This window comes from Pogoniulus pusillus, chromosome Z, assembly GCF_015220805.1.
Source record: "Pogoniulus pusillus isolate bPogPus1 chromosome Z, bPogPus1.pri, whole genome shotgun sequence".
Lineage (NCBI taxonomy): Eukaryota > Metazoa > Chordata > Aves > Piciformes > Lybiidae > Pogoniulus > Pogoniulus pusillus.
In genome coordinates this window covers 82,146,786-82,290,964 of record NC_087309.1, presented here as the reverse complement: position 1 = coordinate 82,290,964, position 144,179 = coordinate 82,146,786, and the positions used below count along the sequence as shown (strand labels likewise).

The following is a 144,179-nucleotide window of genomic DNA, read 5'->3' as shown; positions in this document are numbered from 1 at the left end:
ATGCTAGGGCCACTGACAAGCTAGGACTCATATTAGTGCCTGGGAATGATCAAGCAGGGAGCAGACCCATACATTGCAAAAAGATGCAACAACTAAAGTGTGTCCGTGCCAATCCATGGACCATGGGTACAGGCAAGAAGAGCTGGAAGCTATCATCCAGCAGAAAAACTGTAATATTATTGCCCTGATGTAAACATGGTGGGATGAATCCCATAGCTGGAGTACTGTGGTGAATGCCTGTAAGCTCTCAGAAGAGACAAGCCCAGAGGAGAGGTGGTGGGGTGACCCTGTATGTTAGGGAAGGTCTTGACTGTCTCAAGCATGGTGATGATAGAGTTGAATGCTTGTGTGTAAGAATTAGGGGAGAGGCCAACAAGGCAGATGGCATGATAGGGGTCTGCTAAAGACCACCCAACCAGAATGAGGAGATTGATGAAGGGCATTATAAATGCTTGGGGAAAGTCTCAGAATTACTAGGCATTGTTCTTGTGGGGGACTTCAACTGACTAGATATCTGCCGGAGATACAACACAGCAGACAAGAAGTCCTGGAGGTTCTTGGAGTGTGTGTAAGATAACTTCCTGTTCTGGAGTACTCCAAATTCCTTTCTTCTCCCCTTCCTCACAGGTTTGAATAGGGAGAAGGAAGTGCAAAAACTGCTTCCCCCCCCCCCCCCATGGGTGTGAAAGTAGAACAGCAAATGATGCCTTTCTGCAAGGTGTGCTGACCTTGTGGAAGCCCACACTGAAATTGGGCTGGTGCCAGTATAAAATGGCAAATGGACACTTTGTCTAGAAAAGCATAAACAGAACAAGGCAGAAGGGAAGATGTTCATGTCTTGAAAGTTCCCACATTGGAAAAGATCACCACCTTGAAAGAGCTCCTGCCTTGACAGAGTGCCTGACAGCACAGGTTCCTGCCATGACAGAATTCCTGTTTTGGACCATCTCTGCTTTTGGATGGCTCCTACCTTTTTGCATTGCTCTTGGTTTTAGACTGTGTCTCCTTTTGGATGGTTCTCCTCACTTTTTCACCATTCTGTGAAAACTTGAAGGTTTGGCAAGCCCTGGGGTCCATTTGAGAGAGCTGTCGGTGGCACACAGGCCTGGCTACACTCGGACCATACCAGGGCTGACTTTCTGGCTGCTATTCTGAGCTGTGAAGATGCTTACAGTTTGGCTCTCCCCGCCACTGCTGAGGCATTATTGTTCCATGATGATCCCACTTGCGGAAGAAATGCTTGAGACATAGCTGAGTTTGGTGGCTTTGCCACTCGCCTTCAGCTTCTGCCACATGGACAGACACTGTTGGATATTGCCTGCAGCATCAGAAGGCTGCTTCCACAGAGGAATCCACCAAGGGATCACTGCCAAATACTTATCTCACCTCCATGACTAAAACTCCCTGTTCCCTTAATTCTCTTCTCAGCCTAATTGGTAGTGGGGTAAAGCTGTGTTTGTAGCTTAGCCTTTTCCATTTCCTGACTTCCTAAATCTCTAAATTTGTTCTCAACATTCTTTTGAAGAAAGTCCTGATCAAACTAGAATTTGTAAATAAACCTAAACTAGCTTTGTATACAGTCTAGAGGCAAGGTGTTCAGGAAAATAAAATAATTCTGTAATTCCTGACTTGGCCACATTAATTCCCTGCCTCTATGACACTTCCTAACACAAATGGTGAATGAGCCAACAAGGCTCACAATAGTCTCTACTAGATCTGCTGCTAGCATCCTGGCCTGCATCAGGAACAGTGTGGCCAGTAGGACAAGGGAGGTTATTCTTCCCCTGTACTCAGCACTGCTCAGGCCACACCTTGAGTACTGTGTCCAGTTCTGGGCCCCTCAATTCAAGAGAGATGTTGAGGTGCTGGAACATGTCCAGAGAAGGGCAACAAAGCTGGTGAGGGGCCTGGAGCACAAACCCTATGAGGAGAGGCTGAGGGAGCTGGGGTTGTGTAGCCTGGAGAAGAGGAGGCTCAGGGGTGACCTCATTGCTTTCTACAACTACCTGAAGGGAGGTTGTAGCCAGGTGGGGGGTGGCCTCTTCTCCCAGGCAACCAGCAATAGAACATGGGGACTCAGTCTCAAGTTGTGCCGGGGGAAGTGTAGGCTGGATGTTAGGAGGAAGTTCTTGCCAGGGAGAGTGATTTGCCATTGGAATGGGCTGCCCAGGGAGGTGGTGGAGGCATCGTCCCTGAAGGTCTTCAAGAAAAGACTGGATGAGGCACTTAGTGCCATGGTCTAGTTGACTGCATAGGGCTGGGGGATAGGTTGGACTGGATGATCTTGGAGGTCTCTTCCAACCTGGTTGATTCTATGATTCTATGATTTTAATAGGAGATGTAAAAGTTGGTGGCCATCTTGGACAAAGTGACCATAAGTTGGTGGAGTTTTCAATTCTTAGTGAAGTTAGTAGTGTGGTCAATAGAACTACATCCTTGGACTTCTGGAGGGCAGACTATGAGTTCTTAAGGAGACTGGTTGATGGCATCCCCTAGGAGGCAGTCCTGAAGTACAAAAGAGTCCAGGAAGGCTGGGTTATTCCTCAAGAGAGAAATCTTCAAGGCACAGGAACAAGCTGCCCCTGTGCACTGGAAAACAAGTCAGTGGAACAGAAGATTGGCCTGGGTAACCACAGATTTGGGTAGAGCTCAGGAAGAAAAGGAAAGTCTACTGGCTATGGAAGAAAAGGCAGGCAACTCAAGGAGAGTACAAAGCTCTTGCAAACATATGTAGGGAAAAATTAGAAAGGCCAAAGTTCAGTTAGACCTCAATCTGTCCAGTGTTATTAAAGATAATAACAAAAAGCTTTTCTAAGTAGATTAACAGTAAATGAAGAGCTAGAGAGAATGTTCACATGCTACTGGATGCAGGAGGAAACCTGGTGACCAAAGATGAGGAAAAGGCTGAGCTGCTGAACAGTTACTTTGCTTCATTATTTGTCAGTGACACCATTGATCTTTGAGGGTTCAGCCTCTGGAATTGGAAGACAAGGATGGGGAGCAGAAATCAGCCCACATAATCCAGAAGGAAATGAACAATGTCCTATTGTGCCACTTAGGTGTACACAGGTCTATGGGACTGGATGGGATCCACCCAAGGGTACTTAAGGAGCTGGCAGATGTGCTCACCAAGCCACTCATCACTATTTGTCAACAGTCCTGGCAACACAGGGGAGGTCCCAGTTGACCGAGAGCTAGCAAACATGCTGCCCATCTACAAGAAGGGCCAGAAGGGTGATCCAGGGAACTACAGGCCTGTCAGCCTGACCTCAGTGCCAGGAAAAGTTATGGAGCAGATCATCCTGGGTGGCATCATGCAGCACATACAAGACAGCCAGCTGACCAGGCCCAGTCAGCATGGGTTATGAAAGGCAGGTCCTCTCTCAGTAATCTGATCTCCTTCTACAGTAAGATGGCCAGCCTAGTGGATGAGAAAAGTGCTGTAGACATTAGCCAGCAATGTGCTCTGGTGGCCAAGAAGGCCAGTGCCATTCTGGAGTGTATTAGAAGAGCTGTGGCTAGTATGTCAAGGGAGGTTCTCCTCCCCTCCACTCTGCCCTGATGAGGTTGCATCTGGAACATTGTGTCCAGTTCTGGTCCCCTCCAGTTCAAGAATGACCGAGAGCTGCTTGAAAGAGTCCAGTGCAGAGCCACAAAAGTAATTAAGGAGTGGAACATCTTCCTTATAAGGAGAGACAGAGGGAGCTGGGGCTCTTTAGCTTGGAGGAGGCTGAGAGGTGACCTCATTGATGTTTATAAATATGTAAAGGGTAAGTGCCAAGAGGAGGGAGCCAGGCTCTGCTCAGTGATGTCTGATGACAGGACAAGGGGCAGTGGGTGGAAGTTGAGGCATAGGAATTCCATGTAAACATGAGGAAGACTTTTATCACTATGAGGGTGATGGAACACTGGAACAGGCTGCCCAGGGTGGGTGTGGAGTCTCCCTCGCTGGAGATATTCAAGACCCATCTAGATGTATTCCTGTGTGATCTGGTATAGGTGATCCTGCCCTGGCAGGGGGGTTGGACTAGATGACCTTTTGATCATCACCTTCTGTGATTATGTGGCATTGTCTACCTAGACTTTAGTAAAGCCTTTGACACTGTCTCCCACAGCCTTCTCTGTCAGAAATTCATGGCACAAGACTTGGATAAGTGCACTCTGCACTGGATAAAAACACATCTGGCTGGCCAGGCCCAGTGCTCAGTCACTACTGGTGTCCCCTAGGGTTCAGTATTGGGGCCTGTCCACTTTGCTGTCTTTATCAATGATCTGGATGAGGAAATTGAGTGCATACACAGTTGGGTCTGCAGATGAAACCAAGATGGGTGACTGCGTTGATCTGCTAGAGGATAGAAAGGATTCACAGTGGGATCTGGACAGGTTAGACTGATGATCCAATGGTAATTGTATGAAGTTCAACAAGGCCAAGTGCCAGGTCCAGACTTGGGGATGTGTGCTTGGAAAACTGCACCTTGAAGAGGGCCCTGAGGGTATTGGTTGATAGTTCAGTGAATATGACTCAGCAGTGTGCCTGGGTGGCCAAGAAAGCCAATGGCTTCTTGGTTTGTATTAGAAACACTGTAGCCAGCAGGAGCAGGGAGGTGATCGTCCCCCTGTACTCAGCACTGAGGCTACACCTCAAGTACTGTGTTCAGTTCTGGGCTCCCCACTATAGGAAGGACACTGAGCTGCTGGAGTGTGTCCAGAGAAGGGCAACAAGGCTCTTGAAGGGTGGCTGGAGCACATGAGGAGCATCTGAAGGAGCTGGGGTTATTCATTCTGAGAGGAGGAGGCTGAGGGGAGACCTTATTGCTCAATCTACCTGAAGGGAGGTTGGAGCCAAGGATGGTGCCAGGCTTTTCTCTGTTGTGACAAGTGACATGACTAGAGGAAATGGTTTCAAGCTGTCACAAGGAAGGATTAGGGTGGATACTAGGAAATACTTCTTTGGTGAAAGGGTTATCAAGCACTGGAATGATTTGCCTGGTGCAGTGTTGGAGTCACCATCCCTGGAAGAGTTCAAGCAGTGTGTGGACCTGCTGCCTAGGCATATGGTGTTGACCCTTCACTACTCAGTCAAAGGTTGGGCTGGATGATCTTTGATGTCTCTTTCAACCAGACATATATTCAGTGATTCTGTATATGCATTAGGAGAAAAAGATATTTAGAAATAAACTGCTTCTGTTATATTGGTTACCCAGAGACAAAGAAGGAGGGCATGTGCACGTGTGTACATGGATGTGAAGAGATTCACATTTTGCCTGGTTGATCTGAGTTCAAGAAGTTCACTGAAGAAACAGTAAAATTATTTTTCAAATGAGCATTTTGGTTACTAAAGATACACAGAATCATAGAATCATAGAATTAACCAGGTTGGAAGAGACCTCCAAGATCATCCAGTCCAATCTCTGGACATGCTCCAGCACCTCAACATCTCTCTTGAATTGAGGGGCACAGAACTGGACACAGTACTCAAGGTGTGGCCTGACCAGTGCTGAGTACAGGGGAAGAATAACCTCCCTTGTCCTACTGTCCACACTGTTCCTGATGCAGGCCAGGATGCCTGTTTCTATCTGGGGAGAGAGACGGTGGCATTGGCCCTTTGTGGGCTTTTACTGTCTGGATGGGGGAATATTGGATTTCTGTATTCTTTCTAAAGTGTAGATAGTTGTAAATAAATGTAAATGTATTTTGTATATATGCTTGTAAGTTTAGCTTTGCTGTAAAATATAGCTTTATCTTACTTCCAAGCCCCCTGAGCTGGTCTGGTAAATTGTATTGGGCAGGGAGGGAAGTTCCCAACCCAACCCAATGGAATGGGGTTAATGAAAGGAAGAATGAGGCTAGATCAGAGATAAGAGAGAATTATCACTCCTTTGGGTTTCAGTGATATCCAGCATGCTTGATGCCTTTTTGGTGGTGTACGCACACTGACAGTTCATGGTGCTGCCCTTTATTCCTGAATTCTCCGTTATTTCCCAGAGTGTCTTGGAGAAGAGACCAACTCCCACATGGCTACAACCTCCCTTCAGGTAGTTGTAGACCACAATGAGGTCACCCCTGAGCCTCCTCTTCTCCAGACTAAACAACCCCAGCTCCCTCTGCCTCTTCTCATAGGGTTTGTGTTCCAGGCCCCTCACCAGCTTTGTTGCCCTTCTCTGGACACGTTCCAGCACCTCAACATCTCTCTTGAATTGAGGGGCCCAGAACTGGACACAATACTCCAGGTGTGGCCTGACCAGTGCTGGACGTCTTATGTCTCTGCATTTTAAAAGCCAGTGCTAGAAAGGCCAACATTTCACTTCCTTACCTTAGCTCAGTTTTGCTTTCCCTCCACTCTCTCTGTGGCAATGATGCCCTGTATAGACTCAGAATCTGTTAATTATTCTATTAGGGAGGGCTTCCATACTTTTATATCAAAATCAGAGGTAACAGCAGATTGCCACTACTCAGGATCTATAATCAGGAACCAGAGCAGCACGGAGAAAATTGTATATGTTTTTAAATGTAGATTGTTCCCCTGCTTTATTGAATAATGTTATTGCATTATCTGACTGGACTGTATGAATCACAGCAGGTGGAGGCAAATCTGCCTCTATCATTATGCTGCATAATGCAGGAGTATGCCCAGCGCTGGCAGCTGCTAATGGATTGATTTATGCCTTATGAGTTACCTAGAAAATCCAAACCTGATACATACCTAATTTGTCTCCATACGCTAAGAAAAGATTCAAAACTGTAATGTGATTCTGGTTTGTGATTTTATATATGAATAGTAAACAATTGAGTGACACATTACCATAGCAATTTACCCAGAGTTGTGACAGCCTCTCCAAATTTTTAATAAACACTATTTTCCTTGAAAGTAACACAGTGGTCCAGAGAAGAGTTAATTCTCAGAAGACATGTTCCCTGTGTTATAGACAAGATTTGAGTAGGTATTAGCAGCTGCTCCCTTTTACCTTTTCTTCTAGGAGTTATTAACTGTAAATATTAGGGTTATGCTTATTTCAAGCCTGTTGGCTAAACTGCAATTTGATTAATGTCCTGTTTAGTGCTATTGAAATGAATGTGCAGCTGAATAGCTGGACTGGTCATTGAGATTTGCCAAAATGCTGAGAAATCTAGAGTTATATATCCTAATTGGTAATTATGATCATGATGAGAAGAATTTAGGAGGCTTGGCTGATACAGCTGAAGGCTATGTGGCCATCCAGTGAGACCTGGACAGACTGGAGAGCTGGACACAGAGAAATCAGATGAAGTTCAACAAGCACAAGTGCAGAGTCCTGCATCTGGGGAGAAATACTAAACTCCACCAGTACAGGCTGGGAGGTGATCTACTGGAAAGCAGCTCTGTGGAGAGGGACCTGGGGGTCCTAGTGGATAACAAATTTTCCATGGCACAGCAGTGTGCCCTTGTGGCCAAGAAGGCCAATGGGATCCTGGAGTGTATTAGGAAGAATGTGTCCAGCAGATCAAGGGAGGTTCTCCTTCCCCTCTACTCTGCCCTGGTGAGATCTCATCTTGAATACTGTGTTCAGTTTTGGGCTCCCCAGTTTAAGAGGGACAGGGATCTGCTGGAGAGGGTCCAGCGGAGAGCTGCAAGGATGATTAGGGGACTGGAGGGTACTGCCTGATGAGGAGAGACTGAGAGACTTGGGACTTTTTAGTCTGAAGAAGAGAATACTTAGAGGAGATTTAATAAATGTTCATAAACATCTGAGTGCTGGACAGGAGCAGGCGGACAGGCTGCTCCTTGTGATAGGACAAGGAGCCATAGTTGTAAGCTGCAGCAAAAGAGGCTCTGCCTCAACACAAGAGGGAACTTCTTTATTGTAAGAGTCACAGAGCACTGGAACAGGCTTCCCAGAGAGGTCGTGGAGTCTCCTTCTGTGGAGATTTTCAAGGCCTGTCTGGATGTGTTCCTCTGTGGTCTGTGTTAGATAGTATTGTCTTGCTCTGGCAGGAGGGTTGGACTTGAAGATCTCTTTGGTTTCCTTCCAGCTCCTAACATCCTGTGATCCTGTGGTCCTATAATTTTCATGGATGGACTGAACAGGTTCTAATTACTGTGGTGTATGGAACTCAGCAAAACCGGATTTTAAGTTTTTGAGTGTTAGAATGAGAGTCATTAGCTGAGATAACCATGATACTGAAATGCAGTGGTGTGCTGAGGTACTGTCCACTGTTTCTTTTAAGTGTTTATGACAGGCTTATCCCACTCTGCATGAAGGTATGCTTGAAAGCTAAGTTGGCATAGTTGGTGAGATAGATTAAGGATGTATGAGCAGTGTCAGGATTTCAGAGAGAAGAGCATGTGGTCTGGAGATCCAAACTTAACTAGAAAACCATTCTTACTCCTGAACATCCACACTTCTCTATGGCATAATGCAAAGAAATTTTGATCCTGTACTACAATGTAAAACAACTTTTGCTGACCACACTGATTGTGTTGGTGGTGTCTTTGATATTTGGGAAGTTTTGCAGTAATGATAGTATCTGATAATACATGTTTATCAAAAGCATTTAATTTCAAGAAATATAGACTGATACTGTGGTGTCCTCCTCTCTGGATACATGAGTAGAATAGCTCTCTTTTTTTTTTTGCTTACTCCATTAATGTGTTCTTACACACCTTTGAAACTGTCCCCTCTTTGTAATTTTTGTCTGAATTCAGTTGGCAGCTGAGTGTCAATTGGGCAATGATACATTGCATTACAGAGTTACTGAGCAGTTAGAGGTAGCTGAGGAATGGAAATCAGGTCGAAAGGTCATGAATTTGATAGTCACTGAGTATACGTAAAGGACACATTTCTGGTAATTTCCTGGCAATTAATTTTAACTTACTTTGGCCAAAGTTCTATTCAAAACATCAAATTAATGATGGGTTAGAAAACAGACAACATTCTCAAAAAAATGTATCAGCCCTTACAAAATGTTTTCAGAGCTCAGTATAATTTCTCCTGATGCCAAATCTCTGCTAGTTTAACCCACTGTTCATTTATGAATAAGTTTCTGGGCATTTGCTGTACTGAGAAGTTTCAAATCTTATTATCTGGAAGTAGCAATCAATTTATAAAAAGGAAAATCTGTTGTGAGGAATAGAAAAATATATCTCCATTTTGGAGTGTAATCTACATTATGAAGGGCTATGAAGATGATCACGGGGCTGGAGCATGTGTCCTGTGAGGAGAGGGTGAGTGACCTAGGGCTTTTTGGTCTGGTGAAGAGAAGACTTAGAGGAGATCTAATAAATGTTTACAAATATATGAGGGCTGAGTGCCAAGAGGGAGGGGACAAACTCTTCTCAGTTGCACCCTGCAACAGGAATAGGGGTAGTGGGTATAAACTGCAGCACAGGAAGCTCCATGTCAACATGAGGAAGAACTTCATCACTGTAAGAGTCATGGTACACTGGCACAGGCTTCCCAGAGAGATTGTGGCATCTCCTCCTCTGGAGACTTTCAAGACCCATGTGGATGCATTCTTGTGTGACCTGCGCTAGATTCTATGGTCCTGCTCTGGCAGGGGCATTGGATTCAATGGTCTTTGGAGATTACTTCCAATCCCTAACATCCTGTGATCCTTTGAATGTATCTCTATTTTTTGTCACTCTTTTGGTCTATTTGCTGATTCATAGCTACAAGATGAACCACATGATCCTACCTACACTCCTCATGCATCATGTTTCTGTTTACTGCATCATCTCTTCTGACAATACATATCCATCCTTTTCCTTAAGTGATGCGAACATCCTTTCTGCTACAAAGGATACAGCCTTAGTCAGGGCTGAGTAAGATGGTTTATTTATTGGTGACATGTTCTACACTGTTTGCTTCAAAAGCATGAAATGCTGAAGCTGCAAATGAAACAAGGTCGGTACAGCTTGCTTCTGAACAGGTAAGCAGAGAGGACATTGACGCTTCCTTCTGTTGGCCCACACTCACTTTTGCTGCCATAACACAACCTTGCTGTGACTTAGATACTAAGTTTGTCATTCTCCTTTTTTTCCTATTTTAGGTGTGGGTATGATTTTCAGGCTGGTGATTTAGCTGCCCATAGATGCTAACACTCTGGAGAGAGTTAGTCAGCTTGGTAGGAAGAAAAACATCCTTCCAGTTTCTTTTGCATCTCAGCAGAGGGCAGGTGTTTTGTGTAACAAACTATTGTGTAGAATGGCTTCATGTGAACACATGATGAAAGAGTAGCAGAAATGTATATAGTATTAAGCAGTTGAATATAATTGGTGCTTTTTTGGTGCCTATGGGAACTTTTTTTCTTATTAAAAAAATTGTTTTGGCCAAAAATATTAAACCAAAATTAAAACAGTAATGGCAAGATAAAAAAGTGCCAGAGTGGCAGCTCAGGAACATTACTGTCTACATTCACATTGCTATACTGAAACCTTCTAATACCCTCTTTTTCTCTCATTTGGCTGTCATCATAGTGATCACATTGTTATTTGAGTCATAGGAGACAGACATGTATATTCACATACAACATTTTGTGCAGTAGACTTAGTTTGGCATTAAGTATTATGTTAATTGTACTTAACTGATTTTGTAGCCACATGGAAGTTTTAATGCTCGGATCTAAACAACAGATTTCTGCCTACTCAGATATGCTGGTCATGCATATGTTGGTCAGGTGGCATGCAAAAGCAGGCTTTTAGTATCTACACAATGTTGTGCCCAAAATTGTGGTTTTATTGGTATAGTTTCCGGCACTTGGGTAGGTTAGCAGCTTAAATAGGACTAAAGAACCACTGTGAAATTTTGCTGGTCCCAGAGAGAAAAAGTGCTGCTAGTCATATTAAAATAAAATATTAGTTTATGGGTAATTGCAGTTCATGATGGTCTGCAGTAACTGTGAGAGAAGAGGCTTAACAGGTTACTTCAGTCACACACAATAATTTCATAACATTGTCTATCTTCACTTTTTCTCAACCCAGTAAACGTGATTAATAACAGCAGACAGTCAGCGTTTATGCAATGCTAACTGTTGGCTGTAGTGATAGTTAGTGTTGCATATGTGCTGGAGCTTAAACATGTTGAACTATATGGAGATAACAGCACTACTGCTGCCAGCAGGTAGTAAGGCTGGCTGTTTTGAGTGTCATTTTGTAAGATTTTTCCTTCTGTTTTACTAATTGCCATAACAGGCCTCCTAAGGCATCAAGGTGGCTTCAGTGCTCTTTTTTGCTGTCTCCCTCCTGCAGCTGGGACCCGTGGTCAGTGTGTCTGCCAGTGGCATTTCACCACTACCTCATTGTCCTGCCACCAGTGCTTCACTGAAAATCAGTTGTTTGTAGCACTGTGTAACTGTGGACTTGGGCTACCGATACACACATCAGTAACTGACCCTCAGAGTTTACCATTTTGTCCCATTCCTGGGATAGCTCCTCTGACCTGAATATCCATCAAATAGCTGTGCTTAGCCAGTAAGTTCCAGTTGCTGCTTGTCTGTTCAAGCTCTGGCCAAAATTCTGGCTCCATCCCCTCTGCTGCATATCTTTGTTATGTGTCTTTTTTTTGTTAGTGAATTATGGTCCTAAATCACATGCCTAAAGTGCTTTGCAGAGCTGCTAGACCTCAGAATATCAGTGGCTTCCATGCTTTCTGAACTTAACTGTACTGAAGCACCTCAGGGGCCTGTACTGCTTGAGCAAACAAAGTAGCTTTTCTGAGGGTGCCTAAAGGAAGGCTCTGTTTACTTTTGTTATAGCAAAGAAACACGTGTGATAATCTGGCTTGATGATCTTAGAGGTCTTTTCCAACTGAAGCAATTCTCTGATTCTGTGTTGCTGTGGATGACAGTGCACATATGTATGTGTCAGTTCCTCTGCCATTCTAAATATTTTTTAACCTTCAAGGTGTTTTTTTTTTTTTTTTTTTTTTTTTTTCCAGTGAAAGATGCTTGTATCTCTTCTGGTTTGCTTCAATATCTGAGCTTAAGACAGAGTTTCTCAGTCTTCTCAACTGCAGCTATTTCACTTCTTACCTTTCTTCACATTACTAGCAAAGGAATTCAGTCCAGTTAAGCAATCATTTAAACAGCTATTTAAATCCTGCCACCCACCTCTGCTTCATTATCAGATCTTTTACAAGTTGCCCACTTTGTTTGCTGCACCTATTGTCATATCTAGGTAGTCTGACTCAAATGTAAGGAAGGGAAACAACCCGTGAAAAGAATACATCCTTGATGCATGCATGCACGTGTGCATGCCTGTGTGCACACACATACGCTCGTGTCTGCAGATGCCTCTTCCATGTGACTGTCACCAGAAAGAAGTTAAGCATCGCTGCAGGTCAGACAAGAAACAGCATTAGCGTAAATAGGTAGAGTGACTCACACCAGCAGTTTGTACAAATAATGCAGAAACACCCCAAGTTCTGAATTCAGTGGGCTGAGTGCTGCTGCAAGGAGCCCTCCACCAGTACTGTTATCCACTGCTGAGGAATTGCCAGAATTCTTTCTGAACGAGCCCTGATCAGTAATGGCTCTGCTATAATACAGCATGGCTTGTAACTCTTTGTTTCCTAAGAAAATCTGTATGGCTTTGTGGCAGGAGTTAGGGGGTGTGTTTCAGGGTGAAGCTGATGTAAGTGAGTATTAGGAATTTGTCCTGGCTTATGCAGTTAATACATTTCATTGATCTCTTTGTAGTCCATGCTTATTCTCACTCTTGTTCTGCCTTCAATTAATTTTTTCAGTGAATCAGAATCTAGAACTGATCTGGTTGAAAAAAAAAAACCAACAAAACCTTCAATCATCTTTTGGTGTGTTATTCTTCAGTGTGCATTTTATGGCAACACAGCAACAGGCAGCGCAGTGCATGACAGGAGGGTGAGAACTGGTTGAGCAGCTCTTACACTGCCACCGAATTTCTTCACGTGCTGCCAGAATTTTAGTCTAATGTGCAGCATAAGACAAAGATGGCCATTGATACTCTGTGTTGTTTTTTGGTTCCTAGAATTTCAACTATACCCATTTAATTAGGGGAAGGGGAATATATGGATTTGGGAAAGTTCTGTGTTTTTAATGGGCTGCTGTCTGCTCAGACAAGGCACAGTTAGTCCGGTCTGGTGCCAAAAGCTACACAAAAAGACATTGTGCATCTCTCACTTCAGCCTGTTCTTCTCACTAGTATTTAGATATCCTGCTAAACAGTAGGTACTGGATTAGAAGTCATATTAGTATGCATACTGTATATGTAAGAAATACTTTTTTCCTATTTTCAGAAAGGAAAATATCATTAAAACAGTTTTTGCTTTCATAAAAATAAACATACTATTTGAATGGCAATCAAGTCAACACTTGGTGCCATGGTCTAGCCTTGAGCTCTGTGGTAAAGGGTTGGACTCGATGATCTATGAGGTCTCTTCCAACCTTGGTGATACTGTGATACTGTGATAATTTATTTTAATAACCTATACAGGTATTCTAATCAGTTTACTTAAGAAAATCAGTTAGAAACTTGTGAAGTCAGAACTTCTCATATGTTGTTTTAAAAGTAACTTTGCAAACTGTTCCCAGAAAAAATGATAGAAACAGGGAGGGGGAAAAAAAAAAGAGGCAAGTATACAAAAAAAAGCAAAAAAAAAAAAAAAAAAAAAAAAAAAGACAGGACAAAAATAAACACCTTATTACAAACTAGACAAGAGAACAACAAAATTATTAGTTATTAGCATCTTATGAATGAGAACAAAAGAAGTGCTAACCCAGATGCTGAACTAACCAACACTGGCAAATGACTGGCTCTCTGTCAAAGGAAGATGTCTAAAAGGGTTCTGGCATAATTTGTCAGTGAACATGGTTGCTATTGCAACCTGACCTCAGAGGAAGGGTCTGTGGGAGGCTCTTTAGTGGTACCTAAGCAGTGAGTGAAGCACACTGATGCCAAAATTCTAGAATGATTGCGATTTATTGATTATAAGTTTGCTCAGATCATTTTGCTCATGCAGTGAGTTCTTAAGACAGGAGAGGCAATTACCTAGTATCTGCCAGAGATAGAGAGAGAGAGCATGAGAGAATGAATGAGTGAGAAGAGCTGTGGTAGTTTGAAGCTTACTGGAAAATTCTAGTAAGAGAAATTGCTACTTTCTTGAATCTGAATGAGCAGGGCATTGGATGTGAAAGAATAACAATGATAATGTTTATATCATTCATTGGTTTGCTAAGAGGTATAAAAAGCCAAAGTATAAACTATTCTCTTCTCTTGGCTTTTGGGTGCTGGACCTCTCTGCTGCTCCTTCGCTCCTCACCACTAACTCCTCTCCACTCCTCTCCTTACTCTACTAACATTTTCCAGATAATCATAGAATCATAGAATCAACCAGGATGGAAGAGACCTCCAAGATCATCCAGTCCAACCTATCCCCCAGCCCTATCCAGTCAACTAGACCATGGCACTAAGTGCCTCATCCAGTCTTTTCTTGAACACCTCCAGGGACAGTGCCTCCACCACCTCCCTGGGCAGCCCATTCCAATGCCAATCACTCTCTCTGGCAACAACTTCCTCCTAACATCCAGCCTATACCTCCTCCAGCACAACTTGAGACTGTGTCCCCTTGTTCTATTGCTGGTTGCCTGGGAGAAGAGGCCACCCCCCACCTGGCTACAATGTCCCTTCAGGTAGTTGTAGACAGCAATGAGGTCACCTCTGAGCCTCCTCTTCTCCAGGCTAAACAACCCCAGCTCCCTCAGCCTCTCCTCATAGGGTTTGTGTTCCAGGCCCTTCACCAGCTTTGTCGCCCTTCTCTGGACATGCTCCAGCACCTCAACATCTCTCTTGAATTGAGGGGCCCAGAACTGGACACAGTACTCAAGGTGTGGCCTGACCAGTGCTGAGTACAGGAGGAGAATAACCTCCCTTGTCCTACTGTCCACACTGTTCCTGATGCAGGCCAGGATGCCTGTTTCTATCTGGGGAGAGAGACGGTGGCATTGGCCCTTTGTGGGCTTTTACTGTCTGGAGGGGGGAATATTGGATTTCTGTATTCTTTCTAAAGTGTAGATAGTTGTAAATAAATGTAAATGTATTTTGTATATATGCTTGTAAGTTTAGCTTTGCTGTAAAATATAGCTTTATCTTACTTCCAAGCCCCCTGAGCTGGTCTGGTAAATTGTATTGGGCAGGGAGGGAAGTTCCCAACCCAACCCAAGAATGGAAGGAAGAATGAGGTTAGATCAGAGATAAGAGAGAATTATCACTCCTTTGGGTTTCAGTGATATCCAGCATGCTTGATGCCTTTTTGGTGGTGCACACACACTGACAGTTCATGGTGCTGCCCTTTATTCCTGAATTCTCCGTTATTTCCCAGAGTGGGTGGTACAAGTGGTCCCACTGCCGGGCATGTCATGCAATGGGATGCCAGTTGAGCTGAGTCATTCTTGGGGTGCCTGTGCATGGTGTTGCGGTGGTCACGAAATGGTGAGGGCCACCGTCTCAGTTTGAAGGGTCCCAGGTTCCCCTATGAAAACTACAGAGATGAAGGTCCATCCCAAGGAGATGGACTTGGTCATCCCAGGATACTACAATATTGTTATTCTACTCCATTTTCCAGTATCACAGTTTATAAGCCAGTGACTGATTGATGTCTCTCTCTTTCCCTTCTCCTCTCCTCTCCTCTCCTCTCCTCTCCTCTCCTCTCCTCTCCTCTCCTCTCCTCTCCTCTCCTCTCCTCTCCTCTCCTCTCCTCTCCTCTCCTCTCCTCTCCTCTCCTCTCCTCTCCTCTCCTCTCCTCTCCTCTCCTCTCCTCTCCTCTCCTCTCCTCTCCTCTCCTCTCCTCTCCTCTCCTCTCCTCTCCTCTCCTCTCCTCTCCTCTCCTCTCCTCTCCTCTCCTCTCCTCTCCTCTCCTCTCCTCTCCTCTCCTCTCCTCTCCTCTCCTCTCCTCTCCTCTCCTCTCCTCTCCTCTCCTCTCCTCTCCTCTCCTCTCCTCTCCTCTCCTCTCCTCTCCTCTCCTCTCCTCTCCTCTCCTCTCCTCTCCTCTCCTCTCCTCTCCTCTCCTCTCCTCTCCTCTCTTTACATCTCTCTCCAGGAAGAGCATGTGTTCCTTCTTATCTCATGGTTTGTGTGTGAGGTGGCTGCTAGCTGGCAGGGAATTTTGACTTGCATCATGTGGCCTACTGAGGCCTCGTAGGCAGTTATGGTCTACTCTCAGTCCTGTTGGGGATGGAACGGGTGGAGGATTCTAGATGGACTTAGTCCAACAGACTTAGCTTATCTTGTGGATGCATTCATTCTACCTGATTTCCTTTTGCATATATGCACTAGTAAATAGAACCTCTCTACACTTCCAATCAGTGTGCAGTGTTTTCATTATTACTCTCTTAAATGAGTAAGAGTCACTTTTGTCGTTCAGTCTTGAGTAGCTCATGGCCACAAACTATGACAGCCACTAATATTCCAGGTGACTGGCACTTCACCTTTGTTTGCATAGGCTTATTTGTGAACTACCTGCCTTGAGCTGGCATAGGTGTGGGCACTCAAGTGGTGTCTGAACTGCTACATAGTGTTCCAGGAGCAGGTTTTCTTGGATTCTTGAATCCAAAGAAAGGGGAGCAGAGGAGCAGCCTGTTTGAGACAAACTTATGTGGCAGCAGAGAAACAGTTTGTCCCAGACAAACTTCTACGGCAACATAGCTTCCACAGTTGCTCTTTACCTTCTCTTCTGAACTTCTGTTTTTTCTGGTTCTTTAAAATGAAATATTTGGATATACTTGGATGTTAATGCATATATGCCCAGAAGAACTGCAATTTACACCAGTAGGAGTGCATCACAGATTTGTAGAATGGTTTGTGTCAGAAGGACCTTGAAGGTCATCTAGTTCCAGCTCCCCAGCATTGTCAGGGACAACTTCCACTACATGAACAGATTCATACAACTTGGGCTTGAACACTCCCAGGAAGGGAAGCATCCATGACCTCCCTAGCCAAACTGTCCTGATGTCTCACCATCCTAACTGGAAAGAATTTCTTCCTATTCTAACATCAACTCTAAGTCTGCTTTCTACAAACTTCAGTCCACTCTCTCCCAGGTACCAGAACATTGCTGTGTGGTCTCCCTGGAGCCTTTTTCATGCTGTCCCCATAGGGAAGGTGCTCCAGCCCTCTGATCATCCTTGTGGCTCTCCTCTGGACCCTCTCCAGCCATTTAGCATCCTTCTTATGCTGGAGACAAGAGCAGAGAGGGAGGATCACTTCCTTCATCCCGCTTGTCACAAACCTTTTGATGCAGCCCAGGACACAGCTGGCCTGGGCTGCAAGTGCATTTTGCCAGCTCATGTTGAGTTTTTCCTCAGTTTACATCCCTGGGGCCTACTTAGCAAGACTGCTCGTGAACCATTCTTCACCAGCCTATAGTTGAGCTTGGAATTGCCCTGACCCAGGTGTAGATTGGCCTTGTTGAACTTCCTGAGGCTGGCATGGGCCCACCATTCAAGCCAGCCCAGGCCCACTGGAATGGTGTCACATCTCTCCAGCATGTCAACTGCACCACACAGCTTAGTGACATCTGCAGACTTCCTGAATGTGCACTCAATTCCAGTGTCCATATCACTGACAAAGATGTTAAACAGTACTGGTCCCCCTGAGGGATTCCACTTGTCACTGGCCTCTATTTAGACATTGAGCCACTGACTGCAATTATCTGAGTCCATCCAACCAATTCCTTATCCAATGACCCCCAGATCCATCCTTTTCCAATTTGGTGACCAGGACATCATGTGAGTCAGAGAAGGTTGTGGACCTCTTACTGCATTATTCATACTTCAGTACAGTTTGTTGACCATGGGATAGTTTGTGGACACAGAAGGAAACATGATTGGGAATTATTTCTTTAGGAATAAGAATTTATGTCTAGGGTGATGCTCAAGTTGGAGTGTGGTGTCTGGTGCAGAGGGCTGGGACATGCAGCAGCATGGGACTGGAAAAAAGAGGAAGAGTGCCTGCAAAGGGTTGGGCAGGTGTGGGCAGCCATGCAGAGGCGGCTGAGCTTTAAATTGTATTTCAAAACTGCAGCCATATTACACCTCTGTTACTTCTCTTTCTCACCTCAGGGACTGTCTTAGAGAAAGGAAAAAATTAGTGTGAAAAACTTGGGATTTTCTTATAGTAGGTCCTGTGTTACAAAGTTGATTTAGTGATGGTTTGAATATTTTAATGCACTCCCTTGCCTGATCCTTCCTTGAAAAAGCTTCATATCTAATTCAGATTTGGGTGTTATCTCCGATCCATCTTTACTCTGAACTTCTATACATTGACTTTTAACAATAGGCCCCCAGGAGCCACTAATGGAGCAGAAGGAGTTACAAGTTTCATTTTCTTCCAAGTATTTCATGTCATATTTCACAGGGTGAAAATGTCTTAAGACAAAATTGTTTCTGTATTTTCAGCTAACAGAAATAACATCCTCATCGTTTAGGGTCAGCTTTTGCCTCAAAAACTAAGCATCCCCACAGAAATGTGTGGGCGTATTTCAGTCCTTCATTTCCATTCCACTGATGTAAATTAAGTTTAAAATTGATCTTTTGTGATTAATAATCACTGATTTTGAACAGTAATAGTTCCAACAATGTGGTTACCCAGAGAAATAACTTGCAAAGCTGTAGATAATACTCCCATTTACTGGCACAGCCACCCTTAGCAATCGGGTTGCCACGGAAACAGCAAAACTCTGATATGGTGAGATAGAAGGGGTAAGAAGGGAAGGGAGATGGGGGCCATTTAAAGCAGGATTTTTTTAAAAATCAACTAGAATTTGTTAAAATTATTTTGTGTTTGTGTCTTTTTTTTTTTTTCCTTTACAAGTGGGAGGAGTGTGGGTGGGTGGGTTTGGTACTGAGGGAGAAGTAAAGGTTTTGGCCATTGGCCTTGGTTTTGTTGGTTTTTTTGGTTTGGTTATTTTTTTACAAAGGACAGTGGTTTGAAGTCTGATGCAAACATCCACTATGGAAAAAAACCCAAAAAACTAATTGATTTGAACCCAGTTCATATTTTTTCTTGAAAAATGTTTTGAAATAGAGTCATGACTCTTTTTAATGGCACTGCTGGAAACTTTAGTGCCTTTCAGTATTTCTATCAACTATGCAATGTCTCCCTTGACATCACAGGAACACATCTACACATGTAGATGTGCAGGTATATCAGAGACATGGGGGAAGACAGAATACGACATCAGAGAATCATACAAGGTTAAGGGCTGAAAGAGACCTCAAAAGATCATAGAATCATAGAATCAACCAGGATGGAAGAGACCTCCAAGATCATCCAGTCCAACCTATGCCTCAGCCCTATCCAGTCAACTGGACCATGGCACCAAGTGCCCCATCCAGTCTTTTCTTGAACACCTCCAGGGACGGTGCCTCCACCACCTCCCTGGGCAGCCCATTCCAATGGCAAGTCACTCTCCCTGGCAAGAACTTCCTCCTAACATCCAGCCTATACCTACCCTGGCACAACTTGAGACTGTGTCCCCTTGTTCTGTTGATGGTTGCCTGGGAGAAGAGGCCACCCCCCACCTGGCTACAACCTCCCTTCAAGTAGTTGTAGACAGTAATAAGATCACCCCTGAGCCTCCTCCTCTCCAGACTAAACACCCCCAGCTCCCTCAGCCTCTCCTCATAGGGACTGAGTTCCAGGCCACTCACCAGCTTTGTTGTCCTTCTCTGGACATGTTCCAGCACCTCAACATCTCTCTTGAGTTGAGGAGCCCAGAACTGGACACAGTACTCAAGGTGTGGCCTGACCAATGTAGTGTACAGGGGAAGAATAACCTCCCTTGTCCTACTGGCCACACTGTTCCTGATACAGGCCAGGATGCCATTGGCTCTCTTGGCCACCTGGGCACACTGCTGGCTCATCTTCAGCTTACTATCTATCAGTACCCCCAGGTCCCTTTCTTCCTGGCTGCTTTCCAGCCACTCAGTCCCCAGCCTGTAGTGCTGCTTGGGGTTGTTGTGGCCAAAGTGCAGAACCCTGCACTTGGCCTTGTTAAATCTCACCCCGTTGGCCTCTGCCCACCTATCCATCCCATCCAAGTCCCTCTGCAGGGCTCTCCTACCTTCCAACAGATGAACACCTGCTCCTAGCTTGGTGTCATCTGCAAAGTTACTGAGTTAGTCCTACTCCCCGCCAGAGCAGGATCACCTATACCATATCACACAGGACTACATCCAGGCAGGTCTTGCATATCTCCAGCAAGGGAGACTCCACAACTCCCTTGGGCAGCCTGTTCAGTCACCCTCACAGTAATAAAACTCTTTCTTATGTTTGCATGGAACTTCCTATGCAAACTTCCACCCATTGTCCCTTGCCCTGTCACTGGGCATCGCTGAGAAGAGCCTGGCTCCATCTTCTTGCATTAGGTATTTACAAACAGAAATCCTAAATAAAAATATTTAGAATAGAAAAAAAAAAAAAAAAAAAAAAAAAAAAAAAAGGAAGCTACATACCTTCTTAATAAATCCCATGGGCTAAGACCCTGGAGGGCAAGTCCAAAAAAGTTGGTTAATTTTTAAAGACCACTTCCTCCAAGCCCAAGCCAGGTGTGTCCCTGAGTAAAAAATCAGGTAGATGTGCTAGGAGGCCTGCATGGCTGAGCAAAGAGCTCCTGAAGGAAACCTCAGGGAGGAAAGAAACTTACAATTCATGGAAGAAAGGATTTGTCAATTCGGAGAACTAAAGAGAATTTGTCAGAGCTTGTAGAAAGGCAACAAGGTAGGCCAAAGCCTTCTTGGAACTGAAGCTGGCAAAGGAAGTAAAACAGAACAAGAAAGGCTTCTTCAAATACATCAGTTGAAAATGGAAGAATAGGGAAGGTGTGGGGGGGCACTGCTGAATGAGAAGGCAGCCTTGATAACTGAGGATGCAGAGAAGGCAGAGTCGCTGAATGCCTTCTTTGCTGCAGTCTTTACACCTAAGGCTGAACTCCCCTGTGTACTCCAGATCTTGGATGAAGGAGAGGAAGCCCAGAGGAAGGAATGCCCCCACTGGTCAGTGCAGACTGGGTTAGGGATCAGTTACACGAATTGAACATTCACAAGTCCATGGGCACTGATGAGATGCACCTGAGGGTGCTGAGAGAACTGCCTGAGGTTATTGTTCTGCCACTCGCCATCATCTTTGCCAAATTGTGGCAGACAGGAGAGGTGCCTGAGGACTGGAGGAGAGCCAATGGCACTCTAGTCTTCAAAAAGGGCAAGAAAGAGGTTTCAGGGAACTATTGACCAGTCAGCCTCACCTCCATCATAGAATCATAGAATCATAGAATTAACCAAGTTGGAAGAGACCTCTAAGATCATCTAGTCCAACCTATCACCCACCCCTAGCCAATCAACTACACCATAGCACTAAGTGCCTCATCCAGACTTTGATTCACCTGCTTACACCAGTAAGTGGCATTATGAAGTCAATGACAGGTTTTACAACCTACCAATTTATTAATCTTACCATGACCATCATTGGAAAAACAATGGAGCGGCTCCTGCTGGAGGGCATCTCAAGGCACTTGGAAGAGAAGAAAGTTATCAGGAGTAGCCAGCATGGATTTACCAAGGGGAAGTCATGCTTGGCTAACCTGATAGCATTTTATGATGACATGACTGAATGAGTAGATTCAGGGAGACCAGTGGTTGTATTCTGCCTTGAGCTTAGCAAAGCCTTTGACATCATCACCCATGACATCCTAGTAAGCAAGCTCAGGAAGAGCAGTGAGGTGAATTAGTAACTGGTTACAAGACAGAGTTCAAAGGGTGGTAAACAATAGTGCCAGGTCCAGTTGGAGAGCTGAACTAGTGGAGCCCCCCAGGGATGAGTTCAACATCTTCATCAATGGAACTGATGAGGGCACAGAGTGTCTGCTCAGCAAGTTTGCTGATGACACCAAGCTGAGAGGCTTGGCTGATACAGCTGAAGGCTGTGTGACCATCCAGAGAGACCTGGACAGACTGGAGAGCTGTGCACAGAAGAATCAAATGAGGTTCAACAAGGACCAGTGCAGAGTCCTGCACCTGAGAAGAAATAATAAACTGCACCAGTACAGGCTGGGAGGAGATCTGCTGGAGAGCAGTCCTGTGGAGAGGGACCTGGGAGTGCTGGTGGATAACAAGTTACCCATGGCACAGCAATGTGCCCTTGTGGCCAAGAATGCCAATGGGATCCTGCGGTGTATTAGGAAGAGTGTGTCCAGCAGAGGGCTATGAGGATGATTAGGGGGCTGGAGCATGTGCCTTATGAGGAGAGGCTGAGAGACCTGGGGCTTTTTAATCTGGAGAAGACTTAGAGGGCTTGTAATAAATGTTTTTAAACGTCTGAGTGCTGGGTGTCAAGAGGGAGAGGACAGGCTCTTCTCACTTGCTCCCTGTGATAGGACAAGGAGCAATGGGTGTAAGCTGCAGCACAGGAGGTTCCACCTCAACACAAGGAGGAACTTCTCCACTGTAAGGGTCACAGAGCACTGGAGCAGGCTTCCCAGAGAGTTTGTGGAATCTTCTTCTCTGGAGACTTTCAAGACCTGGCTGGGTGTGTTCCTCTGTGACTTGAGCTAGATTGCATGGTCCTGTTCTGGCAGGGGGGTTGGACATGATGATCTCTTTGGGTCCCTTCCAACCTCTGACATCTTGTGAACATAAGGCTTTTCAGCTTGTCTGGATGTTTTTGTGCTTATTTGTACATCATCAACAGCTGTCTAACATAAATGAAGTTGGATTAGGCTGATTAATACTTGGGTAAGAAATCTCTGGCATACACCTAGGTTATACAAGGCTAGCTGGTATTTTCCTTTCTCAATTACCTAAGAGAAGAAAGTGTTCCCATAGGATATTAGAAACCTTTTTTTTTTTTTTTTTCATGCAAGGATTGTATGAAATGTGTTTTTTGGATGTAAGGTTTCAACATAAACACTTGTGTCCATCATATTACAATGTGAGGAATAGCATCCTATTTGTAGATAGGTTCATACTGCATCATAGTGACATTGTTTAAAGCTTGCTGGTTGTGATGGCCATATGGCTACTTCTTGTGTGGTACAGTGAAAATCTCATAGCAACATTTATAGTTTAAGTTTGTGTGACATATTCACTGTTTCTTGTTGCTTAGCTAAACCAAAATCAGGTTTGTTTTATTACAAAGTCATTGTCTTTCACATACTCATTTAAAAATACTCATTTTAATCCACAAGCAATTTTACTGCTACCGGGCAGAAGCTGTTGAAATGCAAATAGTGTTCCAGCAGAATTTTAACAGTTTCTAGCCATTTTCAATAGACCTACATATTTAACCACAGCATTGCTGAAACTAGATACTTTCGCTGATCCTCACAATATTCTTAAGATTTCTCTAAATATGGGTCACTAGAAGTCATCTCTTTTTTTGCATTCCGGAGAGTTTCTTACTATAGGTCAAGGAATGTGTCATTTGTGTTACCTGTGCTTCCTCTTTATGGTGATAACACCATCTTACCTTGTTTATCTTGTGTATTGACAATGTCTCCTACTTCTGCATGTGCAAGCAATTTACATATTTTTAAACCTCATCCTAAAAAACAGAAACAAAAATACAGTTGCCCCTCTTGCCTGTCTCTGTTCTTGCCCACAAATACGTCCCCCCCCTAACCCTAACACACACACACACGTTAATAAGACTTACTTGCTTTTGAAATACAAGCTGCAAAGGTGCTTATGACACAGAAAGAAAAAACGTGGCAGCTAAGCATGAGCCCCTGAGAACCACTCAGTTGGAGAACAGGATACAGAGTCACATGAGAGATGGGCTGCATTAGATTGAGATGATGATCCGTGAAAAAACAGAATTGAAAAAAAAAATGGGGAAAGAAACTTAAAAAAAAAAGGGGGGGTGGGGGGGAAGAAAGGAAGAGAAAAGGTCAGAGATGCCAGAATTACTCGTAGTTCATAGGAAATGCTGTACTTTGGCAGATGCAGTGTACAGGCAATGTACACCCACTCACTGCGTTGCTAGGACTATATATTCTTTTGCATTTACCAGTATTGAACTTCCACCTGCCGTTTTATTACCGACTCAACAATTAACTCCTTGTTCCATGGCTATTTGTTACTTAAGGTGGTAGTGTCTGCCTGATATCCCTGCAAAATGAAACGAACAAGTCTAATTTTCACCTCAGATCCACTTCACTAACTGACACAGCACAGGTGCAGACAGATTAGAGAGAAATGGTGGCTTGAGTGTCCTGTTGTCAGTAATGCTATGATAATAATGTTTAACAAGCTAACGTGGTACAGTCAATGTACAAGCTACAGGCATGTTGTTGGAAATGCCAAAGGCAATATAATGCTCTGGGAACAGCTGGAATTAACCAAACCCTAATTTTAATTGCAGTTTATGCCTATTGCAAGCTATACTAATTTCATTCATTATTTTCTGGAATTGGATTTGAACCTGATACCTGTAGGGCATATTATCTATCTTTTCCAGTCTCAAGACTATAAAAGACAAGGTTTAAAAATGTTTAGTTCTTCCAGTTTAGGGCCAGATTTGTAAAGGAGACCAACCAGACACTGACAGAAGCACCAGGTGTCAAGCACTAGGTAATTCAGTGGTTACTTCTCCTGTGCAACATCTACTGTCAGATTTTCAGGGGAGCTCAACATTCACCGGATGCCTTGGTAGTGCATCAGTGTCCAATAAAGCAGCATCTGAGATTAGTCTTTTTGCTGGTGCTTTGAGAAAATTTTACATTATTGCTTTCCCTCTCCCTCTCTTACCTGGGCTGGTGATGCTTTTAAATATCTCCTCTGCTAAAGGCGTAAATGTCTATGTAAATATATATATTTTTTTTCCAAGCAGGTTTTTTGTTGTTGTTTGCTCGATTTGTTTTTCTGCATCAATCGTCTCTGAAGGCAAAGCTGTGAAATCTGTGAATCTGCTGGTGCACACAGAGAGCAGAAAATCAAACAAAATGTGTACATTCATGTTCTCGCCCTGGATGTAAGTGAACCAGCTGAATGAACAAGCTGGGGAGGAACACAGCTCTGGCTCCCTGTTTTTCCTCACCTGCCACCCTGGTGCGCACTCCGTGTTATTTCTCCGGTACCCTCTTCCTTTCCACACAGCCTTTGTAGCCCATCCCCGGCTGCTCAGAAGCTAGCTTCATTTTCCGGTGTTGCTGCAGAAAAGGTGCCGCCCGCGCTCGAAATGGGATCTTCCACTATTTAGCAAGGCTTTGCTGAATGAGTCATCAAAGTCGGCTGGTATTGGCTGAGCTGGTGAGCACCCAAGGGATTGCCTGGCAGAGGCTTGAAGGCCTCGCTTCATTCACAGAACTGTGGGGAAGCTAGCCAGCCCTTTCATTCACACGCACACAATCTCATTCACGTTTTGCAGTTTCGCTAGCCGCTTCTAATGAAGAGAGCCGTTTGGGAGCGAGAGGGTTTTCTGGGCAGTAGAGACACATAAAAATTGGCCGTAGTGTGTACATTTGCTGTTGCTATGCTAGGAGGATGAAGAGAGAATGAATGCTGTGTGGATGCTGTAGCAGGTTCGCAGTGTGGTGATGAAGGGCTGTTCTGCTCTTACACTGACTAGGACATTGCTATTACTCATCACTGCTCGGATAAGAGGTGCTGACTTAATTTAATGTGTCATGAATATACTAATTAAATACCTGTATTTGATCCGGCTGTTTCATTGTATTTGCACTTTGCATACTGCAGTCTTTAGTCATGGGCGAGGGAAGGAATTCAACAGGATTTTTTTAAATTGTGCTGCAGTTAGTCATCTGTTTGAAAAATAACTTTGCAGCAGGCAGCTTCTCTGGTCTGAATTAGTTTATAATGCAGTATATCGTCCTTCATCCAAAAAAAAAAAAAAAAAAAAAAAAAAAAAAAAGATGCTTTGCAAAGAGAAATTTCTAGAAAAGAGATCTGTGGCTTGTGGTGGACATTGTGCATCACAATGTTGTCCACATTTTGTATTAAAAAAAATGAAAAAGTGTAGGAGACATGAAATACCTGTTTTCTGCATGTTTTGCTACTTCTCAGATCCCAGTGTTTGTGCCTGACATTTGTGCTTAATAAGATCTGGTACTGTTTGTTTGTTTGTTTGTTTGTTTTCACTGCAGGGTGACAGTCTGCTGCTACCTGGAGTTCTGAGTACTCTTTTAGTTTTTCCAGTTTTTCAGCATTACACAAAATATTCCAGTCTTTTGAAGACCCTCTTCGTGCATTTTCCTTTGAAGTGACTATCAGTGGTGAATGAAAAAGCATCTGTTAAGCCTGTGATTGGACATCAGAAAAATACTTTCCTTCACGCATAGGTACTTATATAATTCCTTCATTAGAACAGAAGGTTGTTGTTACACCAAAAATTGGATGTAACACTTTCCATGAGAGACAGCACTGACACAAAGGCACTTGTAAAGTCTGTTAGACTGCTTTTGTGGAAGAAAATTTGTATATTCTTAAGTTCTGTCATCTGTTCTGAATACCTTTAAAGTGTCTGTGTTTTGATGGGGATGGATGTGTGTGGGGATATAGGGGAGGGTGGAGATGGTGGGTATATATGTTTAAATCTTTTCCAGATATTTGCTATCTAATTGTGACTTCCTTATACATTCACAAACATGTGAGGTGGAAGAACATTTAAATGGAAGAATAAAGTGTGGTATTTCTGTAAGGCTGTTAATTCACTTTTTGAAGATAATTAATTGCCTTTGGTACCAAAAGGGGTGGTGGTGGTAGTGAATTAAAGGTTGAAAGGAAATATCTATTTGAGAAGATAGGAAAAGGAAATTTGAGAATTGATTGGTGCTAGTGTGCTGTAAGTGGGTGGATTTTTTTTCCTACAGGAAGTGATTTGCAGTGTTCACTGAGCCTTTTGTTGAAAAGGGTCCTTCTCATTTGTGTGAGTCATGCTTCTGCTGTGAGCGAGTTGGCAGCTCTAAGCAGGACTGGGATCTCTGTCACAGAAAACTCTTACTTCACCCAACCTTAACGGGGAACCATAAGAAATTTCTCTAAAAAGAATTTTTTTTTGTTTTTTCCTTATAGTCATCTCTTTTTTACTCCAAATTCTTGTTATCTGCCCACATTGTTATGAATTTCTATCTATGTTAGCACAGGCATCTCCTGTGTTGGCATTAGATTTGCCAGAACATATGCAGGAAACCAGATAGAAGGGCATGCTTCAACGTACCAAGTATAACCGCTTCAGGAATGATTCAGTGACATCAGTTGATGATCTTATTCACAATTTGTCCATGAACAGCAAGGTCTCAGCAGTTGCCACGACTTCAGCATCTTCGTACCTGGTCTCGCCAGAGGTTCTCCGCAAGGACCAGGAAGATGGACCCACCACTCTATGTACCCTCATCCATAAAGTGTCCCACTTGAAACTCTCTAACACAGGCAGCCTTTTGGGTATCAAAAACCTCTCCTCTGCAGTAAAAGAGCTTGCTGTCTCCAAGTTGCAGGGAAGCTCGAGTGCTTCTAGCTCAGCAGCAGGGGCTTCAGACAACACATGTAACCTTGTCTCTGCCACTTCGTGTTCTCAGCAGGACATGAGCAAGATGAGTATGGGGAAAAAAACGCGGTCAGAGGAAATGCACCGGGGAGGTGAAGACTGGAATCAAAGTAGCAACTCTGTCAGTAAATCCTCTCGAGGATGGTTGCACTCGAGTGAGAAGATCCTGGGACCTGGTGTGACGTACACGGTGAAGGTTGGTCTGATTTCTTCCATTCTGTGTTTTTATCAATGAAAAATTCTCTGCTGGTTTTGATGACAGGGTAGACAGGCTGACAGAGTCTCTATTTGTATATTCCTTTTATTTTTGTTGCTTAGTGCATGGTATGTAAATGGAGCAAGGCAGGTCTAGGAAGCTGTGTTAATTTGTTAAATTAGAGCAAACCTGCAAATAGGGTCTTTCTCAGACAATGTTCTATAGCTGTGTAAAAATGCTGTTCCTAAGCTAAAAGCTGTTTTTCTTACTTTTTGGTTTGTTTGGGTTTTTTTTCCTTTCTGCTGAATTTAGGTTTTTAGTGTAGCATACTGTATATATCTTGGATACATAGGCTTTCAATATGTCTGGTGCAGTACAGAGGAGGAAAGAAAGACTCTTCGATGCGTGAAGAGCTGTTAATCTTGCATGATATTTCAGTCTGAAAATAACTCCAAGGACATGTGTGTGTTTAAAATTAAATTATATTTGAAATCTTAGAGCAGAAAGGCACAGAGCACAATTCTTGTCATGTTCCACAAATAGAAATACTGCTGTGGATAGAGTAGGAAAATGCAGCTTGCTTTACATAATGAGAATTCAGCCACCTTAAATGTTATTGCTCTTCTCAATTCTTCTATACAGCATGTTAAGAGCACAGAATTCTAAATAGGGTAATATATGCATATGCTGTGAAAGTGTTTTGAAATGATCTGTTAAATTAGAGCCTTTGAGAGAAGAGAATGTGCAATGTGTTTACAGTCAGGTAATATTCTGATTACATCTTCCAGCACTGTGCAGAAAATGTAAAAATAGCATTATTGCCCAGAAATTGTTCTTCAGTCAGCCTGTTTTATTTGCCAAGTAGCTTAAGCTGTTCTGTAGCAAACTATTAATAAAATTACAGGTCTATTTTTTAACATGATCTTATTTTGGGTATAAAACTCAGAGTGTGACTTTGTGTCAGGCTACTTGAAACGTGAGCGACACCCTTGCTGTTTAACTCTTGCTGGTTCATCTCAAGTCTCTTTACAAAGCAGAGTGCATATGTAACAGAGCACTAGTAAGCAGTTTTAATTTCTTTCTGTTAGTGTGTGATGGTAGGTTTTGCAAGTAATGGTAGAGTAAGTAAGTTGGCCCATTCAGAGCACTGTTGAAACTGTACTGTCTTTTTTCTTGCTACTGTGAAATGTATAGGATCTACAAAGGTATCAGTGCTACCACTGAGAACACAACCTCCTGCTCTGTTACTGTTCGAGAAATGTCTGTGTAAAATAACCCACTGATGCTAGATATGGAAGTGGTGAGACCTTGTCCTTTTGCTTAGAAATGCTCTGGATAATGAAGGGTCATTTACCATTTCTCCACTAGCTCAGGGAACTCACCTATTTTATTTTTCACTTTGCTTAGTTATATTGTAAATAGGAAAATAAGGACTATGAGAATTGACTGCTGCAGTTTGTTTCACTTGACGTGATCATTATGAAGCAGAACAAACACAGTGTTTGTTTCCTTAATTTTGTCAGTGGTCTACCTTCTACATGCTAGAAGATGCTGATATCCTTTAATTGAAAAAAGAATGAAAATTATACAGAAGTGGACTTAACATTTAGAGTTAATAATTAACCCATATCTAATACTGATAGTAGAACAAACATTTTAGTCAGTGCAGCTGATGTCAAGTACATAAAAGTGTATTTGTACACATTATGTATATTAGAATCTTTGAAAGAAATCATTAGCACCATACAACCTACATTTCAGGTGTTGTTTAATGTTGTTAAAATTTGTGTAGTCTAGATTGTTGTTTCTATCAAAAAAACAGAATGACACCTGTAACTTTGTGTTGCCTGACATATAGAGTCATGGAACCGTGTTCTGAATGTAAAGGCAAAGGTTAAAAATAAACATCAGAATGGTTAATTGATGAACGAAAATTAATAAGTCCTGGTTAGTTAATATTTTGACTGTTCATTATCTTACAGTTTTCCTTAGCAACTGCAGCAGTCATATAGATAAGAATAGAAGTGCAGTTCCCACATCATTAAACATTGTTAATTCCCAGGGTTTTCAGACTGCCAAATCAATACATAATGTACACTGAAGGAAAACATTCCTTGGATACCTCATGGCTATTTTGACTATATGGGGAACTCATACTATGTTTAATTACTACCATATGCCTTGCAGAAAATTCCATATGCCTTTAGTTAAATGAGAGAAAAATCTGATTTCATATTAACCAGAAGAGGTTTTATCATTTTGCTTGCAAATGTGCATTGGGCTACTATTTTGTCATTAGTCCACATGAAAATTATCTATGAGACAAGGTAAATTGATAGGGTAAATATAAAACTGGCAGACTGTTTGTTAACTCATGTTGGGATTTTCTGAAGTAAGAGACATGAAGTCTGAGTGTGAAATATATGGCAAATATAAAACTTCACTGCTGTCCCTGTGTTTTTGCATACTACTCATTTTTAAAACGGACAATGTAATTGTCCATTTAAGTATGCTTAAAAATGGATGTAGGATTGTGAAAAACAGGAACTGTGTTCTGATATTCATGATCTGCTGTGGTAGAACTACTTTCAGACATAGAAATACTGGCCAGTTTTGGTTTGGGTTTTTTGGTGTGGGTTTTTTTTTTCTTTTCCCCTCTTTTTTTATTCTCCCTGTGGATTTCACATTGCTTTTGTTTATATTATTTAACTGGAAATTTTTCACCAAAAAACACACACACACACACACAAATTCTAGCAAATTGGACAATCAACATAGCCATGTTAGTGGGCATAAATTGGTGAGATATCACTGATATTTTACTTAGCACTTCATCTGAGCAGTTTAACAAACTATGGATTAATGAAAAAATAATGGAATAGTTTACTCTGATGGAAGTCATTGAAGATCTCAGTGTTTTCTCCATAGAGGAACTGATTACTGTAGGAAGTGACTATAAATGTTCCTGTTGTCACAAAATGAAATATATATATTTTTTAAAGTGTAGAACTGTGTAATGTAACAGTAGTTAGAAGTTTCAATGAAATATCTTTGTTTCTGAATGCCTGGTGATTAATTTAATTTGGTAATGGCATAGGCATTTTGGATTTTGCTATGTTTAATTAAGAATGCAATCAACAGTCAAGAGGCAGAGGTATGTCTGTCTTTAGGTAACTTGTGGTTGATTTTGTAACAAATGTTGATGATTAAAATGCTGTTTTTCAGTAGTTAAAAATTAAACAAACTGATAATACTGTAGTGTAATTTTATATCCCTGTATATGCATATCTGAAAGAGCTAATGAGCCATTAAATCATGACAGTGGTATGGAACAGACCTGAGTAAATCTATTGTTACAAATAGATATAAAGATACTATCTGCAGTACGGGAAGGAAAAAGAACTTCAGCTGTAAGGAGTACCATGAGCCAAGCCAATAATTTCAGTGAAAAGTGTATTAAATTATTAATATCACGACAAAACATCTAAAGAGTATAATCCCAAGTACAATTATTTCTTCACTATTTTAACATTTTCATGCCTTGGGAGTGGATAACAGCTATTAATATTGGATAAGGAAAATAGTCATCTTTTGTGAAGCTTTTCAAACAGATCACCAAGTGAAAGCTTCAGCTCTGCTAGCATTTGTAAGATGCTATTTATGGGCACATACTCATTGAGATAATTGAGGCTACTTCTGTATGCTGGAAGTTAAGTATGTGCTTAAGGATGTACTGAATTGCTCTTACTGCATCCTTTTTCTGTACTGTAGTATTGCTTTCAGCATATGTGCAGGGCAGCTGTGATTTTAGCAGATCTCTGCAAGTAGACGCACGATTTATACAATTACTTTTCTCTTTAGTGGCTAACCCAGACTACGAATAGCAGTCTGAAATGGAGCTTACTTGGTGGAAACTGCAATACAGCCATTCCCTAGAAGACTTCAGAGCTCTTTAGAACAATGTTTCTCTTTTTTCTTTCCATTCTGACCAGAACCAACTTGTTGCTGGTTCAAAGTAGAAGCAAGATGCAAATGCTTTGTGGCTTTGTGGTGGAACTCTGTGCTCGTTTGTTTGAGAAGTATCCACATAACCATAAGGAAAAAAGAGAAGTATCTCTCCCTTTTTATTACTTTAAAGAAACATAACATAAAATCTTAAATATAATTGCTAAAAAAAATCCCAAACAACTAAAGTTAACAATACAGCAAGACTTTTCAGCTTTTATTTTTGGCTGATGTTAAATTTGTCTCCCTTTATTATAGAAAAATGTGTGCAAGGGTTTCGTTTTGGTTGCTGATTTTTCATTTGTTTTTGGTTGGGTTTTTTTTGTGTAAAATATTCAGATTTATATTCTGCTTCTATCAGTCAAGTTACAGTAGTGTTAATGGTTAATCACTGATAGTTTGAATGGCCTGAGTGAAAACAGTGTAGGATTTGCTGTATGTGATTCTAATAACAAGGAAAACAGCTTCAAACCATCCTCTTTGCTATGAGGTTTACATGTTTAAGAGTGGGTTGTGTTACCTATATGCTGATGATAGGACTGAATACTGATCCTCTAGTTCAAAGGATCCTCAACCCAGATACCGAAACACTGTTAGCCAAAGCTCAAAGACTTAATAAAACTGGCTTGCCACTGTGGATTTCAAAGCTGCATACATGCAGGTTAGGGGAGGGAGAAGTGACAAAAGCAGTACTAGGTTTAACATTTTATTTCTTCTAATACATTGTATTCCTTTGCACTCAGTCCTTCATATTTACTTTCACTGCTATGTGGGCTATGAAAGAATGGTACTGATGCCTGTTGCTCTGAGGAAAACCTGTTCTTTTTGCTCCTTCAATTAGAAACACCGAGGGTCAATTGTACAGCCCAGTGATTTAAAAAAAAAAAAACAAAACCACCAACCACCAAAAAACCCCACCAAACATTTATCACAGAAATTAGATCAGATTCTATGAGCAGAAATCATAGAATTGAATCTTTAGTTATAATGTTATTCTAATTACATGAATCAAATGCTATTACTGTACATTTGCACACTTTTCATAGAAAGCAAAGCCTGTAACGATTTAGGTGCTGAAGGATTCAACTCTCAATCTGAATGTCTGTTCTGCAATACATTTGGAGTGTTTGCCAAATGTCTCAGAAACTTTGGCATAATTTCTACAACCCGAGTTAGTTCATGACACAATTTGGACACTGTTAATTTGAACAGTTAAAGTCAAAACTCTATTTATTTAAAATAAAAATTATACAGTCCTACTGGCAATTTGCAGTTTTAAAATTCACTAGTTAATTTAGCTGCTTGGCTTAGGAGGTAAAACTGCCTCTAGCCAGAATTCTTTCTCTGTTTTTCTGTGGAAATTGGATTGCTGTTTTCACCACTTGTCTTCAAATAATAATTACACTAAGAGTGCTCTGCACTCAGTGTAAATATCTGCCACTACAAACATAAAGAAAACATGGGGAAGAACTGAGATCTTCATGGAAAACCCATGCCTTACTCTGCTGCTGGAAGTGAAGTATTCCTTTGTCCCATTGACAGAGCACTGTTTTGTTTCCTAGCCACATAATCTATTACGGAATCTTATCTCCTGTTACAGACCAACTAGACTTGTGCTGCATCCCATTTTCGGTTTATGGTAGAAAGTTGAAGTGAATGCAGAAAGTATCAATATTAAGTTTTCTTCTTTGCAATGAGGAAAGAAAAAAGGCAGATCTGCCTCAGGATCGTCCCAGGGTCAACCTGCCTTCCCAACTACTGATGCTCTGTCTGGGTGATTACTATCCCAAGAATGAAACAAATTCCCTAGTTGTAGAGCAAGGGGGCTTCAGTGTTGCTTCTCCACAGTTCTACACAGTTGTGGAACACTCACATGTAATCTGACTGTATACATTCATGGTAATTTGTGTCATAGCTCTACTTCTGGCTGCACCAGGAAGATCTGAGGCAGAACCTTTCTGTGTAAGTTACGGCAAGAATAATGATGGCACTCTATGAAACCACATTGTCAGTCATTGCATATTTTCAGGGGGGACTGGGTGCAATTGATTAATGTGCCCAATAGTAACCTAGAACATTTGTTTAATAAGTGATATTCTCTTAGATTATTTCATACAAGTTTTCATAGGTCAAGAAAAGGTTTCCATTTCAAAATGGTGACCATCGCAGTCAGAACTAAAAGTTTAAAGACTGAAAAAAAAAAAAAAGTCTTTTAGATTAGACAGGAATGCCAAACAAGAAGATAAAAGGTCAAAATAAGGCACAGAAGCATGCAAATAAAAGCATGTGAGGTAAATAGTAGAAGGTGCCTAGGCGTTTTTCACATAGCACCATCACATTCTATTTTCTGATACAGGGATTTTTGTGGTTTTGCTGTATTTGAACAAATCTTGAGAGATGTAAATTGGTCAAATACCTAAATAGTAAGGACAGACAGAAAAAAAGTGTGTTCTATCTCAAGATACACTGCCTTGTTCAGCAACACTTCCATCTTTCTAGTTATGTTGTTGTATTAACATGCCTTTATTCTCATTTTTGGCTCTTATTAGTGTAGGAATTATGCAAAGGAGTGCATGTCTTATTGGACACTATAATCCTGACTGATATTTGACACTGCATACCTCTGATGAAGTAATCACCCGAAACAGAATTGTTCTTTCATTATAGGGAAGCAGCTTTAATTAACCATAGGGCATGATGAAAGTATCTTTAACTTTCCAAGATAGTAGATTGTTTCAGAAACACTACCTGTGCCATCAAATATAGGGACCATATCTTGTCACCAAATGTTGAGCACAGGTGCTACAGTGTCACCCATTTTTACGTCTTTTTTTCTAAAGTCTAATCAGGAATGGCCAAGTGCAGAATTTAGGTTTAGTTAAAGGAAATAATTGTGAAACACCACTGGAAAAAAAAAAAGAAAAACAAACCAAAATAAACTCTTAAAATTTTATTAGCCAAATGCTTTAAATCTACCCAAAAGCCTTTTCTTGGGTAGAGACAGAAACCATGATGGCAGTTTCTAGTACGTTCCTATTCCTAGATGACTGTAGTCCTTAACAACACCCAGGCATGAAGAAAGCCTTCAAAATTAATGAGATTTACAAGGACTTGGTACGAAATGAAGCTGCACTGGCAGATGCATTGAACCTGTTTCTTTTACAGCACTTCAGCAGCATTAAGAAGGCAGTGAAGTTTGGCTCAGTTTACTGTAGGACTAATAATAACACTAATAATACTCCTGTGAAACACTGATTAATAGATCCTCCTAGTCTATAAATTGAGGTTTGTTTACAAGCTTTAATGCAAAGTATTATTTAATGCAAAGTATCAATCCTTTTGATTTTACTGAAGAGACATACAGTGTAGAGGTTTTAAGTAATTTACTTGAGGATGTCCAGGAAATTATTGACAGGGGCTGAGACATACACAACACCTAAGCACTGTGTTCTTGCTACCACACCCAATTGCTCTATAGAGTTCCTATAGTGAAGACCTGCTACTGTAAAAGGTTTCCAGCTGGATAAGCAGAGTAGTTAAACCAGAAAAAAAAATCTCTTCGTTTGGAAATTTAGCATATTTTTGATAGATATGAGAATAGAAATTTTGGAGAGGAGGAAAGATAGTCTTGCCCAGGTCAGCAGATGCTATCTTTGAATCACAGTCTCTGTGATACACTCATCATGGCTGTTGAAAACGGTCACACAGTACACAATGCTTGCCACAGCCACCAGGGAAGATAGAAGACTTCCTATGAAGTGCATACCTAAGAATGTTTAGTAAAAAAAAACAATAGATTGTTTATAATGGATGTTTTGCAGGACCAGAGTTGTGGAAACTGTCCTGGATACAGTGAGATACAAGATTTGTTCATGTTGGAGACTTACTCTGATTTATGTTGTGAGCTTGAAGTGAGCAATATTTATGAATGTATATTAGATCAACAATATGAATTACAATTCAGGTTCACAGAATCATAGAATCAACCTAGCCTACCTCTTCAGATTTCTGTGGGAGGGAGAGAAGGTCTGGAGGCACAGAATCATAGAATCTGTCATGTTGGAAGAGACCTCCAAGATCACCCAGTCTAACCTAGCGCCCTAGCCAATCAACTAGACCATGGCACTAAGTGCCTCATCCAGTCTTTTCTTGAACACCTCCAGGGATGGTGCCTCCACCACCTCCCTGGGCATCCTATTCCAATAGCAAATCACTCTCTCTGTGAAGAACTTCCTCCTAACAACCAGCCTGTACCTCCCCCAGCACAGCTTGTTCCATTGCTGGTCGCCTGGGAGAAGAGACCGACAAGGTTGTTCAGTGACAGACAGGAGGAGTAGCAGTTAAGTGACAGATGTTTCATGAGGTAGAATTGATGCACAGCTTTTCTCCAGATACCTCCTTTTGCCAACTGCTGATATATGATCATATTAATTTTTTGTCATATTTGAGAGATATGTTAACAGACATGGATCATATTGTTCTTCCTTCTGTCCCAATATTGGTGGCACATAAGTATATTTTCTTTTGCAAATGCTATGCTCTCTCTGTGCCTCATCCACAACATCTGAAGGCATTCAACAGATGTTCATATCTTCTCTAAGGCCTTTTCATTTATATGAATCCCTAGCTACCCAAGAAGAAATTTACAAGTTTTCTCTCTGGGAGGGAAAAACGAATCACCTATCCCAGCTTTTTTCAGAGTGCTGAAAAATCCAGATATATTTTTAAACATAATCATATATGTCAGTTTATTAATAGATATATACAATTGCACACTGAAACATTAAAATAGTTATGAATATGCATATACTGCATTTCAGAATAATAAAAAATAGCAGTGTTTGAGACTTAAGGACTTTTCATAATCATTCTTAATAACAGTGGCACTATATATCTGTGCATGCTTGAAGTCAGTATACAGGATTTCACGATCTGTATGTATGTGAAACCATACATGCATGCACCTAACATATACAAAAATAAAAGTAGGCATACATAAATCCAATTTCATAGAATCATAAGAGAGAGCCTAATTCAGGAAGAGAGTAGTACTGAGGCTAGCTCAGCTAAAACATGTTTTTTTGAAGCATAAATCCAGTTTGTTTTGGTCTTGTTAGGGCAGTTTTGTTTTTTTTTTTTTTCCTAGCATTTAAGCAACTCAGTGTAAGAAATAGAACAATATGAAATAGAGCAATAGAATTGTTTAAAAGTTATTTTTTCTACTGGCTGTGGATTAGCTTTAGAATTAATTTGTTCAGGTGAAAAAAAATCACAGTCTTTCAGTATTAATTAGTTAATGCCAGACATTTTGTTTTATATTTGATCTCAGAATCCCTCTGAAACTCAGTTTCACTTACAACTAAAAAGTCATTGTGAAACTCTTCAGGAAATTTGCTGTACAATGATTTACATGATTAAAATGAGATGTCTAGCAAACATGCAGTCACTCACAGTCATGCAGTGAAAATTTTAAAACACAACCTTTCTTTGTATTATTATATATATTCTGGATGATAAACAAATATTAATCCTGTTTGGTGCAGTGAATCAAAATATATCAAGGCACAGATATATAGAGAAGGTCTTATTTCCCTGTAGTCCCTTGTGAAAAGATTTTGTAACTCTACTATGACAATTATAAGTCAAGAGCTTATGAAGGTTAGCTCTTACCAAAATAGTTTAATAAAGTAATGTTAGCAGTGTTCATACGATTGAATATCACAGAATCACAGAATGTTAAGAGGCTGAAAGGGCCTCTAGTCCAACCCCCCTGCCAGCACAAGATCTCCTATACCAGATCACACTGGAATGCATCCAGACAGGACTTGAATATCTCTGGAGAGGGAGACCCCACAACCTCTCTGGGCAGCCTGTTCCAAGCATTCAGTTCAAAGAATAAAATAGAGAAGCAATGCATTTAAAGCATATAAACCACCAAAATAACATTGACCGTGTTAATTAACAAATCAAAGTATATAAATGCTAGCAGTCATTTCTGGGTGGTACTAATCTCATACACAAATACATGTGTTTGCCTCCTAAAACTCTTTATTATTACAGTTGTGCACATCTGAGCTTTATGTTCAAATAGGAGAAGGCAGTTTGTTGGAAGAGTAGACTAACATTCACCAGCTAAGAATTGTTAAAATCTGCATATATATATATATATGTGTGTGTGTGTGTGTGTGTGTGTGTGTGTATGCATGCACACACATTTAAAGTATTCTAATGCTACACAGGCCAGTTATCATACATGAGGAAATGGGAAGAAGCTGTAAGTTGGCCAGAACTGGAAGTAATCTTTGGAGAGCTGTGTTCTCTTTACACCCATTTTTGAGGAAGTCAAACACCATTTTCCAAGAAAAATACAATTGACAATCATATCCATCGTCATCTGCACTAGTTCAGAAGCTCATTGCTTTATTTGTCTTGTGGAGCAATTTGTGATAATAAGTGTATGAGCAAAAGGTCAATGATTATTTATAGTTAAACTCTGAAGACCTAGGTTCAGGTTTTCTGTTCCATTTTCATTGCAACAATTGCTACTTTCTGTTTGGAATGGAACTATGCATTCTTTAATGAGAAAAAAACCCTTTGGGGGAATACTGATTCACTATAAAGCTCTATACATGATATAAAGAAATTACCAACTGCAGAAGTATAAAAGCACAGAAAAGTGCCTTTCTGTTTTTCATGTCAACATATTGCTTATGACACATTTTTGGTCTTAGATTCTGACGATGTCTAAATATAGGACCTTTTCCTCATTCAGAACAAGGCTGACAGTGTTTCTTTCATGCAGGATTGCTGCTTCCCTGAGCAGTTGTGCAGTTACCAGAGAAGGATGGACAGAGACACAGAATAAGTCCCTCAGCATATGCTGGTAGAATACAGTCATCAGTTACTCTCAGAGGTCTGCATCTTCAGGTAGTCCTGAAGATGTGTCTTGTTAGGAGGAAAGAAGGACGGGAAACTGTAACATGGCTGGGTGAATAACACTCAGGTTAGGTTAGATCTCAGTATCCTGTTACTTGATGGCTAAGCAGAGCATTTAAAGGCAAATATTTATATCCCAAAGAAACTGAATTAACAGTTGACTTAAAGATTGGCAACTACTGCTCATACAAATTTATTCATCTCTTAAGTCTTCTGCCCACATTTTTTTCTAACTAACCTTATGTTAGAAGATTACATTTAACCTTACATTTGTAGCTCACATTACATGAGAAATGTCACAGAACTAATCTTCTGTTCTATCCCTCTGTTAAAACATGTAGGTACACAGATATAAATCTCAGCCACTGAATTCATGCAAGTCCTTCTTCCCACTGTGCTGCTGTCTGTTCAGTCAATAGTAGCCAGTATTTGTCAAAGGCTGCCTCTTCTGCCTGATGAACACTTTGCAACACCTGCAATGGCAAGATGTCCAGCAGACCTATATGATGCCAGAGTTTGGGTGGGATGTTTTCCAGGATTATGGAAGAATAACATACAGTGCTTCTCTGCCAACCAGGAAAAGGTTTGCTCAAGGTTTAGCAAACACCATCTGACATCTTAGCTCTAGGCTGCTGTTAAGCTTAGAAAAAGAGGGGGGAAGGTGACATTAGAGTACAGATCTTCAGAAAAGGCTTAGCTTTTGTGATACAGAGAAGTACCTGCCTATACTGTTACCTTTTGCTCTAGTTTGCCTTCAGTAGTTCCAGTAGGCTAGCTGACCATTGTGTCCAGAAAGATTTAGTCTCAGTCAAGTCACATCCTTACATCAATGACTAGCATCATATATAGAATGTCCCTTTTTTTTCAGTAGAAATGCTATACCTTCATGTTTAAAAGATTTAAAGTGTAAATTCAGCTTTAGGAGCTTCCCACAGTACTCAATCTTCAGAACTGTTCCTGACGTCAGCTCATATCCTAACTCTTTTCTACTGTACTGATGGAATATGTATGACAGCTTCACTCAGCTACACAGAGATGCCTTCAAAGTACTGCTCCTTGTAAAGCAATGATGGAATCATAGAATCCACTAGGTTGGAAGAGACCTCCAAGATAATCCGGTTCAACCTAGCAACCAGTCCTATCCAATCAACCAGACCACGGCACTAAGTGCCTCATCCAGGGATTTCTTGAATACCTTCAGGGACGGTGACTCCACAACCTCCCTGGGCAGCCCATTCCAATGGCAAATCACTCTCCCTGGCAAGAACTTCCTCCTAACATCCAGCCTATACTTCCCCCAGCACAACTTAAGACTGTGTCCCCTTGTCCTGTTGCTGGCTGCCTGGGAGAAGAGACCAACCCCCACCTGGCTACAACCTCACTTCAGGTAGTTGTAGACAGCAATGAGGTCAGCCCTGAGCTGCCTCTTCGCCAGGCTAAACAACCCCACCTCCCTTAGCCTCTTCTCACAGGGCCTGGGTTCCAGGCCCTTCACCAACTTGTTGCCCTTCTCTGGACACGTTCTAGCACCTCAACATCTCTCTTGAATTGGAAACAGTACTCAAGGTGTGGCCTGACCAATGTTGAGTACAGGGGAAGAATAACCTCCCTTGTCCTACTGGCCACACTGTTCCTGATGCAGGCCAGGATGCCATTGGCTCTCTTGGCCACCTGGGCACACTGCTGCCTCATCTTCAGCTTACTATCTACCAGCACCCCCAGGTCCCTTTCTTCCTGGCTGCTCTCGAGCCACTCAGTCCCCAGCCTGTAGCGCTGCTTGGGGTTGTTGTGGCCAAAGTGCAGAACCCTGCAGTTGGCCTTGTTAAATCTCATCCCACTGGCCTCTGCCCACCCATCCAGCCTGTGAAGGTCCCTCTGCAGGGCTCTCCTACCCTCCAACAGATTGACACCTGCTCCTAGCTTGGTGTCATCTGCAAACTTGCTGATGCAGGACTCAATCCCCTCATCCAGATCATCAGTAACGATGTTGAACAGGCCTGGGCCCAGCACTGACCCCTGAGGCCCACCACTAGTAACTGGCTGCCAGCTGGATGTGGCATGTCATGTTTTATATAATTATTCTTGTAAACAAAATTTTCTATGAACTTAAGTGAATTTTGCAAATACCAGTCAGTATCAGTTGTTAAAGAGTAAACATTATTTAGTAAACGACTGCAGTTAAAGGCAACTGTGCTTAAGAGAACAGCCTCTAAAGAAGCTTAGTGTTTGTGGCTAACGTGCAATGCATGCCCACAGCTCTCAGAACACTCTGCTTCTTCTTCCCATTCCTCTCCTGTTCATTTTGCTTTGCTGATGGGCAAATTAGGTGAAGAAGAACTTATGAAAGTCAGTTTTCTGTACCTGGGGCATTTGTTGTGTTCAGGATGAGGAACCACCGTGTCATATTGAAAAGGTGATTGCCACAACTACTTGGATGCGGAGCTCTGTGAGACCCTGATTCGAGAAGAGCGCAGTATGGAGCCCAGCTCCGCAGGAACCTGCTGTTTTCCAAAGCTTTCTCGAGGCCTTTTCCAAGTTTTTCCCCCTTACTTTGGGGCTCTCCTGACCGCAGACCCTCAGGAGGGCGCCGGGAGGCGGCAGACGCCCAGGAGGGCGCCGGGAGGCGGCAGATGCGGCAGGACACGTGGCGTACGTGCAGGCTCGAGGGCGACGCAGCGGGGGCGGTGCCGGGCGCGTGGGTGATTTAAAAGAGGAGCAGCGGCGGCCTGAGACCCTGGTAGTAGACCAAACCTGATGAGTGGGAGGAAGGCTGCGGGTGTCGTCTACCGGGACTTCAGCAAAGCCTTTGACACCGTCTGCCACAACAAGCTCCTGGCCAAGCTGGCAGCTCGTGGCTTGGACAGATGCACTCTGATGTGGGCCAAGAACTGGCTGGAGGGCCAGGCCCAGAGAGTGGTGGTGAATGGTGCCACATCCAGTTGGCAGCTGTCACCAGTGGTGTTCCCCAAGGATCAGTGCTGTTCAGTGTCTTTGTCAATGGTCTGGACCAGGGGATTGAGTCCTCCATCAGTAAGTTTGCAGATGACACTCAGCTAGGATCAGGTGTTGATCTGTTGGAGGGTAGAAGAGCCCTGCAGAGGGCCCTCCAATGATTTGCCATTGGAATGGGCTGCCCAGGGAGGTGTTCAAGAAAAGAACCTGCCATGGTCTAGTTGAGTGGACAGGGCTGGGTGCTAGGTTGGAGTGGATGGTCTTGGAGGTCTCTATTCCAACCTGATTGATTCTATGATTCCATGACTCTGTGCCTCCAGACCGTCTCTCCTTCCCACAGAAATCTGAAGAGATAGGCTAGCACAGAGGTGTGCACACTATGTTGAATTCAAAGGATGTGGAGGCTTCACGGGTTACTTGTATAGGCTGCAGAGTAAGGAGAGAAGATTAGTCTGAAAAATTCCAAGCAGTTGCTTTTCCTTCTGAAGATGTGGAAGGAAAGATCCTCCTGCCATGTGCCAATATCTACTGTAGAAGTGCTTTACCATAGGGTAAGAGATTCGGCTGTGGGTAACTGGAGGGATAATGATATATTTTAAATTCCAGGTATAACTTTGTAATTTCTCTCAAAAAAATAGCAAGGACTGCACTGTTACTGCATTGCATTGGGTAGCTTTGTGTCAGTGGCTTCTTACTGCCTCAGTTGCTGGATGGATACTGTGGACCAGGAAACTGGCAACTGCCAATCAGAGCATTATTTTATGGATTGTCAATGATTTTTTATTGCCAGATGTGTCTAAAGAAGAATGTATTTTTCTCTTTTTTTTTCTCAACCTAATAGTTCAGTAATTTTATTCACCTCTAAGACTCCATTGTCTCCACAAAAATAGTAAGTTTACTGCTATAGGATACTATGTAGTTTAACCAAATGTAGTATGTATGTTATAATAAATCATCTTCTCTTCTACTGTTATGCTAAGTTAAGTATTTTCTGGTGTGTGTCTCAGTCAAATTAGTGAAAGTTAGTAAGGTATTCAAAGTAATAATTGTTCAGTTAAAGCACAGTTTTCTGAAAAAAAATATTGTGACAATTTATTTTCCTGGTATGAATTTTTCTTACCAAAGGGAACCCCTGATGATGGGGTATGGTCCTTGGGTTTTTTTGTGTTTTCTTATCTTTTTTTTTTCCTTCATTTTTCCTTTTCTTTTTCACTTCAGTGGTTTAGAGAGTGAGTATTGCAAATTTTAAGTTGTAAGTAAATTGTAAATTCAGTTAATGTGGGAAATTCATCTAACACACTAGGAAAAGAAGTCAGGTTTACTGTTTCTTATTATGCTGCTAAAGAGAAAAACTAGTTTTCTAAGATATTTGCAGCTATCAATCCTGCAGTGTCTGGTTGTGACTTGGGTTGCTTTTGTGTTTTTTTTTTTTTTTTTTTTTTTGGTGAGTTTTTGGGTTATGGTTTGGTTTGTTTTTTTTTTTTTTCCCCCCCTTCTCTTTTCATGCATCTGTATGGTATTAAAAATCCTAAGTGGCACCACAGTGACATGTGGAGACACTTGCTATCTTGAAATATCCTGGATTGTTACTGGTTTTGCACTATGCCCTGCTTCTTGGGGTTCATCTGGTTTTGAATCTAGAGTGTGATGGCTCTTATATAAAGAGAGATGATTCTCTAATGACTCTTAGTCATTTCAAGTTGAAACAAAAGTTCTTATTTTTAAAGAGTAGAGTCCCCAGCTGGAGTTAAGTAGCACTAGTCAATTCATACTAACTTTTAATTTACTTTAATTCTGGATTAGCTCTGGCTAACAAGGATAAAATTCAAAATGAAAACAAGACAAAACCATAAAACCAATCAAGGAAAAAAAAACAAACCCAAATCCACAAAAATACCAAAAGGCAATTTTAAAAACAGGCATAAAAATTCAACCAAAGAAATAAGCAGTACAGAGAAAAGCAACTATGAAAATGCAAGCATGTGACTTGAAATACACACGAGGAACAGATGTGGCAAGGAAAAAGGCGCTCACTTCTGTACTTCCCAAATAAAATCACACCCTAAGCCTGTGGGTGAGAAACTTGCTGTAAATTGACCAGATTATTATATGGTATCATATAATATGTTTCAGAGATTTCTGTTTGCACCGCCCAGAACGCCAAGACTTTGAATCTGTTTTTTGAGCCCCCAGGCTATTAGAAGCAGCTGTGCAATGTTATTACAGATTTCAGATACAATGTGGTGGACCAGTCAGATTTGATGGTGGTTGTCTGCTTACACAGATTAAAATTAAGATAAAATTATTTTAATTAGTGAGCTAATGATGCTCTAGTAGTTCAGACATAGAGATTAGGAGTCCTTACTTTGTGTGATAGTAGGTGATGGGCAAATCTTCATACTACCAGTGTCCAAAGCAGACACTAATCTGCTATCGGAAGTGCATACGGCATTCAAGCATTTGCCACTACTAGAGGACTGCAGCAGTGCTGTGTGGAGCTACATCTTGCTATGTTTTTATTAAAATATTTTTTTTCTGTTACTTCTAGCTTCTGAGTCAGACAATGCAAGACTTCTTCCAGTAACGTGGGGCTTTGAAGGGCTTGCTAGGAAACAATGAACTAGGTTCCTGTTGATGGAGCAAAAGGCATTTCAGACAGTGACTGCCTCCAAGCACATGAATGCATGCAGTGTTTATGTGTTGAGCTATTCTGACAAACATTGGGAGAACTCAATACCATTTCCTACACAGGGTGCAGTAAACATTTTTTGGTGTAAAAGAAATATTTTCTGAGTGAGTCATGGAGAAGACAGAGGTACTTTTGGAAATACAGAAAAGGTCTTCACTTGTGGGATGAACCTTGGATATAAAACCTTAACTGTTTATCTGGAAAAAAATGTAACTAGTATAGGTGTTGGAATCTCATGAAAGGAGAGAGATATGGTCCCAGGAGTTAAGTGGCACTCTGCTCTCAGATTTACTTTAGCTTCCTGCAAGGTGCTGTTTAACACGCGAAGTACTAGTTATGAATCTAAAACCTCTGAATGGAAAGGTGCTCATTCATATGAAAGGCTTTCTCCTGGGGGCATAGTATGCTTGAAAGAAGGTATACGAGCTGGAAACTCATTTAAACATCAGGAAGTAGACAGAAGGCGGAGTGTTACCTGAACTAATAGTCCCAACATTGGCTTCTTCAAGGTGGGCTGCATCTCTGGGTATTCACTTTCTGAGCAATGAGAGGGAAGATGCTAGTGGGAGCTCATAAATATCACAGTAGTAATGCATAGTAGTTCATTAGTTAGAATATATGTAGAGGGCTGGGTGAAGAGGAGCTTTTTTAGAAGCAGACTATTTTATAACTGTATTTTAAATGTGTCATGGAATGCCTAAAGCAAAAGATAGCATTTCTTTTCTATCATTTTTTTTTTGTTGAAATAAATGAATGATTTATTTACTTGCTATCTTGGTTGTATGTCTTCTTTCTGTGGATCCTTGTCAGGATGTACTTCAAATGGATATTTTTAGAGAGCAATGTTGGTCTTGGGGAATAATTGAAGCATAGAAGTAGGTGAGTTACATGTCCCTGTAGTTGGCCTTTGGACTTTTTAAATGTCAGTTTTTATAGTAATTTTGTTACTTGAAAACATGCCGTGGTGATTAAGTGTTCACATCTTTTATCCCAGAAAATCAGTTCCCATCTTGCCTTGATCAGTCAGGAATACTGCAAGCCTTACTATGTTGTGTTCAGCTGTCTCTGTGCTATACATATAACAAGAATAGGATAATTTTTTCCATCTGACTTTCCTTCAGTCTGGTTTTGTCTCTACTTTTGTTAATGCAGCTCAGGTAGTATGACTCAAGGGAGTCTAAATGCACGCCTTCTAAGTATGCTTATGAGTATTTGTCTAATTTGTGTGTTTATTTTGACTGTGACTTGTCTGCACATGTGTTTGTGTATTTATTTGCACGCCTGCATGTACTTGTCAAACTACCTTCCAGAGTTTGCTTCAAATGAGTTGGACCTGGTTTTCAATCTTGTACCGTTACTTTGCTTTAAAGGACTTGGAGCAAATAAAGGTAAGTGAAGGAACAAGTGCAATGCAAGGGTGTTTTAATATTGAGTAGTCTAAATGAACAGGTTGATGAAATAAATAAAACTAGGTATTTTTCAGTGACCAAAAAAATCACAGGGCTGTCTTTGAACAACAACAACAAAACAGATAAAAGAGTACAGGAACTGGTATTTCATTGCTGTATATTGGCATGAGTTGACTGACTTCAGATGATTATCTCAATTGATGTTTAACAAACTTCATCTCCAAGCAAATCAAATCACTCCCTGAGATAATTAAAAATAGAGGTAATAGTTAACTTCCTGTGTCAGAGCATGAAAATGTTGTTCTGGATGCTGTAAATGTTCAGGCAGAAGTAAATGTAAGAAGGGAATACCTTTATTTAGACAATACATAGCCTAAACACCTTGAGAGTGTGACCCTCACCTTCAAAGCTCCATATACTAGGATATTCATGACATGATATTTTCCAAGATGATTGTACAAGCTTCTTAAAAATCATGAGGTGAGATTGCAGGAGATCTCTAAATATTTCTAGGAAATTCTAGGGAATGGATCTTAAAGCAACACTTCCCAGAAACTGTTGACTATTATAATCCAATTTAATTTGTGCAGTTTAATGAATTTGAGTCACTTTATTTTAGTCAGTGTTGTAATGACTTCATAACATTTGATAGCAGTACATTAAGTAATGGACATATGAAAAAAGTAGATACATCCTCAGCTTTTAAAAGCTTTGTGAAATACATGTTTGTATAGAAAAATCACTGCTGAAATTCTAGATTACTGATGTGGCAGTTCTTTAACTACAAGGTCAATTTCCAGTATAAATAAAATTCCAAAACAGACACAATAGTGGCACCATTGATTTTTTAAATTTTTTTTTTGTACTAGTTTCATTCACAAGTAGGTTGTACTGCACTGTGAATAGATCGAAGCACTGATATAAAATGGATATAAAAGCAATACTAGACCATCATTGCCAAGCTTAGTAAGTAAAGACCAATCCTTACTTCTGACTTTCAAAGGTCAGGTGTGTAGCTGTGCAGGTACTGGTATATTTTAACATTTTTTCTAATGGTACTCCCTCTTTTTCTTAGTGTGCAGGGCAGAAGTCTGGGTCTGGGTCAATAATTCTGGTCTTTTTTTTTTTCTTTAACTAACATTAACTAACTTTCATGTCATCCTTCTCTTGAATGACCCTGTTGAAGCTGCATCCCAAAATAGGTTGTTGGTATATTTTGTTATCATTTTCCTATATAAAGTTATACTAATATCATTAATGAAAATATAGAATCTCATCTTCTCCTGAATTGGTTTGTGAAAAAGTCCTCTTTGGATTGCTGGTGCTTTTTTCAGCTTTCCCTGATAAATTTTTTTTTTTTTTCTCTAAAGAGGTTTAATTTCCTGTATTAAATAGGATTTTCCTGCTAACCACTGCTAGATGGTCTTGCTTTACCATACTTCCTTTTCAATTAATATTATTTTTTTAACCTTTTTAATTAATAATGTTTTTTTACCTTGATTTATTCTAAAATGGAACAATTAAGATAAAGGAAAATTAAAAAAGCACATCAGCACACAATGATTTAGGTGTATTACAGTGATTAGATGAAACATAAAAAAATCATACATTGAGCTAAAATTGAGACTTAAATGAAAGCAAGTGCTTCTGGAACAGATCTCTGACATACACAAACATAATAATGAAAACATGCCTGACACACAGGAGAAATCAAAAGCAAGGTTAAGAATTGTGCAATGTCTTTTAATAATTAGCTGCATTCTTCCCCCAGCCCTGCCTCCACTGCAGAACTCAGGAATAATTATGTTTCCCAACTGTTTCTTTTTCCTTACAGTACTTGGGGTGTATAGAAGTCTTACGCTCAATGAGATCTCTTGACTTCAATACTAGAACACAGATTGCAAGGTAAGACTTTGTACAAGCATGGTTTTTAAAGTAATTTCTGAGCTATGTCAAGGACAGAAGGCTAGCAAAACACATAGTAAATAACTTTTGGATACCGTCAGTCCATTTAAAAAAATGTGTTTTACAGGGATATCTCTCACCTGGTATTATTGTAGCTGTATCAGAGCCTTAAGGATATTTTCTCTGTAATCTTTTGATGTGCCAGAAGTTGCTTTTAGAAAATTTTCACCTGTTTGTCGTGGCAAATAAGGCACTTATCTAGGTACCAATTTCATGACATTTAAGCCATTGAGAATTAAAACATATTCAACTATTGTCAAAATTAATCAAGGGATCTGTTCTGTAGCCATGTATTTATAGGTTTTATTGTAATTTCTTATGAAAAGATATGAGATTGCAAACTGGCCATACAAAGGATGTAAATGAAAATACCACCACGGTGACACCAGAGGCAAATGAAAGGATTGTCTTTTCCAGACTGTATGTAAGAAGCAAAGAGTTTGCGTTAGGTTCTTATTATAGTTATTTTAAGTCTGTCATGGTATTTTTGTAGGAGTAGTACATAAGTGCAGCACTGTCTTAAGAAGTGTCCATGAATATTCTTTTTCCTATGAGGCTTTTCTGAGAACTGTAGGAGATAGTGTTTTGCAGGCATTTTTGCTTGAAAAGCTGAGCCCATTGATTTCAGAGAACTGTAGCACTGATATCTTCTAGCAACTGGAAACCATGTTTTCAAATTCTGGCAACAAGATAATGTAGTGCCTTCTGAAGGAACATATATCAAGTGGTATGACTGTGTACAGTGCTTGAATTCTGCCTGTTTGAGGTGTCTGACAGTTGCTGATTATCATAAACCATTTGTCTTACCACAGACAGTTAAGCATTTATTTTATTAAATGAGAAAAATTATTTGCATTTAGGTTCAGATGCTGCTTCTACGGTTTGTATGCATTGCCACTGAGTTCACTTGCATACAGCAGCTTTGAATTTGACTTTGTCAGTTCTCACAAAGTGTTATTCATTAATTTCTCAAGATACTGTGTTGATGTAGGGTGTAAAAGCACAAGGACAGTTAAACAATAGAATTCTGCGCTTCAAGCAATATAGACTATGGAGGCATTTGAGAGTTTTACTACTGTACTTTTAAAAATTCCTTGTGTACATTTCTGTGGTATTTGCAGCAGTGACCTTTTAAAATTATTTCATATCTGGGCAGACTTCCAGTTCCAGTGCAAGTGGCGTGTTTGTGTTTACCACCCAAAGTTAAATGATATCGTCTTATGAAATAGTTATGACAGTTGTTGTTTCTGTATTCTGTACCCAAAAGTAACCTGGATCTGGCTTTATTTTTCTGCATAATCTTTTTCACTGTATGTCTTCATTAGAATACTATTGCACCTTTCTTATTCTGTAGCTTAAAGGTGCAACTCCAACATTGATATTTAGCCATCTTTGCTGATCTAAAGCAATATGGTCTGCACAAATGAAGCGTCTTTATCTCAGAGTTCCCTGAATACAAAAGTTATTATTGGGTGTTCTACCGTGAAACAAACATAGAATTATGTATATATGTTATTGTTGAATTTATGTCCTATTTGATTATGTGGTGGGCATTTTCTTGGTTCATCTTCATCTGACCACCCCTAGAGCAAGTAAGAAGCTATATATTCCTGTTTTGCTTGTTATTTTGAACTTTTGAATTTCTGTTTATTATAAACCAATGGAGAGTCATCATTCTGAAGCTTTTTTTTTTCTTTTTTTTTTTTTTTTTTAAAGTAGGAGTTTTTAGGTAACTTTTGACTTAGGCTCTAGCATTTTAATCTGCATTTCATTAATGCATGTAGCTCTAGAAATCCCTTTGCTGTGTGTTACGTACATGCTTTGTCAGGTCTCTTCCAACCTGGTTAATTCTATGATTCTATGATTTCATATACAGACCTACTTTTTACTATGAAAACATTATTAAAGAATTACTGAATTTCATACTTTCTGATTAGCTTGCTCATGTGCATTAAGAAACATAATATAGAACTTGAAGTAAGCATTGAATTAATAAGGCTGACGTTGTGACATTACAGGCAGCACTTCCTTCCTAAGAAGACACCTGGAACCAAATAATCTGTGTTGCCCTTTGATTACAAATAAAATAAAAGTGTCTGAAAGTTACATTTGTGTCTACTATGCCATATATTTATATTTAGGTATTTCCGTAGCTGATTTCTCTGCAGCCTGCCACCAGTAACAAAATTGTCATTGTAGCCTGATGCCTGGTGATGAAGCATGACTGAGATGGGTGTGTAGCAATGTTCGCTGTGACTGCTCCAGCAGATCAACCTAGATCCATGGCCCCAGTAAAAGCTTCTCTGTGTATGGGGCTATGTAAATATATTTGTGCTGTTTCACATAACTGTAGAAGCAGAGGTCAAGACAGCTCTAATCCCTTTCTGACCCATAACTGTACAATCAATCTACTGCATATATGATACTTGTTTAATCTGCTATTTTTTCCAAGACCTTGCAAAACTGGTTGTAGAAGAGTGTGATCTGTGTTGGGTTAATATGGCTTCTGGTATTATGCAGTATTACTAAGTCTGATTGAAAACCAGTTAGAGAAGAAGAGCTAAGTTACTTGATTTAATGAGGAAGTCTGGATGCCTCTTTTCCTAATAAGCATGCATTGAACCTGACACATACAAAACATTCGTTTTCTAAGTACTGCATCACTTCCTTGTCACTGCCTGCTTGCTTAGCCTGGCTTTTCCTCCATGTTACAGAGTTCAGCCATAAGAAGTCATCCACTAGGAACCCGAAGTTTGCCTCTTTTCTGTCTTCCATTTACTGCATATATAACTTTATGTCTCTGCTAGCTTTGAGGAGGAACAAACAGACAAAGTAAGATGAGCAGCCTTGGTTCTCAGCAGAAAGAACTTCTGTGGCTTGTTCATAGTAAGATGAAATCTGTAGTCTCTGGATTAGCTGCAAGCTTTGGACATTGTTTTGGAGGAACTATTAGCCCCAGTCACAGAACACTCCATGATTGAATGAATTAGAGTGTAAAGAACACTTGAATTGTTGGGTGAATGATAGAAATGATTAAAAAAAAAGGCTAGGATTTCCAGGTATCTATCGAATTTTAAATAAGAAGATAATGGGAAAGAGTTGTTTGGCTTTGAAAATCACAGTTGTTATAATTGATACATTAAGAAAGCATATACATTACTCTCTCTGTGTGTATATAGACCAGTCTGGTCAATGGAGAACTCTGATTTCAACTCCAGTAGCTAGATTGAAGCCCTAGTGTAAACAGTTTGGTCAGTGATCTTTCTTATCATGCTAACATGAAAAATCAGCCTAGGCCATTTAGTGCTGTAGTTCCTGTTCTGTAACTTATTTTTGGTTTGCCTATTCTCTTTTTGTAAATTGTTAAAACTTGCAATGATACATTTTTCTTCGTGTGCAATCAGTAAGCAAGCACTTTCTCTTGTCACATTCTTCATCAGATCTTAACAATCTTGGTGGTGCCTGAAAAGAGGTATTGTCATAATTTTGAATCTGATTTGAGGAAAAATGAATAGCCATGTACAACTTACAGCAGGTTTTTGTTTTTTATGGTTTTTTTTCCTGTTATGGTTATGCATTTGAAGTATCAAGATTCTAAGAGAACTAGAGTAGTATTAATCAGTTGCATTCTTTTTTTCCTGTAATAAATGTGATGTCATGTGAATTCTTGATCAAATAAATGGATGTGCAATCCAAAGGTCAGCAGTTATGTGTGATGATAAATAAAAGCTAGCTAAATCCACATGTTGCATCGTAAATTATCCAGTGATAACTCTTGTAACACATGTGATGTCAAGATGACTTTCTTGGGCAGCAAGATGAACAGAAGTGTTTCATTTCCAACGTAGTGGAGTAACAGGAGGACTAGTAGGCAAGACTGCTGAGTTAACTCCGGGTAGCAAGCGGTCCTAAATTCATCTGAAACCCACCATCGCCGTCACAGCAAGGGGCGAATCTTAACCTTATATGGCCAGGCCCTTTGTGCCCTCAAGCTGTTTATTTAAAAAAAAAAAAAAAAAAAAAAAGAGATTAAAAAAATCAGGTAAAATTCTTTTGCAACACGTTCAAGTGTTTGCGGTTCATGTAATATGTTCGTATGCTTACTGTTCAACCTGTTAGAGCATAGTGTGTCTTCACTACTGTGTTGTATGCATGAGCGTAGTTATGCACTGGTTTGAATTCAAATGGTGTTGCATGCACTGTTTGTCATACAGCAGTGTCTGGACCACGAGGCTGCATGTTCATTGGTTTTTAATTGAATGTAATCAGTTTACAGCATGCAACTTCAGAAAGTCACACCTCCCCATGATGAGTAAAATATTGTATTGCATGCTATGCTGTGTTAATAGCAAGCAGATTAGAGGACTTTGTATCAGCAGTGGACCCGAATCCAAACTCTTATCCTAATACCCTGTGAATTCTGCTGGGATGAACAATTTAAATGAGATATGTCTCCAAATCTGAGGCTTGAATTTTGTGAAAAGCAACTCCATTTATACCAATATCCCAAGCTACTGGAGGGGAGATGGTGGAAATCAATTTTTTAGAGCTGGTTTTGAGTCCAATGCTAAAAAATATGAATGAAGTTCAGTTGATACAGCATTGTGTTCAACCATGTCTGTATTCATTGCAGAAATTCACTGTCAGCAAGCATCACTACAAAAGAGGATGGAAGACACTGAAAAGGAAGAATGTTTCCTCTGTGATTTTTGAGGATGGATAGGTAATGTGCTATCAGCAGTGAGTTCTGTATTCAGTCTTCTCCTTAACATGCCCTTTTGCTTGGAAGGTGAGTGTGATTAATTTCTGCTTTCTGCTGTGTGGACTCTGGATGTGGGTTAGTGCATAGGGCATGGTGTTTAGGGGAATTACTTCATGGCCAAAGCTCTGGGAAGCACAAGGTGCAGACTACTGCTTAGTTCATCAGGAAGATGACAGACATGTTGGACCAAATGGATGCCATCCAGAGGGACCTTAACAAGCTGAAGAGAGTCATGAGGTTCAATAAGAACAAGTGTAGGGTCCTGCATCTGTGTTGGGGCAATCCTAGGCACTGATGGGCTGGCCAGTGACTGGCTTTAGAGCAGCCCTGAAGGATAGAACTTGGGGGTGCTGGTAGATGAGAAGCTCAACATAAGCCACCATTGTACACTTGCAGCCCAGAAAGCTGCATCAAGAGGAGTGTGAATCAAAAGAAGTGTGGCCAGCAGGTCAAGAGGGGTGATTCTTCCCTTCTACACTGCTCTTGTGAGACCTCACCTGGAGTACTGTGTCCAATTCTGGAACTCCTGTTATAAGAAAGATATGGACGTGTTGGAACGTAGAGAAGGACCATGAGGATGATCAGGAGCACCCCTCCTGTAAGGACAGGATGAGACAGCTGGGGTTGTTGAGTTTGGAGAAGAGAAGGCTCTGGGGAGAACTTATTGTGGCCTTCCAGTATCTGAAGGGAGCCTACAAGAAAGCTGGCAAGGGACGTTTTAGGGTGTCAGGTAGTGGTAGGACTGGGGTAATTGATCCAAGCTAGAGAAGGGGAGATTTAGATTAGACACTAGGAAGAAGTTCTTCACCATGAGGGTGATGAGGCACTGAAACAGGTTGCCCAGGGAGGTGGTAGAAACCTCATCCCTGGGCATTTTTAAGGCCAGGCTGGATGTGGCTGTAGGCAACCTGATCTAGTTGAAAGTGTCCATGCCCATGGTAGGGGCAGTTGGAACTGCATGGTCTTAGAGGTCCCTTCCAGACCTGACCATTCTGTGATTCTGTGAAGCAGGATTCTCAGAAGTGAATGGAGACGGCTTTATATTTTTTCTAGTGCACCTCTAACTGAAGCAATGACAGCTATGCTGCTTGATACTGTAGGATAACTATTTACCTTTTTAGTTAACTGTCATTAGCACAGAAATGAGTTGGAATAAATAGGGTTTTGTATGCTTAGCTTTGAAATCTTTAATTTTCATTGTAGTATTAGTGGGGAAAATGTTAACTAGTATTTGGATTAATTTACTAATATATGGTAATGCAAAGCCTGAATGAGAGTTATTAATTGGGCTTCTCCATTCCACTTACTTTTGTGAGAAAGCAAAGAGCCTCTCAGGGGATGGAGAGGTTGAGAAATGAAAGCTGATGGTCAGAGAAGCAGTTAAGAGTATATCAGTATACTCCATATGGTTCTGCAGAGGCAGAGAGCAAAATGATCTTAACTTTAAAATGCGAATCACAATGAAAACTTAACTACTGCCTGGCACCTTGGAAACAGAGACTTCCTCAAGTTCCTCTGCTAATAGCAGCTAGCAGTGTGTTTACATAAAGAAATGAAGGCATGAGGCATTTGCATGTTTTTCGTATGATGTGTCTGCTTCATTGCTGCTGCATGGTCCTCTTCGATAAGTACAGTGTGTGTGTTTATGAGGTGTCATGTACCTCACGGGGTTATTCCAATGAGCAGTGGTAGAAATGTAATCCTTTAATAAAAATCTTTTGTCAGATATTTATCTCCAAAGTTCTGCTTTGGACATAAAGACAGCTAGAGGCTGGTGACAAATATTAGACTATTTTTTTTTTTAGTTTTATTTTTGTAATGTTTCCTGTGGCTTTCTTTTGAATGCTTGCTATGGGCTAATCTTTGAGAGAAGGAACTATAGTAAACACCTGAGGCTGGACCCAGTTTGGAGGTTACTCTGATCCTAAGCAACAAAAGACAGTTTTAATTTCTTTCTCTCCATGTCCCTGACTGTTACCAATAGGAAGATAAATTTTATACAGATAATAAACACATAAAAATAGAAGAGAAATAATTATAAGGATAAGCAAGAAAGGTGAAAAACAGACTGAATATCATAACAGAAGCTAGAAGATTGAGCTATCTAATAGATGTAAATCTCTATGTATTTTTAGGGTTTTTTTGGGGGTTATCATTGACTTTGCTTTTGGCAGATAGAGGGTTGTGCAGAAGGAAGCTTTCTGCAGGTGTGCATTCAATGTGAAGGTTTTGTGTGGCCCCATAAATCCTGCAACAAGCATTTAAAGACATTTACTTTTTGAAAGATACCCCAGATTTTGGACCAAAAGTGCAAATAATGGCTGCCTGCAGACTTACATGACTGTGCTTTCAGCAGTAGAGAAGCAGTTGTAAGTCTCCGTGGCACTGCCACGCATTAGCCATAGCTCTAAGTAAAAAAATGGAGACGTTTTCTCCAGTTCAGCTAAATATAAATCGGACTGTATGTGCATGCAAAGTGAAGAGATAGATCTAAACAACATGTTCTACTGGATAAACAGTTTCATTCTACTTTTCTAAAAATAAGACCGTTTTTTCAGAACTACTGTACTGGAGGAAGTCATCAAGATCAGGCAGAATTCTTTGTTCCTGAAGAATGGAACTGAGTTTCTGAAACTCACTTGAATGTTCTAAAAGAAGGTACAGACTGTACTGAAATTGCCTCAAATAGTATTTAAAGTTATGTTATTTATAAATACTGAGAGCAGAGATGTCAGTGAGCATACAAATGGACAAAAAGTTTCTTTGGCAGTAAAAGCAAAAGGTTCCTCTCAAGTACACTGGCTTCTGTTAGCAGATTGTTGTCCCACACTGAAGATGAAGGAGCTTATAAATAAAACAACACTGCATAGACTGTGTGCTACATACCTAAATAGCATGTGATACTCTTTAAGTTGCCAAAGCCACCCTTTCTACTGTAAAAAGTTTATTCAATAAACCAAAAATGAAGTTGGCCTGCTTCCTTTCATCTTCTGCTTGTAGATTTTCTACATGTGAAAAGACTCCATTTCAAGAAACAAGCTAAGGAGCTGAGGGGAAGAAAAGGAGTAGCCATCACCACCTTGCACGACAACTGACAACAGCTTGCATACCACATCTTCTGATGTCGCCTTATTCCATAAACCTTCTCTTCAGGCTTTCCATCACTTTTGTGATTAGAATAGCTCTTACTTCAGTCAGATGGGTGTGACAAATGGCATCACTTGGGCTTTGCACCACGTTTGGAGGGAGCTCCCATGCAGGGATATTCCCTGCAAGGCACTCTGAATTTATAGCAGTAGGCGCACCCACACCCTGCAGTTAGCCTCCCCTTCTTATTCAGTCTTACCCATTCTGTTTTCCTTAGCTACTACTTCCCTGTCGGGCTGCAGCTCTCCATCTCCCAGACATGGGCCGTTTGCAGTTGGTGTCTAAAGTTCTGTAAAAAACAGTATACTGATTTAATCTTCAGAGCTTGTGAATGTCTTTTGTGCTACTGTAAAGAGCACATGCTCATTTTGTCTGTATTGCAAGTGGGCAGTTATTAAATGGCTTTCTAACGATGTATCCTTGGTCTCTTTTTTAATTTTATTTTTCAGAAGCAAGGATTTTTAAAAAATATTTACTGTAAACTTTGTTTCTACTCAGCAACTACCAGTGCACTTGGTAATGGTTTATGAATTAGTTTTTAAAGTTGGCAAGAATGCAATGCTGTTAAGAAATAAACAGGAGCCTCCTGTTCAATTTTTGTGCACATCTCATACTTTCCTATGATGTCCCATGAAAACCTACCCTCTGAAGGTGGCAAAGATAAACCTGGGAACTATGGGATACTTGAAGATATCAAGAAGAGAATATTAATAGGTTTTAAGTCTTGTCATACCAAGCACTTAAAACTAAAAACTAGACATGGTTTCTTGTCTCAGTACTTGAGATTCCTTTGCACCTGTGCAATTCATATGCCTGTCATTTCCCTGAAATAAGAGTTCTGTAATTATGGTTTTTAATCAATTAAATTGTATTTATTAAAAGCATCATCATCAGCAACAACAACAACAGAAAAACCACCCTAATGTCACAACTATAACCACAAGAAGAGAGGGTATTTTTATGGGATAGGGTTTCACAGAACAGATTTGGGCTTTTTTGAGTGGACTACTTTATGTAACCATCGAAGTAAGATATGGCTAAATCTATGAAGAATATCAGGGCATTAGATGTTTTAACTGAACAAAATGGCAGCATAAAATGTTATTTTTTTCTGTCTCAGAGAGATGTCAAGTCACTTTATAACAGAATAGGTCTGCATCAGAAAATGGATATTGATAAATTTTCATTGGATACAATTGCATGCTGAAATTGTGTTCAAAATACACAACACATTTCGTGCCAAGAAAATTACTCCACAGTATGATCATCTGCAAAGCAGAAGATACTGTTGGACAGATTTGGAACCCAGCATGTGGTCCCTACTGCAGACAGTGTAGTAGTTAATTTACAAGAGATCAAGATAACTACACTGGTATTTATCTGAGCCTCCCTAATGATACTGCATGAGGCTTAGAAAAGTGTAATTTGTATCTGTGTCAAATAGCTGTCTTGTTGGAAAGGAAGCAAATGTGGTCACATCCAACTTTTTTCAAACTCTGCAACTGTTTAGCCATGCAGATGTGTCCAGAACTTTCTTAGATAAGTGTTTGCATGCAGAAGTCGGGTAACAACACTATTAACCTGGGAGCAGTATGTGTTTCTGGGCTTGATTTGTGGCTCAGGTGTTCATGCTACAGAACCATTTGCAAATTTCATTTGCTGCAAAAAGCCTTTCATTGGCCCTGCGCTGCCTGGCATTAGAAGCCACAAAAAAAGTTTGTAGAGATCTCCTTTCCACATCATCAGACTATCTGCATAAAGATCCTCCCCTCCAAAACAATGTAGAATATTCTGAATTGAGACATATGGGAACCCTGGGAGAAGTGCAACTATTCAGCCATCACTTTTCTTCTTTTCATCAGATATATCCTTATCAGTCCTTGAAAGCATCGTGCTTTTTGTTGCAGGTATGCAAAGAGTTGCTGCCAGAGTGCTCTGACCTCACCTTTGCAAAATTGCTTTGTGAATATTTCTTCTGAAGTTCCCATAATTTTCACCAAAAGCATTGTTAACTTAACTTGAAGATGTTTGTGTACATTTGGTACTCACAGAATTTTAAAAAATCTCATTTACAAGAGTTGTAAAATTGTCAAATTTAAGTTTGGATGTTCTCCCTCATCTGACATGTATCTCAAGAAGCTGTCACCTTTCCCAGACCCTTCTTCTCACTTCCAGTCTGTCTGCAGACTGCGGAACCATTGAATTCAATAAATGCAAGATATTTTACTGAAATGAAGCAATAAAAAAGCAGGAAAATTTCCATCAGTTTATTGCAGAGTGAGAGGTTTTGAGTTGCTTAGTGCTTTCCCCACTTTGCAAAGGAAGGGTGTACAAACATTAACCGAAGCTGCCTTGCCAATCCTCAGTTCTGGGCTTCTGCCTTTTCAGCTGGTGCATTCTGTCTCCTACAGTCAAGTGGCAGTTTTCATCAACAAGGTCCTTGAGTCAGATGGGTCTATTGAGTAATGCACTTCATATCTGATTATCAGGAACTGGCAGGCAGGAGAAGTAGTAGGAAACCCACTACAAATCCCAGCCTGACACCATAAAAATGCTTGTAAATGTATTTTGTCAAATGTGATGGCCTGAAAATTTCCCTTTCTTCCTACCTGCTCCACATTGCTGCTAGAGGGAAAGGATGCTGAAGGCAAGTAGGAAGAGAAAGGTATTTACAGGCAAATTTATTCCAAAGCAGTGGTTTTTTTTTTATGTGAAACTCAAGTCCTTTTCATGAGAAGCAAAATTCTGTGAGGGATCTGAGTTGTATGACTGGAGGTGACAAAGATGATAAAAATGTTGGTGATGCCTTTGTGCCAACAACTGGTGCCCAAAACGCTCAGGATGGTCAGATACATCTGGCAAAGCAGGAGGTATGGGTCTGACAAGTCAGCAGTGGGTTCAGGACACCCACTGGTTTTCCTGTTTTTCCCAGCCAGTTTTCTCAAAAGGATTTGGTTCACTGCAAGAAAGAGATGGGAAACCAAGAGTTGTAGCTCAAAAACATGACTGAGGAGGTGGTTCTGTGTATCATAATATATTTGCTTTACCTGAGGCAAAAAAGGGCATTTCTGATGGAGAAGAATACTATTTTTTTTTTTTTTGGTGATTAAATTTTGATGCATAACCTATGTCTGTTTCATTATCATGATGATCACTGTGTGTGATGCTTGCTGTGCAGTATTTCTAAGATTCTTTAGACCTGCTCTTTTAAAGAATTTCATTTTTACCTGCTCTGTAGGAAAAGTTAGTACTGACTTTAAAACACTCATGTGGGGTCAAAGAAGCGTTGTGGTAAATGTGGTAACCAAATACCAGCACTGAACTGTGGAATGGAGTGCTGTTGTAGTTGTGAAGGTGTGAGGGCATATGCAAGGCAGAGTTTGTAGTGAAAGCCAGTTTTATGAGATGAGCAGATATAGCTGGAGAAAGGAAAAGAAAAAAAAAACACCACAAAACCAAACAAAACAAAAAAGGAAAAGAGAAGCTGTGGGAGCAAGCAAGCTTTCCTGTAGGTCTCCACAAAGGATTGTGTGTCTGAAAGCTTTTTTGACTCTGTCTTGCTGTGAATCTCATGATTCTTCAGAATGACAGGACTTGAAACCTGTTGCAAGGTCTGTTCCATCCTCACAACCACTCACCTCCAAAAAAGGAATATATCCATGCAGTTCTTTCAGGTGATTCAAACTCTGAATTGGGCCCTATGTTGGGCACCTAAAGCATAGCTATATAGCCATTACTGATGGCAGCTGAGTATACCTGTGACATTTTCTGAGCCACTGTGTGCTGAATGCTGACATGTATATATCATTTCCCTCCTGACTCACTTGTTGATCCGCTTTGTTCACCTAATGCGTAACTGAAATACCATCCTGCACATGGATGGCATAAAGTTAAAATAATTTATGTTTTTATCAAGGTGATGGTTCAAGATTTAGATTATTTTGTCTTTTGTTTATCTTGTTGTCTCCTATTCTGCATGTTTAGGGGGGGTTATTTTCAACAAAATACATGTTATTTCCACGGTTTTAAACCTAAATATAATGTGCAGATATTTTCAAGCTGTATTTAAAAGAGTATAACAAGATCTGGAGTCACCTTTACTTGTCTCTGTGCAACTCTTCTGCCTTACAGTGTCAATAGAACAGTGTGTGTTACAGCTTTGTTGGTAATGCAAACAAGAAGGTCTCTGTGTGCCTGGGGCGCAAATTCTAGATACTGACCAGACTGACTATTCAGGTGATAAATTGTTAGATACTGCAAGAATCTGTAAGATCTGTTTGTAGCAGTATGATTTAAAGATTTTCAATTAGCATACAGTTACACTACCAAGAAAAGAATATGAATTAAAATCAATTTCCAAGATGCATTGATTGCATTCAACTGGAGTGCAATGGAAAGGATGAAGCGATACTAGAAAACTGAAACAAAATATCAATGTTATTAATTTTGCTCTCCATCTAAAGACAGAGTCACAAATAAATTATTCACATAGAGTTGGGCAAATACAAACTAAAATTTTGTACTTTGGATGCATTGTATAAAATATGCACAGCACCAGGAATATTTTTGGGTCCTGTTAGTATCTAAAATCAAATGGCCTGGAAAAGCACATAGCACACCAGTGAGAAAAAGTATAGTTACCGCCCCATGCACTAGAAGAAGAAAGGTTTGTAAAGAAGGTGTGAAGCAATGTTGATTAAAGACCATGTCTTGTGAGCAAATTTCTCATGGCTTAATAAAGTACCAAACTGAGATTTGGAAAAAGAAGTGTTACGACAAATACTCTGGCTTGTGGTGAGAATAGGTTTTCTTAACTGTGCAAGAAAACGCTATATCATTTGTAGTTTGCAAGATGCATTTTCCTTACCCAACATTGACTATGTAACTGTCTTCTGCTTCATTCTGAAGCAATCTAAATTTGAATGGCACTTGTTTCAGCCTTGAGAAGAGAGCTAATTGACCTTCTTACTATCCTCACCTGTGAACAGAAATACAGACCGAAGCTGTTCTCTCCCAGTGTGTTTCACATATAATAAAGAAATCCACACATTCATTTACCATAAAGCCTTCTTCTGTCTCTTCAGGGAAGCAATCAGTCGTGTTTGTGAAGCTGTGCCTGGTGCCAAAGGAGCCTTCAAGAAACGAAAGGTATTTATCTTTTCTTGTAGCAGAGTTGACTGTTTTCTTGGTTCAACACAGAGGAGACAAGGCACAGTGAGCAGGTGAATTTAAAGCAGTTTTGAGAATTGCAGGTCATTAATGATCTAAAGTATTGGCTGTTTTCACCCCTTGTGTGTTTCATCGTTGCCCTTTTGGTCAGGATCTGCTTTTATAGGCATCTAAAGTTCAAGTCCATTTATGAAAAACATTATGGCTGCTGCTGTAGAACCCCCCTCCTTTTCTTGTCCTTTCTTTTGTAGATTACAGGTGGAAGACTTAAAAGGTTGACTTTTTAGTGAAATGCATGAATGAATTGTGGAAATAGGTGCTGGAAGCTATTGCAGAGACCAAAAATAGACAGTTTTGAAAGTGATTAGATCTCTTTTTGGAGCATAACTCTACTGATGACAACTAATTTTGGGAATTAGTGATTTCTGGAAAGAGAAAACATGCTAGTTGATCCTCTGTTCTCTGTCCTCTTTCCATAAACACCTGTGGCCAGCACTGATGGTGAGTCCAGCCAGCAGTGGCCTGACAGAGATATTACCAAGCTTCTATTCACATTTGTGTGGCAGCGTCTGCAAGCAAGGAGTGGAGGAAGCCTTTTAGCTCCTGCACTGACTGCTCTCAACTGTCTTGCACTGCCTGCTCTTTCAGGGGCCTGCTAGCAAAGCTGGGATTTAATGCAAACTCTAAGGGAAGGAGCAGAGAAATCAGTTAACCATAGCCTTTACCTGGTTTTGAGAACAGGAGGAGAATGGGCAGGTAGAGATCTACCTGCTTCCCCACCTGCTCCACTGCTCCATCATTTAGGGAGAATCCCAGCAGAAAGGGTGGGATGAAATGCAAAAAAGAATCTCCTGGTAAAATAATAAGGCATGTGTGACAATATATGCCTCAGTGTCACTGGAAATTGTCTCAGAAATTAAGGCTGTGGTTTCTGCCCTGTCCCCTCTCCCTCCTTGCCCAGTTTATCTCATTGGTATTTTTTTTTTTTAAACCTGAAATTAAAGAGGAAAGTATCTTTCTTCTTGGAAAGAGAAATGACATATAATATAATTGGAAAAGTATGTTAAGCAGAGTCCTACATATGCCTAGTGAGAAAACTTGCTCCATAAATGATTTAGAAGCAATGGTACTTATTGGTTATTGAAAAGCAATTGTGTTTTTAAAGTAAGCATACTGTCTGAGAAGAGAATCTGACCAGCAACAGAATTTCAGGTAATTATTGAAAACAGGCACCTTTTAATGGAATTCTGTACTTTCATTATGTTTTTGCAACTAGTGGCTTATAAATTTGGTTAAGGTAGCATGCATTCCTGAGGCAACATTTTAGTACTTTTTCCCACGCTGTGGGCAGGTATTAAAATTTAGAAGGCTTATGGAAGGGAAAAAAAGAAGCATTTGTTTTAAAGAGAAGCTGTTGAAGTGCTAGCTGACTAACATGACAAAGTTAAAATAATGCAGCACAAATGTTACATATGAGCAACATGTAGGTAGAGTATTTTTAATCTATTAAACAGAAGGAAAATAATTGAAGCATAATATATGTAAGCTTTAAGGAGTAAAGCACACATATGTGCATTCTGCTAGGGATAAAACTTTTCAAGTGTGCAGGCAGCTTAGGAGAAATGCACATACAGTGGCAGAAAAAATGGCTTCCAGTCACATCTTTACTTTTATACCCTAATAACCAGCATAAATATTCCCTAGTGCAAACACAGTGAGTAGAAGGATTTATTACAGAATCATAGAATCAAGCAGGTTGGAAGTGACCTCCAAGATCATCCAGTCCAACTTAGCACCCAGCCCTATCCAGTCAACTAAACCATGGCACTAAGTGCCTCATCCAGTCTTTTCTTGAACACCTCCAGGGACAGTGACTCCACCACCTCCCTGGGCAGCCTATACTTCCCCCAGCACAACTTGAGACTGTGTCCCCTTGTTCTGTTGCAGGTTGTCTGGCAGAAGAGACCACCCCCCACCTAGCTACAACCTCCCTTCAGGTAGTTGAAGACAGCAGTGAGTTCACCCCTGAGCCTCCTCCAAGCTAAACAACCCCAGCTCCCTCAGCCTCTCCTCACAGGGCCTGGGTTCCAGGCCTCTCACCAGCTTTGTTGCCCTTCTCTGGACATGTTCCAGTATCTCAACATCTCTCTTGAATTGAGGGGCCCAGAACTGGACACAGTACTCAAGGTGTGGCCTGACCAATGTTGAGTACAGGGGAAGAATAACCTCCCTTGTCCTACTGGCCACACTGTTCCTGATGCAGGCCAGGATGCCATTGGCTCTCTTGGCCACCTGGGCACACTGCTGGCTCATCTTCAGCTTACTATCTATCAGTACCCCCAGGTCCCTTTCCTCCTGGCTGCTCTCCAGCCACTCAGTCCCCAGCCTGTAGCGCTGCTTGGGGCTGTTGTGGCCAAAGTGCAGAACCCTGCAGTTGGCCTTGTTAAATCTCATCCCACTGGCCTCTGCCCACCCATCCAGCCTGTGAAGGTCCCTCTGCAGGGCTCTTCTACCCTCCAACAGATTGACAGATGCTCCTAGCTTGGTGTCATCTGCAAACTTGCTGATGGAGGACTCAATCCCCTGGTCGAGATCGTCAATAAAGATACAGATCACGACTGGGCCCAGCACTGATGCCTGGGGAACACCGCTAGTGACAGCTGCCAACTGGATGTGGCACCATTCACCACCACTCTCTGGGCCCAGCCCTCCAGCCAGTTCTTGACCCATATCAGAGTGAATCTGTCCAAGCCACAAGCTGCCAGCTTTGCCAGGAGCTTGTTGTGGCAGACAGTGTCAAAGGCTTTGCTGAAGTTCAGGTAGACTATATCCACAGCCTTCCCCACATTCACCAGGCTTGGTCTATTATTGCTGAGTAACTTAATTTAGTACAAGTTGCAGTATCCTGAATAGGGTGACTCTCATGCAACCCTGTAGTTCCACACAGCTGTCAAAGGTGAATTTGTAAATTTATCTTCAGCAGCACAGTTTTTATTGCTACAAACCTTTCCAAGATATACAGAAAGGCCTGCCAAAATAAACAATATTTTTCCAGCCTCCCTATTACACTGCAACACTTTATACCTATTCTCAGAATTAGGAGAAATGTCTGCATGTGATGCCCCAGCACAGAGGTTTTAGCTAAGCTTTGCCTGCTGCTAAGAAGTCTACAAGCATAATAGCACTGTTTCCCTTTCTGTGAGGATCAGTGTCACTGGAGTCCCAGTTTCCATGTGGGAAGAAGGTAGAACAGTCAGCAGATGCAGACCAAACAACAGATTTCTTTTCAGGGGGCAGAAGCTGTTTTTACAGAACAAGGACATGCCATTTTAAGATACTGAGTTACTCATCTTAGCCTGCTTGTTTGGTCTCTTGGTAAAGACAAGATTTTGCTGTCTCACAAAACTCCCTGTCTGGTAGATGAAGAATGGATGAATACCTACCTAACTTTTTTTTTTTTTTTTTTTTTCCCAAAGTATTATTATTACTAGTAGTAGTAGCAATAACTACTACTGGTAGTAAAAGCATAAATGAGAAATAATCTCCAAAGGATAACAGGTATTGCAATGAAATAACCTTTGAAAAGAGAGCAACTTTTTAGAAACAGCATACAGTGAAGGTCATCCTAAGTAAACAGAGAACATAAATGTTCTTTTCCCTCCCCTCCTCCCCACTGTTACAGCCACCAAGCAAAATTCTTTCTAGCATCTTGGGAAAGAGCAATCTTCAGTTTTCAGGAATGAGCATAATGCTGAACATCTCCACCACCAGCTTAAACCTAATGACTCCTGATACAAAACAGGTGAGTGTGACTGCTGTATTAACTTGTGAGGATTTTGATGAGCAGCCTGCTGCTCAATTATTTGCTGTCTGCCAAGTACTCAGTTGATCAAAGTTATTACTCCTCAATAATGTCTATAAAATGGATGAAAAATGGACATAAAGCATAATAGGAGTCATAGTTTATTCCACTATTCAACACAGCTTTGGTGAATTACTTCCTTGCCATGTTTCAAGCAGCTTGATTTTGTTCTTGAAAGATCTATGACACAAAATGTCATATTTTGGCTTGTTTGGTACAAAACTTTCAGAGTATTAAAAGGAATGCATTTGGAGTAAGTGACTAAAGGATTCAATGTGGATCCCCAGTTTTGTTGTCATTCTTCACATTTAGAGCCTTAAATGGCAACCTGTTCTTGAGGTACTGCTGAAAACAAAGTCTCATGGCTTTGGGAGTGTAAGGAAATTCTAGACTTTTAGAGAAGGCAGGCTTTTCCAAGCAGCACATTTCCTCTTTTTCATTGTGCTGAAGGTAGGAACAGACTCTGGGGAATTGGTGGATTGTGGAAATGAGTGGACTGGGGAATCATTGGATTGTGAGTGATGTATGATACAAGAAAAATCCTGGTAATTATAAAGAGAAAGCAGACAGACATGCGTAGTCACTGCTGCGCTATTTGCTGAGAGCCACACGCTGCATTGGGGCACACAACTTGCTGCCCAGATACAGCTAGGGAGGAAAAAAACCCTGCTGCCCTTAGAGTCTCAGGATTACAGAATGAGGAAGGATACATGTATTGTCTATTAAAACCTTGTGTGTTCACCAATTTATCTTTGTTCTTATCCTTATTTAGAAGACACTACAATCTGCTGCAGCAAGCACTGAGACTGTGGGAGCAGAGTTATGGCTGGTCACAGTAGTTTGAGCCTTATTATGGAGTACACCTAGCAGAGCTTTTCACAGTTGCCCCCAGTCAGAAGCAAGGGAACTAGATGTTAATTAGGTCTGATAGAAAACTGCCAGACTTTGAAAGTTTCCTTGTCTTCAGCTGATGCTATGATCAGAATTGATTTAACCTGGGAAACAATCCTGCCCTAGAAGTTTTTTTTGCCTTTTGTCTCAGTTGACAAAACTGTTTATCTTTCTGTCCCATAACTCCTTTTGAGATCAACTTGGTCTAAGTGCTGCAAGCCTGGGAAACATCTGTTTTTTCCAGTTTGGCTGTGGGCTTGCTTGTTTCTTGTTTCCACCAAGCATTTTATTTGAAAATAAGCATGTCTCAGCAGGTTTGCCCTTTGAGGCCCCACCGAGAATGATGTCTATGAACTTCTGTAATAGCCTCTCCTTCCTAGAGGAGCTGGAAGTACGGGAGGAAGGAAGAGGCAAGATAGAAGTGTTGGCCCATGAAGGAGCAGGAAGACAATTGCCCAGCAGTTTTGTGAACATGTTAAGCAGAGACAAGTGGAAGAGGATTTTGGCTTGATTTGTTTGTTTGCTTAAAATGTGAATTTGGGTAGACTGAAATATTTCTCAACTATGTGCCAACACTCGCAAAGAATGTTATATTAAGCAATGTATCATGCTGGTAATTTGCTATTCCTTATTTAAGTATTTTTTTGGGGGAGAAGGAAATAAATACCTCTACCTCAAACTAATTTTAGCTGCAGAATTAAGAAAGAGAGAAAGAAAGGGAGAAAGGGAGAAAGAGAGAAAGAGAGAAGGAGAGAAAGAGAGAAAGAGAGAAGGAGAGAAAGAGAGAAAGAGAGAAAGAGAGAAAGAAAGAAAGAAAGAAAGAGCCTGATGTGAACTAATGGTTTTAAGCATTTTTCAGTTTTCTTAAAATTTGAGAAACAAATGTTTTGAGGTAATCTGAAGGACTTTTTTGTTTGTGTGTTTGGGGTTTTTTCCTTTTCTTTTAATGGTGCTGAACATAAAGACCAGGTTATTTGCACAACTCAAGATACTGGCAATATTAGAAGCGTAACAAGTCTTCACTAGTTCATCTCTGTACTTAGTTCTTTATAGGAAACAAGAAGAAAATCTTCACTGATGAGGGAGGGAACAACAGTTCATCACTGAACACTTAAAATTAACCACATTTTAAGTGGGACAAGTAGCATTATTGAAAAGGAAGTTTGTGAAAGAAGCACTCTCTGGCTTAGCAAAGCAACAAGACCCAGAGAAACAGGTCAGGCTTTTTTCTTTCCAGAAAATACAGTAGCCAGTTCAGACTTTTAAGATGCAGGATGGGGAAGACAACTCAGAGAGTATCTTTTTAACCTCAATTTTTTTCCAGAGTGGTTTTCTGGAGTAAGTGGTAACCCTCTCCAAAGTGAACAACTAAGATTATTATTGTCACATGCTCTGAGACACTAAATAAGGGACCTATTCCATACAGGACAAATTACTTGTCATAGTTTCTGTAGCCCAGGTTATCAAATGAAATTTATTTTTCAAATAATATTTTCTTTCTTGGTTGTTAAATGGCTCAAAATTAAAAAGATTTTTAAAGTTAGATCTCAGAATAATGATGGAGCAGAGCTGTCCTCCTTTTATGAAAATTTGTCTCTTCCCAGAGAAATGGCATATTCATTCAAATTGTAAATAAGCAAACTGAATTTCAAATGCCCTGGAGCACACCTGAGATTTTGTTCACAATACTTCACTGCATATTGCTTCAAAATTCTGTTTGCATATTGCAAACATGCAACGCATGTGCAGGTTTTTTGTTTAAAACATGAAATCACTCTCTAAGTGTTGGAAGCAATGTTGGGTCCTTAGCTGGTGTGCAGATTGGCATGATGCCACCAGAGTGGCATCAGCAGAATGTATCTTGATGACTATGACCCTTTGCTCCATTCATTACTACTTGTAATAATCAAAGCAAGCTTTGTTAAGATTTCTCCAAATACACTGCATGACAGATCAATGTGATTCACTGGAGGTCTGAGAACGCTTAGCAATTGTGCTGAGTCCTGGAGGGTTTTAAAGAACACCAGAATGGATACATTTAACCTTAACTGTGTTTATATTATCATGCTGGTCTTTGCAGTCCTTGGAGGTGAAATGCAGAGACCATTTAGATCTGAGTTTTGGATTTTCTTCCCTGTACAAACCAAAAAAGAAATTGAAAGGGTAAACTGTTAGAAAACCTACTGACTCACATCTGTTCTTTCTGGTTCATACAGATCATAGCAAATCACCACATGCAATCTATTTCCTTTGCATCTGGAGGTGACCTGGTAAGCATTCTTTAAAGCTTTCCCTGACATAGAATTGCATTATGAAGACTGAGTGACAAAATTTATTGCATAGCTTACTGAAAGAAAAATGTAACCACAACAACTCCTATTTCTTGTTTCATAAATTCTTCTTGATTGTTGCCATCAAATTCCTTTTGAGGGAAATGACTGACAAGGAGTCATAAATTCTCTTTGAGTGACTGAAACTAGAAGTATCAGAGTGTTATGAGCATTCATATAGTTAGTAATAAGCAGTGCTCTGTTTTTCAGAGTAATATAGTGTAGTCTTCTGGGCACTCTGTGAATTTTTGTCCTTTTTAAATTTATTTTGTGTTTTTTTACAGTAGTATACTATGCTGCAGTTACTTTAATAGCAATGCATGCATTTATTTTATTTCTTCTAGTGTGCATGGAGAAGACTGTGTTAAATACCACCTTCAGGTATAGTCAGTACACTCACACAGCTTGAAGACAGTCTTTCAAGAAAAGCCCAGATCTTTCTCTATAGTTTTACAAAGCTTTCTGATGCACCTACACATGTGGTTCATTTAGCCCAAAGGGCAAACTCCTGCATTTGTGCTTTAACCTGATGTTATAAGCGGTCCATCTAAAGACATATTAAATTTATTTGTCATCCAGAAAGCAATGGGAGAATTATAGAACAGGTACATTGCTAGCCTCTTACCTTGAGGTTAGAAAGCCTTTGAAAGTAGAATAATTGAATGAATCTGTCTTTTCCCCCCTATATATATCTGTCATTTACCAGTCTGGTATTACAAGTAAGGCAATTTCTAGCCTGTTTTGTGAGGTACTTCTCTCTGTTCAGCTCTCTTAAGTTAAACATCCGTGGCACCTTCTCATTTCATTGTTCTCAGAAAATGTAAGGGCAGTGTTCAGTCTTAGCATGGCTCTGCTAAGCTCAGTTCAGTTCAGAAAGGGAAATGACACCGTATCATATTAATGTGGGGAACGAAAATGGATCAGCAGCAGTTTTGAAATACAACAGATTGCAATGGATGCTGTAAATGAACAATTCCTGAAGTGGGCAGAGGAGTGATTAACACAGTTCCCTGCCTCCGTTAGAAGATTCTTCACTCCCCATCTGCCATCCCAAATGCTAAATCCTGGAAACACCATTGCACACTGCCCACTGATAGAATGATTTACCAGGAAAGAGAGAGAAGCAGCAGCAGAGACCGGATTTGGAGTAAACAAGCTCTTCCAAATGTTTTAGAGAGAAAATAATCATGGTACTGAGTCAGTGAACTATCAGAGAAATAAAATTGCATGGCGTAAGGGAGCCTACAAGAGCAAATGCAATTGTAATGTTGCATTCCCAATGAGACCAGTCTATGATGATCTCATTCTGGAGGTGGAGAGGGCACATATAAGTATCTGATGATGCTCTACAGATTTGTTTCAGTGGGCTAGTATCTGGCACAACTTTATATCAAAAGCTTGTTCCTGAAGCATGTGGTTCCTTTGTTATGTATGCACATGAAAGAAGACAAGAGGCAAGGACTGAATTTAAGACACAGCTTTATTAACACATGATGGTCATCGAGACATAACTTTCATCAGCCCTTAATAATTTCCACTTGATAGAGGACTGCCACCACCAAACTGTAGGCCCCAGAAACGGCTGGGCTTTAGCCCATAAGCTCATGTCCTCATACAAGATTTGAAATGGATGGAGAAAGGCCATACCAAACTGGGAACCCAGATCTGTGCCCATGTTTCTTCAACAAATACTTCTAAAATTTTGAAGTCTGGTTTACTGAGGAGCGAGACTGCCCCCACTTCTCATCCTGTGCACTTTTCTGCTGTGGATACCTGCCACCAGTAAGCTTTGCAACTTTCCTCTTACTCTTTAAGCATTAATTGCCTTCATCATTCAAAACATATCCAATGGGGAAGTGTTCACAATCTTGGAGAACAGCTTGAGTACCACATATATTTTTACAGTATTCCCCTTTGCACTGGGCTGATAGTTTCTGGGTGGGTCAGTACACTGGAACTTAAAAATCTCTCCAACAAATCCTTTTACACACCATTCTGGAGTATTTTTTAGTTCACTTCAATGACTGTGTTCTGGATCTGCTTAAGCTCTCCTCAGCCTCTCCTTGTGATACACAAAACAATTTTCATCTGTAGTCATTTCAGGTGGCTGCTTCCAGGCTGCTAAGCAAGGTCTCTGTTTTTGGAGGTGGTTGCTGAAATTTCAGAAGTGGATCTCATAAGGTCTTCCATCCCTGCCTCCAAATTTTAACTGCCCACTGCAATTTCTTTGAGGTGAAAATTATAGCTTGTTCATACTTCTTTTCAGTTCTGAAGTGTCAGGGATCACTTTGCTACATCAGCCAAGCCCTGCATAGCCTTTTGATGAGAATTTTCTACTTTAGCCACTGTGAAATGTAGCCACCTTAGATCCTTAATGGTCTGTCATAGTCAGCTTGAATTTGAGAGCTTTAAATGAAATAAAGAGTATGTGGTTCAAATCTCTCACACCTACACTACCTATAACATAGATCTATGATCTACTCAGGCATAAAAGTATCCATTAGTTTTGTCCATACCAGCTTTCTTCCCATCCCCACCTTTTATTTTTTTTCCTGGCCACAAAACTAAAGAGCACAGTGCAATTTCCACCCATACATCCACTCTCTTTCTTCCGCATGCTGGTTCCTTAGGTAGTTTCAGAACATGGATACTAACACAGCCAGTCAAGGGAGAGTGGCAACAACTAAACAGTGTGGACAATTGTGGGACAACTCTCAGGTCATTACCTTGGCTCTGATTTATTTGCTGCTATAGACATAGCCACTTTTCTCATCCCTTTACTTGTTGACAGGCATCATTACTTTCACTCACATAATTGCCCAGGCACTATGTCAATGGATGCTTAAGAAATTACTGGACAAAATGCTAGGGCTGTTCTCTGCTCTGCATTTTTCACAGACCAACCTCATTACTGCTGTGTCTGAGTACTTTCCAACACTGCATTAAGTGATATGACTCCACATCTGTCACCAGAACTGCAAATGTGCTTTCCCATGCCCTCTCCTTAGGAATGAAATTGCAGCACAGTGATTTGGTTTGAGTGGGTGGTGATGGTAGAGTGTGCTTGTACTAGAGAGATCTAAGCTAAAGACTAAAAAAAGTCTGTATTTTAACTGAAGATTGATGTTTGTTGTGACATTAGATCTTGTCATAATTACCAATGGCCTTGGATCAACCACCTGAAAAGGCTTTGGGTAGATTTATACATCAAGTAGTGTATCCTAAATATACCTCAATTAGGTTTAGCTATACCTGACTACCAAGGCATGTCAGGAAATACTGGATCTAAGCAAGGCTGATCACATCAAGGATATACAGCTTTTTTTGAGATGTGCCAGCAGGTTTCGTGTTTCCTGTGAGTGCCAACCTGTTTTTTTAAACTGCACACTGATTAAAGTCCATGCTTTTGCACACTGAGGCAGAAGAGGAGGCAAAATAAATCCCCAAGGAAGATGGAAGCTTGATTTTCACTTTAAATCTATCTGACATGGCAGTGAGGATCACTGGGAGCAGCCCATGGGCTGGGCAGCAGCACTCAGACATTGTTTGTCACAACCAAGCAGCAGTTGAGCACCTCTGTGCCATCTGGCACTGTTGTCAGTAAAGTAGCTGCACCTGCTTGTCACAAATGAATAAACACCACTGCTTTGTATTTCTGGGGAGCAGGGCTGTTGATCCCACTCCTTTGGCTCCAGAGCCAGTTGTTGTTTATGTTCTGAACTACAATCTCTGGGTGTTTTGAAGGTGAAGACATGTACTTACATTCTCTTCTACATAAGGCCTGATACTAATCCTACTAAATTTGCTTAATTGATTTTCAAAGACATCAGAAGAGATTTTTAATTTCTCCTGGAATAAATTGCACTCTGAAGAAAACAAAGTGGTAAGATCAGCACTCAAAACCATAAATATTTTTAGTGAATTTAAGTACTATACAACCGTAGAGCAAAATATGTCATTGCAGGCTCTAGCCACAGGAATATGCACATTGTGGATTCTGATCTTTTGCTGTAATCACTGCAAAGATTTTTTTCATTCATGCTAGATATCTTAATTTTTCAACAGGATACAACTGACTATGTTGCATATGTAGCTAAGGATCCTGTTAATCGGAGAGGTAAGTGTAGAAATACCTATTTGGAAATGGCATTCTCTTCCCTTTGATAAACCTGGATTATTCTTGGGATAACTGAGCTGAGGTTTTCCCTCCAGAAAAAACATAAATGCAGCTCAGTAAGAAGATTGCCTTTGACAGTTATGGAAAGATTGTGTAGCAATAAAGAATTGTCATGCACGAGTTCATTCTCAGACTTGGAACAGGTCTTGCCTGCAGTTCTTTGTCAAGTATCACTTTGATTCTCTGTGTCTTTTAAATCAAATACATGACTTGGCTGCATCAGCTTCTAGGCAACGGCTAACTCTCACCTACAGTCAATCACTGTGAGAACTAAGCAGTTCTCTGATTAAGTCTTTCAAATTGGTGGCAGAATTTGTTAGGTCTTCTGAGTACATGCCTAATTCTTCCTAGCAGAATCAGATACCTTACCAGTGAGCCATCGAGACAGCTTGCTGGAGGCTGTAATCCTCTTTCACAGTGAAGCTGTATTCAAGGTTGTATTGCTGTATGAGTGATCAGCCAGGAACAAGGAATCTCTTGTTGATTGGTCTTCAAGGACTCAGATCCTATTCCGATTCTCAAAAATATGTTATAAAAAGGATAAATCACAGCCTGAAATAATAGGTACAGTAAACATTCCTGCTTGTAATGCAGAAAGCATCACTAACTTCTAACACTAGCTACAAAATATTGTATGATATACCTGAGAATCTGTTTATTATTCATAGAATCATAGAATCAACCAGGTTAGAAGAGACCTCAAAGGTCATCCAGTCCAACCCATCCCCCAGCCCTATCCAGTCAACTAGACCTTGGCACTAAGTGCCTCATCCAGTCTTTTCTTGAACACCTCCAGGGATGGTGACTCCACCACCTCCCTGGGCAGCCTATTCCAATGGCAAATCACTCTCTCTGTGAAGAACTTCCTCCTAACATCCAGCCTATACTTCCCCCAGCACAACTTGAGACTGTGTTCCCTTATTCTATTGCTGGTTGCCTGAAAGAAGAGGCCACCCCCCACCTGACTACAACCTCCCTTCAGGTAGTTGTAGACAGCAATGAGGTCACCCCTGAGCCTCCTCTTCTCCAGGCTACACAACCCCAGCTCCCTCAGCCTCTCCTCATAGGGTTTGTGTTCCAGGCCTCTCACCAGCTTTGTCACCCTTCTCTAGACATGTTCCAGCACCTCAACATCTCTCTTGAATTGAGGAGCCCAGAACTGGACACAGTACTCAAGGTGTGGCCTGAGCAGTGCTGAGTACAGGGGAAGAATAACCTCCCTCGTCCTGCTGGCCACACTGTTCCTGACACATAAATTAATAGAGGGAAAAAAAACCAAACAACCAAACCAATGTCTGCCAAAAAAATAATTCCAAAACCAGACTCAAGCTCTTACAAAAGGATTTCTGCAGAATTCAGATACTGTAACTCCAAAATGCCAATCCTACAAACCTTGAGTTTCATTCTTACCATGGGCACAACTAATTCATTAGCTTCTGTATTTTGTCATCTAACTGATTTTATATACCTTGGCATTCTGTTGTGCTCATATGCAGAGATGTCTAGAGAGCATTAGCTCACAAATAAACTCAGCATATTTCACTAATATGCTAAATATTAGCAAAACACTGAGATAACTTATGGGAGTTGGAGGTATGGAGTTGGTCCATTTCTTTTGCCATGTTTGCTATGTTCCAACATCATGTGTCTCCCCTTAGAAAAGTTCCAGCGTCAGACTGTAGGCTACATGGTGCAGAGCTGTGGCCCATCCCTTGTGGTTCAGCAGTACTCTTCTGCTAAACTGGAGACTGACTTAGTTGCACTGAGAGATCTCAGTGGCAATTTAGTGGACCAGTTTTGCAAACCAGACACTTGCACTGTAAGGTCTGGAGAAGCCCTGCACTCTGTTTTCTGTTTCTGTGAGAGTGTATTTTATAAACAATAGTGTTTCATTGACTGAGTTCCTTAGATACTTCAGTTGAATGTGTTCAGCCTTATCTTCCTGTCACTGGTCTGCTTTAAGATAGATTACCCTAGATTAGGCAGTCGTTTAAACATTGGATATTGTTTACCCTGGTGGACACTGTTCAAGGAATTTCTCAGTTTGCTTTAGGTAAAGTTAGTTAATTCTGCAGGTCTCCAGCTGCATCCTCCAACTGTCAGATGATTTCTGTTCTTCCCTCTTTCATTTTCTATGTGTGTTTTAAGAAGGTAGATGATGCCTTTTATCATCTGGAGTAATCTAGAATTAATGTCAGCAATCTATATCAGAGGCTGCATGTTCCCATTCTTAACTGCTTTTTGTCTTTGTCACTGGCCAGTTTCTTATAAGCCTTTTTGCTGCAGCAGAATACTGGTGTCATTCTTTCATGAAGTGACCTTTAAGATTTCTGTGTTAGTTTTACATTGGTGCTTTCCCTACTTGTGTGTGTGCACATCAGTGGTTCTCAGATCAGTTTTACACAGGTGCTTTCCCCAGTTGTGTGTGTACATCAGTGGTTCACAGATCAGTTTTACACGGGTGCTTTCCCCAGTTGTGTGTGTGTACATCAGTGGTTCTCAGGTCAGTTTTGCACAGATGCTTTCCCCAGTTGTGTGTGTGCACATCAGTGGTTCACAGATCAGTTTTGCACAGATGCTTTCCCCAGTTGTGTGTGTGTACATCAGTGGTTCTCAGGTCAGTTTTACACAGGTGCTTTCCCCAGTTGTGTGTGTGCACATCAGTGGTTCACAGATCAGTTTTACACGGGTGCTTTCCCCAGTTGTGTGTGTGCACATCAGTGGTTCTCAGATCAGTTTTACATGGGTGCTTTCCCCAGTTGTGTGTGTCTATATCTGTGGTTCTCAGGTCAGTTTTACATGGGTGCTTTCCCCAGTTGTGTGTGTGTACATCAGTGGTTCACAGATGAGTTTTACACCGTGTAATGGAGGGGGATTTCTCTATTCCTTCCCTATTAGGGGGAGGTGAGAAATTAATTTGAGGCGGTATTAGTTTTTTATAAAATTATTTATTAAAATTAATATTTACAAATCTGTACCACCCCTAACCACTATGTAATGAAGTTCTATTGCATGGTTATGAAAACAGCAGGGATATCATATATTTATGTACAGGGATTGGATTATTAATTATCAAATTATCAACAACTATAGACAGAGAGAAAGATTCCCTTAGGCTTAATGCCTCTTAACAACTATACTGTCTGCCCAGCAAAGGCTGAAACTGTGTCTGCTCTTAAGACAGAGGTAACTTATTTTACAAAGGAATTAAAGCTTGCTTAAATGTGTTGCTCTTAAGTATTAATCATTAATCACCCTCCCCGGATTGTGTCACAGCGTGTGCCCAGTATTCGGGTCTTGGTGAAGCTGGAATCTGTCCCGGCTTACAGGGAATGATAAGTGTTCCCAGTCTCTGGGGTAAACAGGATTTCTCTGACCTTCTCTCCTGGTGTGAAGTGGCCTCTGCCTCGGTGCTGCTGCTTCTTCTGGATGTCATGTGTCCAGGGATGGTCAGATGGCAGGAATCCAGGTGCAGGAGGAGCATTTGTCCGTGCAGTTTCTGGCTGGGTCGTCTCACAGCTAGCAGGCTGTGTTTGTGGTTTGCAGACAATCTGGAAGGTCTGCTGAGCCTGGATTCTCCAGGCTTACAGGGCAGCTGGCAAGCAGTGTGCTGGGCTGCAGGGAGACTTGAGCTCCATGGATAAATGCAAGATAGCAAGCCAGTATGTACGGCTGCTCTAGGCTTAGGCAGGGGGCTCTCAGCTCCCCATATATGTACCAAGTGCAGGTGTGCATGTGCTCTGCTTCTCAAAGGGTTTGCAGACAGCTTAACTGTGCCTTGAGATCAATGCAAGTGAGTGAGTAAGGGCCTGATCCTGTATCTAGGCCATGCAAGCAGGTCTGTGCTGCTATGTGGATCAGAGAGCTGAGCTTGAACCTCTGAACACTCTGAACACTCTGAACACGTGGTGTTCCTTTGCACTCCTCTTTATAGACTTTGAGCCAAGATTCGTGTCTCTTTTGGCCATCTAAAGTGACCAATCAGGCTGGCAGTAAGCCCAAACCTTACCTTAATAAGCAGTAGCTGTTTGTCTGGACCCTCCCAATAGGGGATTACCTGGGCAGACCCCAGGGGCACACGGACTGGGTGTGTGTGTGTTACACAACCTGTTTACTACCAGGGATCCTGGCAGAAAAACATGTCCAGGCATGTAGAGGCATAGAGAGGCCTCAGTTTTGGGGCTGCAGCCCCTCCACCACACACAGGTGCTTTCCCCAGTTGTGTGTGTGCACATCAGTGGTTCTCAGGTCAGTTTTGCACAGATGCTTTCCCCAGTTGTGTGTGTGCACATCAGTGGTTCTCAGGTCAGTTTTGCACAGATGCTTTCCCCAGTTGTGTGTGTGCACATCAGTGGTTCTCAGGTCAGTGACTTTGTGAGTGAACAGCATTAAACCACGTTTTTAAAAAAGGTCTATTTTGCCAAGGAATCTGGTTTGCCTTCTTTCACCATCAATAGCCATCCTGTCAGTCTTTGTGCTACCTACAACTTCCTCTAGAATGGAATTACGCTTACTTCTGTATCTAGAGAAAACATTACTGCTGCTGTGGCATAACTTTTACTTGCATACTAGATTCACTTTTCCCCAGAAGTGGCCCTGGTTTTGGCTACCAAATTCACTTGCCACATGCAGCTAAGGACATTTCACTTGAATCAGGCACTGCCCTACCATGCTGGCTGGCACAGCAAATACTTTAAGGTTCCAAGAAGAAAGCATTACTGGATCTGTTTAGCAGATGCTGTCTCATGCTGCATGAGGTGCTGCTGCTGAGGGAGACACAGTTTGGTGCCCTGTTCATTTCATCTCTGCAAAAATACAGTTTTCTTGCCCCTTTGTTTGGGTCTCTTCCAAAGTCTGTCCATTAGATCAGCCTCTGAGAAGCCATTGATAAACTTTTTAGTCTTCCTATATTGCTTTGACCAAAATTATGTCACACAAATGACATAATTGACCAACCTTTACTTGTAGGAGATTGGCATCCAAAGCACTTGATTCCACTGATGTGGACATTAGATGTACACTAAAATTTAGTTTTTCAGCTGAAGAACTTCTTTTCAGATTATTAAAGCAGTAGGAAGTGATAGAAATGAATAACTTTGACCAAGGTCATACTGTACTGTGGCAAGACTTGGAAAAGAACCACAGTTTCAAATCCAGCAGAGGCTGTAGCCCATAGACTATATGCTTGTCAAGCATTGAATAAATTAATTGCCTGGGCTGTTCTGAATATCACCAAGATTCAGATCTTTACTTTCCAGCTCTTAACACCCACGTGCATTCCTGCAGTGTTAGGTGAAATCTTCCTTAACTTTGTCTGTCTGTGTTGTCACATAATGTGATACATCAGAGTCATACTCTGACTTAAAACTAGAATGGATTTGGTATCTCAGACAGCTGATAAAGGTTTCTTGGTCTCTCATATGAAGGGAGTTTGTGTTGATAGTCTCCCTCTGCTATGATGTGCTCATACGGGTAGCACATGGTGAAGAGCTGGCATTAACGGGGTCCTGGCTCTGTGCTCCCCAGTAATCACAGAGTTTGCTGGGTGTTCTCATACAGGCAAGCATGAAAAGATACCAGCCTCTATTTTACTTGATACTAGATAAATACCTATGATCCAGGAAGTGTTCCGATTGCTGCTTCTTCCTCAGCCTGGGAAATTCTAGAAACCCAAAGGAAGTGGACAGCTTGCAAGCTTGGGGTGATTAGATAAAGCTGAAGTGATAATGAAGTTGAGGAAAGGAATTTTTTTTTTTTTCTGGTTACCATATACTAATATTTTTGTAGTTTCAATGTAAAGCTTAGATTTCCATACAATCTATTGCATTTAGGTAGTGAGAAATGACATTTAAGGACATCTTAAATTTGTGGAACTGATTTTTATCTTGTCATTTCAGTTACACATCAGAGCAATTTTATTTAACCTTTAAAAAGCTCCCATTGCCTAAAATTTGCTGTTCCAGAATTGGGATTTATTGAAGTGTGCACACCACAATTAGGGCAAATATGCCTGATGATAAATCAACACATTCCACCACAGCATATATAATGATTTTTGCATGAGCATGTGTCAAATCTTTTTCATTTAGCTTGTCATATACTGGAATGCTGTGATGGCCTGGCACAGGATGTCATCAGCACCATAGGGCAGGCGTTCGAGCTGCGATTTAAACAGTATTTGCGATGCCCCTCTAAGATGCCCACTTTCCACGACAGGTGAGTATGACTGTAGAAGACTGTTACAGGATCTTCTTTAACTTTGTATTTACTTAATAAAATGTGCTGTGTGCAAAGTTGTTGGAGACAGTCAGGATTTAAGTACTTCAAAAGAGATTTCTGCTGAACTAGCAAAGTGGTATTTGTTTACTGTAGATGAAAGGAGCACAGTCATTTAAATTAATGGCCTCGATATGGAATTCACAGTGAACTTAATGAAATGATTGTGCAGCTTTTGTTGTAGTTGGATGCCCAAGAATCTTAGAATCACAGAACAGGTTAGGTTAGATGGAACACTAAAGATCATCTAGTTTCAACACTCCCGCTATGGGCTTAGACCACATTGCTCAAGGCACCACCCGCCCTGGCTTTGAACCCTTTCAGAGCTGGAGCCTCCACAGCTTCTCTGGATAACCTGCTCCAGTGCCTCACCACCCTCACAGTGAAGAATTTCTTGCTAATGTCTAATCCACATCTATGTTCTTGCAGTTTTAAGCCATTACCCCTCATCTTTTCATTACATGCTTTGTAGAAAGTTCCTTTCCAGCTGCCTTTTAGGCTCCCTTTAAATACTGAAAGGCTTCTATGAGGCCTCCCTGGAGCCTGCTTTCCTCCAAACCGAGCAAAGCCAAGACTCTCAGTTTGTGTTGAAAAGGTGTCCCAGCCGTCTGATCGTCTGTGGCCCTCCTCTGGACCTACTCTAACAGTTGCATGTCTGTCTTGTGTTGAGGGCTTTGGAGATGAACATAGTACTCTAGGTAGGGTCTCAGGAGAGCAGCATAGAGGGTGAACCACTTCTCTCTACCTTCTGGCCATACTTTTTTGGATGCAGCTCAGGATACAGTCAGCTTTCAAATCTGCAAGTGCAATTATTAGTTCACATTCAGCTTCTCATCAACTACAACCCCTTCTACTCAGGACTGCTCTCAATCCATTACCCACTCATCCTGGAATTGTGCTTGGGATTGCCCCAAGCCAAGTGCAGGACTTTGCACTTGGCTTTGTTGAAACTTGTGAGGCTGTCATTAGCCCACCTCTCAAGCTTGTCAAGTTCCCTCTGGATGGCATCTCATAATGACTTTTATTTGTGACATTTCCTCATTGTTACTGTCATAGCAGCTTTGCCAGTTCAGGTTAAGTCAGCTAGAATTGCTGGACTTCATTGCTTCCTGATTTGCAGTGGCAGCTGTACTGCCAAAATAACATGCAATAGTGGTCCCCTGACAGGTGGTCTTAACCTGCTGCACGTATCTGTATGCACTTTGCAAGCCAGGGGCAAAATGAAACACTTTCTTACAGGATGCAGAGCTTTGACGAGCCATGGATGGAGGAAGATAATGAGGCAACAGAACGTTCCTATTACAACAACATCCCAAATAAAATGCCCCCTCCTGGTGGTTTCCTTGATGCCAGGCTCAAAACAAGACTTCCTTCTGCTGCAGATACAACTCAGGTCAGTGCAATTGCATCTCTGCCCTGCTGATGGATCCAAAATTATTTTAAATGTGCATTTTAAGATGGATACATCTGGGCCATTCATAGCCCACAGCCCTTCACATGTGGCTGTTTTCCTTTTGAATGGTCACTGGACATCTAAGGGGCAACAAATTAGGCAGGTTCTGGACAAGCATAAACAGGTGAATTCCTCACGGTGTTAAAAGACTATACAGATTCAAGGAAGTGGAATCCACTAATGGTTGCTACATTTGTAGAAACTATGCCTACTTCATAGAATATCAAATAGTGCACACTAACTGGAAAAGATTTGATGCAGAATTGTTTAAACAATCCAGTGTAGTCCTTACTAAGACTTCATTAAGTTAATGAAGCAATCAATATTCAGCTAAGTTCCTAGGCAGATTTTCCACCTCTTGTTGAACTGAAGTCAGCTTGGATATACCTAACAGCACTACAGTCTAAAGTTTGACTGCAGTGTCAATGTAGCCATCTAAGAGGAGTTCTCAGATCCAGCACATCTCTGTCTATATTTAGAGGGCACTCTCTGCCTTTAGGCAGCATCCTTCCTACAGTACCTGAGTGTGGTACCTGTGGTACCTCCTGTACATCAGAGTGAGTTGTCTAGCCCATACTTTGGAGTGTGCTGGGGAGAGGTGTCTTTTGGACCCATGTGTATTTCTGGTTACTGCTTTTCTGAAGAAGCATTTGTCAGGGCAAGGTTTGTGAAGACTAATGTCCTAGCAGAGATGATGCATCATTTGGGGGTTGCATGTGTTCATAAAAGCATGAAACAGAGAAGTTTACATGAAGGTCACTGGTAATATCTTACACCTACGTAAATGCATTTGTGAGATATATATTCTGACACCACAATGAATCGGAAATGAAGAGTGGGAGTACCCTGAACACAGCCAAGGAAACTGTCAGAGGCTCTCATATATCTGAGCATTTTAAAGGTAATTGAAAATTTCTTTGCACATGTGTCCCTTTTAGTCTGCAGCAGGAGTGGGAGTTGAGCAAGCCTATTACCAGAGTCGTCACTTAGGAGACAAACTCAGTGAAGACTGGCATCATGGGCCTGTTAAGCAGGGTGAGTTTTGCTAGCTTTAACTGTAATATTGCAGGAGGTCTTGGTTAGGTGAAGCATGTGAAAGGCAGATGCCTCAGAGTCTTAAAGTAAGGAACTGCAGTTGGTTGACAGATTTGCTTTGTCTGAATTTTAGAGTTGGTATCAGTGAACAGCACTTGGTAATTCCCTTGGGGTAATCTATGAAATGCATGCCTTCATAAAAACTTCTTTTGTTTTTTTGCAGAGCAATTGACAAATAGAGGTGCCCCAAATCTTCATCTCTTTAACTTGGTGTGTGTTAAATCCTATGGTATTTAGAGACAGGCTTTTAGAAGGTGGAAATCTGTTCTGAAAAGCTGACCTACTAGGGCATGTAAGATAGAGTCTCCAAATGAAGAGCCTGAAGTTGGGAGTCCTTTAAAATGTGGAGCAATAGATGTTTGCACATAAAACCTGCTCCATGAATATCAAATAATGTTTGCTGTTTTCTATGAAATTTAAGAAAATCACATAAAAATGTGTGAAATTTCACCCCATCCACCTTTCAGTGACAGCTCTACTGTGTTTCCGGAGACACGATTTGAAAATTTTATTCCATTTTCTTCTCTCATAACTCCCTGAATATTATTCTTGAAACCAACAGTTCTGTTTACAGATGTTTCCTCTTGTCCTAAGCAATATACTCTTCCAAAACCTTATTGAAATACCATTCTGAATCTATTCATCAATACTTTTTATTACTGTTTACTGACTTTACATGCCCTGTTCCAGACAATTTTAATCCTGTGATGATGGGATGGGATGTGATGATGTGATGTGATGTTTGGTCGCTGTAACAGCACTTTTCTGTCAAATTAAAAAAAAAAAAAAAAAAAAAGAAAAAGAAAAAGAAAAAGTCTTGAATTTTCTAGGATCTCTGGATATTTGTGCTATGCCAGAAGGGAGGTCACAAGTAACCCCAACAGCAGAGATGCCGACGTATGTAAACACCCAACATATAAATACAGAAGCTCTACTGGCACTTCAGGCAGATGCTGAAAGCACCTTCAGTGGAACAGCAGATGATACCAAAGACAGCAGCCCAGGAAAGGATCTCTTTGACATGAGTGAGTTTGCTTCCTTTTCACTCCCTAACAAGTGACCCAACATGTTTATGCAGTAATTCTCTATAAAAATAATTTTGGTATTCGTGGTAGAATTGCAGTGCATTTTAAAATTCGTGGTAGTTTCATATTGGGTGTCTGAAGGTTTGAAGCTACTTTGTATTGTATCTGAGTTAGGGGGAGCTGAAGTCTGTATTATTCTCAGCATCACAGGCCAGCTATATAAGAAGGAAAATTAATCCTAAGGCTTGTCATGCAGTTAAGTGAAGGAGTGAATAAGCTGGAGAATTCACTCCAGCCTGTTTTGTGAATATGTTACTAAGGAGTCAATGCATACTACAAAACCTTTGTATAACAAGGAAGCTGGGAGAGGAATTAAAAGGCTGAGTCAGTGCTTTGCTCTGGATAGGCCTATTGTTGTATCTAGCTATCTGTTCCAACTTCAAAGCTACCTTTTCCAAAATTTGAATTGTAGCCATGGCTGTAAAACAATGCTTTAAGTATCAGTCTTAACTTGATGTTGGTACAACTCATTGTTTTCAGCCTTGAAGAGACATGCAACAGGAAATATGAGGAATGCCGTTTGATGCACACACACACACACAAAAAAAATCTCTTTTTCTACTCTTTCTGCCTCCAACTGCTCACAGATGATGTGTTTAGTTAGCTTCCCATAATTAAAAGGCAATGAGACAAAGCAGTTGGTGCCTATATGCCATTTGCGTTATATTGTATCCACATTTCTGTTGTCTTGGTATACATAAAACTGTCTTCCTGGCATGCTTTTGCTGAGATATGACTATTTTTCCATAGCTTAGGGAGATTCTGGATTGAAAAAAAAAGAGGGAAGAAGAAAGTTGAGAGAGTAGTCTGTAAAAACAGATATGAAACAAGAAAAGTCTGCTATCTGAAATAAGGGATGCTAACTTCAGTTTCTAACATGCCATACCCTTAAAATGTGCCTATGCTCACTTTTATTTTATATACTTTATTTTCCTAAAAATAGGGAAATTTGACTTGCCATCTTCCAGCCTTTATTAAACTCCACTAACCATTGGATCACTGGGGAAAAGTTGTACTAGAAAATGTGTCTACTGGCCGTAAGTTAGTGGTTTGTCATGACAAACACGTATTGGGCTTTGCGCAGACTGCAATGTAGTGAAGATATATATTGAGGTAGTTTTAAGAATGAGCTGAGGTTTCAACAAGCTGTGACAGCCCAGTATTTACCCTATTTCTCTGAGTTAAATTCACCTCTCTGGGGCCCCAAGCAAAGATGGCTGTATACTCCCTGCATCAGAGCAATCTACTTAGAGCTAGTGTATTTGTTTGTGGTATTGCTTCTGTAGATGTCCTTTTGTAAGTCTAGCAGACTCTGAAGAATCTCTTTAATATGCACTAGTTGGCCAGCTGAAGGTCTTGCAAGAGGAAATAGCATCCAATAGGTCAGTACGGCATATACTGAAGCACACAGTGACCTATTTACTATTTCTGTAAGGCTACTGTGGTCTGTAATGACACATCTTTCCACTGGACTCTACAGCAAGTAGCAGTGAGTTCGGGGTTTAGTTGATGCTTAAAAGATGCTTCCTGATTTTGCTAGGTAAAAGATCTTAAGTGTGGTAGCCTATGTATATTGCAAAGCCACCTTCTTAGGTGGAGGCTAGGGGTAGACTGGGTGGCAAGGATGACAGACCCCTTCTAGACATACCCATGGGCTGGAGACTCAGTAATGCATAATTTTTAAATAAATACCTTGTTTGAAAAGAAACCAGAGAGAAGTATAATGGCATTGTATAACCACATGATGCAATTTATTCTAAATGAAACTGTGGCAGACCTACCAGAGCTCTGCCTGGTACCAGGGCATATACATCCAATGTTGGCAATAGCTATTACTGAAATAAAACCAGTAGCCCTCCAAAGCTCGTGCCAAGGTTTGCTCTGATTTTTATCAACATCTTTCTGTGTACAGCATATATTTTAAACACATTATGCTCCTTAGTCTTAATATAATCCATAAATCAGTAGGCCTAGCAGTACATTTTCCCTCTCCTTTTTTTTTTCCCTCCCAAAGATAAAAGTGGCTGCAACACAAAATAAATCACATCTAAAGTGACTGGAATATCACCATTTTTGTTACATGATTTACCTCTGAATGATCTTGCCCTCATTTCTACTTTCATAACCAGAACCATTTGAAGATGCCCTCAGGAACCAAATATCTGGCAACACCTTGAGGAAATCCACCTCCACAGGATGCACCAGTCCCCTTTTATCCAGAGCATCTGCCTGGACTGTAGCTGAAGAGCTGAGTGCAGAGCCATGGTATCAAGGAGAAATGAGCAGGAAAGACGCAGAACAGTTGTTAAAGAAGTGTGGAGACTTCCTCGTGAGGAAGAGTACCACAAATCCTGGTTGCTATGTGCTGACAGGCATGCACAATGGACAAGCCAAACATCTTCTTTTAGTGGACCCAGAAGGAACTGTAAGTGCTGACTCCTCAGCAATACAGGAGTTTCTGACCATACACATTTGTCTACATTTGGTTAAGCTCATGTACACTTTACTCATGACTGATCCTAAGTACAGCCTCATATCTCTAACATGCCATCACATTTTTAATCCTCTCCTTGATGCTTAGCAGAAGACCCATTGTAAGCTTTCAGCTTATTGCAGGGAGCCTTGGAAACTTGATTACACAGTAGGGTCAAGCTTTGGCTACTGCAGTACAGATAAAGCGTGGCTAAACCACTTCAGCCTTCCCGTTGAGAAGCTGCTGGTGGCTGTGCAAGTTTGACCAACCTGTACGGCAGCAATTTCCACATGGCATCTCTGTCAGCCCAAGCCTTGTATGTTTTCCTGCACGTAAGTGCTGGAAGGAAACGAGATAAATGTGCTTCATCTCTTTGCTACAAAGGCACCCTCCCAGCAGCAGATTGAAGAGTTATGGGGAGTTACAATTCCTGCAGCTGCCCTGTTCTGTCCTGCTTCTGGAAAGATTTAGTCTCATCTAAGAGAACAGAGGTATTGCCATGCATTTTATTCTTGGCTCCTAGTAGCTGAGATAGGCAACCCTGTAAAGGACTACTTTAGATGACAAGCTCCAAAGTAGATGAGAAATTCCTGTAAAGGACTTGGCCAGTTGGCATCTGTTTCAGGTGACAAGCCTGCAACAGAATCATGCTGATCCTGTGAGGAAGTTGTACTTACATGTAGCACATGAGGCCAGTCAAAGAATGCTTTTGAACTCTTTAAGTGTCATCTGCCTAGTCCTGGGTTTGACAAGAATACTAATCCTGGGCAACCCTGCTGTGTGACATGGCAAGTGCAGGGGTGTTCTGTCCCATAGGGACCTCTGCTACTCAACTACCTGGTAGGAAGTATGTAGGCCCTGTGATGATGCCTGGGACATTTTTGTCCTGTACAAGACCCCTTTTTATTCTGCACTGCTTCTAAGAGCAGCACTATTTTTTTTACCTCCTTGTGTAGGGATATGCTTCTTCTCTGCCCTATCCCCTTCCTTGGCCTATTTGTGATGTGAAATCATGGCCCAAATGGCTCTGAAACAACTCACCCAGGGGTGGAATCTATATCATTTGTGGGGTCCTGACACAGCACCTGAGCATACTCACTAGAAGCTTTTCAGGGCAAAGTTGTCAATAAAATGCACATCTGTGGTCAGTCACAGCACATCTGTGGTCAGTCACAGCAGCTTGCATTTATTCTGTGTGGCCTTGCCATGATTATTTGAAAAAGTCACACAAGGGCTGCCTGAATAATTCATTTCACACACAAATTACCTAGTGACATGCTGTAGCTCTTAAGAGAGTTTTCAGAGCTAAAGCTCTTCAGAGTGTTTTCAAGAGCAGGGTTAACTGTCCAGTTGCTTCTCCTCCCATCTAGCTAACAGAAAAGCTCAGGTAAGTGATGCTTAAAATGGAGGACTGCAGGCTTTCTGCTGGATTTACAATTAAGGCTTGAACTCTGGCAATGACAGAGCATATTGCATATATGTCCTGGGTTAACACAGCCCACTCTCATGAGCTCCTCTTCTTACATGCAAACAGGTGGGAAAAGAACACAAAAAAACCCCTCCAGGTCAAGATAGAGAGTTTCCTGGAAATGTTACAGCACACAATTACCTTAGCTTATTTCACAGAAAAGCACAGCAAAATGCAGAAGCTGCAGCAGCAGCAGAAGCCAGCAGTAAAATGGTTTCTTCCAAGCAAGCACCCAGCAGCCAGCCCAGCAGAAAAGACCAACAACCCAAATAGATAAACCAGAAGCAGCAAATGGAACAGGAAGCCTCTCATGTTACATCTGAACTTCAAGCCCCATGACACTGTGCTCCAGCCAGCACTTTCATTTTGAATTTGGCATTACTGCAGCAAGTGATTGAATTCACATCAGCAATTCAACCCAACTCATATCCACCCCTTGTTCTACACCATCTATGTCATGACCAGCAGCAATTAATATCAGACAGCACACATCATACATCATACATCATCCCCTGTCCATTCTCACTCAAATGTGATTGCCTTACAGTACACAACAGGTTTCTTCCTGCAGATGCTCTGGAGCTCCACCTGGTTCTGGTATAGTCTGGATCAGTTCATGACCAGTCCAAATGGTGGGGCTGTGTTTCCACCCCAGTACAGTTGATCCTAGTGGACCCTTCCATGCCCTCAAATTAAAGCAAATGGTGGCCTGCATTGCAGTGCTCAGTTTTCAATACATCCAGCTGTTAGGATTCTGTTACGCCAGAAATGTCAATGGATTCCACGCCCTTGTAGTTTGTTGGTGTCTAACCACACTGTGCCATGTATCTACTAGAACTTTATATTCCTGTGGGATTGGCTATACAAACCATTGGATTCTTACTGCTCAGTATGCCAAATTGTCCCTCTCCTCCATATGGTTAGAGGCAGGGTCCCTCTAATTCTGACTGGAATCACTTGCACCTTGTGAAGATGCTTTGGAAGTCCCTTCAGGAGGATTAGAAGCATTATAAATTCTCCTGCTTTTTTTGGGTGATTTTCCACTGGAAACTTGTTCGGCATTTTTCTGGGAGGAATTTCCTTGCAATTCACAGACCTGCACATCCAGACCTCAAGTGGGTTTTCCATCCCACTTCTTCATGTCCTCCCTACAGTCACATAAACCTACAATGTATGCCATGGTGTGTACCTCCCAGATTCTCTCTCTTGGACAGGGAAGCATGAGCTCCTTGTAGCTGAAACATGACACTATGCAGGTGGGGAACAGGACATATTCTTTTTGAGTTGACAGACCTCTCAGACAGTCCCTTCACAGCTGGAATCAGTAGATTCTGTTACAGTGAAAGAAATCTCAGTTGAGGTGAAGTGAATGGACTGAAAACGTATTGATCTGAATGTATTCTCATTCTGAAAATATAGCTTCGAATAATTACAGAAAGTGATGGTTCAAAGAAGAATGTTTCAGAAGTTGGGAGAGCCTGTTGTTATTTTCAAGCAATGCAGCTACATGCAGACCAAGCAGACAGCATCACTTGCTATCAGAGGTCATTGTTTCTTTTTTTGACAGTGTGACATCCTATGCTAAGTTTCTAGCAGTTTTGCCAGAAGTTAATGGTGAAATAGGAAAATATTTCAAGAGAGGTGCCCACCACAGCATAATCTGGTTTTGGAAAGTTTTAACAGAAGCTGCTCTCTCTTTCTGAGAAGTGTTCAGAGCAGCACACAGGCTTTTGCTTGAGGCAGTGCAGAGCCATCTCATTTCACAGCTTTACTGTAGCATGACATTCACATGAGAGGACTCTGCCCTGCCTGTGGAATCTGTATGCCTAATTCATTTAGGAAGGAAATGCTTTTTGAAGCTGCTGTTAATAATTAAAGGCTGTTTTGTAAGATAGATTAGTTTTTTGCCTGTCTGGATAATTTTGACTATTTTGGCTTACACAATCAGTTTCCTCCTATCATGAGTGTAACCATTTACTTAGCAGGATGTCAATACAGAGAGCTTCTAAACAGACTAGCACAATGACATTGCAAAGCCTGAAGTGTTTCAGTTTGTAAGGCACAGGGATGTACCATACAGCATGTGGCAAACTCAAGCCAAGCACATCTGGTGCTTGGGTCGCTTTCAGGGGAAATTAAATTTCTAGCACCTGAAGAAGGCCTTTGTTAAGGAAATCACAAAGATGCTGAGGCACACCGAAAAAAGTTAGTTGTGGCCTCTCTAGAGGGACAGCTCTTTCTAAAGAAAAAGGTGAAAAGAAGGGAGAAGTCTCTTGAATAAGAAAATTGGATCAAAAAATCTGACTTGCAGTGACACACTACACTACAGAGAGCTTTTGAGGAAACCTATTCAGAAAGAGTAATAGTGGCAGGCAAAATACCCTTTTGGTGAGAAAAGAGGAAATAAGAGACAAAACACAACCAAAACTCCAGAAATACCAGATTTCCACTGTTTTTTATAGGGGAGAGATCAGTCCCTAAAACATGAGTGTGTTGTTTTATTCTAAGAGAATTTCACTATGAAGTTAAGGGGGGAAATATTATGCTCTTTAATCTATCTCCTCACATCCCTTTTAATTTTTTTGAAGGTTCGTACAAAAGATCGTGTCTTTGACAGCATAAGTCATCTCATCAATCATCACCTCGAGAACCATTTGCCAATAGTTTCTTCTGGGAGTGAACTCTGCCTGCAGCAGCCTGCCGAGAAGAAAAACTGACTCTTCATAACTGTTTTAGTTTCTGTAATTTGCAAGCTAAATCTGGTCGAAATTGCAGATCTGATAAAACAGGCGCATTACAAGCCTCCCGCGTAGTCACATATATTTCACCCGTATGTTTTCTCTAGGTTTAAGGCCCAATTCATGTAGTACACTTGAAAATTCTCAATGCTTTATGTAAACATAAGTCACAGCAGGCTTTCTTAATGTGAATATTGATAGTGTATATACACACATTATATATATAAATACAGTATATATTTATATTTTTCAAGTCAGTCTGTTGACAGTATAGAACTGTGCCATCTGTTTTTACTAGAAGAAAAATGACAATAGCGATTGTTCAAATAAAAATTCAGCAGTCTCATTTTCTTGAGAAAATTAATAGCAGGAATCTTATTTCTGATTTTACCTAAGAAGCACAACTATGGGGATTATAGGTGGATTACACTGGGTAACCACAGAAGTTGGAATTTAGCAACTAGCATTCCAACTCGGAAATTTAGCATAAAATGATTTTTAAAACTGTTATTCAATATCACTAAGATGAAAAGTGTTTTTTCTGATGTCAAGTTTGAATTCTTATATGATGCTACTCAAAATATTTGTACCTTCCTTTACCAATGACTTGGTGTGATCTCTCTGTGTACAAGATGTGTGCATTTTATTTTTCTAATGATAATATAACAATATTCTGCAACTCTAATTTGTTAATTTGATTGCCAACGTCATTTGTAAGTAGTTATCTGCTTATGGTGAAGATATAGGTGTTTTTGACTACCAGTCTCCAATGAGATGTCACATACCAACTATGGAAGTTGAAGTAACTCGTGTTTAATAGGTTTAGCACAAGACAGATGTTCAAACACATAGCTGAAAAATCTGCTCCTCTTCTAAACAGTGAAAACTATCATGACTCAGTGGTCCGTTTTGCAAATGGTTCCATTTGCATTTATCTACCAAAGCATAACTTGACTTTGGCCTTCAGCAAGTGATAAGTATTGCAAATACACTGCTTTTTTTCTAAATATGAATTTGAGAAGTACACATAACATTAGACATGCATGTCTGGCAGAAATTCCCTTGATACTGGGAAATAAATGTTTTAAGGAAGGTTTGTACTATTCAAACACAAGCATTATATGAAGTTACTTTCCTATTGTGTGAAGCTTATTAGGAACCAGTTTCAGTAAACACAATTTCTGTAAAAGTGAAGTTTGTGCTACATTCAAGATTTATCCTTCAGCACTTGAAGGTCTTCTCTAGCCCCAGTACCTCAAATCAAATCTTTGCACTTCATTCATAAAGGCCAAGACTTAGCAGGGTAAGTCTAGGTTAAGCACCTGCTACTCAGTCTACTTAAAGTTAGATTTAGTTTAGATTTAGTTTTAAGGATTCGTTATTTAAAAATTTGTGAAACTACGACCAAACTGACTGATGGGTTCACTCAGAATAGACTTGGGAAAGATCGTGATCGTAAATAGTTTCTTGTACTTGCTGCTTTGAAATAAGGTAAATTTCCAATTTGGGAAGTTTGGTTTTGGTTGATCTCAAGAACAAAAATGATTGCAGCATCTAAGACTAATCATGTGATCTGTGCAATAAAATACAGTTGATTTTGTAATCAGGACATTCAGAAGGCAAACAAAGACATTGGTGAACCAAATGCTTGCAATTAATTTTATTGTAGATCGTCATTAGCTGATGCTTTGAATCTTGGTGGGAGCTGAGAGCAAAGAAAAGAAATCGAACGCTGTATCACTACCCAAATTACTGTGACACTGAGGTTAGCAGAATTCTTAACATGTGATTTTTCCTTTCATCCGGTTGGAAAACGCAAGGCATTGTGAATCTTATACCCCAAAGCAGTATGCATCACAAATTACTTCATTTAAGAGAATTTGTGTCTCACTGTATTCTAAGTATCTCAAATTCCACCTTTTTTTGTCATATGTAACACTTGTCATACCATGCTCCCATCTCCTTATTAACATGTCCTTGAAAGTTTTTAGTGTGCTACCACTATCAGTACAAGAAGGCCTCTTTTGTACTTTTAAAGTTGAGTATTACTTCAGTAAAAGCCTAACTCAGGTGCCTTCAAAAATTCCACTTCCTTCCACTGTCCATTTCAGATTCCTAAATACCCTATCAGTGTATGCCTGGAAACATTTGGCAAGATATGGGTGTATGAATGAATGCAGTAAATATACACTGACATAAGGATCTAAAACTTCTTGCCATTGGCCTAGATGTAGCTTTAATAACTTAGCAGCCACTTAGCTGTTGAGTTTTGGAAATTAAAGCAGGTGGCAAGGAGAGACAAAGTGCAACAGCTTGACTGAAGTATTACATTCCCCTGACTACATTTCACAAACTCTGTCTCCGGGAAAATGTGGCTTTTTAAAGCTGCTCTGTCAGCACAGTCTATTTGCCTAGCTCAGCATGCCAAGTGATGAGGTAGAGGTTACACACAGCTTGATCAAATGCTGTTTTGTCCGAGGTAGAGATTGTGCCTTTGGGCTGCAACAGTGCCCTGCTGCCACAGTGGACCAGCAGATCTTGTCTAGCCAGGTGTGATGATCTAGGGGCTTTTCTAAGTCACTGGGAGCTAAGTGATGTCAAAGCTGTCCAGGAAGGGAGGGCATTGGGTTAATCAATCATCCTTCTGCAGATTATGCCTTTGCTTTTTCACTTCGATAAATCTGGCTTTCCCCTATGTGCAAATGGTATAAAAAAAATGTATAGTTATTTTGATAGCAGTTCCAAACCTGTTGTTACTAAAGTGGAAAGCCACGTTACTCTGAGCTCAACAAGAGCTCATTCAACTTGCTGGAGAGTCAGGGCTCATTGCTGTGAGGAGCCAACAACCCCAGCATTTAAGAAATTAAGGATCTATAGAATGCTGTGTAATTGACTGAAAAATGGACAGCTGACAGAGCTCCCATTGCCTTTTGTTTTTTATTCTCTTTTATTCAGTCCGAAGGGCTAGGCACTTGCTGGTGGTAACTCAGCACTACAATTTCAAGAACTCAAAATTTTACTGAAAGAACAAATACATTAGACTCAATAGAAATCTCTGAGATTAGACAATACCATGGTAGCCTTTGCTGTTTTCCCAGATTGCAGAGGAGTCAGATCTGAATCTCTAAATATTCTACATGATATCAACACTGACTTTGAGTCCTATCTGATGATCGTATTTGATTCCAGTTGAGTTGCAACTGTGTGAAAAATGAAAACACGTTCTGTTTCTTTAAGCAAATAGTTTTTGAAAGTGAATCAAATACTTCTTACTCATTTAAATGCAGATCTAGTTATAATTACAACAAAATTTTCCAGTAAGGCTGGCAATGATAGATTTGACATTGAGGTACAGCTATATTCCCAAACTTTCAGTTATTTGAGATACCTCCGGAGCGATGACACCTCAAAGGCAGAGAATGTGATTTGAAAACTGACATATTTTTAGTTCAGTGGGAGTTTTGCTCAGAGTGAGGACTACTATGTTCCCTTCCCTAATGCAAGAAGAGGAATCTTCAGATTGGACATGGCTGGGTGAAGACCATAGGAGGAGTTGTGATTATCATGGCTTACTGACTTCTTCCCTGCCAAGGGCTTTGCACATTCATTTGGAATAATTATACAGTAGCTTTCCTTCATTTCATATCCTATATGTGTTAATGCCTGTTCTGCCAGAAGCCTCTCAGTCACACATATGCAGTCAAAGCTCGAACACAGGACACACTCTTGGAATCAGAATTTGAGTATAAGATGTGCACTGTCACCAGAAGGAAACATTCAGTAATGGGCTAGTAAATGTCACCTGCCAGCACTAAATTTTTTTTTATCATGATGGTCCCTCAGTATCATCTTGTGCAGTAAGACAAGGAGAACTAAAACAAACAAACAAACATAAAACAAAAACCCCACAACAAAAAAACCCAAAACCCTATAGTGCAACTGCTGCTGGCACAAATGCTAGATGCCAGCTACAATGTATTCATAACAGAATTGATGCATATTTAGATATTGGTAAGCATCAAACTCTCCACTTAAAAATTAGCAGTTTTGCAGCCTCCAGGAAATTTACAGCTCTAAAGAAGAACTCTGGAACTTGTGACTGTTCTTACAAAATGTTACAAAACCTTTCAAGCCTTTGTTTTTGGCATCCAATGTCTATGGTAGACCCAAGTATTTATATTAAGGAGACCATGTTTATATAAACCAGGTCTAAGTGAAAGCCATGGTTTCCTTTTTATCTTCTAGACATTTTCAAAATATGTCTGCAGAGAATCAAAATCCAGACTTATCTTAGTGTACTATCAAAAGTATGTTTATCTGCATGGACCTTTTGCCCAAACCTAGGGTTGTGTTCTCCACCTTTCCATGCTTGTTCAAAGCTGCCAGTATATAGGCAAAATCCCACTAAAAGCTCTGTGTTCAGCTGTACTTACTCTACTCACTCAAACAGTGTCTGTGGACTTTGTTGACATCTGCATTGAACACCGTTGGAGTGAGGGAAGACTTGTAGAAAAAATAAGATGGACACAGTTTGCCTGCAGTTAATCTGAGGTTTAGATAAAGACAGAAAAAAAATCTGTCTTAAGAGAGAAAACCCCAGAGATAGTAAATGTGAGACCTGGAAACACAAGCCAGTAGGCACGTAACCTAATAATGAGAACAGACAGCTGTTGCCAAATTACAAACATGGTAATTTCTTGATAGGGTTAAAACAGAACCTCTGCAGAGTAGAGGTACCAAAATACTTAGGTCCTGCCCGGTGCTTGTTTCTTTTTGAGATATATATGTTCCTAAGTCTTGTTATGTTCTTCAGATGCCAACATACACATTTTGCATGGCTTTCACTGAGAAACAGCAATGCATTTTTATTGGTCTCAGTAAGGAGGATAAAATTTCAAAGCCACACATTTAACAAAACAATGATGTAAAGAGTGTTAAAACTTGTTTGACAACAGAACAGGTCACGGAAACCAAAGGGAGAATTAAGCTAAAGCTGGGTGACTCATTCTGCTGCCACATTTTGTGGGAAACAGTACAGATGACTCAGAAAAGGAAGGTGGCCTCAGATTTTCAGGTTGAGATGCAGAGTTGCATTTCATGTAGTTATCATGAAGGTCAAATAACATATAGGTTGAATGACAGCTTGTCAGCCATCGTCTTTTTTATTCCATGAGGCAAAACCTACCCAACACACCCAGACATATATTCATTAATTTTTTATGACGTGAAGAATGTAAAGATTATAATTGGTATATGTTTGTGTCCTTTGTGGCTGGATTGGTGTGTTAACTGCTTCTCAGTAAAGTTCTGCAGAGTTAAAAGATGCCAGGTTCCTTTGAGATAAATGTTTTCCTTTGCATTGTGTGGGCAGCAACAACAAAGCAAAAAAACTGACTATTTTGCTGTAAAAGGGAGTTTGATGGTACACTTGTTATTTATTAATATTTACTACTTTTAGGAACATTTTTAACTGAGATTTGCAGAAAAAAATAATGTATGTGGAAATATTGTGACCATTTATATTCCCAACCACTTTTGTGAAACTCAAGTTTTTGTCTGTCTGCTGATTGTGTAATTTTGGTTATAGAGGCAATTTTTGTCTCCGAGGCAGTCCTCATGCAACAGAATTTGGAATATAACTGTCATGCAACTGTTTTCTGATTATTCAGTTTGTATATGATTAACCAAAGTAATAAAATCATTAGCATTACTATCAGACTGAAATACATGTAAAGTCGGCTTGAGTCTCTTCTCCTGTGCTCAGGTTTCCTAGTAGCCTAACTTGATTTTGTTTGGTTTGGTGGGTTTGTTTGGGTATTGTATTTAATTGAAGGGATGTCTATTTTGTGGCAGAATGAATGAAATTCTACAAACCTTGCCTGGATATTAAGTCAATTAACTACATATGTCAGTAGGGACAAGGATCAAAACTGTTAGAGGATGGAAAGGCACATGAGTACTTCGACGTCAGTTACACCAACCTTACACCAGAGGCACTCCACTTTGACAGAGACAACATTGACTTGCACGAGTTTATTTTTAACAAATACCACTTTCACAATGCAAGTAATCAGTGGTGCAGGCCTTCTTTTTGGGCCAAATGATGCTTTTTCCTGAAACGGCAGCTTTTGTGCTTGGCATGCTGAATAGATGAGGGTAGTCATGCTGAATAGATGAGGGTAGTTGAGAGGAGACCATTCCAAGGTGTTTCTGTGGAAAATGACTGCAAGGGCAAAGTCCATCAAAGAGCAGCTATTGGGTATACATTGGTGAGGAGAAAGACTCTGTGTCAGAAGAAAGCTTAGCCAGGCTGGTGTTTCACAAATCCTCCTCCTCCACTGCCCTAGTGTGTCTTTGCAAAGGCCTTTCCCTCTTTCCCACTTGGACAAAAGCTGAGCCTGGGAATACCCTTGGAGGTTACACTGCTCCCAGGAAGAAATGCATTTTGGAAGGCACCATGGGCACTGGCATATCTCTTCTCATGGCTCAATGGTGGCAAAAGAGAAACCCATGCTGCTGCTGTGCCTCCCCTTACAAGTTCCATCCCTGGGCCTCAGGTGGCCAAGAGATGCACAGGACCCAGCAAAATCACGAGGCTAGGCTGTGCACTTGTGTGGTTGGGTTAAATAGCACTACCCTGGGCAAAAGATATCATCTGTCTGCTCAGACAGCACGGACTCTCTGCTCTCAGGATCTCTGATTTTTGTGCACAAGCATGTTTTCCACTTCGATGCTAGAGCAGCTGGAACACAAACCTTGTGGGTGCTGCCACACCCTATTCTCAGCTGTTTCTTTATAAAACTACATGTGCCTTTCCCAGGGAGCAGCTGTGCATGGTACTGGTGGAGCAAACATCCCTCTGAGCAGCTGAGCTAAGTCTCCTCTCACAAAACCAAGGGAAAAGCCTTCCTCCTACTCTGGAGATCGGTGGAGGCACAGCCTACCATCTTTGGCTGCACAATGCTCCCACATGTACTGCTCTGAGGTATAACACAGAGTTCAAACACAGGTTTTCCACAGAAGGCCAAAACCTTTTCCAATATTCTGTGAAAAATGACTGCTACACAACAACTTCAGTTCAAAGGTCTGGAATTTAATTAAAAGTCTTCAAAACCTTTATGGTACCTAATCAGTTGACAATATTCCGTAGGGCTGTTGGCAATAGAACACTCCTGAAAAGCACATTGGTGAGCACTTTTTTTTCTCCTCTGGTGGTTTCATTTCTTTCATAATCCAGAATCAAAATAAATAATTGAGAAAATAGCATCAATTTAATGTTAGTATCCTTTGCAGCTTTTGCTCCATGTAAAACCAATTTGGAAAAGAGACACTTGATTCAATTTCTTGTATATTCAAAATCAGGTCATAAAAAGTTTGGATCCTGAGATGTATTTTAAATAATTTTGCAATATTTTAAGAGTAAAAGCACCTATTCTCCTTTTCTAGCCTCAAAGATAGGATACTTTCCTGCTTGTGAATAATCCAGTGCTACTAAACGCTTGCCTTGTCCTACTTTAAAATTCTGCTCTGAAATCTTCCAGAATCTGTGCTTTAACATGTCCCACTGGGATCTACCCACTGAAGGCTGTATCCACAAGTTGGGTTTTTTACCAAGTTAGAAATACTTTGTAAACGGTGTTATCAGTGTAACATGTCAATCCATTAATCTTAGGAGCTGCTTCAAGTACAGCAGGGTAGTGAACTAACAAAATATCCCCAAAGCTCCAAAAATGGAGAAGAAGGTCTAAGTAGAATGAAAGTACCAACAAGAAATCATGTGGCCTCCAACAGGGGAGCTGCTTGCAGGGCCTGTACCTAGCATCAGCTCTGACAATAGCTAAGGCTACAATCCAGATGTTACAAATTGACTTTCAAGTGCATATACTGGGACTTCAGATATTTTATTTTTCCCCACTATATAAATAGTGAGAATCATGCAGTATCCTTGACATGACATTTGGTGTGGGGGAAGCCATGTTTTTGCAAACCACTGTGTTGCTAAGTCTCTTCTGCTCTACAACAGGGAGGAATGCTGCCACATGCTACCACCTTGTGATCTAACATTTTTAAGTATACAAACAGTTCAGCTGTCAGTTTTCAAAGACACAACTTCAGAGGAGAATTTCCACACTTAAAATACAGCCAATAGCACTGTCAGATCTAATATATGAAGCAAGACATTGCATGCAATGTCACCATTTCTATTTCTCTCAAACTGCCATAGCTACAGAGCTACCCAGCCTGTATCTGCAGTTCACACAGGTAATTATTCTTAGCTTAGTTTAGCTTTTTCTTATTAAGTGCACTGCTTTTTAACAGTTTTTTTGTAGAATTTATTTCTTATTTACTATTCTCTTTCACAGTTATTTCATACAAATACATTTTTTTTCTTTGCTCTTACACTTTTCCAACAGTGTATAATGTTTACTGTTAATTTTGTAAAAGATAATCACAATGCAAACCTCTACATTTTAAAGGCTTCTTCTACACACATTACACAACTTACACACTACATATGCTCGGGAAAAGTCTAATGCTGTTCCTTTTGATTATTAAGACCAGAGTAAAGATAAGGATGAGCTTTTCCAGGATGTGTATTAAAAGCCTCAACTACTTCTGATTGTGCATAAGGCAAGGTGTGGTTAGAGACATTATACACAAACCTTTGGAAGAGCTCAATAAAGTTATATGCTTACATTCTTACTGAAAGACAGTAGGAGCCCATTGATCTCCACTGAAACCTCTATCTGCAAAGTACTATCGATGGAAATACCATGGGTGCCTCCCACAGGGACTTGAAAAAAAGGTATTTATAAAGGCTTAACTGCTCTAAGTCACAGGGAATCTCTTTGATGCTGAACACCGTTCTGTACCGAGGCTGATAAGGAACTGATGAACCATGAAGCGGTTTTCATACATAGCCTCTCAAGAAGTTAAGTCTGGGGCTTCAGGTCTTCCAACTAAAGAGGCTTTCAAGGGAGGATAAGGTATAAATGGAGGTATGCCCTTTGGCACAATCTCGCTGTACCACATCTTCCGCCTCATATCTGCAGAACTGCCTGGAGACAGTAGAAGCACAGGGTTTCATTGCCAGAAAATGAGATTTTGTCCCACTGGCTGTTCTTCCCAGTGAGAGTTCTAATACAATCCAATTCTGTGACAGTGACTGGAGTGAAATGAAAGAACTTCACAGGGACCCTTTGTGGTTCATTACTTTCTGAAATGCTAAGTCTCTGTTTCAGAACTGAAGAATATGAGCTTAGGTAGTGCATTCACAATGTACACAGGTTTACATAGGTTTGACATACATTTTTAAATACAATGGAAATAGTAAGTAAAAATATATGCATTAAAACAGTACATACACTTGATACATGTGTATTGTTGGGTCACACTTTAACTACTTTAAATAGCCAACATATCTAGCCTCTCTTAATGGTTATTTACTACTGCTTGTTTAAAATGAGTTGTGAAACGCCACAGTGACAACCATCACCCTGTCTTTCACTAAACATGGAAAGTCTGAATAACAGTCAAAACAAAAAATAAAAATACTGCCATGATATGCCATATTAAAGTTTCTGTCAGTTAAAAACTACTACTTCATATATTTTCAAATATCCCCACTGAAACACGTCTGTGTAATTCGTCACCTTACACTGTATAATGCAACACAACGTTTAGTATATATATTGTAAACTTTTATCAAACAACAACCTTTTGATAAGGAATTTTACAAATATACAGCTATTTAGGCCACATATAAGGCCATTAACATAACAGGAAGACACACAGGGAGAACTATAATCACCAACACATGTAACGAGCTTTTCTTTGAAGGCATCAATAATCAGGCTCATTTCTGATCATGATCAATGTTTAGTGAATGCTGAAGTTTCTAACACATCTGATTGATGTCTTGCAAAACAAGGTCGTGCCAGGTGCAACCTCACTGTGCAATGTCATTATGGTGCACAATGTCATTACATGTGCATAGACTCTGTCCTGGCTGTTGCGTAGCATGGAAAGTTTTTTCTGCATCAGGTGTGTTACTGAATGAACACACAAAGCAAATGATTGTTGATAAATAAGTCCTCAAAGTAAGTGGTTAGTGTATTTCCCTGTGACTTAAGTGCATGAATACTTAAACTACACTTGTAGTTTAAAAGTAGTAAAAGCCACAGACAGGTTAATTGTCTTGAGGAGTTCTTTACTTACAGGAGTTTCCATTATGAAATGAAGATTCGTTTTTCTCAGCAATACAAGATGGAACATTCTTTGGTGAGGAATCTTCCTTTGGCTTCTGAGTATTGCTGCTGCTGGATTTACGACTGTGATCTGGTGTGGGCTGAATAGGCAAAGATCTCGCAACCTTTGACTTCACTAAGCAGCCACAAACAAGGCGAAAGAAAGCCCGGCGCATTTCTTTACTGGCTAGAGTGTAGATGATGGGGTTCATTGCAGAATTGATGACTGCCAGAGCAATAAACCAGTTTGCTTTGTATAAGACAGAGCACTCCTTCACTCTGCAAGCCACATCGATGAGGAAGAGGATGAACAGCGGAGACCAACACGCAATGAAGACACTAACAACAATCACGACAGTCCTAAGGAGTGCCATGGAGCGCTCGGAGTTATTGTGGTTAGTGACATTACGACTGCTGGACTTCACCAGGATGTAGATACGGGCATAGAGGATGACAATGGCAACCAAAATGGCTATGAAGATACTAATGCAGAACACGACATACTTCTTGGAGTACAGAGGCAAAATGGTTGAGCAGTCTGGTAAGTTGTTTATACAGTTCCATCCAAGGATGGGTAAGGCACCCAAGGAAACTGAAATAAGCCAGCATGTACCAATGAGAAGGAACACCCTGTATTTTTTATTTGCATCATAAGGCCTCATTTTAATCATGGTCAAATGTCGCTCTATAGCTATTGCCAGCAAGCTGAAAGTGGAGGCTCCCAGAGCAACAAACATGCTGCCTTCCCTAATGAACCAGATTGTGGAAGACAAGCTCAGAGTTTTCTTCCCAGACATAAGAATGTTGACTTTGTAAACAACCCCGGCTAAAAGATCACAGAGAGCTAGATTGCCAATAAAAAAGTACATGCGGTTGTGAAATTTATTGTTTTTCCATATGGCAATCAACACCATCAAGTTTTCCAAGACTATGAAGCTACATAGGATCAGAAATGCAACAGTGGGCAGATCTACATTATCAGTTGCCTTTTCCCTTAGCATAAGTTTTCCCGTGTAATTGTAATGCAGTACGATCAGAGAGTCCATCTCTTCATTCCCTTGAAGGTTGACAAGAGCATCAGGTGACATGGTAACTGCAGCCATCATTTGTTCACCGATGCTGGACTTTTCTTCTTTAGTATCACAAGAATTTAGTTCTGATAACTCTCCACAAGAGGGAGATCAAACCTCGTTCCTTCAAGCACTCCTCTGGGCATGCGGCGTGTATCCCCAGCTCCAGCAAGCCTCGCATATTAATTTGGGAATGTGGCTCACAAACCAGGCTCTGAAAATAAAATCAACAAATGCAGCATAAATATTACAGTCTTCCCAAGTCACTCATGCAGGTGCTCAAGCCACAACATAGAGCCAGAGGTGAGAAGGACACCCAACAGTATCCAAGAGAAATAGACTACAATGAGACACCAAGGTCTAGCATTGTTGCATGCATATGAAGGTAGCTGTAGGTAAACTGTTGGTCACACTCTGCGCAGATGTAGTTCTGCTGCAGAAATACAAGGGCAGCACGGAGAACAGCTCATAGATGATTTCTCCTACAAAATTTCCACACTAATAAAAATGCAGAGGAATGGTGAGAAGGATTAGCAAGCAGTGCCAGCATGCCTCGCGCACACATCAACCCACTCACTCCTTCTCAAAAAGATTAAGTGCATGTCACACTACCAAAACATCACCCAGCCAGCGCAGCCTGAGCAACAGGGCAACCCCACCGCTTTCTAAGCTTGTCCCTATCCCCTAAGATAGAAAAGATGGCAAGAGGGTTAGTGTCAAATCTTGATGCCAGTGGGCATGTTGCCAATGCCTAAAATAACTTTACACCCTTAATGGTACAAAATTATACTATTTACAATTAAGCAGATGTTCTAAAAACCAGTTGTCACAAAATTACCATACGTTTTATTCAGTTTAGTTGGATTTCTGCCACTCTTCTTACAAGACAGCAAGTCACCTCTTTGTAAGGATCACGTCTCTTTATGGTTGACTTTCCTTTGTTTTTTTTCCTTTGCATATATATATATATATATATATATATATATATATATATATGCCATCAATTAATGTTATGGAGGTTTTTTAAAAATAAAAAATAGTTATATCGATGTTAATTATCCTTCTCAACTTACTTCTGTTTTTAAGTTATGACCCAGATTAACTACAGTGTCTTCCCATGGACTTTGATAAGTTGCATTTTCACAGCAGATCCTCCCAGCTGTGTTTTTTAGCACTGCCATATATAAATATCGGAAAATATATGCACAGCTTTTAAAAAATATCAGAAGTGTGAGAAGCACGTACTGTTTCACTAGAAATGTTACAGTTTAGTTGCTGCTTACTCCAACAATATTCAGTGCTCACGCCCCAGATGTATGTATGGAGGACGAACATCAGATAGTTACTTTTTCAGGTTATTAACCTAACTAGGATGAGGATGAGAATTGGTTCCACCTGAACCAAATCTGTAAACATTTTTTTTTTCCTGGGGAAGGTAATAAAATAAAAATTTGTGCTAAATGTGAGGACAATCCTCAATTGCTCCAAATTAAATAGCTCAGTTACTGAATTCTTGAAGAGCTAGAGCTCCTGACTGTACATTTCCCAAAAGGCACTTTAAAATGCTGGTTATCAAGGGAAGGGGAGATGGAACTAAATGACCTTTAGGATCCCTTTCAACCCAAGGCATTCTATAATTCTATATACAGGTTTCTTAAGATTACAAAAACATCTGAGCCATTGCTATTCCAGCACTGTTTTGGGCACCCAAAGCACACAGGATGCATTTTCAAGTGCCTTCCAGAAGAAGGAAGAAGCGAAGCTCATCCCAGATGAATGTAAAGTAATTTAAAGGATGATCCACACCTTATTTTCCTACTCTCCACTTTCTTGGGTTCCATCCTTCAAAAAAGAAGTAACTGGATAAAAGCCTAGAGTGGATTGAATTCTTCAGTATGTTCAGGATGGTTTGAAATTATTTTCTGAAAAAAAAAATTACTATTTACCTACTATCATTATAATTTCCCTTTTCTAGTTCTTAGATTCAAACTACTTTGGTGAAGAGACCCACTGGAGGAGATAGAATATCCAAGAAACACAGCAGTGGCTTAGTGTCCTCATTCTTTTTTACTCTGAAGGTAACAGCGATTGCCTCAACTCATTTCAGAGGTGCGGAATTGTTGCAACAACAGTGAAGTTCTTCAACAGAACAACTTCACCTCAGCTAGGGTTCAATCTATCTGCAATTTCAGACCACAATCTGCACATTTTTATTACATAAACTATCAGAGTCTTTCATTGTAGTGGCTTACAACAAATGCCATTGTGTCCATACGAATGGCAAGAGCTTTACACTATAAAATGAACAATTACATTTGACTATAAAAGTATTTGTTAATGATAGTTCAACTAGCAGTACTCAATGGACTGGCTGATATCTGCCTGAGAGAATCATATTCATATTAAGAGCACCACACATAATAAGAAGACTCTATAAGTCTTTTCCAAACAGTGTTATCATATTGGTTTACCAAAGGACAAAAACATGAATAAAATTTTATGTCAGACATAGGTCTTTATCAGCCACAACTCAGCTGCTGCAATCTGTTATGACTCTACTAAAAGTAATGATCCGTTCCCCTGGCTGCAACTATACAGGGTCTCTTCTATTGTTTTTAATTACTTCCTTCTCTTAAAATTACTACAGAAAACGTAGTACCACAAAAGAAAATCACTGCCAAGCTAGTGGCAAGGCAATGGAGGTCGTAACATTATTATTTGCCAGGACTCTCAGGAAATTAATATCACTCACAACCCACTTGAAAGTGAATATAAATAATAATTGAATTAATTACAATTTATTACCTTCTGGCAGTAACAGATCCAGGTACTGTATTTCAGCAATACTGCTTTTCTGGTTTTCTCTTACATTGCAGCCAGTAACTCAGAAAGCACATTCGCTTATTAACAGTTAGAGAAACTAAACTCAGTTGTGTATTATAACAACAAGACAGCAGCAGTGAGATCAGGGTATCTGCGACACTGCTTCCTCAGAGCTCTAAAACTTACTCCTCGGGACATGGCCACCCTAGTCACATAAAGAGGAGGACTACTCACTAGCTTGCAAAGTATGGACCTCAGCTTGAAGTATTTTTAGAAAAGAACTTAAGAGCCTGTTTGTGGCATGCTGTGCTTTGAGCACCTGCCTTGGTTAGGTATCAGTATCCAGAGCTCCTGATACCACTGAAAAGCAGTTTTACACCCTCTAGAGCAAGCTGGAGGTTCTCTATTGCTGCACCAGCAGGTAACACAATAAAGATAAATCTGTTGGCAGTGCAGGGATAATCTGGCTATACATTCTCACGGATGCAATGGCCAACAGAGTTTGATAGATTATTCAAAGGCAGTGGTACAGTGTCAAGAATCACAATCAGATTGAGAACAATTCAAATGCCTCCTTCACCTGTTTGGGTCTCTGCTCCAAGGATGTAGGAAGTAGTTACAGTCAGCAGCAAGCACTGTATTTTGTCCCCCAGGGTAATCTCCCTGCCTATCACCATACTTTGGGGGTTCCGCAGTGGTTCTCCTACAGCAGTCAAGGACCCTAGTAAGGTCAAGCATGCTTCCAGGATGGAGCAAAAACTCTGCTTCATACTTCACATCTCTAGGTTATAACAGGGTCTGTATAGTCCCTGTGCCACATGTACTTTGAAAAAAGCCATGGCCATGAAAAACATCAGGGGCCACAACCCCCTGATCTGCCTCGTGGCAAGGCACACCTCCACTGCCCTCCCCATCCCCACAACACAGTGGTACAGACAGAGACTCAGGGCAGTATCTCTCACCAGTTCTACACAGACAATGCCCTGGGTAAGGCAGTTGGAGTCAACCTGAAATTTTCCGCTGGGAATGTGCAATTCCCAGAGCTGGAGGCAACGAGGAATCTGTGATAATGCGGATGCCAAAGTTCTTCAGCAACCATCCCCAGTACATATGCACTCTCTGCGCTCAGTGAGTGATCTAGTAAGCCTCCCATGGGGAGCTGAGGGCTTTCACCATCTCATGAGTCACTGGGTGCTTTATAGCTGGAAGAGTAAGACATTTCTGTTTTGAGAACTGAGACACACTGCTTTCAATTTTCTTGATATCCTGAAGTCAAAGCAACAAGTCAGAATAAAGCACAAATGAGAGTTGGACTTAACTTCTGCTACAAACTTTTGTGAACACAGGAAAATGATGTTATGCATTCATTAAATTCAGCTGGAATTATACTCTTCTGCCTTTCAAATACCCTCAAACAGACCCCTTCAATGCACCACCACCACCACACTGCGGTTCTCCTCTTTCACATGCAGCCATATGCTTTCACCACCGAAGGTAAAGACAAGAGCGCGTATCTGAAGCCAACCTTTTGTATACTTTATTTGTAAGGCCTTTCAGATGAAAAATAAGCATGTATAATTTATCAGGCATCCCCTCTTAGTGTTAAATTCATGAACAAAAAAGGCTTTTGAGAGCTGCACATTACAATGCACATTCCCACTCCTAAATTAAGCTGTACGAGGTGCAAATGAAGTTTAGACAACAAAGAACAGTGTCTTGGACAACTCGGATAAGCTTTAAACATATCCTTCCTTCTGGTAGCTTACATGCCCAGAAAAGTCTTTAGTATGTGGTTGTTTTTCTTGGCGTACGGATTTTAGACACCAATTTTGTAATTCCGAGTAGCACACAAGCACCCCTCACACAGGAGCTCCCGGCACGTTAAGAGAAGGCGCCTTTCCCCCCCACTCCAAACTCCTATGTTCTGTTGGCAAATTTGCATTACTGCGGCGACCTGAGCTTTCTGAGATGACGACCATCTTGCCTAAGCTACCCAAGGCTATCTTCGATGTGTCCGCGGCGCGACCGTTCCGCACGGGAAACGCTCCTCTCTACTCACAGTCTCAGTATTTCCACCCAGCCCGCCGCCGCTCCGTGCCTGCCACGACGCCTTTACGTGACCGCCTGAAGGCAGCGCCCGCAACGGCGGCTTTCCCGCTCTCGAGACAATCGGTCCAGCAGGAGATGCGGCGCCGCTCTCCAAGCCCAGCGGGCCCGGGGCACCTCCCCCGTCGCCCGCAGCAGGAGAGCTGCGCGGCCGCGCCGACGGCCCCGACGGGCAGACAGGTCTCAGCCTGCCGCTCAGGTAGCGAGGAGACGGGGGCAAGGGAGGCGACAGGGAGCCCGCAGGGCTGTCCTGGAGGAAACTATATGCTGCACCCCCGCCGCCTGCCCTCGGAGCTCTGAGGCCGCGTCCGACCTCGCCGGCTGCAAGACGCCGCTCGGCCCTCTGGACGAGCTAGGCCGGACCGGGTCGGGCCGGGCAGGTCTGGGACCGCCCCTGCCCTGTCGCCGCTGCCCGCGGTTCCGCGCTCGCCGCTGCTGCCCGGAGCCACCCCGACCTGGTAGTCCAGCCCGCCCGGTCTACCTCCCCTCCGAGCTTCCCTCTGCCCCCACCCCAGCTCCGCGTCCGTACCCTCGGCTCATGCCTCATACACCCTGCTCCTACGCTGCTGCCGCCGCCGAACAACCCTCGCTCCCAACTCCGCCGGTCCCTGTCTGCCCCCGGCCCGCCCCGCTTCACCCCGCCCCTTCGCCGCTCAGCACTCCCGTCCGATCGGGGGAGTTGCCCCTGCGGGGTGCGGCTGCCGCCCTCAGGGCACGGCTGCGGGTGAAACAGCGGGCGTTACGGGCAGCCGGGTTGAAATGTGAGACGGCGGATTCCGCCGGAGAGTGTTTGTAACATCCATAAAAACGCGGGGGCCAGGGGAGAAATTCTGGGTAGTCCTTACATAGCTGGAGCTATTAGCATGCCTGAGTGAAGTCTACATCTCCTACGTCTGCCCTTCTCCTTCACTACTGTCTGATAATGTGATCTTGGGAGAGCTTGAAGTGGGTGACACAGGGTGGAGCATTCAGAATTTCTGAGCAAAATTACGGCTAGACCTTTAGCTACCAATTACAGCATGCTTTTAGTAACGTACCCCTTGACAGAGTTACTGGCCGAACAGTAGCGACTCAAGCATAGTGATAGGTAGGCAGATTGCCTCAGTGGCGGGAAGTGCACTTGGGAAAAAAAAGGTTGACATCTGGATCCTTACAACCGTCTAATTTAATCGTACTTGTATGATGCCTATGGGTGCAGCAAAGCTTTCTGTCAGAACTGGATATGATGAGCTGGCAAACAGGAACACTACAACAACCTCACAAAGCCCAGGCAGGCACGCAAGGTTCGTCTTGCTGCAGTGTCTTTTGTTGGAAGCCTGCTGTCTGGAGCTGAAGCATCATCATGCTGGGATTCATGCCATGGGCTCATCTGTCGGGTTGCCTGAAGTGCTACTCCACGGGGAAGTAAAAGTCCTGCAAGAAAGCAGAGCTGGGCTTCTATAGCCAGGAGTTTAAGCTACTGTAGCAGAATGAATGGTGTGTTTCTGTGGCTGCTTTTTATCTGCTGAAGGTGAGTAATAAATTCTTCTGTTTTAGGACCTTGATTGGAAATAAGGACTACACAGGGCAAAATGCTAGTTAAATTGCTTCAGACCTGGTAGACTTAACGGATGCAACCCCACTTAGGTATGGATCTCAGCCATGACTGTGCTGGAGGGGTGTCCAGTTCACCACTGAGCAGTGGTTTCTTGCAGCTGCCTCTCAGTCTGTGTTACAGTGGCTGCTGATGCCATCATCAGAAGTGGGTGGCAGAACACTGAAGTGGAAGCTGGAGGAACCACCCAGGAGCAAAGCATGGTAGAGACTGTCTCCATGGGAGACAGTGCCTCCACAGAGGCTACCATGAGTGGCATCTCATGCCAGAGCAGCTGTTGGCAAGAAAACCTTTAGGGAGGTCAGCCTGTTTCACAAGAGTTGATGCAACCACCAGTTCATTTTCAAAAGTCATGCAACAGCCAATAAGACAAGCCTATTTTAGTCAGCTTTCAGAAGCTCTTGATCTTGCTGTAGTGCTCATTAAAAAATCCTGCATTTCTGTGGGGTAAAGAACCCTAATAACCAAGTAAAAGATAGACAGTAAAGACCTGGAGCAATTATAAATTTTCATAGTAACAGCTCAGTTAATACAGCTCAAATTCCTGGGTCGAAGGATTCTGTTCTGCCCTGGAAATTCCTGAGTGAGTGAGCAAATGGTGGATAATGGGAGAGCAGCATTTGCTGGTGTTATTGGTGTTACTTGACAATGAAACTAAAACTGAAACCAAGATGTTGCCTAGACCTTGAGATCCTGAGTTACTTGCTGATAAAATACTGAGTTCATTTCCATACCGCTGAGACATAAGAAAATCAATGCTAACGATGTATGCAAATATTTATGTTGCTACTCAGAAGAGAGGTCTTCATGAAGTTGTCATTCTGACATTCCTTAACTGTCAAAGAGAAACTGAATGCTAGGACAGAATACCACAGAACCACAGGACATTAGAGGTTGGAAGGGACTTTCAAAGATTATCGAGTCCAACTCTCCTGCCAGAAGCAGGATCACCTAGACTAGTCTACACTGGAATGCAGGCAGGCAGATTTTGAATGTCTTTAAAGAAGGAGACTTCACAACTTCTCTGGGCAGTCTGTTCCAGTACTCCATCACCCTCACTGTAAAGAAGGTTATCTTCATGTTGAGATGAAATCTATGTTCAAGTTTGTATCCATTGTTCTTTGTCTTATTACTGTGCACCGGCAAAAAGAGATTTGCCTTCTCCACTTGACACCCACCCCTCAGGTATTTATGGACATTGATCAGAACCCCTCTCAGTCTTCTCTTCTCGTGACTAAACAGCCCCAGGTCTCTCTTCACAGGGGAGATGCTTAACTCCCCCAGTCATCCTCATGGCTCTCTGCTGGATTCTCTTCAGCAGATCCCTGTCTCTCTTGAACTGATGTACCCAAAAGTATCCCAGGTGTGGTCTCACCAGGGCAGAGTAGAGGGGGAGAAGAACCTCCCTAGACCTGCTGGACATTCTTCTTGCTGCACTCCAAGATACCATTTGCCCTCTTGGCCACAAGGGTACATTGCTGTCCCCTGAAGAACTTGCTGTCCATCAGGACTCAAGGTCTTTTTCCATGGAGCTGCTTTCCAGCAGGATGACCCCTAGTCTGTAGTGATGTCTGTTGTTGTTCCTTCCCAGGAAACCTGGAGAAGAGGAGGCTCAGGGCTGACCTCATTGCTGTCTACAACTACCTGAAGGGAGGTTGTAGCCAGGTGGGGGTTGGTCTCTTCTCCCAGACAACCAGTAATAGAGCAAGGAGACACAGTCTCAAGTTGTGCTGGGGGAAGTATAGGCTGGATATTAGGAGGAAGTTCTTCCCAGAGAGAGTGATTTCCCATTGGAATGGGCTGCCCAGGGAGGTGGTGGAGGCACCATCCCTGGAGCTGTTCAAGAAAAGCCTGAATGAGGCACTTGGTGCCATGGTCTAGATGACTGGGTAGGGCTGGGTACTAGGTTGGACTGGATGATCTTGGAGGTCTCTTCCAACCTGGTTGATTCTATGATTCTATGATTCAGATGCAGGACCCTGCACTTGTCCTTATTGTACTTCATGAAGTTTGCCTTCACCCAGTTCTGCAGCTGATCACAATTAATCTCTCAGAAGAGTCTGCTTTTTCTGTTATCCATTTGGAGTTTGATAAAATTGTGGTAATTTCTATCTATCAACACAAAAAGTTATTCACACAATATTTTATTAATGCCTTGGTTATAATTTCTTCATAGTGACATTTGTCCTATGCTTTGCACATCTGTTACTGATTTACTTTCCTGGAGTTCCTGAAGGAGTACTCTGTCATTTGGAAAAGTGGTCATTTATTTTAGACTGTCATGGTAAGTATACAGTACAGCAGCAGGTCAATTAAAAAAACTGCAATTCAAAGTGATATGGTATCTATATGATTGCATTATAACAGATCTTAGCTCTATGCTTTTTTTACTGCTATCTTTTTTTGTATTAACAAGATGTGTTATGCAGTGTTATGTCTATGTGAAGTGCTGCGTTGTAATTCTTATTTGTAACACCATCTCTACTTATTTCTGTGCCTCCAACTCAGTTTTAAACTACTAGTAAATGCAGTATTGTTTAATTTAGTAATTATTAAAAGATAAAAAATTGAATATTTATATTTTTTATAAAATAAAGTAAAACCAAAAAAAAGGAGAACATTTTGGCTTTCAGTGCTGTTGAACCATAATGTGCAATGATCAAAGTACCTTTGGTTAATACATCAAAGAAGACATCTGTCAGTCACTATTAAGTGAAGACTGAGAAGATTTTGGAAACTTTTCACATCTGGATGCATCTGTCATGTCTGTGTGTCTGCTGAATTCATTTGTCTCACTCTGTTTTAAAGATATGTATTCTCCCTTCTGTTGCTTCAGTAAAAATGACACTAGCTCTATAAATCTACCACAGAATTGGTTGAGGACAAGGTCTTGTAAACCCTGTTACCTCAACATTTGTAACATTTTATCAATGCTGTTCGAATCACAGCATCTCATGATGTATTCAGATTAATGTATTTTAAATTGCTGACATTGATGGATCGTATTCTGATTCAAACTACTTTAAAATGCTGACATTGCTTTAATACACCACTTTGGAGTTTGTCTTAGAAATTGTCAATAAACACAGTAGCCAAATGTATATATCTCTTACATTCATATCTACTTTCTGCATGCCTCTGGAATGATGAAAATGGACAGGTGAATGTGAAGGCTGTAGGTTTGGACATCCTCTTTTCTTCATCTGCTTTTCTGTAACTGTAATAGTTTTCTACATATCATGCATAAATACAAGATATGCCAGTAGGAAATATTTCAGCTGTATGTTGTAGATTAACTGCTGTGATCACATGCTTAGCTCTGTCTGCTTCTGCAAGTGCCACCTTCCTTTAAGAGTAACAGGATGCTTAGAGCATGGCCAGGTAGCATTACATTAAGAAGGACTGGGTTCAACATACATCACTGTGCAGATTGCACATGCTGGTATCGCAACACCCCTGCCAGACATGATGGAAAAAGTGAAATGCACAGAAAGAAGGGGAATTGAGTTCAGTGAAACAGCTCCTTGGGTTTCCCCATCTGTGTCCTGTGGCTCAATACTCCAGACATGAAGACCATTCGCCCACATCACTGTCTGAAGGCTTGTGCTTCCTTTCTTTTCTGCACATTATTACTATTATTCTCTGCATCTGTGGTCCCTTCCTGTGCACTAAGCCTCCGGGCAGCAGTGGGGGACCCTTGTGGTCATCTCTACCAGTCAACTAGCAACAGAACAAGCGGGCACAGTCTCAAGTTGTGCCAGGGGACGTATAGGCTTGATATCTAGAGGAAGTTCTTGACAGAAAGTGATTTGCCATTGGAATGGGCTGCCCAGAGAGATGCTGGAGTTGACGTCCCTGGAGGTGTTCAGGAAAAGAGTGCCATGGTCTAGTTGATTGGACTGGGCTGGGTGCTAGGTTGGATTGGATGATTTTGAAGGTCTCTTCCAACCTGACTGATTCTATGACTCTTTGATTCTGTGATCTAGGCAGCTTGCATGAACATCACCACTGAAGTATCACTCCTCATTCACATCTCCTGCAGAAGTCCTGCTTTACAGGCTGTCTCCATGGGCCCCATCCGAGCCATAGACATTTCTGCCTCTGCTGAAGAATGGGCACAGCACAGCTGAAGTATGGTGCCCATTGCCAAGTCAGTAGGTATAGCAGCAAGCACACCATCGCAAGAGAAGATCTACACCTCCCTAACACAGAATTATGTGACAGGAAGGTAAAGGTTCTCTTTGGAACAGCCTGACTCATTTTGTGTGTCTTTGAGCAAGTGTGTATGGTTACAGAAGGACATATTTTTCCTCTGGAATTGGGAAACAGATGAAAGAATGGAAAAAAATTAAACTCTAAGCAAAGGTGGCAGGAAGTAGGAATAACTTTGAAGAGAAAAATAACTGGAATAGTAAATGAACTGACTGAACTCTTTCTAAATTAGTGAAGGACTATTTTATAATTAAAAATAAATTTGAGATATTTTGAATCGATTGTACAGTAAAGAACCAGATTTTAATTTCATAGGGAATGTAAGCAAGCAGAGGCTAAGCATATACAAATTATACAATGAAGATGGAATTGCATAAATAGATAGTTTAATTTTCAGGCAGAGGTCTTGGTCAAGCAACAGTCACATTTGCAAGTGAAAATGGCACATCCACAGAATACATAGTTAACATATTCAAACTTCTAAATTTAAGATTCAGAAAATCAATAAAGTTCTTTTTTTGAAGCAGCAGGAAATGGGGGTTGCTTAATATTTTTTCAAGAATTTTAGTCAATGGAAAATAAGTTGTTTCTGTCTGAGAACTATTCAAGAACTAAGCCCAAACAACAAACCCGAATCTCCAAATTTCATATTGAATGCTTTCAAAATGCTAAAAAAGTGTCTGCCAGAACCCTGATACTTGGAGTCTTCAGGGTAAATGGGGTCATTTCCATTGTAGGGACACTGGAATTCCCCTACGATTCAGTGCATTTGAATCACACAGGTCAAGAAAATTTCCTTGCTTTCCACCAGGGAAGGATGCAACTGTTTAGATTAGGACTCTTGAGGGGGCAAGCAAAAAAACAGCAAAAAACTAATTTGGCAGTGGTTATCTTCTTGGGATGTCTTTCTGTAAATGGACCTCCTTGGGGACGACAAAGAAGCACAAAGCCAGAAGGTGAACTTATCCCAAATTTGTACTGGTACAATGATAGTATTTTTGCATTGCTGGAAGGATGGACTTTGTTTTGCTGTGATACCTGATGTGTGCTGTTTAACAGTCATAACACTGGGGGCACCTCTGTTACTGCCCACAGTTGCCTCACCAACTATTTTTCTGGAAGTGGTTGCCTCTTCCGTAGAGACAATGTACAGCCTGATCTGTTGCTTTACACCATCAATGACCATGTTCTAGTCTGGACTGTGGAGAGACATGTTAGGGTGGGTTTAACATCAACCCTGCTGCCTCCTTTGCAAGAGTTGTTCAAGCAGGTCTAGTCAGGTTGTGATGTTTAGTTCTTTAATGTCTGGGGGAGCCTGGATAGGTGTTGCCTTTCTAGGGGCCACCCTCATGCATCTGGGCCCTGACCCACATATCTGAGCAGTGTACAGATCTGAGGCTGGTCCAGGCATGGCGAAGGGACAGCAGGAGATCGGGCTGGAGATGAGCCCCTGCAATGAGTAGTACCTCCAGGTACATTGAGTCACTTCTGCTGAGCCTATAAGGGTCCTGAATCAGAACTCTGTGGTGTGCTGTGCTCGAAGACAATGTGGTTGTGTCCCATGTCAAGTTCAGTTAGCATGTGATTTTTCTGCCAGTTCAGTTCCCTCTAATTATCTCAAAATTCTCTCAAAGCTTCTTCTGAAAAATATAATCCAAGTTGTGTTTTGAGGCTCACCAGCAATGTGCAGGGACTATATGACCAGTTACATCTCAGCTGCTGCTGGCTTGGACAGTTCATTGCTGACACTGTATGTTAGGAGCTGAGAAGGAAACTCATAGGAGGACATCTGGGGCACAGCCATAGAAATCTAACACCAATTCCCTTAGCATCTCAAGTAAATAGACATCTTGGATAGACCTAAGCTGTCCAGTTAACAGTGGATTGGAAAGAAAGGTTGTTAAGGGTCTCCATGTCTGCACAGCATACTTTCAGATGGAGGCAGCCTGGGGTAAGGTTACCTACACCCTGTCTAATTGCTGCTTGGGAAGATCAGAATATCCTAGGAATGACACATTTCCTCATAAGCCAGTTTACCACTCTGCATGTCCCATGGAACATGGCCATAGGGAGAATCCACTTCAGAGGCCACTATTTGTATTAGTAGCACACTAGGCTAAAATCTGCACCTAGGCTTACATACATATAGGCTAGGTGTAAGGTCAGTCTAGGCACTGAAATACTAGTTGTCTCTGCCATAAGCAATATATATGCTGAGAATGATTATAATAGAGGAAAAGAGAGATGGAAGAGGAGAGGATAAGAAATAAAATATTTTTAAAGAGATACTGGACCTGGTTTTCAAAGCCTTTGAGAAATTCTGGCTCTTACCATGGCTAACAGGTGTTGAGAGTGTGCAGAAATGTTAAAAATCAGGCATATGTAGTGACTTTGTAATAATGACTTAACATTATGATTTAGAAAAGTATAAACCAAGCACTCTTCAGAAAAGTACCCTTGACACCTCACAGCAATCTCTTAATGGTCTCATGTCCTGTTCCCTTTGACATCTGTTTCCCTTTTTACAGATGAATTCCTTCCATACCACATAGCATTCTTAAGAACTGTTACTACTCTCTGAAACAAGAAGTTCCCCAGAAGAACTGTGCCCCTACTGTGTATCAGACTTTAAGAGTATCCTAGGAGCTAATGGATGGCATATTTTGTAGAAAGTGATGATTGAAATGTCGCAATAAGGGTCTCTGTAAATAGTGCCCAGATAACAATATGTCCTGCAGGCCAGACTAAAGATCACTCATCCCAGATAATGTCACTGAATGGAGTGAGATTGCTGGTGGAAGAAGAACTGAAGCTGAATGAGGCTGCTCTATGCCTTCACACATATCCACATGATGCCATACCTGCACATAAAGCAGTAGTCAGTTGTTTTTAGGCTTTTAATGTCTTCTTCACTGTTCCTCTTGGGTCTGTCTGTGTGGTGTGAGACAGTGCTTTGTGGTAACACCCACACTAGTTTAATCAGATACCAGCAGCCATATTGCTACTCTGATGTGAGAAACTCCTAGGTGACTAGCTCTGCTAAGTGATGTATATTTTTAGTGACATCCTGCCACATTTTCTGTCCTTTCTGTCACATTCTCACTGCCATAAATCAAGGTCACGTCTTTACTGCGTGCTATGCACTTAACTTCTGGTGAGGTTTGTTTGTTGTTTTGTGTTTTGTTTTTTTCTTTTTAATTGTCAGTTTGTTTGTTTGTTTGTTTGTTTTACCTGGAGCTGTTGTCTAGCACTGCTGTATCAGCTGACCAACATTAGCAATCACCACGTGCCATAAGAGTTTTCGTTTATTTGTTTGTTTTTTTTTTTCCTAGGAGGACCTTAGTAAGTTTACTGGCTGGGGTCTGTTAGCAGAGATCTTTGTCAGTAATCTGTGGTTGGGTCTGTTTGCCATCTCATTTTTTTCATTTACCACCTACCAATTTATGCAAATAGGATTAAATACTGTTGTTTTGTTGTTGGTTTTTTCCCTTTTTTCCACAGCCAGCAGAAAGATCCCCATCGGTGTTAATGGTTCTTGTATTATTTCTTAAGGCTCTTCTATATTTAGAGCTTCTCCTTTCTGTTCTCTCTTACACTTCAGCTTTCTGTGGGCCTCACCTTTCTCAGAAACTCAAATAGCAAAGCTTCTTGTCCATTACAATTTCCTATATTCCTTTCTTATAGACTTGAACCCTCTACAACAAAATTTCTCTTGCTAATATTTAGACTACTCAGATGCCCTGCCTACTCCTTCTCGTAGCATCATAGTATGTCAGGTCACTGGAAATGACCTTGAAAAATTGTCTAGTCCAACTCCCCTGCCAAAGCAGGATCACCTAGAGTAGGCCACACAAGAATGCACCCAGGTGGGTTTTTGCATGTCTCCAGAGGAGACTTCACAACCTGGGAGCAGGGCAGCCTGCTCCAGTGTTTTGCCACCCTCATGACAAAAAATGTTTTCCTAATGCTTACATGGAAATTCCTTTGCTCCAGCTTGCACCACCCTTTGCCCTTTGTCCTGTCATTAGACACCATGAGAAGAGCTTGTCTCTGTCCTTCTGACACTTGCCCTTTATGTTTATGATATTAATCATAGAATCATAGAATCAACCAGGTTGGAAGAGACCTCCAATGAGATCAATCTTCCTTTTATTTCTTTTATATATTCATTGCCACTCTTCTAAAAGTCTCCTAAGAATCTCAAGGACAGCAGTATTTAACGAATCAGTGTTACTGAGGGCTAACATCTTGTCAATTTTAATGCTGCATCTCATAAGGTCCCAGGTGTCTACTGGAATGGGAACGATTCCCTGAGTGTAGTGGTGTCTATTGAACCTTGTCTCCTGGATCTCTGGCTGATACTGGATGGATGCAGAACCGGATGTAGCCTGTGGGTCAGCTGGGGTATGATATGGTGGATATGTATTGACTGAATAAGCATTTTGCCTGCTTCCAGAGGCAAGTAGAAATGCATATCTCCAAGGCACATTATTTTCTGGGATGCTTTTGAAACTGTGTTGTTTATGCCCCACCCGTTGGAAAGCCTGGGAATAAAAGGCACAATTAAAGCCTTATTTAGGTTAAATACAGCCCTCTGTTGTTGTGGAATGGCAACTCCTTCATTTGCATCTCTGCCAATGATCCTGTAGAGCCTGTGAACTCAGAATCGTTACCAGTGACATCCTTCCAGCCTTTACTGAGTAGCTGTGCATGCACTGCGAAGGATGGTGAAAAAGGGGGGTAAACACACTCACTGGGACCAAGACTGTTACGGCTATTACACTTCCTGTAACACATCAGTGTAAGAGGTATCCACAAATTTCTGCTCTATACAATGTGACACCTCTGCCTAGTTTTGACACCCTTTCCATGCACCCCACTGACATAGGAAGGGGAATGAGCAGCAGGGCAGAGGACCCCTCTCACATTTACCTCAGCCACAAGCAACTGAAAACTTTAGGAGCTTGGGTTAGCTGTCAGGCAGATCCAGAAAGCAGGATTCGTATCTCAGTGTGAGATTCAGTTTAAAATTTGTTGTATTTGCTGTAGTGTCTTCAATACTCTTTCAACTTTCCCTGAAGTTGTGTGAAGGTTTGTGAATCTTCCTGATGCTGGCGTTTCCTCCAAAGGAAGGTCTCCTAAAGAGGGTTTCCTAAGGTATATATAGGAGAACATTTTATTTGATGTGAGAAAGATGTAATAAGCTGTTTACATCACATTCTGAGAGCTCCTTGATGTTTGTGGGGTTTTTAAATTTGCTTGGTTGTTTTTGTTTTTGTTTTTTTTTTTAGTCGAGACATACACTTACAAGCATCTGTCATTGTTCTATTTCAGTAAGAAAAATCAGTTGCTGCATTAATTCTTTTACTGCTGTATCACTTTCCTGTGTATATTATACTTTAATATTAATTTCCAATGGCTAATGAATAAGCTACTGTTACAAAAATATAGAGGAGTTTGATATTGCAGTACTCCCAGGAGCTGTGAGATCTAGACAGCCTCAGGCTGCGCCAGGGGGAGATTTAGGCTTGAGGTGAGGAGAAAGTTCTTCACTGAGAGAGTCATTGGACACTGGAATGGGCTGCCCGGGGAGGTGGTGGAGTCGCCGTCCCTGGAGCTGTTCAAGGCAAGGTTGGACGTGGCACTTGGTGCCATGGTCTAGCCTTGAGCTCTGTGGTAAAGGGTTGGACTTGATGATCTATGAGGTCTCTTCCAACCCTGATGATACTGTGATAGACCAGCCCAAGACAGTAGTCAAAGACTAATGTGTCTAGGAATGGATGTCAACACATGAAGATGGCATTAGTTTGTGTGACTATCAAGTGTTGTGTCACTACTAGCATATCAATGTGTGGTATTGTGTCAGCAACACAGTCTTTTGGACTACAAAGGCTCAGACTTCCTGTACCAAACACACATGGAAAAAAAAAAGAGCAATGAAGTCAGTATCTGCATTCTGTTGTCATTTAGAGCACCTGGCCACTATTAATTATGATGGAATCTGTATGTTCATATGTACTGTCACACTGGGTAAAGAAGACATTGGCCATGTGGCTCACTCTTGTATACATATATAGCTGTGTCTATACAACTGTACTAGTTATCCTTTCTCTGCACATGCTGGTTTATATCCATTTGTTTTCTTATAGGTCATTGTCTCGTGTTGCCTCCAGACACAGTTGCCTTTGTTCTGGAAAACAAAGGGATAACATGTGATAGTGGGCATGGCTTAAAATGATTTACAGCATCCTTTTTTTTTTTTTTTTTTTTTTTTTTTTAAATTTTTTTATTTGCAGACTGTGGAGATTTGTTTGAGAAATTATCCCTGTCAGTTTGCACATTTAAATCAATGTACAATTTTCACACAGTTTCCTCACTCACTTTCTAGAAAGAGAAGTGTTCTCATTCTCAACTATTAATTTGTTTATGGTCCAGAGATAACGGGCCATGCATTCCTGCTGGTTGAAACTTCATCCTGAAGACACTGAAACTGAGACATTTTCCTGTCTACTGAAGTCCACACTCTCCATCTTCTGCACCCAACTGAAGCCTACATATGCATAAAACCCCAAAATTTCACCAGTGCATCATGCTGCATCATGAGATTTCCAAGGAGTCTGCGTGAGGAGAAATACTGTTGAGAGGGCATTTCCTCCTAAGAAATCTTATTTATGTTGTATGCATATAAGATGAGATCTGGAAAAATAATCTGTATTATTTTGGCTGCTGTTTTGTGATTTCAAAAATCTGCTCTGTGACCTTGTCAGTGCATAGTTTTCAGAAAAATCTGAAGGCATGAGCTGCTGTGTCACTTAAAAGTAGTTAGTGTGTCACTTAGGTACAGTTTTTTAACATCTCCACACACAGAAATTTATTATTTTTTTTAATTTACAGTCAGAGATCTGGATTGCTGCCTAAATTTATTAATTCTTCCCTCCCCCCAAACGATTTAAGCAAAAGAAAGGAAAAAGTGTGCTGTTTCTTTTGTAGTTGAACCTGATGGATCTTGTGCCTCTTGGTCTCAGAAGCAGTTAAGGATATCACTGCAGTTCTCAGGCAACATGCATGCGGTAAGAAGGACTATAGCAACACACCAGGGGAGTATGAGGTGAGGCTCCTGCCTACCATTGTAAGCTCTGAAGAACTTCATTATTTTATTCTGAAGGATTTCTGTGATCCATGCTTGCTGTCCTGCACTAATGGTCATGTTGGCAATGACTGTTGTTTTTACAGGCCTGTTTGTTGAGTTTTCTGTTGAACCTTGGTTCTTGTCCTATCAGTTAATATCCTCTAATATATGGCTGGCTTAAAATAGCACAACCCAAAATAGTTTGTTTGATATGAATTCTTCCTGTTACACAAGTGGAGACTCAGGCATAGAAGGAGAAGAAATGATACAATGTCTTAGGAGTTGCTGTTGAATGTGGCACAATTCCAGGTACAACCATGTGGCCTCTGGTCAAAGATAACAGAGTCAAGAAACTTTCAAGATGCTGTGCTGCAGGTTATGTGAGGCTGCAAAGACAAAACATCTGACTATTCTTCTTGTACAAGCCTCTACTTCTCTCCCTGTTCCCCCAAAAAGCTATAGAAATACACCTGATGTATTCTATTTCACCAGGTACTGTAGTCTCAGGAATATCCTCTGCAAGTGTTTTCTTGTAGTAGTGAAGAAGTCCCTGCTCAGAGAGCAAGGACCGAACTATCTGGGTAGATTAGATCTGTTTCAGAGAGTCAGAAGGGACATGCTAACCCACTCAGCTGTGTATTTATAGCACTCATGAATAATCACAGGATGCAGGAGAGAGCATATTTCAGGAGATCACCAACCAGAAGACTGAATTAATAACAGAGTTTCTATAAATATACAGGGTTTGGATGTCTTGGGTGAGGGTGGATGCTTTAGCTGATGGGCTGGAGCAGAGCTGCAAAAGAGAGATATGCATGTGAATGAGTGTGTGGCAAAGCAACAGGGGGTTTCATAAGCACATTGTCTTCCCCTTAGTAGAGAAACCCAGAAGGATTTATTGGTAGGAAAGGCCTCTTGAAGGGTGTTGGGCTTTTCTGCCTTTTCCATAGCAAATACTGTTAACTCTTCTGTTCTGCTTTTCCTTGAGTTTGTGTTGCTCATCTTTTCCACTGTCTGTGGAGTAAGTATGTTCTCCATCACTACGTTTCATTAGTATTTTACATCTTTCATTAAGGAAGAAGTGCAAAGGCAAATGGAGCCTTTCAGAGTCCTTCAGGACCAGTGTGATCTGAGTAACATGGAAGAAGAGCTTGAAACCAAAGGGAAAATTCTCCCAGATCTTTTATGGAGTGTCTGCAATTTCTAAAGAAATGCTTCTGAAAAGAAATGACGTCTGGAGCAGGATGAAGCTGAAAACCTGACAGTGAACAGAAGCAGATAGCTTTCTGAGTGTCAGAGATCACCTTATTAGGTGGTGCCTATAAAAGGGACACCTGGCAACAAGTCACATTCCTCCCTGACAAGTTTTGGTGGTGTTTAATGCAAATATCATGTCCTTTGTTGAGTTTTCTGTTGAAACTTGGTTCTTGTCCTATCAGTTAATATCCTCTAATATTTATGGCTGAGAATTTGTTTGATGAGAATTTCAGTATAGTGCTTGTGGGATTTTTTACAAGAATATTCACAGTTTATGCTGTTCTTAGTGAGAGAATTAACTGCTCAAGATGCAAAAGGTCTAAAGATAGCTTCAGAGATTTAAAAATAAATAGTGAAGACTACATCAAACTAAAAGTTATTAATAATAAAGGAGAAAAACTGCTTTGCTTGGGTAATAGTGCCATGAAGAGTATAACTCAATGGCAGGGATTTTTTTGTTTGAAAACTGGCATGTCAGAGAAAAGGGTTGTGGTATAGCAGAGAGCTGCAGAAGTGTAAGTGGGCCCTATGCTGCACTGATAGGCTGAGCAGATGAGTCTGCTGTACCCAGATTTGCCATGATCTTGAGTGCACAAGGATCTGAGTAGGTCTTGGTGTCTACTGGTGCTCAAGTGGTCCATGAATGTTTGGAGGGGAGAGTGAGATCAATCAGGAAGCAAGAAAAGGGATGCAGCTGAGATCTCAGTGGGAAGACCAGACAAATATCCACACCTACTTGCCATGTTCATCCATGTGAATCTGATTACGAAGTGATTTAATAACATGCAGTAAAACACCTTCTGATTTGAAATAAATAAAAAATTGCATGTCAACACATTCTTGCATGGTACACCTCACACTGACTGGGCAAAAACTCTTTAACTCTAAAGTTAGGTGAAGTACTTCTTGTCTACACTGAACCAGGGGTAGTTCCTGTTTAATTATTAATCAGAGGGCAGAACTAGCTGAGAGTATTTTACAAATTTGTATTCTGTTTACTCAAAATATTTTGTAAATTATGTTGAATGGTCAAAAGGTGAGAAGGTGTTTCTTTTTGTGAAACATTCAACTTCCTATATGACAGTTAGGTCCCTATTGTGTCAAAAAAACTAACCAACCAAGCAAACAACAAAAACACAAAACCCACAAAAAAACCCAACCAAACAAATGAACAAAACCCCCCAAACAATCCAAAACAACAAAACCAACTAACCAACAATCAAAAAAGCACAGGCAGATCCACTGGGGCTCTTTACTTTTATTTTAAAAATGACCAATGTGTTAGCCCTGGAGTTGGCCAGTACGAGAGAAGTTTTCATTAAAATGTAGTGCAGAAACATTGATTTTCCTTAGCTCTTACAGCACAGCTTTTGGGCAAACAACACCAAAACACCACAGTTAAGGGTAAACATCTAACACACCTTTGGCCAAGTACAAGAAATGTTGTAAAAAATAATTAGGAAGAGGCAGAGCACCATTGCTGACCTGGCACAGTACTGTGAGGCGACTGCTGCATATTGCCATGGGACAGGGAACATTTTCACTTCTTGGATCCATAGCAACCCGCTGGGATTGTGGAATGGAAGTGCTGAAGGATAACTCCAAGGTTTTGGGATGGAATAGTGGCAGAACAGCCAGGTCACCTTGCCTGGACGCCCTGGGATGAGATAGCCAGGTCTGGCTCTGAAGGGGCTGCCAGCCCAGCCCTCCCCGCCTTCTTATTCATGAAGAGCCAGAGGTATCTTCAGACACAGTCCAACAGGTATCAGATCTGACAGCCAGGGTGTGTAGGCAAAAAGCAATCAGCCAAGCAAATCTATGTCAAGGCTTGCTTTCAAGGTCACATCTTTGTACTAATCTCTTTAATTCTGCATACAGCTGGCACACACCAAAGGCAGTGGGGAGACCTGTGTGGGCATGCAGTGATACTACCTTGCTCATCAGTGTGATCTTTGGCACAGAAAGAAATCTTGTCTGAAGAAGAGTAAATATTAATTTCTTTTTATCAGGAGTTGTTTGATCGTAATTTTAGAACAGCTTAAAGCATAAAGGGAGGTACCAATCAGCAGCCATTGAGTTTGTGAGGGGAGGGTACAATGGTTTTGCTAAAGTTTCTTTGACGTAGAAGTTTTCATGTTATTAAATACTTTTATTACTCTTTTTATTTTTTTTAAGAAATAAATTTTGCTTTTGTAATGATTGTGCAGAGGATGATTGCTCTGGGTTCAGGCATTAAAAAGCAATGTGAAATGCCAAGTGATTTTATAAATTGCAGGCAGAATGTAATTACAATAGAGTCTCTTCATTCCTGGGAATGTGACTAAGATAAATATTTAAGGAATTTGATTTCAGAGTGAACCACAGAGGCTCACTCTTTGTGCTAGAGGTAGCTCTGGACCTAGGCAGGTAGTAGTAACTCTCGAAATGTCTTCAGCTGACAGTGTGTTGTGGAAGGAGCAGGGAAAAGGTGTGCAGATCCCTGGTGTTACATACATACTGACTGATGAGTGCTTCATGGCTATCAAGAAAATATTTAACAGGAAGTCCCAGAGGCTCCTTCCATGGCCCCCTGGCAAGAAGAATTTCCTTTCATATTTTTGTAAGCTGACTTGGCTCACACATGAGTGAAGCCCCTAGGAGGCTTCCTTCCTTCTCTTTTAGGATTTCCACTGGGAAATCGTGCAGTGACTACTGTGAACTAAAGCAGCTATACATGTGACTGTAGCCTTCCAATCTGGAGAGCCCAACAGAGATGAAATGTCTGGCCACTCTTAGCTCTGTAACATATTTGCAGCAGCAAATGCACTTCCCAGATCACTTCTGCCTCACTTAAAGTGTCCAGATCCTGCTTTCAGGATGCCTGTGTTGTACATTTGTGTTACACAAACCAAAGGCCACAAGAGTCTGATGGTAGAGCTTTGAGCTTCAGCTAATCAACCCTGTGCAGAAGTCCCTATGATCAGCTTTCTGCCCCACCCCTTGGGGTTTTGTTTTGTTGTTGCTGGGTTTCTTCCTCCTTCTCCTCCCCCCCCCCCTCTTTTATTTGTTTTCTCTTTTAAAGATTGAGACCTTTGATTTGGTGAAGTGCCATGTGGATTTTTGAATTCATGGGAGTCAATGCAACACATATCATCAACACTCTGAAGTTAATGCTGCTGCTACTTCTCTTATCGTCCTTCACAGAGCATTTAAAACTGAACACTGCAGTCACTCTCTAAGTTACATCAATTACTTCAGCATAAAATGTTCATTACAATCTGTGTCCAACACACTGTTCCTCTCTCCTGCATATGACTGTTTTTTCCATGGGCCTTTGGGACTCAGAAATATGAACCTACACACAACCAGCATCTTGTTAGTTGCTCCTGAAGTGAAAATGATCAAATAAAATCTTTCAATAGATGATCAGTCCTGGGCAGCACCACAGAGTGTGCAAGCTTTTTTCTCATTTTGATGCATTGCTTTTGAATTTCTATGCAATATGTGGAGCATCCATGTGGAGTACCTGGATGCTCCAAAGCTTTCACGTGCTATTTTATTCCGGTGTGCATTATATATTCTAAACTGAAAAACAAATGGGAAGTAATATGGAAGACATTATAATAATCTTTTAGTTTTGAGCCTAGGTTGAAAACTGGGAAAGCTGTAAACAGTGAACAGTATTTCAAAGCACTTAAGTAAATTAGGAGTTTGTGAATTCACCAGACACCCAAATGGTGATAAAAAGTGTCTGTCTCTCTTCCTCCATACACAGTGACAGTACAGCAAATACGCTCCTAACAAATATATCAGTTAAGTGCCTAAAGCTAGGTGGGATGACACTGGGCTTTAAGACATACTTAAAAGAGTGATGCAAATATCATAGTTGTGATATCTACGTTGTATGGATATTACCTGGTTCAGAAAAATTTCATCTATTTTGATAAACTAAGCAGGCTCATTAAGCAGCAGAACTGATGTGGTTACAGCTCTGGGTTTAAGCATTTCTGTCATGATATGTAAGTAAATTACTTACTTGCAGATGGTGGTGTTGCTTCTGAGACTTTGTAAGGTTTAAGACTTATTGCTCTTGCAAAAACAAAAGCAAGCAAGCAAGCAAACCCCAAAACTCACAAACAAACAAGCACCTACTCCCCAGACAAGCAAACAAAGGCAGGAGACACGAGAATGAAATTAATTGTATGGAATATTTATTACCCTCCCACTTATTATTAAGAAAGTACAACAGGGTTTTATTTTATGAAACTGTAATGGGTAGATAATAGAGTAGCTGTTGTCTGGTTGCAGAACAACAGATCATGAAAACTTGACATGAAATTATTATGTCCCCTGATGGAGCAGATATCTAGCAGCATCTTGCAAATCCAACAAGTTTTAGACGCTTCCTGCTGCTGCTACTTCTACCTGCAGTATTTTGGCTAACTGATTTGGCACAGCATGCAGCCACTTCAGTTCTCAAGTAATATTGTGTTAGTTTCTTTAAATTATTTTAGGAAATAACACAAAAAAATGTATCTTAATGATGAAATTTTAGCTGCTGACTTTGGAAAGAATACAATCTTCTACTTCTGGACATAATTGTGCAGAAATGTGCAACAGGTTGAGCCAGAATGCCTGGCTGGAGAAACAAGGCTCATTTTTCAACACACTACATTCTGCAAAGAGTAAAGCTGAAGCAGAAGGCTTTGCCTGCCTACAAAATACCTACAGTCATTTCGTCAAACTCTCTTGTCAAGACTCATTGACCTTATGCCATCTGCAAGCATGTATATCAGAGCTGTAAGGGTTCATCTGTTATAGAAAGAGGTCCTAGCTTTCTAGTCTTACAGAGAAGTAAATACAAATCTGTACACTGTGTGTGTGATTCTTCTACAGACCCACAGCTATAAAGTACGTAAAGTCAGTACTTCTCTACAGTAATTGTTTGCCCTGTTGTCATAGGGAAAAACACTGATACCTTACTGCCACATTTGTCTGCCACATCTATAGGAATTTGCTTGAGATGGTTGCTTTGGGAGAGCAGTCATTTGGTTAGGGGGACATAGACACAGTACACATGCATGCACACAAGCATTTACATGTCCCAAAAGCAGGTGAATGAGCCTCCTTACAGAGATTCTTTCTGTACCAATCGTTGTAGGACAATCTCAGATGCCTTAGTTAGCTGTCCAAAAATTTGCTGGATTGTAATGCCACTTTTTTTTATTCCTTTGGTCTAAAAAAAATGCAAAACCTATTTCTCCAAGGTATTGAAAACTCTGATCAAAGTTATACAAAATGCAAAGTATAATTTTGGCTGGGCAATGACTTCCTCTGAGCACTCTCACTAATGAGCACTTTGTCTGGTAGTAGAGCAAAAGAATTTTTAAAATAGGCTGATTCCAAACCAAGCAGTATTTGAAAGAAACAATTACCCTCCTGAGATTAATGACCAGTGGTCTGTACCTCTGTCCTTTTGGTGTATGGCTTCATTCAGTTTTCAAAGACAAATGATGTTAAAATAGTGTCAAGCTGGAGAGTATATAAACACGTAATTTCAGGTGAAGTATACTAGGGGAATACTGTGCTGTTGAAAATAAAATTGCTTTGCTCAGACATGAAGTTTTCAGATAATGTTAAGCTCAACAGAAATCAAAAGAGCCCTTTGTTGTAGGTATGATTAATAATGTTCATGCAGTCATGTTCACTGATTTTAATGGCTTTTCTTTTTTTACATGCAGACTTAGTTGCACTGAAAGAGGGAAAAGAGTGCTAGGTTGCTTGAAAATCTTCTGAAATAAATACAGGGTATATCTCTCAGTCATTAGCAACTAGTTGTTTTCCTTCAGTGATTTGACATCTCCTAAACAACTGTGGCTAGATAAACCACTGCTCTCAAAGTGCTCCCTCTGTAGCAATCTTGCTTCATTGCTGGAGTCTTTTTATTGAGAATAGAACAGAGTGGATGCATGCCAAACAGTGTAATCTCCTAACATCTCTCCCAAACCATTCATCTGGTTTAGCATAGGAAGGATATTTAATTAGTCAACTAAAAGGTTCCTTCTGTGGTAAATATGCGTAGCCAATAACAAAAAGTACTTGCTCTGGGTATGTATTTTTGAAAGAATGCAGAGCCACAGATGCATACTGCATAACTTTGGGGTATGTTTTCTGAAGTTTCAGTTTGCGACACTGCTTATGCAATTCCCTGCCTTCACTGTCTTACTGAAATTTTAACTGGGTGACAGTGTCTGGTATCCTAAGGTGCATTAAGAACAGCGTGTTCAGTAGTTCAGTGGAGATTCTTCTCTCCCTCTATTCTGCCCTGATGAGGCATAGTGGGAGAACTGTCCAGTTCTGGGCTCCCACTTCAAGAGAGAGGGAAATCCTAGGCATAGTTTAATGGAGGGCTACAAGGAAGATTAAGGGACTGGACTCCAACACTCACCTAGACAGATTCCTGTGTAGCTTGTCCTAGATGATCCTGCTTTGGCACTGGGGTGGGACTAGTTGATCTTCAGAGGTCACTTCCAATCCCTACCATTCTATGATTGTATGACAGTGAAGTAAGTCAGCCACAAAAATACACGTGCATCCAAGCCAAAACAATACTTCCAAACCATTTCTGTGCAAGAATGAACACCTTGTGAATCAAAAAGACCCACCTAAATCTGCTGGCCACAGGCTTTCATCCATCCTTATAATCCATCCATGCCTTTGCTTTCATTATCACAGTTTTTGTGCTAGGTATTTTGCATAAATCAATTAATATACATTACTATACAAATACAGGAGCTTGTATCTGTGCTGTTGACACATCTAGCTCTGGTGCTTGGATAGAAGCTGGCTTTTATCTGCAGTAAAGACTGCAAGTTTATGCTGAATCAGTGGGACTTTAAGTTGGTGGATGGCTGGGTTAAAGACAATTCTTACCTTTAATCAAAACTATTTCCAGCAATATCTTGTCTTCAGTGCCAATATTCTTGATGAATAAATGCAAATGCATCACACTGTGGCAGTGGAAAGGACACCCAGAAGCTTCACTGCAGAACTGAGCTTCAAGCATCATGTCATTGGGGTCTTTGCTGGGGAAAAGTGCAGTGTCCTAGTGTCCCTGTAGCTCAGAGCAGAGAACATGCAGAAATTATCTCAGAGTTTCAAAGGACTGCTGTGGGCTCTCAGCCAAGAGCTAGCAGTAATTTGCAAATACTATTTCTTGTGCTATGATTATGGAGGATATGGGGGCCTGTGGGAGCAGTGATGTTTCAAGCATTTGCATCCAGAGGACATACATCAATGGGATTTTCTCAAGGCAGCAGGGCTCAGTTGGGCAGCTTCAGCTTGCTCCCACCTTCTTACTCCTTTTTGTCTACTCCCTCCCTCCACAACATGGCCCAGATGCTGTGCCAGTGCATGTGTTTAGGTGGCTGGAGGGTTAACCCTGCTTTGGAAATCATTTAGATAAAAAATAAAGTGACAGAGAATAGAGTTATTTTTAATGCAGTGAGTTTCCTGAGACAGTGCTGAGAGAGCTGAATTGTGCTTTGGATCATTTTCCTAGTGCATCAGAAAGACATTAATGGAGAAGGAGATGTCTTTGGCCAGCTGTGCCCCAGATATTTGTGCCCCAGAGAGAGATGAGGGACATTTAGCCAGAAGCAAAAGGTTAAAATGAGCATCTTGACTGAATTATGTTTATACAGATCTTTCAGGAATAGGAAGAACAGCTTTAAAGAGGAAACTTTTCAGGAAAACTTGCATGAGATTTAGACATTCCTTGTATCCGGCTTGATCCTTTAACAAAGATGTTCATTAAAAAAGCACTAAGTTCGTATAAATGTCTGGAGAGGCAGATGGTTGATGTCTCCTGGAGCTGATCTGAAGTATAGATATAAGTTTGGGTTTATTTGTTTTGACTGACCTTTAAAGATTTTCTAACTGCCATCTGTGTTTTGATTTTGTAAGTATAGTTATTGCTTTTTAGTGTATCTGAAGTTTATGTTGATGCTGGTTTCTAAACAATAAATGTCATTATTGATCCATTCCTGTGTTTAAAAACTAGTCTCTAGGACCACCTGTGTAACTCTCAGTGCTCCTATATGTTTTTAAGTGTATAAGGAAACACTTTACTCCTCCACTGAACTGCAGTGCAGAAATCAAGTGCCTTTAAGTTACAGGAGCACCCTGATGTACAGCAGGACACTGGGAAGAGTGGCCCAAACCCAAAGGCTCCCATGGCTCTGCAAATTAGATTCTGCTCTCCCCATCTACTCTCCTTAACTGAGAAGAAATCTTCAATATAGTTTCTGACAGCACATTACACAAGAACAAGGAGGATCTAGGGACATCCTTTAGTCTTCCTAGAAATCCATCACAAGGAAGAAAAGAAATTAAAGAGAGAAATTTGGAAAATTTGAGTGATTTGGAAAGCTGAGTGGTTTAAGGCACATTTCAGAGTACCTTCATTTAAGTAACATCTCATTTGCTTTCTTTAATGTATGTCCTGGTAGGGCATAAATCCTGACAGGACAGTTTAACCCTTGCTCTCCTCCTCCTGTTGCAGGTCCAGGAGTGGAGTTATATGAGCGAACAGTAAGGGTTTGTTCCCAGCAAAGCCTTGAGGGCTAGAGGATTGGTGCCACATGTCAGGTGCCTTGTGCTGCCCCTCAATGTGCCTGCATGGTCACAGGAGGCACAAAGCCATGAACTCATTGGCCAGAACAGTGCCTATTGGTGCTAGTGCCTATTGTCCAGTTTCATTTTCAAAACGACGTATTTAGCGGGGGTGATTTGGAAACTGCGCCTTTCTGTACTGAGCCTTTCTGCCCTGACCCTCCACTGGCAGCAGCACCCCATTCGCCGCTCGTTGCCTGGCAGTCACGGTGCCCAGGTAGTTGTGGCTAGCACTAACAGCAGCAACTCAGTTCTCTCTTTCTCTCTGCCTGGAATACTTTGTATTTTACCCCGGGGTCATTATTGTGAATTTTGGAAGTGTCTTTGTGCAGGAGACTTGCCCAGGGACACAAAGCGTCATGAGCACATCATGAGTACATGTGCTGAAGTTAATGCTAAGACTTCGTAAGCATAGTTAGAATTTTTCCTGTTTTCATGTTCCTAGTTTTTCCAGGTTCTGATTACTTGAACTGTTTAATTCTGTGTTTATAAATACCCTCTGTGCAACTACTTCCTGTTGTCCAAAAATCCAAAGAAACTCAGGAAATTTTCCTGATTTTTTGAATATTAATAATAAAAAAATAATATCCTTACAGAAATAAATATTCATAATTCATAATTGATCATTAATTCCCACAACAAATGTTTGCAAATACCTGCTCTGAGGACTGATCAGCAAGGTCTTTGGTTTCATCTGTTTCCCTGTAACAAACTGAAATCGTTTTGGTACTCATTAAATTCCCATACAAAAAGAAACAGTTCAATTAGACAATCATGTCAAAATGTTGATGATTTTTGCTATTTCCTGTGGGATTTTCCCTTTTTTTCCCCCCCAATCTTTCAGTGGGAAAATATCTTTCTCACAGCATTTCAAGCATAATAGCTGTTTTTGTTGTGGAGGTAAGAACTTACTATAAGTGGTTGGTTGTTGGTTTTTTTTCCTGTTATATTCTTATCATTACTCAATGTTTGTGTTGCAGTAATGCCTGAAGACTCTGTGCAAAATGAAGATGCCATTGCACTATAGAAAGAGCAGGACCAGCCTTTGGCCTGAAAGAATTTTTCATTTGATCTTTTCCATCTTATAGAAAACACAGATCTTTGAGATTTTAACTTCTGGGGTGTTTTGTTCCTGTGTTTGTTTTTTCCCCGATTTGTTTTGGGTTTGGGTTTTGGTTTGTTGTTGTTGTTGGTTGGTAGAGTTTTTTTGGTTTTTTAGGTGTTTTTACTTGTTTGTTTGATTGTTTGTTTCTTTAGTGACAAATGCAAGCAGTCTGGACAGCTTACAGGCAAAGACTTGCCAATTACAATGAACTGTGCTTTGCATTGCTCCTCAGCTGTCTACAGCTACCTGAGGGGAGGTTGTCGCCAGGAGGAGGTTGCTTTCTTCTCTCAGGTGGCTAGCACCAGAACAAGAGGACACAGCCTCAAGCTACACCAGGGGAAATTTAGGCTCGAGGTGAGGAGAAAGTTCTTCACTGAGAGAGTCATTGGACACTGGAATGGGCTGCCTGGGGAGGTGGTGGAGTCGCCGTCCCTGGAGCTGTTCAAGGCAAGATTGGACATGGCACTTGGTATCACAGTATCACAGTATCATCAGGGTTGGAAGAGACCTCACAGATCATCAAGTCCAACCCATCACCACAGAGCTCAAGGCCAGACCATGGCACCAAGTGCCACATCCAATCTTGGATGGCTCATGTCTCTGAAATTCACTATGATCTTTTAAATGGGTGTCAGTCCATGTCATATAAATTGTCTGTTTTCTTGGGACATGTACTGTGGTGGTTTGAGGCTAACTGGAATGCTTTACTGAGAGAAATAAAATCCTGAGCTGTGAGAAGAAAGACAAAAACCCCACGTACCCTGTATCATCCATTCTTCTGCTGAGAAACACAGCTAGTCAAAATATAGATAAGATACTCACTTCTCTCACATACTTCTCAGCTCTCACTTCTGGCTGTGCCTTCTTTCTGGTGGTCTGGTCTCTGTGGCTGCGTCTGCCTTAACTCTAATCCAATGTAACCTCCTTTTCATCTTTTTTTTTTTTTTTTTTTTTTTTACATCTTTCCTGAGATTTCCAGATTTATCACGTGTGATATATACTTGGGTTGATCTAGTTATTTCTGAAGGGAGGGAAAGAGGGAGAAGGAAGGGATGATTGAGTCTGGGCCCTCCTGGGGACTCTAATTGTTTCTGGGAGGGGTACTGTGTTTCTGTATTACTTTTAAGTTGTATATAACTGTATGTATTTGTGTATATATGGCTGTATACTGTGCTAAGTTGTAAATGTAGATTCGTTCTTTAACTTCCAGCTGGCTGATTTTAGTCTGAGTGATTTTCTTAAGTGGGGATGGGGGGGTGAGTAACTCCCAAACCATCACATGTACAAATGGACATTTACACAAAAGCAATGCCCCTGCATGAGAGGCTATAACAGCTCTGCGACTGCAGCAGTGGAAAGCACCACCCTAATGCATTAGACTAAAGGTGAGGGGAAATTGTTCTCTGACTGGATCCTGATCAAAACAGCAAGTTACTACTTCCTTTTGCTCACAGCACACCAGAAAGCAGCAGAACTCTTTTAGATTTTATATGGGGTGTGGAAGACTTACTTAAATCAGTAAGAATGTTGTATGAAGGGAAAGAAAAAAGCAGTTGCATTATCTGCAATGGGTACAATTTCCTGAAGTAACGAGTACTGCATCACCACATACTATGAAGTACACAAATGTAAAACAACACGCTGCCCTGGCAGTGGTCATCTGGAAAATCTGTTCACAGATGCTGGCTGTACCTTCACAGAATATGTGATGTCTTTTGTCATGACTCAGCTGCTAGGTTTCAAAGGGCTGGGGTCAAATTTGGGGGAATACTAATAAATGGCTAGTGCAAGCTCTTGCTCAGATGTTTAGAAAGATTAAACTAAACTACTTGTTGCTCAGTTGATTAATTTTCCCTGTTTACAAAGAAGAATTGATTGCTCCTGCACACTGCCAGTGGCCAGGACGTGAGGCCCAGCCTCACATGCTGACCTGCAGTCCACCCCACAGGCTGCTGATGTGCCTGCTCATCTGCCATGCTCAGGTGCTTTAGTAATGTCTTTTTTTTTCCCTACCTATTCCAGTTCTTCCACAAAAATCCATGTAGTTTTGGTGTTTTGGTTTTTTAAAAGTTTTTTAACTTTTAAAGTTTTTTTTTTTTTTTTTTTTTTTTAATATTATTTATTTTAGATTTTAGCCTGTGGAGAGAGGAACCAGTAATGTGGGGCACACCTGCATATCTGCAGGTGGCTCAGGTTTATGACCATGGCTGTAAACTTATCACCTGTCCATGATGCACTTCCTTGCTTTTTCTTTTCTAGAAATGACTCCCATCACCACCTCTGTAAAATATACAGTCTTTGATCTCATTCGTTGTGTTCAGTCATGTCTCTCATCTGCCAGATGTAGACAGAGAGATCTTCTCCTGTAGGGCAAGCTGTTGGGGAGAGGAGAAGGGGGTTGCAGAATCATAAAATGCATGGGGTTGGAAAGGAACTCTAGAGGTCATCTAGGATGAGAGAACAAGCTCTGTTTTCATAGAATCATACCAGGTTGGAAGAGACCTCCAAGATCATCCAGTCCAACCTAGCACCCAGCCCTATTCCATCAACTAGACCATGGCACTAAGTGCCTCATTCAGGCTTTTCTTGAACACCTCCAGGGATGGTGACTCTACCACCTCCCTGGGCAGCCCATTCCAATGCCAATCACTCTCTCTGTGAAGATTGACAGGCTCTGAAATGTTTAAAAGCTTGAAAAATAATTAAACATTTATTCTTTTGAGTATTCAACTCGTGAATCACATTGATTCAGAACAGAAAGCCATGTGAGAGAATTTGTAGACTCAGATAAGGAGATGGCAGATAAAACATCTGTACACAGCCTTAAGCAGCAAAAATTTCCATCCAGTCACTTTGCCTTAGATTAAATCTATACAAAACAAACTTACAAACATGCATGCAACCACAGCATTACTACCAGTTTGGCTAAGAATGTCTTCTATTCCCAGCATTTTGCAGGGAATAAAATGTTTCCCTAGGATTTGCAGATGAGGTACTACAAACTAAGTCCAGGGAAAGCATAGGTGGTGGTGGCGGTAAATACAGCAGTATGTCCCAGCTTTCCAAAGAAAACAGAAAATGAGGGCCACCAGGTTTGCTACTCCTTACAGGGCCTGGGAGAGTTAGGTTTTGTTTAAATATAAAAACATGGAAAGTTTAAAAATGGTCTGACATGGCTAGGATGGCTAAACCCAAAGACCCATTACATTCAACCACAAATGTCTGGGAAGCCAGCTATTTTATGGCTGCCCTAGGCAAATCAGCTGCTGTATCTCTTTTCATTGTAGTGGTGCATTGTAGTCCAAAGGTTGTCCAAATTTGCCTTGCATTCAGATTTTGTGAGTGGAGCAGCACCTTAGTAAGCATGTGGGTATTTATGTAAGTCCCAACTTTCTCAGCCATGGCTTAGCTAAAGTACTGACAAAAATGGAGCAGTTCAGGCCATGAGTTAAAAGCATATGAGTTATTTATGCCATTTAAATTATCAGGAGACTTGGAATAGGGAGTTTAAAAAGTCCAGGCTGGTGTTTCCCAAAAAGCCAGGAATGCAGAAATGCCCACCCCTATTTTAAAATAAAGGAGTAAAAACTGCCCAGAGAAGAAGGACTGGAGTTTTTGTTTTGTTATTTCTATGTTTTTTGGGGGGTTTGGGTTTTGTTTTGTTTCATTTGGTTTTTTTTTTTTTTGTAATTGGCAATGTATTGGAAATTGCTGTGCTGCAGGGAGATAACTGTTACGTGATGACTTCTCCATGGCTATTTACCCTGACAAGAAGTTAGGGAGGAGGTTCCTATCACAGTCTCCACTAATGGTAAGCTTGGGGGCCTTTCAGTGTTACCTGCCTTTGCAATTGGACTGAGGTTCCCACAGTTAATGGTGGCTTTTTTTCTTAGTCCTCTCAGTTAGGATATGGTAGAAGTTTTCCAAACCTAGGTTTAAAAAAACCCACAGTTTTAACCTATAAGGTTACTTGTTATCCAATCAAAATGTATCTACAATACTAAAGAATGGCAGGAAAATAAAAGCAGTGCAACATTTACTGTGCTTTCCAAACCCATAAACTTTAAAGCTAATCTCTGCATTATTCTGGTTGTGACTCATGACTTTTATATGTCTGAGGTTACCTACAGCATATCCTGATTTACTGCTTTCCCTGTGTCATGGCTTTCTCTGTGTTCTGTGGCCTGGAAATCTGTTAAGATAACAAGAAGAGAGATAATGAGAAGATGAGAAGATTCAATTAAGGCTTGTTAAAAGAATTTAGTGTACTTTTTTTTCCCTTAGTATGTTTGCCATGTTGATGCATTTGCTTTCCAGGGACAACTGGGCCAGATGTTCTGGGGCCTGGCCCTGGTTACGTTACATAAAACCTTATGCACTTGTACTCATGCAGTATACTTGTACTTGTGCAATGTACTCATTCTGGTGGTACTTATCACCAGAGGAATAGATTGGAGCTATTGTGTAGCCGTACTGGATGCTGTCATATCTGATATGGTTACTCCACTAGACACTTGGTTTAGATGTAATCTCATGCCACTGTCGGGCCAGGTCTTGTCCAGAGTCTCTCCCAAGCATGGAAGCTGGAGATCTGCCCCAGGTCTGGATACTTATGGGTGGTGGGGGGGTGTGGGAGAGCATGGACAAGTGCTAGGACAATGGTCACCTTTGGTGTTTTGGAATTTCACTCCTGAACAAGTTCAAAATCCTGAGAAACAAATATCTGGGAAAAGTATGTAGTTGCCATGGAAATTCCCAAGAGACAGAAATCACTGTGATGTGTTGGGTCGTGTCCTGAGCCTATCAAACCCTTCTAATCAATCTTCAGGGTGCTCAGGAGCAAGAGAAGGTCTTTGGACCTACAGGCAGACTGGAAGGTGTTACGGCTACTCAGAGTCCATCAGCAGGCATGGCAGCTGCACCAGAGAACCAGCTTGTGACAGTATCAGTCATCTCTGTATGAAAAAGAAACATATAAGCCAAGCAGTTTGTCTTGCAAAGGATGAGGATGAATCAAGGTCATCAGTGGCACAAGAGGAAGAGCCAGAGGTAGTCACTCAGTCTTTATCTTGGGCCTTGAAGGATGTCCAAGGACAAACAGTGGATAAAATGACTATGAGGCTCCAGCAAGGTGAGGGAAATTGCTTCTTCTGTACAGGTCTGCATTTCAGCTGTGAAGGGACTGTCTGGAGAGGTCTGTCAACTCAAAAAGAACATGTCCTGTTCCCCACCTGTATGTTTCAGCTACTAGAGGCTGATTCTTCCCTGTCCAAGAGAGAAAATCTGGGAGGTACACACCATATATTGTGGATTTATTTATGTGACTGTAGGGAGGACATGAAGAAGTGGGATGGAAAACCCACTTGAGTCCTGGCTGTGCATTGCAAGGAAATTCCCCCCCAGAAAAATGCTGAACAAGTGCCCAGTGGAAAAACACCCAAAAAGATCACAAAAATTGATAATGCTTCTGATCCTCCTGAAGGGACTTCCAAAGCATCTTCACAAGGTGCAAGTGATTCCGGTCAGAATTATAGGGGCTCTTCCTCCAATGAGATGGAGAAAATAAACATCTGGGTTTAATAGATAGTGTGGATCCAATGGTTTGGCAAGTTGGGCCAGTAAGACTATAGAGCTTTAGTAGATACAGGAACATAGTGCACCCTGATGCCATCAAATTACAAGGAGTGGAACCCTTTTGTTTTTCAGGTATGATAGAACAAGTCACTGGAATTGACTGTTCCAAGGGTGGAAACACAGCCCCACCATTTGGACTGGTCATGAACTGATCCAGACTATACCAGAACCAGGTGGAGCTCCAGAGCATCTGCAGGAAGAAACCTGTTGTGTACTGTAAGGCAATCACATTTGAGTGAGAATGGACAGGGGATGATGTATGATGTATGATGTGTGCTGTCTGATATTAATTGCTACTGGTCATGACATAGATGGTGTAGAACAAGGGGTGGATATGAGTTGGGTTGAATTGCTGATGTGAATTCAATCACTTGCTGCAGTAATGCCAAATTCAAAATGAAAGTGCTGGCTGGAGCACAGTGTCATGGGGCTTGAAGTTCAGATGTAACATGAGAGGCTTCCTGTTCCATTTGCTGCTTCTGGTTTATCTATTTGGGTTGTTGGTCTTTTCTGCTGGGCTGGCTGCTGGGTGCTTGCTTGGAAGAAACCATTTTACTGCTGGCTTCTGCTGCTGCTGCAGCTTCTGCATTTTGCTGTGCTTTTCTGTGAAATAAGCTAAGGTAATTGTGTGCTGTAACATTTCCAGGAAACTCTCTATCTCAACCTGGAGGGTTTTTTTTTGTGTTCCTTTCCCACCTGTCTGTGTGTGGTGAGAGTGGCTCATGAGAGTGGGCTGTGTTAACCCAGGACATATATGCAATATGCTCTGTCATCACCAGAGTTCAAGCCCTAATTCTAAATCCAGCAGAAAGCCTGCAGTCCTCCATTTTAAGCATCACTTACCTGAGCTTTTCTGTTAGCTAGATGGGAGGAGAAGCAACTGGACAGTTAACCCTGCTCTTGAAAACACTCTGAAGAGCTTTAGCTCTGAAAACTCTCTTAAGAGCTACAGCATGTCACTAGGTAATTTGTGTGTGAAATTGCCTGGCATGATGTAGAAGGGGTTGAGTAATGGGTGGGTTATGTTATGGGTTCAACTGAATCTGCTGATGAGCATTCCATACCATTCAATGCCGGCTTTAAAGTGAACGTGCTGTCTGGAGCACATATCATGGGATTTGTGGTTTGGAATTTTTCAGGTGTTGGTCTTTTCTGCCGGGCTGGCTTCAGGCTTAGGGTGTGGAGGGGTTGGTTTTCCTGGTGGCTTTTGCAACTGCTTCTGCTTTTACTTTTCTGCGAGGTAACTAAGGGAATTGGATGTTGTATTGCTTCCATTAAAGTCCTTATCTCAACACAAGACCTTTTGTCTCTCAGTCCCTCACAAACTTTGTGAAAGCAGCCTATTTTAAAGCAGGTTATTCTGAATTTGTATCTACACTATGCTACAACTAGCCAGCTGGCTGACATCATAGTGGGAGCAATACCCATTACTGTATAATTTTGTGGGCATGTGTTTCCTGCACTAAGCTCTGTGTTTTGCATAGGAGTCCAGAGCAACCAACAGAGGCCAAAGTAAAAATAAGAAAGTAAGACATTTTACACTAATGCACCCTCTTCCAATGAGCATCTGGCATATGCATGTCTGGTTGTATCTGTGAGACTCAGAAGCCATTTGTTCAAAACCTTTGCAGCCACAGGGGGACTCTCATTTCCTAAACTGATGTGATTGGCATGTGCCAACCCAGGATCAACATCCTTCCCAGGGCAAGAACTGTACCTGAGTGTTTGGTGGCTCCCTCCTCCCTTTGTGTGAGCTCAGGTGGTAGGTAAACCTGGTCCACAGTTGGTCAGACAGCATTTCTGTAAGAATGCAGTCCCTCCTTCCAGCACAGCTGTACCAGGATGTGGCTGGAGCTGTGAGTCATGTACCAACTGAATCCTGCCAACTGATTGTTGCAGTAATAACCTGCTCTTTTCTTATTTAGAGTATAAAGCACTTCATTTTTTTTCATGGGTAAAAAGTCACATGTTAGACTTCAGCTATGATTCCTTGGAAGCTGTTTCTGCCCCTCCAATGTTTTCTTCATAGATCCTAACATCTGCTGACCCCAGGAATAAGGTCTACCCATAGACCACATACTGGCCACAGTCCCCAGAGGAGTGGGCATCTTGTGGTGCCTGGGTGCAAGGAGAATGCCATGTATGTCATCGCCCCACAGGGTGCTCACAGGGCTTTGCATTAAAATGCCTGATGTTTGATCACCCAAGATGAAATGAGTGAAAGGTGAAGTTTCATGCTGTGTTCCATGCTTCATACAGCAACCTGGCTTGTTGCTGCCTATAGAGGTGGTGAGTGGGCATGGCATAGGGCTGCATAACAGTGTAATAACCAGGACAGCTAGTTTATGCCCTTTAGTTGTCACTAAAATTGTGTTTAGAATATGTAGCACGTCAAGATGTCTGGTTTTGTGACTGCAGAAGAAAATGGTGTGGGACTGCAAAGTGTGTTTTTCTAGCAGGAAATGTCTCAGTAAAGTATGAAAGGCTAGGCTCAGCTCTCGCTAATTAATTAGATCAAAAAGTTTCTATTGGAGATTAAGTACCCTAACAGAGAGTCATATACCTGGGGATTCCAAAGTGGAGTTCCAAAAGTAAGACTTCAGTTCCATAGCACACGCAGTGGAATGAGGCAAAGACCTCTGCAGATGTCTACTGTACGTGAGCTGATATTCCCTTGGGATTCAGTCTGGGTGAGGAGAGAGTGGGTCCTCCAGTAGGTATGCCCTAGGTATGTCTATCAAAAATATTGATAATAGAGCCCCACCTCTTTCAACACCCAGCATTTTCTGCTTTGAGCAGGCAATTACCTGAGTCAGCTGACATAGCCACTAACACGGTATGTTTCAGCTACCTCCTACAAGGATGTTACCATTCTCATTCACAGAAAATTAGAACTCAAAGGGCTAGCATAAAAGAGCCTACTTTGCATAGGGAAATTTCACAGTGAAAGAATCTGATCCAACCTGACTATCTTCACTGTCACTGCTGGTAATACTTGAACTGCTCAGAAAGCTGAACTCCAAAAGCCATGTTTTTAATAGAAATTGTCTGCCCTGATGAATCTGTGTATTATGACAGTAGTTTGGGAATAGCATGGTTCAGCAAGGGGGTGCTGTGGCAGACACAACCCCTTATGTCCTGTGCTGGTGGTTGCTTTGAGTTATAATATCTGCTGCAGCCTCAGGTTTGTGGATCCTACAGTGCTGACCAGGGACAGTTTCAGACAAGAAGCTCACAAGAAAATACCACTGCAAGATTGGCAGGAAATTAATCTTCACCAGGTCGCCTTGTGATTGATTAATTCGTGAATTCAGAACAAATTCTCACTTGCCAGTCTTTGGGGTTTCCCATCAGCACTGTTCTCTGCTCTCCTTTCCTGCAGACTTAATTTGGTTTTGCTATTAATTCTCACATGTAAAGCCCTTCTGAAAGCTCAGCACACCCTCTCTTCTACAAGAAGCAATGCACAATACTTGCAGTCAAGGGAAACTTTTTCATGGTGCTGAGACAGAGGCAGAAATCTTTACAACCTTGGGTCTACTAATCTTCTGTACTTCAGGAATTTCCTTCATAGGTTCCCAGTTTGTTTTATACTCTCAAATATCCCATAATCTCATCTACCTTCAGTGTTTGTGTTAGCAAACAGTCTGGGGTTCTTCACCCTTCAGGATACCTCAAGATGTCTAAAGCATATAATAGTCTTGGTAAAACACATGACAAAATATTGAGTATTATTGAAACACATTAAAATGTCTATTAGTAAGAAAATGGCCAAGTATTATGTAACTAACTAAACACAATTCACTGGTCCAATGTCATCTTCCTGCCCTTCATAAAGAATTATTCTCCATTGTTTCAAACCCTGATTATAGTTTGTGACTTGGTTTGGTTTTTTTTGGTGATGTATCTTTGTGGGTTTGGTTTGGTTTAGTTGGTTGGGGTTTTTTTGGGTGTTGTTGGTATTCTTTTGTTTTGCCCCAAATTTATTGTCCCTTATGATTTCTGCTGAGGAATGTTTTGGCTTTGTGTATTGAAAAGCCTAGTGCTTCCATGAAAACATACAGGAGAAGAGAATGGCTGCCTTCCATCTGTGGAGACATTGAAAAACAAGAATAAGTAAGACATGTGTTGGGAGTTGTGAGAGCTGGAAAGATGCCAGCTGTGGACAGAGGGATTGTGTGAACTTGATAACCAACTCACAGGGTTGGTTTTTTTGTGTGTTCTGTTGCCCATTTTTAAAGGAATGTGGATTAAGGCTTGGAAATACAAGATATAATGCACTTTGGCCTGAAGTAGAAGTGTCTCAAGACTGCCTGAGTAGGTTTATTTGGAAGTGTTATGTTTCTTTTTATGCACTTCATTTCAGAGAGCTGTAGGAGAAAATATAATATGAAATTCCAACCAACATCAAATGGTGAATAGGAGGTCATTCATGGATTCAGGTCCATGGCAGAAAAGATTAAAAAGGGTATTTTGAATAAAGGAGTAAAGAGATGAAAAAAGCACCAAGTTTTGAAGACAGAGAAAAACTTTTGAAAACATCTAGACAACACCAGTTTGACACTAAAATAAAGTCTTGATAAAGGATATTTGTGTCAAATTTCTCTTAAGGAAGCAGGAAGTGATCAGCTGCATAGCTATTCCTAGATGTCAGGTCCCATGTGTGCCCTGGAAAGCATGAATTTGTTTATTCTTGTCAACAGAAGGGTGTTTCATGTCAAAAAAAAAAAATGTTCTTTCATTAATTTTTCTTTCTAACTCACAGAAGGTCTAAATGTCCAAATGCTGAGCTAGGAAGGGGAAAAAAAAAAAAAAAAGAAATAACAGTGTTTCACAGTAATTGTACTGCAGCTAAGACAGGGGATGGGAAAGAGTACTGAATTGATTGAGAGGGAGAGAAAGAATGCGAAGGAAACTCACACCACAGACACTTCCTCTTCACCTCTCTGTGTAGCACATGTCTGCATGCAAATGCCATGTGTCAGTCTGGGCTACAGATGATGATTTGAAACAGGATAATTTGAAAAGAAGCTCTCTGAAGCTGCATAGCTCACCTTGCACCATTTTCCAAAGCAGGGTTTACCTGTGCCTGCATGGTTGGTTGCTGGATATAGTTTGCCCCGTTCTATGCTTACTCAGATAACTTCAGCTTTTGGTCAGGCAAGTCAGTTCACAACTGTGCTCAAACAACAATATTATGTACCATTCACCAGCCTATTTAGTACCTCCTCCTTAGCCTTAACTAAGACTTGTGTGCAGAAATGGAAACGTAGTCAGTCTGACACTTTAAGAAAGTGCTTGGTTTCAATAATTCCAGCTTAAATTCAGATTCACTTTGGTACCTAGTATCATTTCTCAGTGATAGTTTTCCCCCATTTAGGAGAGAAAAATAACTCAATGAAAAGAACAATGTATTGACTTTGTCCCTTCCAATAGACCTTTCACTATCCAAAACCTCGTTTCTGCTTCTTTCTTTTCTGTGTACCACCACACTATTCTGTTTCCATTTTCTGTTTCCATTACTCAGTTTAATGATTTTCTATTGTGCAGCTTCATTTGGAAATTTTTCTTGTACAAGACCAGTGTGATACATTTAGGAAATTCCTGTGCAGGTGCCATTAATAGATTTTTAAAGATGTTTTCCATCTGCTGAATAAAATATTGCATTTAGTTTTCATGACAGCTAAAAAGAATGTAAGCACCATGAGATAGAGCAGTGGTAGATGCACTAACTCATGGTGGAGCTGAGATAATGAATGCTATATATATATATATACCATCCACAATCCTCTTGATATTGTTGCTACTTAGTGCTTGCATTTGTGTATTAGTCTCTGCAGAAAATACAAGTAGAGGCTGAAAGGCTGCACTCTCAGGATTTCAAAACAATTGCAAACTATTTCCAGAAAGATATTGAAAAAAAAAAAAATCAGATTTGTGAAAATCCTTCACTTTTTATTTCATGAAAGCCATCACAAGATTTTTTGCCGTGGGGCCATGAATACTGACATTTTCTACTTAAATTGGCATTGGCTTAAAGCAAGTAAAACAAACCTAAATGATCCACTTTTGAAAGATCTTGGACAGAGTGTTTTGTGCCACAAAATCTCTGAAAACATTATTTGTGAGCATTCCTCATCTACAGACATTTGACTGAGATTTTAGTGCAGGAAACTAATTGCTGCTGTGGTAGAAACTGATAAAAATGCAGTAAGGAAAATGAATGTTGTTAGCAGTTGAGGGCTTGACTCTACAGCTCTCTTCACGAAGTTGTCCAGGTTACTGCACTGCAAGAAGGATGAAAGCTGTTATTCTTGCTGGCATTGTTGTCTGCAAACTCAGCACTGGTGACTTAGCACACAGTGATCCAGAGTAATGCCAAAAAGACTATGTAGGTATTTGCTGGTTTGTAAACAAGGCTGGTAGTTTAGTCTTCACATGGTGTCTAGACAGCAGCAATTAGTAGTAATTAGTAAGTGCATCTGCTGCCTGCTTAGTCCATGCCAGATCATGTGCTGTAGAAGGGATCAAACAGTTTTACTTCAACACCAATACTGCACAGAATAGACTCCTACCTTGAATTCACATATGTTGAGTGCCTGCTTTGTTCTGATGTTCTGATTTAGAGTTTTTGAGGTGCTCTTTCTGCTGTTCAGGAGTCAGTGTGGCAAATATAAGTCATGGATTAATAGTAAAATATTTAACGTAAAAAAAGTCTTATTCTGGGTTCTGTCATGTAAACAAAATTCTACTTCTTGTGAAGAACCAACTCAGTAGGTTGGAGCTTCACAAAACACTCTAGGCTATAAATTCATCTCTCTCTTAGGAAGTTGCAACCTGCTCTTACTGGACTTGATCTGATAGAAGACTGCTACTGTCATGCCATCCTGGCACCAGGTAGGTGCTAAATGCACACCTGCCTTGTCTGAAGGTGGAAGGAAGATAAAGAATCAGTTGCAATATGCTCCGTGTTAGAAACAGTGGCAATTAAAGAGGACTCTCTGCTATTGCTATTGGATCTTCCTTGCTTTCTGAGACCATCCTTAGGAGTCGCCATCCAGGTGGAAAGCCATTGCTAAACAGTTGTGGAAAATGCTGTTGCCTACTGTTCATGCAAAGAGAGACTGTTAAAAAAGGCAATGCTGTTGTCTTGACTGTTGTGCCCGCCTCCCGCTGTCACCTCCTAGTTCAAATGCCTGCTTATGTGCCTATGTACCACCAACAGGCATTGCTGCTTGTGGCTCACATGCTTCTAATAGCATCTACTTGTAATACAGTCGCTGTTGGTCATATTAGGTAATTGCAAAACTACAACAACCTTAGTCACAAAGCCTGTTAGCTGTGTGACATACATCTGGGTTTCATGAAAATCACAGAATCATGGAATCAGCCAGGTTCATTCAGTCCAACCTATCACCCAGCCCTATCCAATCAACTAGACCATGGCACCAAGTGCCTCATCCAGTCTTTTCTTGAACACCTCCAGGGAAGGTGCCTCCACCACCTCCCTGGACAGCCCATTCCAATGGCAAATCACTCTCTCTGGGAAGAACTTCCTTCTAACATCCAGCCTATACCTCCCCTGGCACAACTTGAGACTGTGTCCTCTTGTTCTGTTGCTGACAGAAGGGGTTTTCCTTGGCATTAACACCCATCTTTGCACTTCTCCTCTCTAAGATGGAAAATATGCTTCCAGGAGCTCTGTTAGCACCAGAATATTGTGAGCCCTAGCAAGTAACATTTCTGTCGTGTATGAGAAGCAGAAGACCTAATGTTCTTTAAAGTATTTTATGTTCAGTAGCTGTGATCATTCACAAACATCCAAGATATCCTTACTCAGGGAAAATATCCTATTCACTAGGTGCAGAATGATTTTTTTTTCATGTCCCCCTTTCTCAGACTTTTTAAAGCAAATGTTAGAGGAGGAAGAGAAAACTCTGACTGTCCTAGAATTGTCTGAGGCCAGCCTTTGAACGTGCTGCAGGATGAGAAGCTGTAGCTGCTGTGTCACAGGTTTTGTCCCTGTGTCTCTGCCATGTTGCAGCTGCTTGGTGAGGAGTGTTCGGTGGGATTCTGGAAAAAAACCTTCAGTTAGCGATAGCTCATTTTTCCAGGGTTAGGGAACATCTACTTAAACCAAGGACTGAGAGACTCTCCTTGCAGGAAAACTCAGCAGGTAGTTATATGGAAACCTCAGATGGCTGTTGTGCTAAATAGACTACTTCTAAAAAGCATACAGAGGAAGAGCAAAAGAGAAAACTGGGTGAGATTTTCCCAAACGAATAAAGGTGTGGTTTAAAGCTAGTGTTTTGGCCTGTTTCTCTAACTGGCCTCAGGGTGTTCCAAAGCAAGTGCAGTCCGTAAAATAAATTAAAAAAATTAACACCACAGTTGAAAAGCCTCAGTTGTACCAAATCTCCAGCATATTTCAGATTCAAACTGTGATATGCATCTGGGGATTCCCAAAGTATCTGGAATGGAATCGTTGCTCTTCAAATAAACATTGAGCCATATCTGTATGTGTTTTCCTGCTATTATGGGGTGAAAGAGTCCAGACAGCCTGCACAAAAGATAGATGCTATTTCCATTATATACAAACTATATTTTCCTAGCTGACTGAATGGTTAGACTAATTTGGGGTGCAGAGCAGTAATCCGGTCTCAAATGGAGACGTGGGTCATGTGAAATGGTCACAGTCTCTCAGTCTGACATAGATTAAAAACCACTTATCCTGAACTTTGTTGCTACATGAATATCTGAAAGTATTTTTACATTCAGAAGTATCACCAGATTGTGAAATTTCCTGAAGGATAAATAAACACATTTCCTCCGTCAAACAGGCAGAGACAGTCTTCACAAGGAAGTTCTCTGAGCTTCAGCTTTTTCCTTTGCTTTGTATACACAGTGATCTGTAGCAGAAAGACTCAAAGTTTCAGACACAAGAATGTAATCTTTTGGAAATATCAAGCATTTAAAATAGGAAAATGCAGCTAATCTGCCATCAGAAATCTTCAGTTTCCCATTTAAAGAAGAAAACAGTTGAGAAGTACTTGATCTAACCTAATGATTGCATTTTTTATTACCAGCTACTCCTTGGAAAACTTCTATAAAACCTGTAATTAAATTCTGTGCAAAATTAATTGCTCAAGTGGCAAATGTAAACAAACTTGTCAAAATTAAAAGTCAAAGGGCATTCTTCAATATTTTGTTAAATAATTGGCTAGCAGTGGAGATGTAGAGATCTAAAGGCTGGAAAACACGTGGATTTGGAGCATTGTTTTGAGATGTGTGAAATGTGCTACACAGTCACTTTAATATTCATAGGTCTTTGTGGCTAACGAGTGATGGTGATTCACTCAATATCTCAACCTCTCTCTAAAATTTAGCCTTGCTAGGAGATTTTTGGCATATTCCACATTTCCCCACTCTCCTCTTTGCTAATATCGTGGATTGCTTTTTGGGTGGTGGGATTTTTTTTCTTTCCCTCTCCCAAAGATACTATTTATTCAAAGGAATAGAACTCCTGTGGGACTTACATACTTGTAACTGGCACCTTTTCTAATCAGCTAAAGCATTTTTTTCATTCTTGCTTAAAGCATGAAGAAAGCTAGCTAATTCCACTTCTGCTTTGGTTTCTCTGCAACAGTTCTTTTATTCCAAGTGGTGGCCATGCAGTTCTTTGCTTCTCCCGATCAGGTCCTTTTGGAGACAGATGGAGCTGTGCACACAATATATGTTGACATACAACTTTAGTGGCTGGTTATACCTTG

At 41.1% G+C, this 144,179-nt stretch overlaps 2 protein-coding genes and 1 long non-coding RNA gene across 14 annotated transcripts; 2 read left to right on the top strand and 1 right to left on the bottom strand.

Moving 5' to 3' along the window:
- Positions 1-25,204: 25,204 nt before the first annotated feature.
- On the top strand, positions 25,205-94,290 carry SHC3 (SHC adaptor protein 3). Of its 10 annotated transcripts, none has more exons than XM_064176814.1 (15): positions 25,205-25,248; positions 26,103-26,297; positions 27,537-27,698; positions 45,591-45,668; positions 47,524-47,594; positions 60,648-60,711; positions 64,415-64,534; positions 67,702-67,755; positions 71,881-71,932; positions 78,082-78,208; positions 79,508-79,661; positions 80,660-80,756; positions 81,647-81,841; positions 84,031-84,326; positions 88,431-94,290. In XM_064176814.1, exons 3-15 carry the CDS (start codon positions 27,540-27,542, stop codon positions 88,557-88,559), a joined length of 1,596 nt encoding a protein of 531 aa, XP_064032884.1. In that variant the 5' UTR covers positions 25,205-25,248; positions 26,103-26,297; positions 27,537-27,539; the 3' UTR covers positions 88,560-94,290. The 10 variants fall into 10 exon arrangements, with proteins under 10 accessions (XP_064032884.1, XP_064032882.1, XP_064032883.1 ...); XM_064176812.1 differs by lacking the exon at positions 25,205-25,248 and adding an exon at positions 25,290-25,602; XM_064176813.1 differs by lacking the exon at positions 25,205-25,248 and adding an exon at positions 25,290-25,602 and having other exon boundaries at positions 27,534-27,698.
- LOC135193245 (uncharacterized) lies at positions 52,360-55,980 on the top strand. The gene is made up of 3 exons (XR_010309139.1): positions 52,360-52,443; positions 54,975-55,074; positions 55,417-55,980. It is a non-coding gene; the product is annotated as an uncharacterized LOC135193245 (long non-coding RNA).
- A 1,362-nt stretch (positions 94,291-95,652) lies between the features above and the next one.
- S1PR3 (sphingosine-1-phosphate receptor 3) lies at positions 95,653-105,453 on the bottom strand. 3 transcript variants are annotated; one of them, XM_064140198.1, is made up of 3 exons: positions 102,703-102,775; positions 101,704-101,819; positions 95,653-100,111 (listed from the first exon to the last, which is right to left on the bottom strand). In XM_064140198.1, the coding sequence occupies exon 3, from the start codon at positions 99,931-99,933 to the stop codon at positions 98,791-98,793; it is 1,143 nt and encodes a 380-aa protein (XP_063996268.1). In that variant the 5' UTR covers positions 99,934-100,111; positions 101,704-101,819; positions 102,703-102,775; the 3' UTR covers positions 95,653-98,790. The 3 variants fall into 3 exon arrangements, with proteins under 3 accessions (XP_063996268.1, XP_063996267.1, XP_063996269.1); XM_064140197.1 differs by lacking the exons at positions 101,704-101,819; positions 102,703-102,775 and adding an exon at positions 105,356-105,453; XM_064140199.1 differs by lacking the exons at positions 101,704-101,819; positions 102,703-102,775 and adding an exon at positions 104,780-105,017.
- Positions 105,454-144,179: the final 38,726 nt, after the last annotated feature.

Coding starts and splice junctions, on each gene's coding strand:
- SHC3 (XM_064176810.1), top strand. CDS start 27,162: ATGCTTCAACGTACCAAGTATAACCGCTTCAGGAATGATTCAGTGACA. Junction 64,535..67,701: donor TGACTCCTGATACAAAACAG/GTGAGTGTGACT, acceptor TGGTTCATACAG/ATCATAGCAAATCACCACAT. Junction 71,933..78,081: donor GGATCCTGTTAATCGGAGAG/GTAAGTGTAGAA, acceptor TTTTTCATTTAG/CTTGTCATATACTGGAATGC.
- S1PR3 (XM_064140197.1), bottom strand. CDS start 99,933: ATGATGGCTGCAGTTACCATGTCACCTGATGCTCTTGTCAACCTTCAA.